General features: G+C 43.9%; 1 protein-coding gene, 2 long non-coding RNA genes and 1 pseudogene across 4 annotated transcripts; 1 reads left to right on the forward strand and 3 right to left on the reverse strand.

The window, feature by feature from the left end:
• Positions 1 to 28,965: 28,965 nt before the first annotated feature.
• On the reverse strand, positions 28,966 to 31,444 carry LOC142493147 (uncharacterized). Its single transcript, XM_075596704.1, has 2 exons — positions 29,296 to 31,444; positions 28,966 to 29,194 (listed from the first exon to the last, which is right to left on the reverse strand). Exon 1 carries the CDS (start codon positions 31,408 to 31,410, stop codon positions 30,067 to 30,069), a length of 1,344 nt encoding a protein of 447 aa, XP_075452819.1. The 5' UTR covers positions 31,411 to 31,444; the 3' UTR covers positions 28,966 to 29,194; positions 29,296 to 30,066.
• A 4,640-nt stretch (positions 31,445 to 36,084) lies between these two features.
• On the reverse strand, positions 36,085 to 78,299 carry LOC142492340 (HEAT repeat-containing protein 5B-like; annotated as a pseudogene).
• Positions 73,742 to 77,239, reverse strand: LOC142493149 (uncharacterized). Its single transcript, XR_012801024.1, has 2 exons — positions 77,188 to 77,239; positions 73,742 to 76,049 (listed from the first exon to the last, which is right to left on the reverse strand). It is a non-coding gene; the product is annotated as an uncharacterized LOC142493149 (long non-coding RNA).
• A 301-nt stretch (positions 78,300 to 78,600) lies between the features above and the next one.
• LOC142493148 (uncharacterized) lies at positions 78,601 to 93,608 on the forward strand. Of its 2 annotated transcripts, XR_012801022.1 has the most exons (5): positions 78,601 to 78,752; positions 82,724 to 82,846; positions 90,082 to 90,126; positions 93,273 to 93,354; positions 93,434 to 93,608. It is a non-coding gene; the product is annotated as an uncharacterized LOC142493148 (long non-coding RNA). The 2 variants fall into 2 exon arrangements; XR_012801023.1 differs by lacking the exon at positions 90,082 to 90,126.
• Positions 93,609 to 144,179: the final 50,571 nt, after the last annotated feature.

Below are 144,179 nucleotides of genomic sequence, written 5' to 3' on the forward strand. Positions count from 1 at the left end.
TGGGCGGGATTGGGCGAGGGAGGGAGAGTTGGATAGGGGTGTGGAGGGTTGGGGGGTGATAGTAGCAGCTGTGGTGGTGGTCGCCCAGGGGGACGGAGGGGGAGGGGGGCAAGGAGGGGGGGGAGGTAGAGAGGGGAGTGCATGGAGGGGAGAGGGAGGTAGGGAGGGGAGGGAAGGGTAGAAAAGGGGGGGGCAGGGAGGGGTGGTAGGGAGAGGGAGGAGGATAGAGAGGGGGGGAGGGCAGAGGGGGAGGGCGGAAAGGGGAAGGCTGAGAGGGGAGGATAGAAAGGGGATGGTGGGGAGGGGGGGGTGGAAAGGGGAGGGTGTAGGGAGGGGGGTGGGGCGGGGTAGGTGGAGGGGGGGTGGTTGAGAGGGGAGGGAGGCCAGGGGGGGAGAGGAGGGAAGGGAGGGGTCGTCGCTGTGGGCTCCCAGTTGGTGTACATATTGTGTGGCAATGTTTTCTGTATAATGTGTTTAGAAGCAAGAGTGGAGGGGGGGGGGGGGAGTATACGAGAAGGATTTCTGCTCGATTGGTGCGGGGGAGGGGGGGGTAAGGGTGGAGATAGGGGCGGGTAGGGAGTGGGTCGTGGAGCGGGAAAGGGTGGGGGGGAGGAGGGGGAAGGTGGGAGAGGGGGGCTTGAGGCTTAGATGGATCATCAGAAATCTTATCCGCAATCTACATAGGTTACATTCAACATCATATATGTTCACGCTCAGGGGAGCCGGGGTGGGGGTGGGTGGAGGGGAAGGGGGGGTGGTGGGGGGTAATTGGGGGGGGGAGGGATAGGGGGTGGGGGGGTGCAGGCTTATACATTAAACCTTAAACATTGTACATAATTTACATTTAGCAGTTTAGACAACAAACATTTGCCGCAGCACAGGTGTTGTGCAACCTCTTGTGGAAAACCTGGGTAAAGCGCCTGTCAGGCTAATATTCGTGAGCGTATTTGGCCGAACTGACGCGGGGGTAAGTGGTCCAGCCCGGAGGGGACGAGGGAGGTATGGGGGGGGGGCAGGGATAGGGAGGGGGGGGGGCGGGAGTAGGGGGGGGGGCACTAGGAGTGAACCGCTTGATTTTTAGTGGATGTTTTGTTACGCTTAATGGCTGAGTCGTGAGGCTTGCCCTTTCGTAGTTGGCTGGGCCCCTCTGTTGGTGTAGCATATAGGCAGTCGGCCCCGATCACGGAGGCTCGATTTTGAGCGTCAACCTCTTAGGTTATAACGCTTTGACCTGTGGGGAACCTTTTACCATCGGTGGCATGGATGTTCATGGTTAGGGGGGCGGGGCGGGGGGAGGGGTGGGAGAGGAAGGGGGTGGAGGGGGGGCCTGGGGTAATGGGGGAGGGGAGGAGAGGGGGGGGGCGGGAGTAGGGGGGAGGGCACTAGGAGTGAACCGCTTGATTTTTAGAGGATGTTTTGTTACCCTTAATGGCTGAGTCGTGAGGCTTGCCCTTTCGTAGTTGGCTGGGCCCCTCTGTTGGTGTAGCATATAGGCAGTCGGCCCCGATCACGGAGGCTCGATTTTGAGCGTCAACCTCTTAGGTTATAACGCTTTGACCTGTGGGGAACCTTTTACCATCGGTGGCATGGATGTTCATGGTTAGGGGGGCGGGGCGGGGGGAAGGATGGGAGAGGAAGGGGGTGGAGGGGGGGCCTGGGGTAATGGGGGAGGGGAGGAGAGGGGGAGGGGAGGAGAGGGGGGGGAGAGGGGGAGGGGGGGGGAGAGGGTAACATTGGACATTGAGCCATAAACAGTGTACTGTATACATTTTCCATACAGTTAGGTAGGAGACCACTATTTGCAGTAATATAGGAACAGTACAGCCTCCTGTGGCTAGGTTGAGAGATGCAGCAGTCATAACCTATATTCGTGCAGAGATATAGCAGAGCTAAAGCAGAAGCGAACGGACCAGCTGGAGGGGGACGAAGGGGGGAGGGCAGGGGGGGGAGTGGGGCAGATGTGGAGGAGGAGAGGATGTTGGAGGGAGGGGGTGGGGGGTGGGGGGAGGGGAATGGGAAGGAGGGGGGGGGGTATTAGGATGAGGACGAGGGGGGGGCGGCAGGGAGGGAAGTGGGGGGAGGATGGGCGTAGATATTCCTGGGTAGGGAAGCAGGGAGGCAGGAGGGGGTGTTAGGGGGGTTGGGGGTGGAAGGGAGGGGGGGGGTTGGGGGTAGAAGGGAAGGGGGGTAGGGGTACGGAGGTGGGGATAGGGAGAGGAGGTGGGGGGGAGGGGGGAAACCAACTTGACCGTTGAACCCAAAGCATTGTGCAAATGGAACATTCAGTGTTGTAAACGCCAGGTAGTTACGGTAATACAAAGTTCGTGCAGTCTTTTGTGTCATATCAGGAAAATGTTATTTTCATGTCATTATTCCCCTGCAAATGTAGCAGGGCAGCAGCTGGGGTACGTGAACCATCTCTTGGGGGGCGGGTGGGATGGGGGGGTTGAGAAGAAGGCAAAGGGGGGGGAAAGGTGGGATAAGTGTAGGGAGGGGGGGGGATGGGAGAGAGGGGGGGGAGGAGTAGGGAAGGGGGGCAGGGTGTTAGGGGGGAGAGAGGAAGAGGGGGGGGAGAGAGGAAGAGGGGGGGAGGAAGGTATTGGGCAAGAGGGAAGGGATGGGGGTATTGGTAGTAGGGGAGGGGGGTGGGTGGGGGTCAGGAAAAAAAAAGGGGGGGTGGGTCTGGGGGGGGGGGGGGAAGTAGTGAGGGGGGGAATGGGGGGATGCCCTTTAAGCTCTGTGTGGGACCTTCTGGCTCGGGGGACATGAACGTAGGGACAGTGGAGGTGTACTGCCAAACTTGGGGCACTGGGGAATAGGTCAACTGGGAAGTATATGGGGGGAACAGTGCTACAGACCCTCTCCACTGGAAGCGACCGGGATATCCTGTGCCATCAGCTCCTCCGTAGAGGGGGGAGGGCGAACGATCCTGCGGGACCATTGGGGGGTGGAGCGTTAGCGAGACCTCGCAGGGCCCCCTCGGCCGAGGGGGGGTACCAGCACACCACACGGGGGTCGGGCTGTTGCGGGGACTCATCTGGCGCTGTGCGCTCGGCGCCTCTGGTCGGGATCCATTAGCCAGAGCCACGTGATGCGGGGAGTGGTATCCGATGGCCGGAGACCGCGCGCGGTGATGACGTCTGCTTCATCTCGATCTCGATCAGGATACCTCGTGGTGCTCCGCAGCTGAATGAAGACTCCTCGGGCGCCATCTCGAAGAAATCCGGTGCGCACGAGGCGGGCTCACCCCTCCGATCTCCTGCGATGCAGCGGGTGGATCCTGCGAAGTGCCAGCAGGGATGGAGCCGGTCGCTTCCCTGGATGCTGATGGGAGTCACAGTTGTAAGGTCAGTGGTCTAGCCACGTATGGCGCTTCTTTTGCAGAGGCACGCGGTAGGGTCCCTCCAGGCGCCATTTTGAGTGGTGTTAGGGAAGAAGATGGAGTTCTCCCGGGAGGGCATCCCTCTGTGCAGGGAGCACCCTTCATCTGTCCCTGGACTGCCTCTGCTCCGCGATTCTTTTGGATGCTCTGACCGGGTGATCCTCTCGTTCCCGGGGTCTGTTGCCAGACTGATGAGCATGTTGGAAGGGTTCCGCGGGGAGGCCCAGGGTCTTAGCCAGTGGCTCCATTTCCTCGGGCTGTCGGATGGCAAGGAATTTTCCCTTGTGGGAGATGATCAGTTTAAAAGGGAAGCCCCATTTGTATTTAATTCCCTTTTCCCGAAGGAGTAGTGTTAGGGGACGCATCGCCTTCCGTCGGTCCATGGTGAGCTTAGAAAGGACAAGACCTGTAGGGGCTCATTTTGGAACGTTATCGTGTCCTTTTCCCTGCAGGCTCCAATCAGTTTATCCTTAATGGAGTAGCTGTGGAGGCGCACGATCACGTCCCGCCTGCGGTTTGGGTCATCGGACCGCGGGCCCAACGCCCTGTGTGCCCTGTCTATTTCGAGGTCCCGGGGGTCGAGGTCAGGGGAGATAGCGAGGAAGAAATCCACAAGATAAGCCCTGAGCTGGGAGGGCAGTGTCGCCTCAGGGATACCACAGATCCGCAGGTTCTGCCTGCGGTCCCGGTTCTCCTGGTCTTCAAGACCGTCACGGAGGGAGTGGATCTCCTGGCCCAGGCGAATTATCTCGTCGTCGGCCTCAGATTGGTGATGAAGGGCCTCGTCCAGCCTGGCTTCCAGGGTTGTGGTGCGCTCCTGTAGGCCGTGGATATCATGTTTTATTTCGGCCACCGCTTCTTTGATATTTGTCTCCAGTGATCTTTGGAGCTTAGCGTGGAGCTCCTCGCGGAACTCCTTCGTTATCCTCCCGTCTGGCGAGGGGGGAGTCTCAGCGGGGCTTGCCGGGCTAATGAGGCCTTGTGTGCCTCGTGCACCTGATGACTGGGCGCCATCTTGCCGCCTGCCTCCCGCCTCATCGGATTGTTTAGCGGGGGTGAAGTACTTGCCAACCCCTTGGGACTGGTGACTTTTCCCCCTGTTCGACATCCCTGTGGTTTTAGGGAGTGATTGTATGCTTTTTGGGGGTTTTTCCGTCGGGTGAAATGGCTTAAATTCACTGATTATACAGAGGGGTCTCCAGGAGCTCTCCCTCTACCCGTCTGCCCTGGATGACGTCATCGGCACGCCGAGAACGTTCATTTTTACTGCCGTCATTCTCCCAAACCATGAGATTTGGTGTTTTTTCCAGATTTCTAGGTCTTTTTTAATCTGGTTAAATAGGGGGGGTAGTTGTATTGCTATAGAGTATTATAGGAATTAGAGATTTTGACACCTAGGTATTTAATATAGGAGGAACTCCACTGGTATTTATAGTTGGCTTGAATGAGTTTCCAGTCCTGGGGGGGGGAGAGATAAATTTAGGGCCTCAGATTTGTCCATATTTACTTTGTAGTCAGATATTTGGCCGAATTGTGTCAGGTGCCGTTGGAGGTTGGGAAGGGACGTGTGGGGGGCAGCGAGAGTCAAAATTACATCATCTGCAAACAGTGAAATTTTGTGTTCTCTGTCTCCAATTTGAATACCTTTTATATTGGGTTCTTCTCTGATTGTAGCTGCTAGGGGCTCTATAGTTAGGGCAAATAGTAGGGGAGAGAGTGGGCAGCCTTGTCTGGTCCCGTTTCTAATCTTTATTGGGTCTGAGAAACCACCTGCCAGTTTGACATATGCTGTTGGGTTGTGATAAAGGGCTCTCACCCCTTCTAGGAAAGGGCCAGAGAATCCAAACCTCAGCATGGTCTGGTCTAGGAAGGACCACTTGATCCTGTCAAACGCCTTTTCAGCGTCGAGGCTCAGAATCATTGCCCTGGTCCCAGAGAGATGCACATGGTCGATTATATCCACTATTTTGCGGGTGTTGTCGGAGGCCTGTCTTCCGGACACAAATCCTACTTGATCTACATGTATCAGTCTAGGGAGAATTGTATTTAGCCTGTTTGCCAGGATCTTGCTGTAGATTTTGAGATCGGTATTTAGCAGGGAGATAGGCCTATAATTTCCACAAAGGAGTGGATCTCTGCCCTCTTTGTGAATGATCGCTAAGTTTGCTGCTGTAATGGAAGAGGGTATCGGCTCTCCTTGTAGGAAAGAGTTATACATTTCGAGAAGGTAGGGGGATAGGATTGGTATAAACATCTTATAATAAATATTAGAGAAGCCGTCTGGGCCCGGTGTTTTTGCTGTCTTAAGGGATTTTATAGCTTGGGAAAGTTCCTCTTGGGTTATAGGTTTATTCAAGCTCTCTATTTCTTCGGAGGTAAGGGTGGGGAGGCTGCAGTGCTCTAGGTATTGGGTTATTTTATTAATATTAACTGGGTCCTGGTCTGGGGGGTGAAGATTATACAGGTCTGAGTAAAATTTCGCGAACTCCTGTGTTATCTCCTTCTCTAGATATGTGACCTGTCCTTTGTCTGTCTGAATTTTAGCTATCTGGGCTTTTGCTCTGGTGCCTCGTAGCTTCGAGGCCAGGAGCTTGTCGGCTTTGTTGCCCTTGTCAAAGTATTTTTGTTTTGACCATCGAAGGGCTTTTTCGACTTCCTCCAGCTGTGTGTGTTTAAGGGCAGTTCTGGCTAGGGTTAGTTGCTTTAGCGTCTTTTTAGACGCCAAGCTTTTATGTTAGGATTCTAGCTGGGAGATCTTTTCTGTGAGCTCTTTTTGGAGTTTGAGTTTTTGCTTTTTTTTGTATGAGGCCATGGAGATTAAGTCTCCTCTGATTGTGGCTTTATGAGCCTCCCAGAGCATGGCTGGGGTTGAGGCGGAGCCTCTATTAAACTTAAAGAATGCTATCAGTTTTTGGCGTATTGATGTCTCAGTGTCGGGGCAGTTAAGCAAGGAGTCATTTAGCTTCCATTTATATTGGTAGTTTTTGACAAAGGGTAGGGTTAAGAAGAGGTCAATCGGTGCATGATCGGACCAGGTGATTGGTCCGATGTTGGACTGGGAGGAAGCCTGGAAGATGTTACTGGTGCCAAGAAAATAATCGATCCTCGAATAGGACTGATGAGGGGTGGAGAAGAAAGTATAGTCCCTCTGGCCCTGGTGCTGAGCTCTCCATATATCGGTCAGTGAATAGTTCTCCATGATATCGCGGAATTTCTTAGCTTTTTTGGGGGCCTGGGCGCTGCTCGGGGAGGGAGTGTGGTCTGGGCTTATTTGGCCGGGGCCGGATTTATCTTTTATATATGAGGCTACCATATTAAAATATCCCCCAATGATCAGAGAGGATAGGGATTGTTGGTCTAGGAATTCTAGTAGATTGGTTAGAAAAAGAATTTGATTATCGTTGGGGGCATACACATTAACAATTGTGATCGGGGATCCTGCTAAGGTACCCTGGAGTGTCAGCGAGCGCCCTTCGGGGTCCGGGTGTGATTTTGTCAGAACAAATGGGACTCCAGTCCTGATGAGGATAGCTACTCCTCTTTTTTTGCTAGGGGAGGAGGCGTAGTATGCCTGGGGGAATACACTTTTAAATGTGTTAGGGGGCGTCTGAGTGTTAAAGTGGGTTTCTTGCATTAGGACTATATCGCCTTTAGATCTTTTAAGATCTGTAAGGACTAGTTTCCTCTTTTTTGCTGAGTTGAGGCCTTTAACGTTAATTGAAATTAGTTTGATGGAGGCCATTATTTTTCTTATGGTGTTTTCAGGGCACTAGGCCCTGTGGCTCCTATTCTTCCCATGTCAGGAGCTCGGAACCGGGGGGCGGCGCTCAGGCCTGGGCCCTCGGTAGAGGGGGTCGTGGAGGGGGGGCCTGCGCTGTGAACAGGAATAGGAGGGGAGGGGAACACACAGACCGGATTTTGAATGGAAAGCTTGGGAAACATATTTTTACAGTTTTGCCCATCTCTTGCCATCACCAGTTTCAACCATCACCAGTGCCAACAATGTACGCAGCACTTTATAAAATAAACAAAAGGAGACTGTAATTGTAATAAAATAACTACAACAAAAATGAAAATAACGAATAGTTAAGGGAATACCTGTCTCAAGAGCTGACAATCTATATGGTACTTTGGAAGCTTACAGAGGCAGCAGGGTAAGGTGAAAGCACAACTGATTTGAGTGCTTGAACCCAATGGTTGGTTAGTAGTGCCCCTGCGGGTGTACAGAGAAGTGGTCATGGATAGAGGCTATTAAATGCTTAGAACAAAAGCTGTGTTTTCAGATTTGATTTGAAGGTGGAGAATGAAGTTGCCTAGCATATACTGAGTGACTGTTCTTGGCCAACATTGTACAGTTAGTGTCCAATTATTTCCGAATCTGACACAATTTTCATCATTTTGGCTCTGTACGCCACCACAATGGATTTGAAATGAAACAACTGAGATGCAATAGAAGTGCAGACTTTCAGCTTTAATTTAAGGGGTTGAACAAAAATATCGTATGAAACGTTTAGGAATTGCAACCATTTTCATACACAGTCCCCTTATTTCAGGGGCTCAAGTGTAATTGGACAAATTAACACAATCATAAATAAAATGTTCATTTTTAATACTTTGTCGAGAATCCTTTGCAGGCAATGACTGTTTGAAGTCTGGAATGCATGGACATCAGCAAACGCTGGGTTTCCTCCTTTCTGATGCTTTGCCAGGCCTTAATTGCAGGTGTCTTCAATTGTTGTTTGTTCATGGGTCTTTCTGCCTTAAGTTTTGTCTTCAGCAAGTGAAATGCATGCTCGATCGGGTTGAGATCAGGTGATTGACTCGGCCATTGCAGAATATTCCACTTCTTTGCCTTAAAAAACTCCTGGGTTGCTTTCACAGTATGTTTTGGGTCATTGTCCATCTGTAAAGTGAAACGCCGTCCAATCAACTTCGCTGAATTTGGCTGAATCAGAGCAAACAATATATCCTTATACACTTCAGAATTCATCCGGCTGCTTCTGTCTTCTGTCACATCATCAATAAACACTAGTGACCCAGTGCCATTGGAAGCCATGCATGCCCATGCCATCACACTGCCTCCACCATGTTTTACAGATGATGTGGTATGCTTCGGATCATGAGCCGTTCCAAGCCTTCTCCATACTTTTTTCTTCCCATCATTCTGGTACAGGTTGATCTTAGTTTCATCTGTCCAAAGAATGCTGTTCCACAACTGGGCTGGCTTTTTTAGACATTGTGTGGCAAAGTCTAATCTGGCCTTTCTATTCTTGAGGCTTATGAATGGTTTGCATCTTGTGGTGAACCCTCTGTATTTGCTCTCGTGAAGTCTCCTCTTTATGGTAGACTTGGATAATGATAGGCTTACCTCCTGGAGAGTGTTCTTCACTTGGCTGGATGTTGTGAAGGGGTTTTTCTTTACCATGGAAAGGATCCTATGATCATCCACCACTGTTGTCTTCCGTGGACGTCCAGGCCTTTTTGTGTTGCAGAGCTCACCAGTGCGTTCTTTTTATCTCAGAATGTACCAAACTGTTGATTTGGACACTCCTAATGTTCCTGCTATCTCTCTGATGGATTTTCTTTTTTTTTGCAGCCTAAGGGTGCCCTGTTTCACTTGCATAGAGAGCTCCTTTGACCGCATGTTGTGGGTTCACAACAACAGCTTCCAAATGTGAATTCCACACCTGGAATCAACTCCAGACCGTTTACCTGCTTAATTGATGATGAAATAACGAAGGAATAGCCCACACCTGTCCATGAAACAGCTTTTGAGTCAATTGTCCAATTACATTTGGTCCCTTGAAAAAGAGGGTGCTACATATTAAAGAGATGTAATTCCTAAACTCATCCTCCAATTTGGATGTGAATGCCCTCAAATTAAAGCTGATAGACTGCACTTTAAGCCCATATTCACTATTTAACTGTAACTTGAATTTATTTTGGTACACAGCCGAAATAACAAAACTTGTATCAGTGTCCAATTATTTCCGGACCTAACTGTATGTAATCAACTTATCCCTTATTATTTTTTAATTGGTTTAAGTTACTGTATGTTGGCAGAATGAAGACATAGTTAAACTGCCCGGAAATGACACATTATTTGACTCAATGCGAAACTACTTTTTCATTAAGAATTATCTACAGTATGCATAAAAATCCTATGGTTATACATCTCGTTTTCACCCGATTCACTGCAATACCATCTGGAAAGTCCGAACCAGAAATATCTTCTTCCTCAGGGAGAGAAAGAGGGAGGGAAAGTGAGAGATACCGACATGTTTGAGGCTCATTTGCATACAACCTGCATACATTATTTGTTTGTATAGTTATGCCTTTAATGTGACATAAACATATGTTAACGCTATGTTACATTTTTTAGTGAGTACATCTTTATCATTACCATCAAGTTAACATAGCGTTAAATGGATGGAGTTTAGTGAATGTGAGATAAAGAGAGAGGCTCATATAGTATAGGGCGCATATACCTCCCAGGACATTACTCACTACTCCACATGGGGAGATTAACAATACCTAGACACATGCGAGACACCTGGGAAATATGAAAACTAAAAATAAGGCTAATAAAAAATGTCAAAGAAAATTTTCAAATCCCTTCTTTGCATATTTCCCAGGTACCTATCTCTCTGACAATAAACAAACAAACAGGGAAGCGCTATATGAGTTAGGATCAGGCCCAGCAGCCACTTTATGTTGAAAACCACAAGTGAAATGAGCATAAAATTGCATGAATAAATACACAAAAATATATATAAAATAAAATAGCACAAGTCTCTGCCAGAGAGAAATTGTCCAGGTGGTGTGGATACAAGTTAATGCCCCTGTCTGATAGGACAGACTCAGGCAAGAGTGGCCTTTGAGAGGTGAAAATCCAGAATGGTAGCTAGGATGGAAAGCGCTACCAACTGTGCAGGTATTGATTTATCACTCTCAATCCAATCTGTAGATCCCGCAATGAGTTGGAGGAGTTTAAGAATCCAATCCGTGGATTGCGCAAATCCGCCGATTGGATTCTTAAAATCCTCCAATTTATTGCGGGATCCACAGATTGGATTTACAGTGATGAAAAAAAGTCTGGAAAGAAAAGACTAATTACCCTTTTTGAGACTGATTCGTGGAAATCCACCAACCAAAGGAAATAGCCAATGGAGGTGGATCCAAATTCTCACCAAAAAAATCTCCCAATTCTCTAATGATGACCTCATCAAGTGCATAGTTACAAAATGGTGTTTAGTGAAGAAGATAAGCACGTTATAAAGTGCTTAAGACAAATCAAGAATTACGTCCCAAAACGCTTACATTAAATGTTTCCTGATAAAGGATGGTCACTAGAAGGACTGAAAAAAACAATTTGTATCATTCAGAAAGGGGAACTGGATCAACGGGTTGTCGATTATGCAATCAGACAGTGGCGTTTCCGCTTTTGGGTGTGCATTTCAGCAGGAGGAGGACATTTTGAACACATACTTTGAACTCAAACGTTATAGTAATCTTAGTTTTTCGGATTAAATTACAACAGTTGAACACATTTACAAGCTACGAAGGAAAAACTCCTATTTCTCGGTCAATGAACATGAACCCACCGCAGTGCATCTGGTACTTGTTAACTAAATTGATGTCACTGTATTGTCTACTTTGTACTTCTTTTATAGTGTTAATCTATATAACAGACCCACAATTGTGCACATTTTCATGGGGATTGAGCGAGAAATATATAGGCTATGATGAAAAATGAAAAAGTTCCCTTATTTCCTGAACACAGTGTACATACATATACAAAATGCAAAAGGTACAGTAAAAGGCAAGGCAGCATAACATTTCATCAACCCTTCCAAACAAACAATAAATCACAGTCATCTTTTACCTGGAGAATTGTCCCCATAGGAATCATGGTAAAATTAATTGTAATCCATTGCAGACCCTGAATTCAAATATCAGATTTCTGAATACATACAGTACTTACTCTGCCTAATAACAATCACTCATGTAATGCCAAGTCAGACTGGGTTTGAAATACTGAAAAATGTTTATGGACGTTTTAATACAGTATAAAAATGGTTCCAGTTTTGCTCTGATGTTTTGGACATTTCACGGATAGTTATTTAAAATATCTGATGGTCTTTGTATTCCAATACAAGTAAAAACCTTGCTCGTTGTTTTTCTAATGTCACTCATCCCCACAAGATAAAAATGTTAAGTGGCACCTTATCACTCATCCAGAATTGATTTCAAAGCTTTTATGCATTTTTTTTATACAGGGTGTCTGAAAGCTACTAAATATTAGCCCTGATACTCATCAGGCATAGATCATTACATTTCTGGTAAAATTCTGACAAATGAACTACATTCTGAAAGCTTTCTGGGTATATTCATAACAAAGTTGAATATGCATTAAGCTTTTAGTAGATTGTTTCCAGGCATGCACTTACTGTAGTTTATCGAAGGATCAAAGGCAGACATAGACAGGTTGACACTTATCTCTGTGTCATTCCTAATGTAGAACGAAAGGTTAATTATATTGCAATCATTTATCTAACGTAGTCCGGTTGCAAATATGATCTATAGTCCTTTCAAGAAAAAATAAATTGGAATATTTAAGAGTGATAGCACCTACCCTCTTAAGTTGTATTCTGTTGCTTTCAGGTATCAACAAATTGATTAAGGGCAGTGATTTATTGGGTCTGTGAATAAGAGTAGAGTTGCAGCACCCGTTATTGCACTCGTTAATGCAATGCGAGGCTTTAATGCTACCACATTATTTATCACAATAAATACCACAGCTCCATTGAAAACAATGCAGAAAATATCTACCATTTCCATTGAAATGATACCTACTCTACCTGTATGTATAGTATTACATACTGTACATAATGTATTTATTTTTAAATATTTTGAATAGGAACATTACATTATGCATCGTGTTTGCATGTTGGTATACGGAACCATAAGATAGAGAGGATACTGTGCAGATTTGTGTTACATTTTATATTAATTAAAGCAGCAATACTACATTCTCCCTTTTCCCCCGTGTCTTATTTGAATATGTAAAGCATCCGACAATGTACAATTCTACATTCTTACCTAAGCTGGTAATCGTTTGGTGCTCCTGTTATATAAATCTCTAAAAATCCTGATTGTGTGACTAACATAATGGCCACCTTTCAGTTTCAATTAATCCTTCAGTCAGTGTAACTCAGCAGCTACAGTATTTACAGTTTGCAGTTCAAACTGCTGGGAACATTGTCAACAAATTATCACAAATAGGAAAGTTCTATGAAGATGTTGTACTGAAGGGGAGGTGGACTAAAACCTGCTATAGAAATCAAAGAATGCTCAATATATTAAAACTAATGAAAAATGGCATTAAGAATCGAATTAAAAAAAAACAGTCACTATTGTCTAATATGACGTAACTGATTTATTTAAAAAAAAAAAAAAACCCATAAGATATCACATGTTTTTCTGCTTTAAGCACATGATTATAGAAGTGAATGTACATTTAAAAAATAGATTTACTCTGAAACCAACTGGATTTACACAGGGAAAGTGATATTGACTATTTAACTTGTGGGATGATTTCAACTTTGGCCTACGACTGAAATACCTCATTATGTAATAATAACTGTTGAGTGCTAAGATTACTTGTGTGCTTCTCAACATGCCCTGAAGAAACTTGCCCACTGACAAAAGAAAGCGCATTAAGTGGTAAAAATAGCTATTGAGTTAAAAAGCCATTGGTGATGCCTATTATGTGAAATTGGCATCTGCGGAATAACCCAACGAAAATACCTTTGTATATTTGCTGCAATTCCCCTTTAAAATTGTAGACCTAATTTATTAGCAATGCCTTTGTCAGCTACAGTAAAGAATCAAGTGTCTTTTATGTGGTCATAATAGTAGTAGTGGGAATAAATTTTTTTCACATCTCTACTTTTGAAGCCCAATTTATTAATCTCTCCCTTTTCTAAGTTACATCCATCCTAATACTAATAACTGTGTACCTGAATTGTTAAGTGACAGCACAGATCTCATCAGTTTAATTACTGCCACTCAACATCCACATAGTGGGCTTTTATTTTATGTTGCAATATACATACTAGAGTCAAACTGTATCAAACATGTTTGTGATAGACACAAGGGAACCCTATAAGGGTATATCTTGTACAATCTATCATTTTATTTTATATACCACATCTGGTGAGCCAAATGACCCGTATCTGTTGTTAATATTTCTATGATGTGCAGGACTTTGAAAATACACCTTTGAGGTTTTTAATGTGTACCACAATAGTCAAATAGACCAGTGAGATTTTGAAAGGTCTGCGCTAAATTTTCTTTATGTATTAAATCTCTACAATAAATGTTCTTAATTTTGTACAGGCATACCCCGGTTTAAGGACACTCACTTTAAGTACACTCGCGAGTAAGTACATCTCGTTTAATAGGCAAACAGCAGCTCACGCATGCGCCTGTCAGCACGTCCTGAACAGCAATACCGGCTCCCTACCTGTACCGAAGCTGTGCGCAAGCGGGGAAACTATAGAGCCTGTTACACATGTGTTATTTACATCAGTTATGCACGTATATGACGATTGCAGTACAGTACATGCATCGATAAGTGGGGAAAAGGTAGTGCTTCACTTTAAGTACATTTTCACTTTACATACATGCTCCGGTCCCATTGCGTACGTTAATGCGCGGTATGCCTGTATTACTAATTACCAGAACCTAAAACAAATATACACTTCTTCAGTGCAAATATCGCTAACAGAACTTTGCACTCTAAGTATTTGGTACTGTACACCCAAAGATAATGCTTTAGTTTATGTAACTTCTTTATAAAAGAAGGATATGTGGTATCTTACAAGTGGAAGAAGAGTGATGGCAATAGGTAGAAGGAATTTAATTGCAATTGGAGGCTGAAGGTGAAGAAAAAAAAGAAGTTAACTGAAAGAGCACTATGAACAATTTTTTTTTAAATATTATGTTTGGTAGGATTGCAACTTAAATTTTATTTTTATTTTTTATTAACTCATTAACCTTTCAAGTATATGTGAAACTTTTCCACCTTAGTTGTAGCAGATGTCATCACAATTTATCTTAATGGCAAATGGCAGAGGTCCTTTTTACGTATTATGTATCTGTGTATGCATGTCCGAATGTGTATATATCACTGATCATCTTCACTTTACAGACGTAATTCAGGAATATAGAACCCAAATAGTGAAACTGCATTTAAAAAAATAAATAATGAATAACGATGTAAGGAACAGAGATGAGGAAAAGAAGAGAAAATGGAGTCGAATAAACATACTGCAAGGGGTGAACGCAGAGCTGATAGAGCAGGCTTTATCAGAAGTTGAAAAATATATATAATAAATAAATAAAAACTAGAAAAAAGAGACAAAGACGTACATTCAAGTGACAGGCCTATGGGATGATATGAATATAAAAAGGGGGGATGGGGGAGCACAATAGTTGGAAACAGGCAACGGTATGGATCTAATAAATGCTATTTAAGGTGAAGCAGTAGTTACCATGAGCAAATTAGGTAGCTCAGGTGGCTAATGTCTAATTGGAAGGGAAAACACACATAGGTTTGTATGTATTAATGAGTTGGTGAGATAAAAGTATATATAACTTACACGGCCTTGTGTAAGCTCAGTCACATCAAGGTTTCTTTGGGAATCCCGTGTTCTGCCGTTGATGCTTTTCTCCTTGCGGTGTAGGTACTTCTTCTTGTTGTCTATGTCGCTATCTTCATTAGTTCAGGGTGCCGCTCCAGGGGGATTTCCTCTCGTGTAAATAGAGAAGGGGGATAGGATTAAAACATATGCATATATACGTCAATGGGGGGGAAGGGTAACGTGGCTATAAACCACTGGACAATGTGATAATCTAGCACTCACACGGGCTAATGTGAGTTTGTTCTTATCTTGGTATCTTGCTCATGTAGGGGTATTACCCGATCAGAGGCAAGTGATGAAAGGATGGGGTACAAGGGTATAAATAGTGAAAATATAACTCAATACTCACACGGGCCAGTGTGAGTACACACTCCTAGCGGTATCTTTCTTCTTCTGTTCCTGATACAGCTAGTAGTGAAGATGGAATTAACATACAAAGGACACTAGGGTCTTCAGGGTAAAACTAATTTTAATGAAAATAAAACAACACAGAAAGATAAAAAACAGAAACCAAGCGTTTCTGTGGGACAATAAAAGCAAGGGGGGGGGGGGAGGGACGATGATATATTACTAAATAACGAGCACCAAACCAAGAGAATATAACAGAAAAAGTTGTGATCGTTCCCCCTACCCTTTCACGCACATGTATGTTGATGAACGGAAACTGTAAACTTAAATATAATTTGTATAACCAAATATGTATTATTATTTTTTAAACACCAAGGCAAATGTATACAAGATGCATGTGACTCAAATAAAAGTATTTGTGGAAAAAAAACAAAAAACACTGGGAGAATGGAGCCCTACTTCAATTTTTTTTGAAGTGGTATGTAAATAGACTTAAAGTGACTGTGGAAGTAGGAGTAAATTAATGAATTCATAGAGCACATCATAGATGGAAGACAAAATATCTGGTATGTGTATCTCATAAAAATTCTTAATTCTCCCCTTAATTGTTTTCAAATCTTAAGGATTGAGGAGCTTAACAAGCAGTGTGTGACAGAGCTTAGAACCAAGTGAAATATGCCAATGCATGTGTGTCAGGAACGCCATGCCTGTGTGCACGTGTCTGTGTATATCAAAGAGGTTAAAACAACCAGCAATCCAACAGACTCACTCACCTCCTGAGGGTTATCTCCCCAAAATCCGTCACACTACACCTCAATATGCTACCACCATGGATAATTTACCATCCTCAGGAGTTCTTGGTCCCCTGTTTACTGGAAAAATATGTAATTAACACAAAAACCCAATTTAGTTAAATGTGTTAAAAAATGCAGTTAATCTCTTCAAAAAGTTATTAGGTTCTATTAGAGCACAAAGACGTCCTTATCCAATTTTAGAGTTAATATACGAAAACTGAACAGTGCTTGTTTACTGAGGAACAGGTAAATAAACATCACAAGGAGGTGACACCGGGAATTGAACTAGGTTTCCCTGATTCAAAGTCAGTGTTATTGTTTACAGTCAGTGTCTTCACTTGCTAAACAGCTCCTTCAGACACCATGACCAGGAGACAGAGAATAATTTTTATTAAAATGAAAGTTAACCCCTTGGTTGCTGTATTTGTTGACATACCTTAACATATTTGTCAATAGGGTGACAATACAGTATGCCTGTTCCAATTTTGTTGAAATGGTGGGTTTTTATAACTAAATCTATGTGGGCTATAGTATTGGACAGCTTTCACTGTTATGTTGATCTTTATGAATTTCTATATTCTGATACATTCTACTGTACCTGATTAATACTTAAGCTGACTCCAATTTAGACAAGCCAGGATATGTAGATACTATTCTCGTAGCTGATAGGTCACCATTTATAGTTAATTTATATTTAGTATAAGGAGTGGTTCAGTGAGTAAAGACACTGAGTTTGCAGCTGGGGAACATGGTTCTTGTGACCTTGGGCAAGTCACTTTATCACCCTGTGCCTCAGGCACCAAAAATAGATTGTAAGCTCCATGGGGCAGGGACTTGTGCCTGTAAAATGTCTCTGTAAAGTGCTACGTAAAACTAGCAGCACTATACAAGAACATATTATTATTATTAGTATCAATAATTGCCACAGCCATTTCTCTCCCAGTATCCTAATTCCTAAGTTTATTGCCTCTCCTTTCCAAGTGAGGACAGTGTCATCATCAGACTAGAATTTCAGTTTATTTCATTCTATTCTGCTACGTTCCACTATCCTATTTCCTCTTCCTGAAGGTGAAAAAAGCAATAATTATTATGCAGTTGTTTCTTAAAGGGGATAGCACCTTTATGGTTATCCTTTCCAATGTGTCATAGCAAAAATTCCAAAGCTGTGACATTGTGTAGCAATACATGTTCATTGTGTAAATGTAATATTCATTGATTTATTGATGTTTAGAAAATGTAAAAAAATTATGCTAAATGGCCAAATACTAAAAAGTATACTTCAATACAGTTGCAGGAAAAAACATATAGGCCAGGATTCACCAGCATTAACGGTCATTGAAGTCAATGGCAGTTAATGCCAGAGTGGTGTGCAGTTTCCAACATTGGAGCTTGAAGAATCGGCCCCATAGTTCAATAATTCTACTTACAGTAATACTAGAATTATGTGATCAATCTACGAATAACTAAATCAAAGTTGCAAAATATCTCTTAAAAAAAGAGGGAAATTCCAAAAATGGCTATTACGGTATGCATTTAGGTAATGGCTAAAATATATGTTTTTTGTAATAATAGGAATTGATGCACCGGTGCTAAAAACTGTAACCATCGGAGGGAAGGGGGTGGGGGGAAGGGTACGAGTCAGTCAGTTGCTGCAGAGGGTACATCACTTCATAGAGTCCTGTCATCAATTTAGGGAATAGTTTACGAAGAGAAGTTCAGCATGCAAGCAGTGTCTGATCTAATTAAGTATTGTGCTAAGTTGGAAGACAAGATTGGATTTCCCAGCCTTGCAATGGACTTTACCAGTATACTGTTTCCATGATGCACTGGGGTTCTGAATAAAGTGATTTGCCTGTGGTATTGGGTTAAGCTGGTGAAGCAGTTCTGCAAGCTGTTTAGAAATAAAAGTGGCTATTGTTTTTATAATGCAGTCCTTGTAGGAAGCAGTGTGTGTGGAGGAGGGGATTGGCAGCATTGAAATCCATGGTGCCTTGCTCAGCTTGCTGTGTATTACTACTACTTGAGGTGCAGCAAAATCAATCTAAAATCTTCCCTAGAGTATTTATTCTAAGTGCCAATGTCTGGTATCATATTCTGATCCGATCTTAACTGCTATGGAAGTCAATGGCAGTTAATGTGGAATCGAGGTGTGTTACTGACATTTAAAACTTATATAGTGTATTGCTGCTATTTTATCTAATGAGTAATTTCTATCATTCCATTAGGGAACCATCTGAATAGTGAATAACAAAAAAGCACATTTATTAAATAAAAAACCTATAATAGGCAATGTATGTGTACATAGATTTTTTAAGGCATTTTAAACCGTTTTGGTTTCCATAAGTATCTGGTACTTTTCTACAGTAGATCCCTATTCAAGAGGCATTTTCCATGCTAGAGATAATTTGCTAAATTCCTCTAGCACAGAAAAATACAGATCTTTCTGTGATGTCTATTAAAATAACGTCAAATCATCTTCATAATGTAATTTTCCAGAACCACGTGAGCACAATTGTGGAAAGTTATTTGTTTAAAGCACTTTTGCATTAACCAAAGAAACATATTGTACTTAGATTGCCAAGTATACTCTTCAAATGTAACTCATTCTAATCAACTTTTTCTGTTGTCCAATGAGGAAAATGCTTCTAGGATTATGTTATGTTTAACCCTTTATTAAGCATATATTTATTATGTTTAACATTATTCAACTCTACGTAACCCTACCGTTCCCTTTGTAATATACATATGTTGTGATTATAATAATAGCTAGAAATATTCTAACACTGGAAACTAAAAACGTTCTCTGTATTAATACTGAAACAGGCTATATATAGCACGGTGTATACTATAAGCACTAAATAAAAAGTAATATCACTATTATTTTCAAGCCAATTTGCCTATAATTTCTGTAATTTTATGTTATAAAGATAAGCTGGCTACCTTCGCTGCTTTTATTTATCATAAACTCCTATAACTCTTTAAAACATATTTGCTTAGGATTCAGGAACTCGTGCAAAAGCACTACACACAAAAATGTTTTATATATATATATATATATATATATATATATATATATATATATATATATATATAGCAAATGGAAATATTACTGTATGCTCATTTGCATGTCTTAGACAGGTCTGCAACCCTGCCTTTCACCATTATCACCATTATCACCATTATCACCCTGCACACAGCACTTCCACTGCAGCAAGAGATTCTGGGAAATGACACGCAAATGAGCACACAGTGCCACCTTTTGCTTCAAAACCATTAACATGGTTCCCTATAGGCTTAAGCTTGCAGCATGGTTATGTTAAGGACCCTTTACCCTTCAAGTGAAGAAACTCCTGTGAATGTGTCTCTGACTAGGGAGTGACTATCATTGTTCATTTAACTGTGTGTACCATTCCAATTGTTGCTGGACTTACATGCTGGACTCATATGTTGTACTCAAGTGGTAATCTCTATGCGTTTGAATACATATATGATCAGATGACCGCAGTTCAATGCTAAATCCTCCATACAGTAATTTTAAACTCACATGGTCAAGGCTTGCATAAGGGTTCCTTTCTGCTTCTTGTTCACTTTACTTTACTGGATTAAAGAAAGTATTCCGGATTTATATCAGTGGATTTCTTTCTCTATAGTGATTCTCATATATTTGAGCCCCAGTTGTTTCCCCTACCTAGGGTAATCTAATGCTTAAAACATAGCGTAGACTCCCTTCACGTGTCCGCAAGAGACTTCAAAGATGCACAAGCCAACAACAAAGGCATATAAATACTCAGTATGTAAATGCATGTAATAGGTAGATAAGAGTAATAATACTCAATAGTAAGTTTACACATGAAAGAATGGCAAGAGCAAGCGCCAGAGTGGGTGATGTGAACGAGCTCAGAGGGAAACCCGGGCTTCTTTGGTTGTCATGGGATGCGTCACCACGTTGGTAACTCCTTTAGCGGACGACGTCACTCACGATTTGAGATGGAAGGTGAAGGAGATCGGAGCAACATCTGATGCATATTAAACTAGCTGATTGTTCCTGTTTTGGCGCGAAGCTTTTCTTTTAAAAATTGCATGTCGCTCTAGCTGCCTTACCACTCCAAGTTTAAGACAAGGGTCGAAACATGTAGAAGTGTCAGCGCCTGGTGGGACCCCCTGTTTCTCTCTTCTTTGAGAGCACGTAGCTATACCCCATGTGACTTTGATGCTATGCACCCTCAAGATTGAGATGGTTATAATTGCAAGACTGTTATTTTGCCTGAATACTCTTACTGTGTTTATTTGACATCTTTTGACTGTGACTTTTTCCATTTATGGCCAGTCATTACTTACATTGTCAGCGTGACCTTAATTATTTCATTATGGCACATATATGCTAGCTTTAGTATGAAGAGCAGTGTATTTCACCACAGTGTGGATAAGACATAATACACTTCATAATGTTCATTTTCTTACATCCATTTGTCTCTGTTACGTGTCACTATACACCACAATAGTGTCAGGTTAGGATCGCTCCTTTATTTACTACCTATTTGCAGCAAATAGTTGGCTATCAGCCTTGCCATTCTTTCATATGTAAACTTGCTATTGAGTATCATTACTCTTATCTACCTATTACATGCGTTTACATATTGAGTATTTATATGCCTTTGTTGTTGGCTTGTGCATCTTTGAAGTCTCTTGCGGACACGTGAAGCAATTTTTCCGTATTGTGTTCTTATGTCATATGTGATACTTAATACATTTTGGTTACTTTGGTAAACCTGAGTGCTTCTTTAGGGACTCTTTCTCTGTTGCCACACATATATCAATATATATATATATATATATATATATATAAATATATATGAACAAAAAAACAAACAAAAGCGCAAGCTCCATAGCACGTAACTGAGTAAAAAATAAGGTACATTTATTTAAAAAATCAGCAACCCATAAGAATGTGCACTTACAGGATTTCAAACAGAACCATTCGTGGGAGAGAAATCTCTATTGTGGTCATCTGCGGTGGTATGGTGAGTCCCAGGTTTAAAGAGTGGATGTAAACAGCCCAGGTTCACCATGAATTGGCAGCAAGATATAAAGGCATCCAATGCCTGCACGTCCTTTGCTCCCTCATACAATGATTGCTAACACTTGAAATTACCGCCAGCCGGAGCGCAGGGAAGCCAGGGACTCCAAATACACCAATACAATCGCAATGACGTCACAGCTCTACGCGTTTCGTCACACTGCAGACATGCATGCATGGAACTATTGCAACTAGTTTGGACTGACTCTTTAGCTTTATCCGATATATTTAGTATCTGATTGTGCGCCTGATTGCCAAGGTGCAATTAACTACATTATCTGCCAATTAAGTCTTATACAGTGACCAATCTACTATGTGTGCCATTTCTGTTATGCATGGTCTGGCTCTTACCTAATGAAGCCACACCAGTCAGGTCATTAGTTTGTATGATGATTTATTTATGAATATTTTTTAATTAAGCCAGAGCATCTCAGTATATATATGTTCACATTTATGGGTATCACTGTACTGCATTTTATTATGGGTGTTGTTGTTTGTGCCACATTTTTCATGCTTGTTTTATTGTAATGACCAGCCTATGATGCCATTGGCCAATGTTGCTAGCATTGACACTGTATTTTACCCTTATACAGCATTAGGCATTTACACATGCCTTTATTCAGCCTGTTTAGGCTTATTCCCCCTCTTCCTTGATTAAAGCTAGTTGCTACACACAGTTTAACAACTGTTTATGAGTTATCACATTAGTTAGCAAGCAACATGATCACCATTCATGCCCTGAGACGCTCAGATCGCGAAGGACCACTTCGCCTGCAGTTGCGCTTATTATTTATTTAATTCCCGCGGTTCGCGCATGCGCAATGGTTATCCTGTCAGCTCCACACGCATTACACTCTCCCTTCACCAGCTCGCGGCTCGCGCATGTGCAGACATGCGTTTCATTGGTTACATGCGCCCCCTCTGGCTCTGAGACACGCGACGGAGATGATTTGACTTATAGCCTATAACCCTTGACCCCTGCATGCGCTGTGAGTGCGTTTCACGGGACGGGTGCATCATTGCGTTTCAGTTAACGCCTGATGGTTTGGTTGCAATGGGAGGGGCCTGCATTTAGCATGTAAGTTATTGTTTGAATTAAATTATGTGTTGCACCTGTTTGTCATGGTTTGGTAGGGTATTTATATGTGTTCTATTGCACTCTGTATGTACATCACCTTCAGAAAGGTCCCGTGTGTAGGACCAAAATGTTGGATATGATGTCTCACTAAATACAAATCTTTTTTGACTACCTCGTGGAGTGCTGCCTCTGATATTCGCTCATACGGTATCGTATTGCCTATATATATATATATATATATATATATATATATATATATTATAAAAGAATACAGTGCTTTAGATTACAGAAAAAGATCATTACAAGAACATACAATTACAGTAAATGCAGTACAGTTTCTTAAAATAACAGGATAAAACATAAAACAGAAATCCCAATACATTACGTTACCATATGTCAGGGTTTTCTCCAGAGAGGTCACTGGTGTAGAAAAATGGAAATCCAAGTGTTTCATCCCAAAACATCCATCATACCTCTGTTGAATTCTGATTTTCATAATACTCTGCTAAGACTTATGTACTATGTTTTTCCCCATTGAAACCACATAAACCCACCCCTGTCATAAATCAGCTGCTAAATTGATGGTTTTACGATAGAGAAAAAAAACCTGCTCTAAAGCGGCATTTAGAATCTTGCCTCAAGATTTAAATGCTCATAGCTTAATTTCCCCCAATACTTAGACAGACGTGAGCCATATCAATAGATTCAGGCGATTATGATGGCTGTAACAAGCTTAATTTTGAATGACAAATGGATGTCTGTCTTTGGCACCTCTTTCTCATGTCATATGTGGTCTCATTGCATGCGTCTCTTTATAATATTCAGATATCTGTAATCGTTGCACTGTAGCGTAGAGGTTATCACCGAATATCCTAATTTCCAATAAAGTCCTCCAACTAAGGCGTGACCTGTGGGTCACCTCTCTCTGGGATTCACCAGTAATCATTCAAGAACGTTTATTTTTCTTTAATGCTGAGAGCATAGTATCTGGCTATCATGTATTGCCTTCTAAATGACACGTGTCACTTTTAGTGATGGCCCCCCCAAATTAAGTCCTGTTGACCTGCCATGACCCCAATATATTGTATTTTTAAAACTGTACAGATGCAGTCACCAGTATCTGACCACTTGCCTTGGAAAATCTGGGGCAATCTCCCAGAAAACTGCAACATTTCGGTGAGATTTCTGCAGCCAGATGAATGGCCCATTGAATTAACATCGTGGGGGTCCCTGAAGGTCCCATTCAAACTGAGACCCCCGCTGTGTTAATCCGATGGGCCATTAGTCTGGCTGCAGAATCTCACAGAAATGTTGCAGCATTTACTGTGAGATTGCCACAGTATTTTCCCAGACAAATAGTCAAATACTGGTGGCTGCATCTGTAGCTACATTAAACCCTGAAGCACAAGATTGACTAAAAGACTTAATATAAAATACTGTAAGCTGCAGAAATTTAGACGTGCATAGACATTCTCATCATCATTTTAAAATATGTAATATTCATGGGATAATAAATATCTAATCCCCTGAATGTACAGAGACGTTGAAGTGTATACCATATCATCCTCTTCACCCCTAGTCGATCCACTGCTGGATGAAGGCCTCCCCAATGATCTTCCAGGTAATGTGGTTGCAAGACACTCTTCTCCAAGTTGCTCCAACAAATATATACTGTTAATTTTCCCATCTCACTTTTGGTCATCGTCTTAGTCTTTTACTTTAACTTGGAATCCAGGTGAGTAATATTATTGTCCATCAATGGTAATTTGTTCTTGAAATATGTCCTGCCACTGCCATTACAAAACGTTTACCCTTGTAATAGTGTCACAGACTTTTGTTTGGTTTTGAACCCATTCTATCATTCTCATGTCTCTTCAGGTAATACCCAGAATACATCACTCCATACATCTTTGAGTTGTATGAAACTTCTGAATGATCTTTGCATTTAGGGTCCAAGTTTCACGTATGTACGTGAGAACATGCAGAACACATTGGTCAAAACTTTTCTCTGCAGGCACATAGGAAAATCTTTCAAGGGAACTTTCCAGTTTGTTCCAAATTCATTTAATCCCATCTTCATTCTCATGTTGAGTTCATTCAAAAAGTTCCCATTCATTGTTACTTGCCAGTCATGTAGACATAGGCCCTTATTCTGTAAAATGTGATAGTGCTGATGAAAAGCCCCATTAAAGTCAATGGGACTTTTCATGTGATAGCACGTTATCTGCGCTTATCACACCTTCCAACGTCTTCTACTTCTATTCCATTTATTTTGCTTTTTTCAGATTTTACACATTTGTTGCATATCCCTTGGTCTTGTTGAGATTCATGTGGAGTCCCACTTTCTTACTTGCTTCGGTAAGTTCTCTGATTTATTGCTTGAGGTCTTCGGAGCTTTTGGCAAAAATAAAAATCTCATTTGCAAATCATAGGTGGCATGAGAATTAACCGTTGATTGTGAATACTTTTTCTTCCAAATCCAATCTCCTGTCTTGAATAATTTTTCAAGTGTTGCTGTAAAAGGCGTTGGTGACAGTGGGGCCGATTCACTAAGCTACGTTAATTAGCACTGAAATGGGTTACATCACTCGGGCGAAAAAGGGTGAAGCCATAAGCGCTATTCACTAAGGCTGTTTGGCGCGTTTTTGGCCTGCCTTGCCCAAAAGGGCCATATCACGCGATAACCTTCTTCCCCCCCTGATATCGTGCTTAAAGTTAGATAGCATGATAACTATTATAAACAAAGCAGCCTGTAAGAACTATATGGAGACGCTGCGTCTCAATGCACGGCTCTTACAGGCGATCGTGCTGTACAAATATGATTTTTAATACTAGTGTACATGAGCAGGGGGTCTCCTGAGCTGAACCGCATTGGTTTCAGGTTTGGGGACCCCCTACTTCAGGAGATATAGGCCCCGTTATGGGGTGCCGGTATCCCCTGCAGAATGTAAATGTCGCGTGACGCGGGAGCTTTACAAGTGCAGGGGATACCGGCACCCCATAACGGGGCCTGTATCTCCTGAAGTAGGGGGTCCCCGAGGCTGAAGTCAACCTGCTTCAGTTTAGGAGAGGCCCTGCTCCCGTGCAGTGTGATTACAATCCATATATTATTATTGCTAATATAAGTGAACTGAATTAAGTTCTTACAATTGTGTCCCGTAAAGTTCGTGTATGTTCATTTTTTTCAACGGTGTGTGACAGTCTATGGAAGGACTCAACCACTTCACTATAATTGTGTTTTTACTTCTTTTAGATATGTTTTAGTTCAGCATAGCTATGGTACTGTAGGGGTTAAGTGCTGAACTGTTGATCTGGTGAAATGATGAACTGATTAAATGAGGGAAGCACACGTGAGAATTTATAATTACACTTTGGCGGGAACATTTCTAATACACCCTATAAAAGCCGCCCGACAACATGTGGTCTGCAGCCCCTGAGGCTGCTGGGACTTGCAGTTCCCAGCGGATCTATGGTTGTAATGGTCGCCGCTGGCATTATACTGCGCATGCACCTGGTGTACAAAGATGGCTGCCGTAACTCTAGATACTATCTGCGCATGCGCGAGACTTCTCTGCACATGCACGCGCACACACAAAATGGCGGCGCCCTCTGCGGAGCACCGGCGACCCGCTCGCCAGTTCACAATCTCCCTGCAGCAACCACACAACCATCCCCCTCATGCAGCCTGGAGGTAACAGGGGGACCTGGCAACATACTATATGTATCAGGATAACTATAACATTGCTCAATTGCTCTGGAATATTCCTGTTCTTCCACCAGCATCTAAAGAGTTTATGCAAGGATTTTCTCTTCTTCTTTCCTAGACTCTTTCAATATTTCAGTAATTCCATTTCCCCCTTGATCCTTCCCATTCTTCATGGTTTTTATTGCTTTTGTATTGTATTGTATGTCTTTATTTATATAGCGCCATTAATGTACATAGCGCTTCACAGTTGTAATACATGTGGTAATCAAATAATTAACAGAAAATATAAATAACAGGTCATGGGAATAAGTGCTTCAGACATAAAAGTAACATTAAGGAAAAGGAGTCCCTGCCCCGAGGAGCTTACAGTCTAATTGTTAGGTAGGGAGAACATACAGAGACAGTAGGAGGGAGTTCTGGTAAGTGCGTCTGCAGGGGGCCAAGCTTTATGTATCGTGTTCAGAATATCCACAGTGCTATTCATATGCTTCTTTAAGCAAGTGTGTCTTAAGGTGGGTCTTAAAGGTGGATAGAGAGGGTGCTCGTCAGGTACTGAGGGGAAGGGCATTCCAGAGGTTTGGGGCAGTCAGTGAAAAAGGTTTAAGGCGGGAGAGGGCTTTAGATACAAAGGGGGTAGAAAGAAGACTTCCTTGAGAAGAACGCAAGAGTCTGGATGGTGCATAACGAGAAATTAGGGCTGAGATGTAAGGAGGGGCAGAAGAGTGTAAAGCTTTAAAAGTGAGAAGAATGGAGTGTGGGATGCGGGATTTGATCAGAAGCCAGGAGAGGAATTTCATGAGGGGAGATGCTGAGACAGATCTAGGAAAGAGTAGAGTGATTCTGGCAGTAGTGTTTAGGATAGATTGTAGGGGAGACAGGTGAGAGGCAGGAAGGCCGGACAGCAGGAAGTTACAGTAATCAAGACGGGAGAGAATGAGGGCCTGAGTCAGAGTTTTAGCAGTCGAGCAACAGAGGAAAGGGCGTATCTTTGTGATATTGCGGAGGAAAAAGCGACAGGTTTTAGAAATGTTTTGAATGTGAGGGGCGAATGTGAGGAGGAGTCGAGTGTGACCCCTAGGCAGCGTGCTTCGGCTACTGGGTGAATGATCGTAGTTCCAACAGTAATGTGGAAGGAGGTAGTAGGGCCAGGTTTGGGAGGAAGTATGAGGAGCTCTGTTTTAGCCATGTTGAGTTTAAGGCGACGGAGGGCCATCCAGGATGATATAGCAGAGAGTTTTGCAACTTCTTCTGGAAGTATGCATGGTACATCATTCATGGTTTATTTTCACACATTGTCTGTTAGTTAAAACAGGGTATAATCTGTGTTCTCATACAATTTCATGTTCTGTGTTCTCGTACAATTTCATGTCCTCAACGCATTTATGATAAGCACACTGTCTTTTATTGTTAATCCATCATCTTGTTTGAATGCAGTGATATGATTGGGAAGAAGCAAAAGTCGCTGCTTTGTCTTATTTAAGCTTTTATTATCTTCGATAATCTTCTTCACTGTATCGCAGTAAAATTTTGTTACATCTTCCATTATATTTTTGCGGATTATCTTACACAAATATGCATATTCAATACTTGTTCTTGCATGTTGGAATTGTTTTATTTCATGTTGTCTCCTCTGTAGTTGAATGTGCAGAAAGCAATTACTATCTTCATAAATTCGTCATAATTGTTTGTTAAAGCGTCCCCATATATTTTGTGTAAAATTAAATCATTTTTCAATTCTAGATTAAATTCTCTGCTATTGTTCATGAGGTTATTGATGTTGATTGGTTTTGTCTTCTTTTTAAACAGTTTTCGTCTTTCCTTCTTCGGATTCAGATGTAATTTGCAGCTAACCAATCTGTGATCACTCCTTCTGTCAAAACTATTAAGCATTTTGCAGTCTTTAATCACGTGTTTCTTGTCAGCTAGGAAATAAGCAATTTCATTCTTGATCCCATTGGGTCGATTCCATGTCCATTTTCTATTTGGATTCTTCTTGAACTATGAATTCATGATGTAAAAGTTTTCACATTGTGCAAATTCTACCAATCTGTCTCCACGTTCATTCCTTTTACTTTATACTTACCAACTGATGCTTAATCTTTCTGCTGGGCACCCACCCATCTTTGCATTGAAATCTCCCATAAATAACTTGAGGTGATACTTTCCTTTGTTGCTAAAGTGGTTGATTTCTTAGTAAAAAGATTCCCCTTCATAGCCTGTGTGACGTGATGCTGGGGCATACGCTTGGAAACCTGTATGTCTTTGCCAACTGAATGAGGATTGTGGCTTCTCTTTCTCATTAGCTTTCATACTCCACAGTTGTTCTCGTGTTAATGATGAAGCTTACTACACAAATTCCTCCATTTTTTTACTTCTGTAATAGAATAGGTGACTGCATTTGAGCTGAATGCAGCCTTCATCTTTTATTCGTACTTTAGTAAAGCCAGGAATATCCCATTTCATCTTTTCAACTTTGTCTTCCAGTTCATGCAGCACTGCTTCACTGGAGAGATTCCGGCAGTTGCCGGTTGTCAGATTTAAGTTTGAATGACAGCTTTTGTTTAACTTCTGGGGATTCTTAGCACTTTTTGCCTTCATGCCTTGTTCCTTAATGCTGTCAGGCCCAGGGACAATCCAGCCTCTGGAAAATGAGGGCCATTGATTTTCAGTAACTTCCATATTTGGTGGTTGTGGCCTTACCGTTCTTGGCAGCCATCCTTATTTGAATGTATATAAATACCTTTCCAACTTTATGCCAAGTATATTTTTCAAGTTTTCATAGTATGGTTAAACCTACCTACACAAGTGCCACTATACTTCTTCTTGAACACCTATTGCCAACTTCCCATCACATAGAGATGTTAGATAAGCATTTGAGAGAAGAACACCATTTATATACAGTATGTTACAAGATATATAAATACAAAAATAGACATAAACCTGGCGCATGTGTAAATACAGTGAAATGATGTGAAATGATATTAAAGTCCAAATATACAGACTATTGTTCCCAATCTTGAGTGGTCATCTGGTGATATATGGTATCAAAATCACAGTTCACAGAGCAAAGAGTGAACAGTCCTCCTCACGATATATTCAACCTGCAGATGTATGACATAGAGCAGAGAAACAGGACATTGCGCAGTATATCTAGTTGCCAAATGTGCCCTTATGATCAAAGCTCAATGAAATGCCTACTTACTAGAAGTAGATAGGATGCATGCAGGGGAGAGAATCTGTACTTGGAGCCTTCTGAGTCCTGGTCGCCTCTGGTGTAACACGAACCCCTCGTGGTATCCTCTGCTTCCGTGGACGTCAGGCAGGTCTCCCTTTCAGGAACGTAGTTTCCTGGATCTGCTTCAGGGTTCCTTCAGCCTCTTATTTCCTCCAGTGGGGACAAAAGAGGGAAAGGATTGCGCAATAATAAAAAACTTTAATGACGCCTACCTCTAACAAATAAAATACTCACAAAAGACGGTGAGTGTAAAAACAAAGAAGTGCCCGACCCAGCACAACCCAAACGCCGCACTCAGTCTTTGAATGTCCTCCTCGGTGCCGCGTGTACCTCGCGGGATTCCGGCGCGGTTTGGATGACGTCACCGTCTCCTCTTCAATGACTAGCAGCTTGAGTGTGTCGGGCAGTACCTCTTAGGCTCCTCACTACGCGTTTCGTGACGGGGAACGTCACTTCGTCAGGGGATTGTGGAGCCTCATCAATCCCGTGTGCAATATATAGCCCCAGTTTAACCCCTCGTATACAGGAGCCACTTTGGGCCAAAAAGTAACAGGGTGATTCCACTTGCTGATAATTACCATCAGATGGGTATGAGCTTAATCACCTCTGAAGCGACTCCCTGACTCAATTAGGATTCATGGGATCACTTGATGCAAATACAGTAAAAATGTATAAAACCATGTATAAAAACATATGAAATTACATTGGATGAGAAAATAAATGATTGGTTCCAGTGCATCAAAGGAATGATGCTAAATCAAAATCGATGTTTAACCCTTTCGGGGAGAGGGTCTTGAGAGTATAGATCCAGAAGGTTTCTTGCTGTGAAACCCTCTGTAGTCTATCACCCCCTCTGATACCCACCTTGGGGCAATCTATGCCGATACATGTGAGCCCCTCTGGTGATTGATTATGGTGCAATTTAAAATGGTTGGAAACACTGTGTGTTTCCAAACCATTTTTAATATTGTACACATGTTCGACAAATCTTCGTTTCAGTGGTCTCCCCGTCCTGCCCACATATTGTAATTTACAGGGACATTCTAAAAGGTAAATACAGAAATTAGATTTGCAATTAATAAATGAACGGATTTCAAAACTTTTACCGGTTACATTGGATTTGAATTCTTTACATTTTGATCCATAACTACAACCAATGCACTTCTTACAGGGAAAATAACCTTTAAGTTCTTTTAAACACATTGTTTGTCCCAATCCTTGATGTTTCTTAGGGCAACTAGGGGCCAGCTGGGATTTTAAGTTTTGAGCTTTTTTATACACAATTTGCGGTTTGTCAGGTAATATGGATTGTAGAATAGGATCTCTTTGTAGGATCCCCCAGTGTTTATTAAACACTTTGGATATCTCCCTAGACATACCGTTAAATTGTGTGATGAAAGGGAGAAATACTTTATTTGCATTAGCAGCTACTTTTTTAACCGGATGGATCAAGGAAGCCCTTTCTGTGTTGTTAGCTTGCTCAATAGCATTTTTAACAACTTTCCCATTGTATTTCCTATCTTTAAACTTATTACCCACGTCCTCAATTTGTTCCTTATACACTTCCAATTGTGAACAGTTTCTTTTTACCCTAAGCGCTTGTAATTTTGGGATATTTTTTAACCAATGGGGATGGTGGTGGCTGGATGCCAAGACATAGGAGTTGGCATTCACCTCTTTGTAATAAGTTTTTGTGTGTATCTCATTATTAACAGTGTAGAGGGTTAGATCCAGGAAGTTTATAGACTGTGGACTAGTACTAAACGTGAATTGTATATTATAGTCGTTTGTATTAAGATGTTCTTTGAAGGCCTCTAAATCTTCTTTAGTGCCCTTCCAGACGCATAGCACATCATCGATGTAGCGTTTCCAGAGTACCAGGTTTGCACCATATGGGTTGTGGTTAAGGATGTAATTTTCTTCCCACATGCCCATAAAAATGTTAGCATAACTTGGTGCAAACCTGGTACCCATCGCGGTGCCACACGTCTGGAGGTAATAGCAGCCATCATGAGAGAAATAATTGTGGGTGAGTATATACCTGATGGCTTCTATAATGAATATTTTAACTGAAGATTCCATGTTGGTATCTTTATTCAAAACCCACTCTATGGCCTTCAGACCCTTTTCATGGTCTATAATAGTGTAAAGGGAAACCACGTCGCATGTGACCCAAATCAGATCTTCTTCCCATGTTAGATCTTCAATGGTTCGTAACACATGCGACGTGTCCTTGAGATGTGATGGTATTTCTACCACATACTTCTGTAATAGATGATCCACAAATTGAGATAGGTTGGATGTTAGGGACCCTACCCCTGAGATGATAGGTCTACCTGGGGGTTTCAAGGGATTTTTGTGGATCTTCGGGATAAAATAGAAGAGTGGTGTTTTAGGTTGTTCTATCAATAAGGACTCCAACTCTTTTTTACTGATAATACCCGTATCATACCCTTTTGCCAGCCATTCAGATAACTGAATACCATATTCCTTTGTGGGGTTATTTTTAAGTGTTTGATAGGTTTCCCCATCACTTAATATTCGTTGGGATTCTTCCTGATAGTAGTCCCTGTTCATGACTACTATCCCACCACCTTTATCAGCTGGCTTGATCACTATCTGATGATTATTTGATAATGATTTTACTGCTTCCTTCTCATTTGTGGTCATATTTTGTTTTTTACATTTGAAGTCTTGGCTCAAGTTTTCTAAGTCTCCTATGACCATGTCCGCAAAGGTGTCTATAAACTTCCCTTTACACATCTTAGGGTAAAATGTTGAACTTTTCTTAAATGCAGTCAATGGGGACTTCACTGCGTTTGTACTTGCTGTGTCCATGTTAACAGCTCTAGTGACTGCATCTTTGATAAAATACTTCTTTAGTGTTAACTTCCTAACATATTTATGTACATCAATAAATGTTTTAAACATGTTAGGTCCCTGGACTTGAGCAAAAGTGAGTCCCTTTTCTAATACTTTTGTCTCAACATCTGAAAGTTTGTGATCACTAAGATTAAAGATATTCTGTTTTTTTACCAATCTCTGCCTGCATTTGTTCTTTTTCTGTTTTCTTGTTCCTCCTCTCTTTCCTCTGAGACGTCTGCTCGTGATCTTTTTCTTTCTAACTCCCTGGGTCCTTGCCACTCTCTCCTGCTCTCTCTCCTGGCTTCGTAAAAGGGCTTGTGACCTCTGCGTTGCTCTAAAAAAAGGAGGAACAAATCTTTTATTACTTTCTCCATCTCTATCTTCTCTTTCATTTGATCTCCATAGTGGTGATCTCTCCCTATATTTTCTACAAGTTTGATCTCTCTCAGATGTCTGTGATCTAAATGATTCATATCTTGTATGACTGTTTTCTGGGTTCTTCAGATCTTTTGTATCTTTTTTATCTGTCTTTGTCTCATTCTTCTTACTTTGAGCATGTTTAGAATTGGAGTTTTTATGAGACACTTTACTTGTTTTAATTACCGGTGGTGCTGTATTAATTACTCCTTCTACATTATCTGTTGGGACTGTCACCTGTTCTCTTTTCCAGTTACGTTGTTTATTTTCGTGATAATCTTTTTTGTCTCTTGCAAATTTAATTTGCTTATTCAATTTGGTTTCTCTATCCAATTTTTCTATTCTTAAAATCACTTTGTCCTCTAGTTCCTTATATTCCTTTAGTTCCATAAAGGGTTCCAGATTCTCCTTAATCTGATTAATCTCACTGTCAATGATCTCCAAAGTAGAGGCTCTTTGTTTGATCACTACAGTAACTGTATGAGATTAACCGAACATTGGTCCAGATAGAAATTCCACTCCTCCATGAAACTTTCTTTATCTTTATCTAACGTGGGGACTTTTAAAACTCTTAAGCCCCTTGGGATTCTCTTGCACTCCAGATATTTTTTAAGAGCGTAAGAGTCCCAAGTTTGCTTAACTTCCTGATGTAATAGTTTCTCTAATTTTGAGAACTGCGTTTCTAGATTTTCTATTTCCAGATCCATACAGTCTGGATTTTCATCAAAGACCCCATCAAAATTGCCACCTCTAAGTGCTCTATTAGTGAAAAGAGCCATACTAATGACAAAGGTGAAAAGGGTATTATGTGAGGTGAGCAGCTGTACAGTGGGAGATAACAACAATAAAAATACAAAATATACTGTGACAAGCGCTATACCTAAATTAAAACTATGCAGTGCATATGTGAATTAATAAGTGCAGTGCACAACTAAAGCAGCCTGGTAATCTACTGAGGAATATCCCAAAATAAACCTCAAAACAAGAATATAAATACAAAAATAGACATAAACCTGGCGCATGTGTAAATACAGTGAAATGATGTGAAATGATATTAAAGTCCAAATATACAGACTATTGTTCCCAATCTTGAGTGGTCATCTGGTGATATATGGTATCAAAATCACAGTTCACAGAGCAAAGAGTGAACAGTCCTCCTCACGATATATTCAACCTGCAGATGTATGACATAGAGCAGAGAAACAGGACATTGCGCAGTAAATCTAGTTGCCAAATGTGCCCTTATGATCAAAGCTCAATGAAATGCCTACTTACTAGAAGTAGATAGGATGCATGCAGGGGAGAGAATTTGTACTTGGAGCCTTCTGAGTCCTGGTCGCCTCCGGTGTAACACGAAACCCTCGTGGTATCCTCTGCTTCCGTGGACGTCAGGCAGGTCTCCCTTTCAGGAACGTAGTTTCCTGGATCTGCTTCAGGGTTCCTTCAGCCTCTTATTTCCTCCAGTGGGGACACTGAAGCAGATCCAGGAAACTACGTTCCTGAAAGGGAGATATGAGAGGAAATCCGGTCTGTGCACGAGTTCCGGAAGACCCCCCTGCTGTTAACTGCATCCTCGCATTACCATCTTACCAGCTGGAACAGAATCCACAAGAGACAACCAAATATTCTGGAGGACGATCTGTGGAGTCTGGAGACACCTCCTCTCTATGCCATTATTTATTGGCCGCTTGTTAGATTTCAATCTCTTTTTAATTTGTTGTTAATAAACAGTGTTATACTATGTTTCCCTTCTCTTCCCTATTTTGAGGTATCATAAAGAGGTCCCCCCATCCCCATTTGAAGATTTGTTGTTCAAATGTAAGTGTGTTCCCTATAGAACTTCATACGTTTATTATTGTCTCTTAACCACATAAGGATTGTGAAGAACTGCTCACCTATTATACCGTAGGTACATAAAACGTTAGGTGCAAAGAGGTATGAGGTCAATATTAGAAAGAGTGAACAAAGAAGTTCAAATGGTACCCCTATAACTGCACTCTAAACCAATGGTGTATGTTTCTAGGGCTATAAGGTTAAGAATCCCCTATACCTGAAACTAAAATCGAAAACGGCGCAAAAAACAAAAAAGTTTTAATACATCTTTAAATTTAATAATTACACTCAAATGGATAAAATATGGGTATGAACTGACCCCTCGGAGGAGCGAAGGGAGTCAAAGATAGGGATAATAGTAAAGCTAGTAATCTCCTATGGAACATATAAGGGAGGTTAACCCCATAGACTCCTGCGTGTTATTTAGGACATATGATGCTCATGAACTAAACACATAGTATCAAATGCATACTGCGTAGGCAAAAATAAGGTAGCTGTATCAGACTTAGTAGTACACAATGTTGACAGCACTACACAGATAAATATAAGTATCGCACTGTATATAGTAACGTGGTGTTAAATGGTCTATGCTCATAACCAAATAGCAACTCCTGGGACTGTGTCACTTTCAAAGGTGTTATCCCTTCCCTCAGACTCGTATAGATACAAGTGTTGCAATCAGTGTAACAAGCCTGTAACAGAAAAGCGTTGTATATTATTATTATTACTATTATTACTATGTATGCTCACTTGTATAGATACAAGTGTTGCAATCAGTGTAACAAGCCTGTAACAGAAAAGCGTTGTATATTATTATTATTACTATTATTACTATGTATGCTCACTGTGGAGCTTAATAAAGTTTTTTGAATTTTCCAAGCGTTGGTTGTGTGGAGTGCTGTGACCACGGTTACCAAATCCTCCCTTTTACACGTCATTTCCGGATAGGAGCACGCCGACACCACGAGGAGCAGAGATGGCCACCGGAGCGTTCTTGTAGCTACAGTGCAGAACGGGTGTCGTGAGTACACAATAATACATGCAGTTATGTTTTAGGCAGTTGTGAGGCTACTTGGCACCGCACTGTGATTTACTTTGGGGTCTTTTCTTTGAAGAGGCTCCGCTGTATCTCTATGGATTGACCAGCCCACTGCCTGCATTATCACTGCTTTCCTCACTAATGACTGTATGGCTTATATATCAGTGGTGTCAGCTCCAAGCTTTATGGGACACATGCAGATTCAATAGTGCTGCGGTTCAGGAGACTCGGTACTCAACGGGTTAATACCCAAGTGTTGTTTTTTTTTTTTTTTTTTTTTTTTAATAATTATTTGAGTTTGTTATATGTAAATTTGGAATGTATACTGTTATCAAGTATTAGTCAGAAATTTTTTTCTTGCGTAAAGTTCCTAAATATAGTCAGTATAATAATTCAGTATATCTGAGCAGGGAGTTTAAACTATGGGGATCTGCAAATCATTTACTAATGAATCAGACAGATTGTGTAATTTCTCCATTGTCAAAAATCAACTAAAAAAAATGCCCATATTAAAGACCATCATTTTTTACATCTCGACATAACCCAAGCTTTAACATAACAATGTAAAAAAAACAAAAAATCATAAGGTCAAAACCCACTGATTTAATTTACAATTTTATTTCACATTGTGTATGTTTTATGTATTTAATTTGAGTAAACTTGAATGCAGATTGCTGGGAAACATCAATAAAGTATATTTATGCCAGGGTGCCAAAGGTAGAACACAATGATCATAAAACGATTCATTAGATTGGTGGGGAAAAACATAGTACCCTTTCCCATAAATAAATAAATAAATGTATGTACAGTATTTGAAGCACATGGAAATACATGGAGGAGCAGTATAGGAAGCACATGGAGGTACAGTATATGACGCACATGGGAGGTGCTGTAAGGAATCACATGGAGTTACAGTATAGGAACCACATGGAGGTACAGCATATAAAGAATATGGATGTACTGCACTGTATTATTTTATTTATTTATTTATAAAATGTTTTACCAGGAAGTAATACATTGAGAGTTACCTCTCGTTTTCAAGTATGTCCTGGACATAGTTAATATGACAAATAATACATGGTTACAAATACAGTTACATAAATGAACAGGGTATACATTATATACTGTACAATAGATTGCATGCACAGTTAGAGAAGATGTATATTATAAGCTTATGTAACAGTTACAGACCAGATTAAAATGTGAGACAGCCTTAGTTTTGAAAGAACTTAGACTGGCGAATGTGAGAGTCTCCAGTATGTTTTTCCAGTTTTGGGGTGCACGGTAAGAGAAGGAGGTGCGGCCGGATACTTTGTTGAGCCTTGGGACCATGAACAGTCTTTTGGAGTCTGATCTCAGATGATAAGTGCTGCATGTGGTAGGGGTGAGGAGCTTGTTCACATAGATAGCTTGACCAGAAAGTATTTGAAGGCAAGACAGAAAAGGTGAACTTTGCGCCTAAACTCGAGTGATGACCAATCTAGTTCTTTGAGCATTTCGCAGTGATGTGTGTTGTAGTTGCATTGGAGAACGAAATGACAAATTGAATTGTAGAGGGTGTCAAGTTTGCTAAGGTGGGTTTGGGGCATATAAAGCACATGGAAATACAGTATAGGAAGTACATGCAGGAGCGGTACAGGAAGCACATGGAGGTACAGTATATGAAGAACATGGAGGTACAGTATAGGAAGTACATGTTGGTACAGTATACTAAGCACATGGAGGTACAGTATAGGAAGCATATGGAGGTACACTATAGGAAGAACATAATGTACAATATTGGAAGCACTTGAAGGTACCGTATGGGAAGCACAATGAGATACTGTATAGAATCAGAAGCCCATGGAGGTATAATTATTAAGTACATGGAGATACAGTATATGAAGCATATGGAGATACAGTATATGAAGATCATGAAGGCACAGTATATGAAACACATTGAGGTACAGTATAGGAAGCATATGGAGATACAGTATATCAAGCAAATGGAGATACATTATATGCCACCACAGAACTGGCAGAAAAACTTTCTTGTGAAAGTTGGTGTCAAGATGCTTTCTAAGTAAGATATTCATAATTGATGCTTTTGATGAATTTCAAAAATCCTCCAACTTTCACATATTTCTACTTCTTATCTCCTCTCAATCACATACGCTGATAAAGGTAAAGCAAAATAAGTTCACAATAACGAGATACTAATATAGTTCCCAGGCATAATGAATTCCAGACTCAAACACCTCATATGATGCATGTCTATGCCGTCTAGAGAACATAAACAATAACATATATTTAAAAAGTTGACAAAAAACAGAATAACTATTTGAATTACTCTTCACTTTGCTGGAGATTGATACAGCTCACCAGATACTTGATATCACATGTGCTGAAAGGATCATTTGAATTCTTTATGGTATCACAGGTCTAATTTGAGTTAATTTAGGCTGTAGTTGAAAACAAAAGTACATACTAATGTATCTTTCAGGTAGCGCACATATAGTAAAAGTAAGCTATTCAAAATTAAATTACCATGCAAACCGCAACTTGCCTCTTGCAATGTTACATATATTTCCATAAACTCTTCTTGATACCGTAACCGGTTGAGATAACTTTTTTAATAGAGCAGGCTTTATTATTTAAGTTACAATTCCCATTTCCCAAGGCCTTAGTGTATCTTCAAACTGCAATATTGTTGCTTTCATTTTTATCTAGAATATGGGCAAACTACTAATGTACCATATGCAAACCAGCCAAAAAATATTAATGATCTCTATGCTGAAAATTGTGCTTTAACAGTTCAGGCAAGGAGCAGTGCAGATTCATAGTAGTATAATGCTCATGGTCATACCAAACTAACCTTACCCACTTGCAGTGCAAATATGACGATGTTACTCTGTATTTCTCAGATGGGAAATAAACCTTACAAACCGATCTCCCGTATACAGTATATTTTCTCAATTGGATGGACCAAAAGCAGGGAGCCCTGACAAAGTATCATCTCATAATTCAATACATTTGAACTTTATTACTACATTTTTTGTTGCTTCCGCTAAAATTTCTAACGTCATCTGTAAAAATGTGTGCGTTGTTCATCTAGGATCTTGTCATCCTGTTAAAAAATCCACCCAGGTTAGAACAGATGTAGAAGATTTAATTGCTCCTGCTGATACCATATCACACTATAACGCAGAATATCCCACTTTAATGCAATAAACTTTACTACATCTGTATATACTAAGGATGGACACGGTCCAAATGGAATTTTTGTCAAACCAAAACACGAAAATATTTTACAACCAAAACAAAAATCAAAACATAATTTTTTTTTAGCTCTTGACATTTTGACAATAAATATCATGTGATATTTGTAGCAACCGGACATCCACTGACAATGCGCATTGAAACCTGTTGAGAAGTTTCTTGATCGATTTTAAGGATGCATGAATACATTTCTCTTTTATGCTATTCAGCACAGTTGTCACAGCCTAGTGGAAAAATTCTGAAATCCTTTGTGATGTACTCATGAGGAAACAATTTTTTTACTGTCTGAGAAATACAGAGTGCCGCCCTATCTTTGTCCTACATGTGGGTAAGGTATGTTTCAATATAATCAATAACAATTAAACTGGTATCATGTTAGTAAAAATAGTAATTTTAAATTAGCCAATTTTACTGCATGTAATGTTACAATATAATCATTGTGTCAGTACGAGTTTAAATTATTGTGATAACGAAATATCTATCCATTTGTTCATCTGTTGTACAGATGTAGCCAGACTGTCGCCAGAGCCGGACGAAGAAAAGCAAAATGCTGTTGCTCCATAAAAGCAATGGCTCTCTGTGTGTGGGGGGAGGGTGGTGGTAACTTTTTTGTTTTTGATGGATCCCCCATGGAGAGATTTCCTGCTGCCGGGTGATGTTACACTGGCTACTTCTGTAGGCCTGTAAAAAAGATTGAAAATAATTTGGAACTTAAAAAAATACACTGCTCCCTCATTATTCCTGTGGATTGTGCAGAGGAGTTTTCCATTTACGTTCAAGACCCTTCCTGTTTGTATGTTGATCTAGAATGGGAGCTTAACCTAGGGGTATCACTGATTGCCACTAAAAGTGAAATAAAATGTATAGATTGAAAGTATGTAGACGATACACAGGTTATGAGCTGTAAGCCTCAAAGAAAACCTTACATTCTTGAAATATCCTCTGTGCATCACAGAGAGAGGTGATAAACATATGTACATTTTACATGTTATTTATCAGTATGGTATTGTCCCTACCTTTAGTGCACTAAGCACAGCTGTGAAAATATTCAGCTGCACAGCCTGCTGGCGAACTCCTTTAGCTTGCTTGACACATTCAGCAAAATGATCCAACATTTGCAGCCTGTAATAAACACAAAAACCCAACAGCAACTTGTTGCAATGGGTCTTACACAGCAAAATTCGACACTAAACAGACCATTCTTTTCATATCCATCATTTATTATTACTACCCGTAGGCACAATGAGAAAGCAGGAATTGCAGCAGCAGCTGAACAAAATGGCCAAGTAATGAAAAAGGAGACCACATTATACAGATGTAGCAAGAGTAATTGTTTCCCGGCACCGGGGCAAGCTGAAGTTGTGCGTACCACCTCGTCACCAGTCGATTACATCAGGGGGAGTGACGGCGCCTGTGCATTGGAGTGGAAACCTCACAGCTGTGTCTGTAGTTGCATCAACTCCAATGCACAGGCCCCGTCACGCCCCCTAACTTAATCGACTGGTGACTAGGTGGTCTGAATCGACAGAGCGTGCTGTGTGACCAGAGACTACTTACCATCCGAACAAGCGGCGTTAGCCGACATGGAGCAGATTGCTGTATTGGGATGTTGCTCACAGTGCGATTTTACTCTGCCAGATTGTAAGTGGCATTTTATTTTTGGGTAGTAAACCTTTTTTTTACAGTACTTCACCATATTGTGCTATTATTAATTTTCAGGACCGGTTTTCTTCTCTGTTCATTGAATTGGACATTCACCTCTGATTTCGACCTAGTAGAATAGTCTTCATTTTCCCTTTTTACTATTTATTTAGTATGTATATCTTTTTCCTAGTTATTTGCGCTTCTGTCATTTCTCTTTATATTTCTCTCTTGAGGATCTTGTGGGACCTTAGATAATAAGCAGCACCTACTAGGAGCACTATTACATGTTATATTATTCTCACGTGTAATTTGGAGGTGTTACAGGTGTGCACACCAATTCTTTTGAGAAATATATATATATATTTAGTAACTGGGCTTTGTTTTATAAATGCCAATGTTAAGAGTTACATTGCTGAACGCAAAGTAGGAGCAAATTTGAACGTGTCAACATTGCAGGAAAAAAAAAACTGCAAAAGGTATTGTTTAAAAACAAAACAAAAACACAGAACATTAAAATAAAACAATATTAAAATTCAACGGCAAGAGAGATTTTTTTTTGAAATACAACAAGAAATTATGTTTTTAAATTGATGCTCTAAATGTTCTTCCAGAACGGAGAATAGGCCTGATCTCCCCCCCTGCTCGCGCCCCCCCACCCTCCTCCCACTCGGCTCCGGCATCAAATGACGAAGCAGAGTCATGTGACGTCATGTTGCCATAGCAACACAACGTCACGTGACCCCACAGCGTCATTTGACGCCGGGTTGCCATCGAGTCATATTGCTGGAAGCCAAATCAAGGTAAGGTAATTTACAGAGGCCTTGTGCGGCCCCCTAGCATTTAATTTAAATGCATTCGGGGAAGCACTGGGCCTGTGTAAACACGACGTCCCCCCTAGGGGGCGCACCCCCCAGTTTGCGCACCCCTGGTTTAGAGCTTGAACTAGCATCACATTTTGCTAGGACGTCTCCTTTGCAGAAACTCTGCCTTCAGTAACACTCACCTGAAAGTGACCCAGTTGCTTTAGCAACTGCTTCCCAATTTGATGCCGCAAATTGAAATGCCACACTGACCTGTGCTTGGATGACACGTGAGGGAACACCACCCCAAAGAGAGCCACAGAAGCATCGATCACAGACACTCCTAGCGGGAGGGGGCCAGGCCAGCTTCTCCGGCTGGGATGCGCAGATATATTGAGGAAGGGTCATGTTCTAAAGCCCCACTTCCAGATGCACTGTTGGGCTGGAGCTGCACAACATGCAAATATCAATTAATAAAAGCAGCAACAGAATAAAACATCTGTGTCACAATCCCCCATAAACCCTCTCTGCCCCCTCCCCCCCCTTGAAGGTTGCGAGTACTGTACCAACCAATGAGAAAACAATTCTCTGGTCTTAAGATGGAAGCTGTACAGCCAACTGGGAAAAATAAGACTGACCTTACAAGAAACAAGCCAAAGACAAGTCTTAGGCCTTGTCCAGGGTGGCGCTGAGCGGGCGCTCCCGCTGGCCGCGATGAAACACATTGCTGCAATGTGTGTGGCCAGCGTGAGCGAGCGTGGCGCTTACCTGCTTGGCGAGACAACCAAATTTGATATAGCTGCTCACTGATGCGTCACGTGAGCAGCTCGCCCAATGAGGGCGAAAGAATAGGAATAATTATAAAGAATTCTAAAATACGAACGCTGAAAGGGGGATGACCCAATCTGGTCTGTTCCATCACAGGGGTAAAATAACCAGAATTATACATGCCCACTGAGTCAAATGACAAACTGGGAAACTGGAAATGTAAGCAGAGATAAGGGTAGTAAACCCCATCATACACTTCCAGCGACAGTGCCTTTTCACAATAAGCTTACAAAAATAATTTAACACTCATTTCGGTACGATTGTTTTGTGAAGGCATCACCCAGCTTTAACTTGGTTCGTTCAATTTGGGACCACACTGATCATGCAACAATCAAGATCATTCGCTACCTTTTGTAGGGGGAGGGGAGGGGGGTGAGAAATATTGTTTGTCACTCCACATCAATCCCATACCTGATCTTCAATGGATTTGTGGTCAGTCTCCTGCAGCCACGAGCCAAGCAGCACACTGTCATCATAGTGACACAGAAAGCGGAGGAGGGATGTGGTGGTATTGGAAGAGTTGTCGGTTAAGGTGAACTCTGCCACTAGCTCACGAAGAAGCACGTTGAAGTTTCCTATACAAAAGAATGGATATTTAGGTATACATGAATATTTAGAAGAGATAAGAAAACTGTTAATAAATTAAAACAAAATACCATTGCAGATACAAATTAGAGGCTCATTCTATGTTCCTATCACACAGGATGTGAGAACTGGGGGGGGGGGGGGAGAGGAGAGGGGTAGGGACCTTTATTCGTGAATACCAAGGTCAAAAACAAGAAGTTGAGAATGACAATTCCAATACGAGAATCTTGTCACATTTTATTGTTTCTTCCTGAGGCTCAAAAACATTGTTGTTCCCAGTTAAGATCCTGGAGCTAGAAGTCCACCAAGTTTTCTATATCAACTTAGCCATTCTTAAAAAAAGAGAACATTAAGAGGTTATCTTTACCTTCATACGTCTTGGGGGGCAACAAAGCCAAAATGTCATACAGCCTCAGACGGACCATTGCAGCACTTGCCTTTAGATGTGTCCCATGTGCTTTAATTACAGAAAGGATGCTATAGAGTTAAATCAAGAGGGGAAATAAAAAGTTTGCATTAAACACAATAAATGATTTCAGAAGGACAGTTTATACCGAACCAGGCTCTCTTATTGCAACTACAAATAAAAAAAAATCTAAACTATCTTGAATAGTCAACAGGTTTATTAGATGTTTGAGCACAGCTTCAACAGTTTCATTCATTGGTTCGTAACTCTGTCTTCAAGGCACAGTAGCTGGACCAAGCTTCCAGTAGCATCAGATTATATTCTAATAATATTTACACCAAATTCATTCAGATGTGACTGGCACAATCGGGTTAAAAAAAAACAAAACAAAAAAAAACAGTGTACTGGTCCCTTGGAGCAGCTGTTCCAGGGACCATACAGCGGTGGCAAGTGTGAGCAGGTGGTTTCTTTGGCGTCTCAGATTGCTAATCTGAAGAGGCAATTTGCAACATTGAGGGCCATTGACAATCTTTAACAGAGTTTAGTGCTCACAAAGCAAGCCCTAGCTGGGACTAGTGTTGCAGATGGTGGAGCTGTGAGTGAGGAACAGGTAGGTAGCTGGGTAACAGAAGAAGAAGCAGGGGCAATAGGGAGAGGCAGGCCAGTTCTGAGTTGACAGATCCCAATAGATTTGCCAGATTGAGTGAAGATATTAGGTGTGTCATGGCAGGAATGGCAAGGCTGGGGAGACCGATTCCTTTAGCAGCCCGGGGAATTGTTCATCCAGCACAGAGGACAGGATACTCAGAACAAAAAAGTCTTTGGTGGTAGGTGACTCCATTATTAAGAGGGTAGGTAGAAATCTGTTGTTGTGCACACATGAACAGAACCAACTAGTCTTCCGCATGGCAGAAAACTAGTTAGTAAATATATCTGTTGTATCTGTGGTTCCTTAGGGATACAGTATGGCTGTGAACTACTGGTTTAACTTAACCCATTTTTTCCAAACGCCTAAAAACACTTTGCAGGACACACAGTACGAACAAGAATACTTTTCTCTTCTAACCAATTATATGCGGATGTGGCAAAATAATATATTCTATAAAATAATAGTGGAGCACACCTGTGTGCCTCTGGTAACACATGTGTATTGTGACCACATATCAGATGTAAACAAACATTGGTGACATCACAGTATTATCAGCCACACAGGTCATTTCAAAACTACTTTTGTCATTTAGAAAAGAATAGAAGGGGGAAAAAAAATGACACTAACTTGTGATTGGTGCCAATAATTTAATTAAAATAATCTCCTAAAAGCTTTTTTCACCCAGTTTAGTAGTGTGAATAGACCTATATTTTCCGATAGCAATGTAACTTCAGTTTCAGGGACAATATATATTTGGAATGGTCTGCAGTTCAAAAATTGCTCATTAATATATTTACTTTATAATGTTACAGGCGGTGATCAATAAAAACAGAATGGTATATTCTATATTCAAGCAGTGTGAGAGGGTAGCATTTATAATAAAATGCAATCTAGTCCAGGGGGGCGCAAACTTTTTTCCCTTGCGCCCCCGACGGCTGTCCCCTCACTCCCGCGTCCCCCCCAACCCCAACTTACCCGCGCTCCGGCGTAATGACGTCACGTTGCCATAGCAACGTGACGTCACATGACCCCGCAGCGTCATTTTGACGCCGCGTTGCCATGGCGCTGCAGGGAGGAAGCCGCCGGAGCCACGGTAAGTTAGGTTTACAGAGGCCCTGCAGCTCCCCCGGCACTTAATTTAAGTGCCTTCGGGAAGCGCGCGGGGCCTCTGTAAACCCCGCGCCCCCCGTCGGCAGTGTCGCGCCCCCCCTGGGGGTCGCGCCCCACAGTTTGCGCACCGCTGATCTAGTCAGTAGTTCTGACATCAGTGAAACACTCCACTATTTGGAAAACAGAGTTTCATTAGCTTGTTACACTGAAGTATAGATGCAGCGGCCGTTATTCGAACAAATCTCGAAATGGATTTCGAGATCTCACTGTGATCCGCACAAGTTTTGCCGGGCAGACTATAATGGCCCATCGGATTAACACAGCAGGGGTCCCTGCTGTGTGAGTCCTACCAGGGTCTGCCTTTCTGTAATAGACGCACAGTAAGAGATAGGCTGAATCAGTCACACTCACAGTGCGCGCCTCTCACAGGCGATCGCGGGGGGTTTATTTAATTTTAAACATTACAGTAATGTAGCAGGGGGTCTCTGGAGCTGAACCGCATTGATTTCAAGTCCGGGGACACCCTACTTCCCAAGATACAGGCCCCGTTATGGGGTGCCGGTATCTCTTATGCATGTAAATGTCTCGCGTCACGTGATCGGGACATTTCCATGCATAGGAGATACCGGCACCCTATAACGGGGCCTGTATCTCGGGAAGCAGGGGATCCCCGGACTTGAAACCAATGCGTTTCAGCTCCGGAGACCCCCTGCTACGATACTGTAATGTTTAAAATTAAATAAACCCCCCGTGATCGCCTATGAGAGGTGCGCAGTTAGTGACTGATTCAGCCTCTTACTGCGCGTCTATTACAGAGAGGCAGATCCCGGCAGGATTCACACAGCAGGGACCCCTGCTGTGTTTATCCGATGGGCTGTTTGCAGCGGCAAAACTTGTGAATATATCGCAGCCTACACGCGGCACAACACAAAATGTACCCAGGTAAATGTTCGGATAATGGCCGCTGCATCTGTAGTAGTTACCAACTATTTGTCTTTTCCACCAAATTTCCCTGGTTCCAATTACAAGCACGCAAAAAAATAAATACAAATTCAATGGTGCAGGTTCCTGATTTAAATGAGATTTAGATGTAAAGACTAATTAAACTGCATAACTTAAGCATTTTATGCAGCCATGCCCCAATTACTTACTGTGACATCATGGTCATGGCACATTCAATGGGTGTCATCAACTTCCTGATCACATCCTCAGTGAGCAGCTCAGGGCAGTGAGCAACAAAACTCTGCATAGCTTGAAAAAAAGTCAATGTTTCATCAAAATATATTAACATAGATGATTCATGATTTAGTCTGCTGTACAAATGGAAAACATTTAATTAATGGCATTTATAGATCCAACTGAAACATTACTGAAATTAAAAAAACGTGTGTATAATACACAAAACAATGTGTATACTATACATTTATACACACATATATACATACATATACACATATATATATATATATACACATACAGGCATACCCCGCTTTAACATACGCAATGGGACCGGAGCATGTATGTAAAGTGAAAATGTACTTAAAGTGAAGCACTATTTTTTTTCCACTTTACGATGCATGTACTGTTCTGCAGACATCATATATATGCATAACTAATGTCAATAATGCATTTGTAACCAAAATAAATACAGTAGGCTTTATAGAAAGAAAATCTTTAATGTCAGCTAATTTTTTCTTACTAGTGCCCCCACAAAATACATACCAAAAAAACCCATCCCTCTAAATACATGTAACCCCACCCCGCCAATACAGTACATATTAAAAATGCCCCCGCCAATACATATTAAAAATGCCCCCGCCAATACATTTTTAAAAGACCCACACCGCCTCAATACATTTTTAAAAGACCCCCCCCCTATAAATATTTTTAAAAAATCAGGCCGCACGGGTAAAATCATATCTCCTCCAGCACCCCTCATATCACCCTCCCCTGCATCTCCCTCATATCACCCCCCCCCCTGCATCTCCCTCATATCACCCCCCCTGCATCTCCCTCATATCACCTCCCCCTGCATCTCCCTCATATCACCTCCCCTGCATCTCCCTCATATCACCTCCCCCCTGCATCTCCCTCATATCACCTCCCCCTGCATCTCCCTCATATCACCTCCCCCTGCATCTCCCTCATATCACCTCCCCCTGCATCTCCCTCATATCACCTCCCCCTGCATCTCCCTCATATCACCTCCCCCTGCATCTCCCTCATATCACCTAACCCTGCATCTCCCTCATATCACCTCCCCCTGCATCTCCCTCATATCACCCCCCCTGCATCTCCCTCATATCAACCCCCCCCTGCATCTCCCTCATATTACCACCCTCATATCATCCCCCTGCATCTCCCTCATATCACCCCCCCTGCATCTCCCTCATATCACCCCCCCTGCATCTCCCTCATATCATCCCCCCTGCATCTCCCTCATATCACCCCCCCCTGCATCTCCCTCATATCACCCCCCCTGCATCTCCCTCATATCACTTCCCACCTGCATCTCCCTCACATCACCCCCCACCTGCATGTACCTCACATCACCCCCCACTTGCATGTCCCTCACATCACCCCCCACCTGCATGTCCCTCACACATCACCCCCCACCTGCATGTACCTCACATCACCACCCACCTGCATGTCCCTTACATCACCCCCCACCTGCATGTCCCTCACACATCACCCCCCACCTGCATGTCTCACATCCCCCCCCCACCTGCATGTACCTCACATCACCCCCCACCTGCATGTCCCTCACACATCACCCCCCACTGCATGTCTCACATCCCCCCCTCACCCACCTGCATGTACCTCACATCACCCCCCACCTGCATGTCCCTCACACATCACCCCCACCTGCATGTCTCACATCCCCCCCACCTGCATGTACCTCACATCACCCCCCACTTGCATGTCCCTCACATCACCCCCCCCCGATGTCCCTCACATCACCCCCCCCACCCCACGTCCCTCATATCACCCCCCCATGTCCCTCACATCACACCACCCCCTGCATGTCCCTCCTCCCTTTCTTTCCCTACCTCAAGCAGCGTGCAGGTTGCGGGCGGCAGAAGCATGGCAGTCAGAGGCGGCACACGCACGCTAGAGCGCGGCTCTGAGCGGGCTCGGGGGAGTGATCGGAAGAACCGAGGGGGGGGGGGAGTAATCGGAAGAACCGGGGGGGCTCGGGGGAGTGATCGGAAGAACCGAGGGGGGGGGGGGAGTAATCGGAAGAACCGGGGGGGCTCGGGGGAGTGATCGGAAGAACCGAGGGGGGGGGGGGAGTAATTGGAATAGCCAGGGAGAGGGTAAGGTGACCGGAAGAGCCAGGGAAAGAGGGAGGGGGGCGGGGGGTGATCGGAATAGCCAGGAAGAGGGGAAGGTGATTGGAAGAGCCGGGGAGAGGATGAACCGGGGAACAGAAGAGCTGGGGGAGCCGGGGAACGGAAGGGCTGGGGGAGCCAGGTGAAGGAAGAGCCGGGGAGAGGAAGAGAGGGCACACCACCACAGCACGCACACGCCGCCCCCTGGTGTCCGTACTCGCGAAGCACGCGTACGTAAACAGGGGGTAAGGTGCAATTAAAAAAAAATGTACGTACTTGCGAGTGTACGTAAAGCGAGTGTATGTAAAACGGGGTATGCCTGTATACACATACATATATACACACACACATGCATACATCTTTATAGCGCCCATCCAAGTACATAGCGCTTTGCAGTAGTAATACACCTGACATCATAATAAGATACATGATAGGAATAAAAGTAGACATTAGGAAAAGGAGTCCTTTCCCCGAACAGCTTACAATGCTTACATATTTAAATACAGGTCTATTTTTTTATTTATTTTTTATTACTCAGACTAGACCCATATTAGGCTGTGATACCTTTTAGCGGACAAAGAGTTTTTCATAGATTAAGTTAGTGTACAGAGGTTTAATTTTCATTGTACACTAGAAAAATAAACTTTTGAAGTTTCGAAAGCTCTGTACACTATAATTTCATCTATGGAGGACTCTGTTTTTCCACTAAAAAAGGTATCACAGCCTACAACACATTTACACTTCTCCAGCACCAATGCGGCTACTAAAACGTTGAACTATAGAATTACCCAATTAAACATCAATTCATTTTTATTCCTAAGTCGGACTGCACCAATAAGGAAATCGGGGGTGTACCATCCTGCTTCTTACCACAGAGAGCTCCAGCGCGACCTTCCAGAGTCACCTGCCAAGTAAAAGAGTCTCCTCTGGCTTTCTCTGCCTCCAACTCTTTTAAGGAACGAGGAAACACATTTCGCCAAAGCAGAAGCATCTTAGGGAGATGGTATCGCACAACTGAGGGGCCTGTGTAAGTTTGAGACAAGAAATTGGTGAGAAGCCATAGGGACTATAGCAATGGACTGTGAACGGAAAGGATGTGAGCAGACAAGACTTGTCTCCATGTATGTTTGGCAAGGATATGACAAGCTTTTACTACAGAGAAGAACAAAAACAAACAAGTACTCACAACACTCACATTTATTTGTAAAAATGCGGGGACTATGGGGAGCTAAATAAGAGGGAGCTTTAGACGGTATAACCAGTGCAGTACTCAGCTTACAGCAGCCCATCTATTCAGGTTCTGAGAGAGAGTGTTAGCTTGATGATAAATCCAAAGGAAGTAGGTTTATGGATCAGGCACCACATTATATTATCACTAACCCAACTACTCTGTTCCCAAAAAGCGCCTATGAGCGATGCACACTTTTCCATTATCCTTTTCTATTATTCCAAGTTACAGAAATTCAACTTTTGCCATAGAAATGAGTTACATAGCAAGACAGTGATTCATCCGGCTGTGATGCAATTACCAACGGATTGGGGTGCGATACCCCGATGAACCCCAGCCAAAGGCAGGTATTCCTTGTGCTTGGTTTCTACTTTGTGCATCTCTCAAACAGGAAGGGTACAGAGAAGATGCAGAGCAGCGTACGTACCTAATGTCATTAGAGCTCCAAGCAATAGCCATCCAGCCTGCGTGCGTTGTAACGATAGTCTGCTATTTTGTGAAGCAGTGCGTAACAAGTCTTCGGCTATGCTGACAACCATCTGCAACAACAAAATCAAAATAATGAGACGGACTTCATACAGTATACAGATTGGCAACAGTAATACTCAGGAACCAGAATAACCTTCACTAAACTGCTGCAGTGCATAATAGCATGTGTTGGATTGCTTAGCATGGGTTTAGTTGCCATGGAAGTGAAGAGACCTAGAACATGAGCACAAAGTAGATTGCATTTGAGAAATAACTTGGAAATTAGGTCAGAAAGGTGAGGAAGGGATGTAGATTGGCAATATTGCAGAAATGGAAACAAAATTTGGCGAGGTACCGATTGTGAGGGGTGAGGGAGGAGTACAAAAATGACACCCGTGCATCTAGCTTGGAGTCTACAAAGTATAGTGGAGACTTACAATTCAATTGAGAAATTAGGTACAGATGTAGGGTTAGAAGGAAGGGAACTGATAAGCTCTGTTTTTGACATGTTAGGTTAGAGATGATAATGGGACATCCACGAGCAAATAGCAGAAAAACAGTTACACACAATTGGAATGAAAGAGGAGAGGTCAGGAGATGAGAGGATTGAGAGAGAAAATTGTAGAGGGGGGGGTGAGGGGAGAAGATGGGAGACTTTCTCCTTGGTAACTGGTGTGGATGTGGCTTGACAAAGTCGTGTCGAATAGCGTTGATTTCATCTCTAAAGTGGTTAGCTAGATCTTGAGCTATAAGGCCAGAAGTGGGACCTTGGGTGGAAGGACAAAGAGAGTTGAAAGTTGAAAACAGACATTGTGAATTGGTGGATAGTAGATATGTGAGAGTAAAAGTAGTTTTGTTTAGAAAGGATTTGGGCAGAATTACAGGCAAAGAGAATTAATTTGCGGTGCATAAATCAGCTTTAGAGAGTGATTTCCTCCATTGACATTTAGTGAGGGAACAGAGACGACAGAACATAATATTAAGCAAGTAACCATCACAATGTGAAGCAGAGCTGGACAACCGCTCAGAGACCAAAGAATGAGGTCAAAGAGGAAATAAGAGGAAGCTGGAGTATTAGGGTTATCAATAGGAATATTAAAGTCTGCTAGAATGAGTGAGGAAGTCAGGAATGAGCAGGTGTGGAAGCCAGGCAACAAAATTGTCTGCAATACGGAGAGACAGGGGAGTATTTTTTTCAAATGAGGGTAACGAGAGGGAAGGACAAGGGGGTATTACTTGGAAAGTGCATCAATGAGAGAGAAGAAGGCCTCCTCCACCATGTCTGCTCCCTGGTCAGGGGTATGACTAAAGGAAAGGCCACTGTAAGACAGTGCAGCAGGTGAGATAGTAACAGGTGGCGTTAGCCTAGTTTCAGTAATGTCTATTAGGCTGAACGAGTACGGTATATACACATATAAATACAGGCATACCCCGTTTTACGTACACCCGCTTTACGTACACTCGCAAGTACGTACATTTATTTTTAGTTACACCATACCCCTTTGTACGTACGCATGCTTCGTGAGTACGGACACCAGGGGGTGGCGTGCGTGCGCACCTCTCATCAATACTGCAACCTCCTTCATTGTGGTCCCTAACTGAGTGGGAGTGCAGGTAAGGGGTAAGGGGGAACGGGGCCAGATGGCAGGGGGAACGGGGAGATCGGGCGCACCATCAATCAGCTGCTATAGCAGTGATTCCGCCCGCACTGCAGCTCCTGGCTTTTCTCCCTCCGCTCTCCTCCTCCCTTCTCCCTCCTCCCTCCTCAGAGCTCGCTCTAGCCTGCTGCTGCTGCTGTAGAATGGAACTTTGCATGTGAGTTACAGGCTACGGGGAGGAGGAGGAGGTGCTCTTCTACTGCATTCTGTGCTTGTGTGTGTGTCTGTCTGTGTGTGTGTGTGTGTTTCTGTGTCTGTGTGTGTGTGTTTCTGTGTCTGTCTGTGTGTGTTTCTGTGTCTGTCTGTGTGTGTGTGTGTGTGTCTGTGTGTGTGTGTGTGTGTCTGAGTGTGTGTGTCTGCCTGAGTGTCTGAGTGTGTCTATCTGAGTGTGTGTGTGTCTATCTGAGTGTATGTGTGTCTGAGTGTGTGTGTGTGTCTATCTGAGTGTGTGTGTGTCTATCTGAGTGTGTGTGTGTCTGTCTGAGTGTGTGTGTGTCTGTCTGAGTGTGTGTGTGTCTGTCTGAGTGTGTGTGTGTCTGTCTGAGTGTGTGTGTGTCTGTCTGAGTGTGTGTGTGTCTGTCTGAGTGTGTGTGTGTGTGTGTGTCTGAGTGTGTGTGTGTGTGTCTGAGTGTGTGTGTGTGTGTGTCTGAGTGTGTGTGTGTGTGTCTGAGTGTGTGTGTGTGTGTGTGTGTGTGTCTGTCTGCGTGTGTGTGTCTGTCTGCGTGTGTGTGTCTGTCTGCGTGTGTGTGTCTGTCTGCGTGTGTGTGTCTGTCTGCGTGTGTGTGTCTGTCTGCGTGTGTGTGCCTGTCTGTCTGCGCGTGTCTGCGCGTGTGTCTGCGCGTGTGTCTGCGCGTGTGTCTGCGCGTGTGTCTGCACGTGTGTCTGCACGTGTGTCTGCACGTGTGTCTGTGTCTGAGTGCGTGCGTGTGTCTGTGTCTGAGTGCACGTGCGTGCGTGACAGAGTGCGTGCGTGACTAAGTGCGTGTGCATGCGTGACTGAGTGAGAGTGCGTGAGAGATTGTGTGACTGAGGGAGTGCGTGAGAGATTGTGTGACTGAGGGAGTGCGTGAGAGATTGTGTGACTGAGGGAGTGCGTGAGAGATTGTGTGACTGAGGGAGTGCGTGAGAGATTGTGTGACTGAGGGAGTGCGTGAGAGATTGTGTGACTGAGGGAGTGCGTGAGAGATTGTGTGACTGAGGGAGTGCGTGAGAGATTGTGTGACTGAGGGAGTGCGTGAGAGATTGTGTGACTGAGGGAGTGCGTGAGAGATTGTGTGACTGAGGGAGTGCGTGAGAGATTGTGTGACAGAGGGAGTGTGTGCGTGACTGAGGGAGTGCGTGCAAGCCAAGCTGATCAAGGACCTGAGTAAGGCCGTGCGTATAGTGCCGGCGATGCCACCCAAAAACAAACACATTGCTGCCGCCGCCGCGTGAGCTTATAGTAAGCGCGAGAGCGGCAATGCGACGGAGCAGACTTTGGAAGCCGGGAATATTTGATTTTTAAGGGCTGTCACCTCATGTGACAGCCCCTGAACAAATCAAATGCCCGGGAGCATATAACTTTCGCTAGCTATGATGGGTGATGTCGCCGGTCGCGGGCACTATACGCACGGCCTAAGGAAGCACAGCATTGTAAAACACTGTACAGTACTGTACAGTATTGTACTGTACTGTTTTCACCAAAGTCACAAAAAATAAGTCCCAAAAATATATCAGTCAGTCAAATAAATGCACCTCACCTTCATGCCCTTTCAGTAAAAATACTGTACAGTAGAAGATATGCCCTCTCCTTCATCCTTCCTACATATTTTTAAAATAATTTTCCATTCATCCATGTTGTATCTGTCAGCACATAAGAAAAATCAGCTGACATTAAAGATTTTATTTCAATAAAGCCTACTGTATTTATTTTGGTTACAAATGCATTATTTACATCAGTTATGCACATATATGATGTTTGCAGTACAGTACATGCATTGTAAAGTGGAAAAAAGGTAGTGCTTCACTATAAGTACATTTTCACTTTACATACATGCTCCGGTCCCATTGCGTATATTAAAGCGGGGTATGCCTGTACACACATGCACAGACACACAGTTTGTGAGAGACATAAACAATGAGCAATATTTACCAAGCGGTGCTAAGCTGCAAGGCTTACAGTAACCTAGTAATTATGGCCCATTAAGTATTGAAAGACCAGATACATTTTGTTTCTTACCTTTCCTTTGGCGTGAGGAATACCCAAAGGACACTGATGTACACCGCCTAGTAGAGCAGCCATTGCAAAGCTGTAACCGCTTCAGGGGAATTCTTCAAGTTGTTTAGTCTTTCTACACACCTGTCCAGCAGCGGTGTAAGCTGAAAGGGTAGTGCCACAGCAACACAGCGCAGGCACCATGCAGCTGCGAGTCTGGCTGCCATGCTGGGGTGAAGGAGGACAGACGTCACTGTGTCCAAAAAACCTAAATACAAACGGCAAAAGGTTGAAACACTTCATAGCAGTGCAAAGGGGAAACACGAAGACAAACTGCACTCACATGGTAGTTTCAGCTTTATGTGCTAAGCAGTTTTCTTGATTTGGCTTGTTTTAAAAATAGCCTTTGGGGCAACGCAGGTGTAGGCTGAAGAGGTTCAACATAGAGGGGTGTTAGGCCAAATAACAGGTGGATTCTCATATTTCTTCATATCCTCTTAAGGACTTTAGCATGTGAGAACGTATTTAAGTTTTCTGTTTTTATCCCATTATTTTCTGAAACGGTCTTTGAAACGCTTTTTCTTTAAACAATCACTATATATATATATATATATATATATATAACAAAAGAAACAGCGCACAATCCTAGGGCATTACCAGAAAAATTGGATTTATTATAAAAAGTAGGGGGGAAGACAATGCCCACTTACAAGATGGATTAAATAGAAATCACATAAAGGTTTCTTTATAACTGTGTGGTGGTACGGCTTTAAATGCCCACCGCCAGCTGAGGGAACCACCGGATTGTAGCCCGAGACACCATCTGCCTCTCGGGCTACGACACACACACACACACACACACACGCACGAACGTGTAACCTTTCCACTCCAAAATGTTGTCCGATATGGAGAACTGGTTGAAGGGTCCCTGTGTGTACAGGTCAACGTAAGAGCAGAATGCACAATAAAAATATTCATTACTATTACTGTACTAAATTAAACTGATGCCAGGGAAACCACAATGCAGGTTTCAATCACTAAATGAATGGTAAAAGCAATTATTTGGAGATGTGGTGCAGGCTTGGGAGACGAAGCAAAACAAAAACACACACCTCAAAAATGACTAGTTTAGAAGCCTGCTTCCATTATTTAGACTTTTAAGGATATTTTAGCAAAGAATTACAATGTACGTCTTGCTTTCTAATACATCCACACTATTACTGCCCTCACTTACAGAACAGGTACCTTGAGTAAAGTTCGGTAGTAGAATTCAGAGTTGATAATGGTATTATAGAACTCCAGGGTTATCACTTTGTAGGATGTATTAACCATCTCTTAACATTTGAGAATTCATGTATGTGCAGCCATGTAAGTTTTTCATGGCAGGGACTACCCAATCACATTGTTTTCAAAATGATTTATTGTTGACACTGTTACTAGCCAAAGTTGTATTTTTCATTTCCAAAAATGCTAAAAAATAAAACTCTGCTTCATTGTTGTACAGAAGTAGAAAATAATACACACAAGATGTTAATGGCTATTTTTTACTTTCTAGGCTATGTACGGCTGCTTATAGGTTTATACATATTGCAGAACAAACCTGTGTAACGCCAACTCTCACTTCTCGACTGATTGATCCTCCGCCTTTCAACATTTCTCCTCCACTCTTAAGGAATCCGGAGCCTCCCCGCAGAAATCCTGTGGCCATAAGTTCCAACACCTCCTCTAACGTGGCCCTCTTAACATTCTGTCGCATGACTTTAGTGAATAAGATAAAAAGTAAAACAAAACAAATTAAAAAAGTTCCAACACCTCCTCTAACGTGGCCCTCTTAACATTCTGTCGCATGACTTTAGTGAATAAAATAAAAAGTAAAACAAAACAAATTAAAAAAAAAAATCTAACTTGAAATGTACAGGTCATTGACGATGGCATTAGGAATGGAGCTCTTGTAGAGAAATAGAGATGTGCAAGGACAGCTGTCTAGGGATTTACACTAATAGTGTCTTCATCCCTCATTGGACTCTGGCTTTACTGCTGGGTTTCCTAATCCAAGAAGAAGTTTGATGCTTTGTTATTAAGCCGCACATGGCAAGACTCTACAATAATGAATTTCTGAGAGATTTCTCCTTGACCACTGGAATTTTACTAGAAGTACTTTGCTGGTTACTGACTGGGGATTTTGGTTATTCCCACCCACCTTCTGTACGAGTCCTAATGAATGCAACCGAGCTGCTGTAAACCTACCTGTTGCTTGCTTTGGCATTAATGCCGTGGCCATAACCGTTCCCAAGAGTTTAGAAACTGCGACTCTCACTCCATAGTTGGAGCCTTCTAAGGCCTTAAAACAAAGTGTTGCTACGTTCTCCAGCTCGGCTGTCCACATGAAAACGGCCTCGGTCTGCAGCTCCAGCAGGCACTGCGAAAAAAAAACATTACTTAAGTAATAATCTCCGAAGAACAGGGCATTACTGGCCAATAATTCCCTGGCTGGAAGAGTTGAAGGCCCGAGGCGCAGCCAAGGGACTTTAACCCAGACAGGGCATTATTGGCCAGTAATACCATGTTCTGAGGGGATTATTACTATTATAGGCTAAATGTAGGCTAATTATGTTTTCTTTACATTTTTCATAAAAAAAGATAGGACACTTTTGTAGTCATATTGATTTTTATCAGCATGATCAGCTACATTCTTATGTTTTTACTGCAAGTTTATTAAAAGAAAATTGTACATACACACAACCACCCTTTATAAATACACACACACACACACACACACACACACAGCAGCCCCCCCTATACACACAAACACACTCTGCAACCCCCCTCTATACGGAAACACACTCTGCAGTCCCCCCTCCTGTACACCCACAAACACACACAGCAATGCCCCCTGTAAACCCACAAAACTGCAGAGACACACACACATACCAAAACACACTCAACTCGTATTAACTCAATACGGCATAAACTGCAATACTAGGCAAGCTCCACAGGCAGCGAAAGGGTTACATTTAAAATGTTGAGCATTTCTATATAGCCACTTCATAAATCTGTTCCTGATCAACCCCATCCATAGAGGAGGAGCATAAATAAGTCTCAAATACCTTTTTTGTGCTCAAATTCAGTTTTAATGATCAGTACACTTAAGCCTTAAAGAATTTTACTGAGTTTTTAATGAAAAAAAAAAAAGGCACCTTTACAACAAATGTGAAAATTGAATATTCTCTAAAAGTAAAGTAGTAGAAGACTATGAGGCTTATTTGATAAGCTCCAAAGCACACCGATGTTGAAGTCTCTGGCATATATGGTTTAGTACTAAATTAAAAAATCTAACCCACGTGAATAATTGCGATAGGTATAATATCTGACATACTGTTGAACAATTATATCCAATAGTGTCTTTAGTATGTTGGTTCTTTCTTCAGAAATTACGAAGATACCTCTCAGATCTTAAGCTTAAATGCAACAATATGCAGGTAGTCTTTGTTATCCAACGTTTCTCTTTTGCAACAAATGGAATATCCAACGCTTTACAATGCAACCCTAAGGGCCGGTTTTTTAAGCCAGAATGCGTTATCCGATGCCTGAATGCGTTATCCAACGCTCACCGCCACTGATTAACATGGGACTCACTTTACAACGGTTTTACAATCCAACGCTACTTCCAGAACGGATTCCGTTGGATAACCGAGGACTGCCTGTACATGTATAATTACTTTCGTTCTACAATTGCTATTTAAATCTGAATAAAATACTGCTTTTTCACCAGCACAAAATGGTCATTTGCTACAAATTTGAGATAAAGCTACAAGTATCATCAGAAAATCATAAAAAGATTGACTACCCATTTGGAAGTTCATTAGTTATGTTATCAAGCAAACACAATAATATCCATTTAGTATTGCTTTGCATGATTGTCTACACCAGTGATTTTCAACCAGGGTTTCGTGGAACCCCGGGGTTCGCGAGCACCCCTCAGGGGTTCCACAGCCGCCATGGGGGGGGGGGAGAGCTGGGAGAACTCTCCTATGCTGTCCCAGGGCCCCGCGGCGGAACCCCCACATAGCAAGGACCCGGCGGCTACGGAGCTCAGCAGCAGCCACACGGTCACTGCTATCCTTCCTCTCCCTGCGTCGGAAGTCGTGTCAACTTCCTGCTGACAGGGGGGAGAGGAAGGATCAGGCAAGAGCACGCAGCTCCCTCAAAGAGAGAGAGAGAGGGGTGTGTCAGTCTCTGTGTGTCAGTGTTAGAGCATGTGTCAAAGAGTGTGTGTGTGTAAGCGAGAGAGGGAGTGTGTGTGTGTATGCGAGTGGGGGAGTGTGTGTGTAAGCGAGTGGGGAATGTTAGCGAGTTGCAGAGTGTGTGTGTTTGTATAAGCAAGTGGGGGAGTGTGTGTCAGCGAGTGGGGGGAGTGTGTGTGTGTAAGCGAGTGGGGGAGTGTGTGTGTAAGCGAATGGGGGAGTGTGTGTGTAAGCGAATGGGGGAATGTGTGTGTAAGCACATGGGGGAGTGTGTGTGTGTAAGCGAGTGGGGGAGTGTGTGTGTAAGCGAGTGGGGGAGTGTGTGTGTGTGTGTGTGTAAGCGAGTGGGGGAGTGTGTGTGTGTGTGTGTGTGTGTAAGCGAGTGGGGGAGTTTGTGGGTGTATGCGAGTAGGGAAGTGTGTGTGTGTGTGTGTATGAGAGTGGGGGAGTATGTGGGTGTATGCGAGTGGGGGAGTATGTGGGTGTATGCGAGTGGGGGAGTATGTGGTTGTATAAGCGAGTGGGGGAGTGTGTGTAATGGGGGAGTGTGTGTGTAAGCGAGTTGGGGAGTGTGTGTGTGTAAGCGAGCGGGGGAGTGTGTGTGTGTAAGCGATTGGGGGAGTGTGTGTGTGTGTGTGTGTGTGTAAGCGAGTGGGGGAGTGTGTATAAGCGAAGTTGGGGAGTGTGTGTGTGTAAGCGAGTTGTGGAGTGTGTGTGTGTGTAAGAGAGTGGGGTGTGTGTGTAAGCAAGTGGGGGAATGTGTGTAAGCAAGTGGGGGAGTGTGTGTGTAAGCAAGTGGGGGAGTGTGTGTGTAAGAGTAGGGGAGTGTAGGTGTGTGTATAAGCGAGTGGGGGAGTGTGTGTATAAGAGAGAGGGTGAGTGTGTGTGTATGCAAGTGAAGGAATGTGTGTGAGCGACTGGGGGAGTGGGTGTGTGAGCAAGTGGGGGAGTGAGTGTGTGAGCAAGCGAGTGAGGAATGTTAGCGAGTTGCGGAGTGTGTGTGTTTGTGTAAGCGAGTGGGGGAGTGTGTGCCAGCGAGTGGGGGGAGTGTGTGTGTATGTGTAAGCGAGTGGGTGAGTGTGTGTGTGTAAGCGAGTGGGGGAGTGTGTGTGTGTAAGCAAATGGGGGAGTTTGTGGGTGTGTAAGCGAGTGGGGGAGTGTGTGGGTGTGTAAGCGAGTGGGGGAGTGTGTGGGTGTATAAGCGAGTGGGGGAGTATGTGGGTGTATAAGCGAGTGGGGGAGTATGTGGGTGTATAAGCGAGTGGGGGAGTATGTGGGTGTGTAAGCGAGTGGGGGAGTGTGTGGGTGTGTAAGCGAGTGGGGGAGTGTGTGGGTGTATAAGCGAGTGGGGGAGTATGTGGGTGTATAAGCGAGTGGGGGAGTATGTGAGTGTATAAGCGAGTGGGGGAGAATGTGGGTGTATAAGCGAGTGGGGGAGTATGTGGGTGTATAAGCGAGTGGGGGAGCATGTGGGTGTATAAGCGAGTGGGGGAGTATGTGGGTGTATAAGCAAGTGGGGGAGTATGTGGGTGTATAAGCGAGTGGGGGAGTGTGTGTGTGTGTGTAAGCGAGTGGAGGAGTGTGTGTAAGCGAATGGGGGAGTGTGTGTGTGTGTAAGCGAGTTGGGGAGTGTGTGTAAGCGAGTTGGGGAGTGTGTGTGTAAGCAAGTTCCACAGCCGCCATGGGGGGGGGGAGAGCTGGGAGAACTCTCCTATGCTGTCCCAGGGCCCCGCGGCAGAACCCCCACATAGCAAGGACCCGGCGGCTACGGAGCTCAGCAGCAGCCACACGGTCACTGCTATCCTTCCTCTCCCTGCGTCGGAAGTCGTGTCAACTTCCTGCTGACAGGGGGGAGAGGAAGGATCAGGCAAGAGCACGCAGCTCCCTCAAAGAGAGAGAGAGAGGGGTGTGTCAGTCTCTGTGTGTCACTGTTAGAGCATGTGTCAAAGAGTGTATGTGTGTGTGTGTGTAAGCGAGAGGGGGAGAGTGTGTGTATGCGAGTGGGGGAGTGTGTGTGAGCGAGTGGGTGTGTGTGTGTATGTGAGCAAGTGGGGGAGTGTGTGTGTGAGCGAGTGGGGGAGTGTGCGTGTGTGTGTGTAAGCAAGTGGGGGGTGTGAGTATAAGAGAGAGGGGGAGTGTGTGTGTATGCAAGTGGAGGAATGTGTGTAAGCGAGTGGGGAATGTTATCGAGCTGCGGAGTGTGTGTAAGCGAGTGGGGAATGTTAGCGAGCTGCGGAGTGTGTGTGTGTAAGCGAATGGGGGAATGTGTGTGTGTAAGCGAATGGGGGAATGTGTGTGTGTAAGCGCATGGGGCAGTGTGTGCGTAAGCGAATGGGGGAGTGTGTGTGTAAGCGAGCGGGGGAGTGTGTGGGTGTATGCGAGTGGGGGAGTGTGTGGGTGTATGCGAGCGGGGGAGTGTGTGGGTGTATGCGTGTGGGGGAGTGTGTGGGTGTATGCGAGTGGGGGAGTGTGTGGGTGTATGCGTGTGGGGGAGTGTGTGGGTGTATGCGTGTGGGGGAGTATGTGGGTGTATGCGAGTGGGGGAGTATGTGGGTGTATGCGAGTGGGGGAGTATGCGGGTGTATGCGAGTGGGGGAGTATGCGGGTGTATGCGAGTGGGGGAGTATGTGGGTGTATGCGAGTGGGGGACTGTGTGTGTATGCGAGTGGGGGAGTGTGTGGGTGTATGCGAGTGGGGGACTGTGTGTGTATGCGAGTGGGGGAGTGTGTGGGTGTATGCGAGTGGGGGAGTATGTGGGTGTATGCGAGTGGGGGAGTATGTGGGTGTATAAGCGAGTGGGGGAGTGTGTGTAAGCGAGTTGGGGAGTGTGTGTGTGTACGCGAGTGGGGGAGTGTGTGGGGGAGTGTGTATGCGAGTGGGGGAGTGTGTGTGTATGCGAGTGGGGGAGTGTGTGTGTAAGCGAGAGGGGGAGTGTGTGTGTATGCGAGTGGGGGAGTGTGTGTGTGGGAGTGTGTGTGTAAGCGAGAGGGGGAGTGTGTGTGTTTGTGTGTGTAAGAGAGTGGGGGTTTGTGTAAGCAAGTGGGGGAGTGTGTGTGTAAGCAAGTGGGGGAGTGTGTGCGTAAGCGAGTGGGGGAGTGTGTGCGTAAGCGAGTGGGGGAGTGTGTGCGTAAGCGAGTGGGGGAGTTTGTGCGTAAGCGAGTGGGGGAGTTTGTGCGTAAGCGAGTGGGGGAGTTTGTGCGTAAGCGAGTGGGGGAGTTTGTGCGTAAGCGAGTGGGGGAGTTTGTGCGTAAGCGAGTGGGGGAGTTTGTGCGTAAGCGAGTGGGGGAGTTTGTGCGTAAGCGAGTGGGGGAGTTTGTGCGTAAGCGAGTGGGGGAGTTTGTGCGTAAGCGAGTGGGGGAGTTTGTGCGTAAGCGAGTGGGGGAGTTTGTGCGTAAGCGAGAGGGGGAGTTTGTGTGTAAGCGAGAGGGGGAGTTTGTGTGTAAGCGAGAGGGGGAGTTTGTGTGTAAGCGAGAGGGGGAGTTTGTGTGTAAGCGAGAGGGGGAGTTTGTGTGTAAGCGAGAGGGGGAGTTTGTGTGTAAGCGAGTGGGGGAGTGTATGTGTAAGCGAGTGGGGGAGTGTATGTGTAAGCGAGTGGGGGAGTGTATGTGTAAGCGAGTGGGGGAGTGTATGTGTAAGCGAGTGGGGGAGTGTGTGTATGCGAGTGGGGAAGTGTGTGTGTAAGCGAGTGGGGGAGTGTGTGTGTGTGTGTATGCGAGTGGGGGAGTGTGTGGGTGTATGCGAGTGGGGGAGTGTGTGTATTGTATTGTATGTCTTTATTTATATAGCGCCATTAATGTACATAGCGCTTCACAGTAGTAATACATGTGGTAATCGAATAAATAACAGATAATATAAATAACAGATCATGGGAATAAGTGCTTTAGACAAACATAACATTAAGGAAGAGGAGTCCCTGCCCCGAGGAGCTTACAATCTAATTGGTAGGTAGGGAGAACGTACAGAGACAGTAGGAGGGAGTTCTGGTAAGTGCGTCTGCAGGGGGCCAAGCTTTATGTATCATGTGTTCAGAATGTTCACAGTGCTATTCGTATGCTTCTTTAAGCAAGTGTGTCTTAAGGTGGGTCTTAAAGGTGGATAGAGAGGGTGCTAGTCGGGTACTGAGGGGAAGGGCATTCCAGAGGTGTGGGGCAGTCAGTGAAAAATGTTTAAGGCGGGAGAGGGCTTTAGATAAAAAGGGGGTAGAAAGAAGACATCCTTGAGCAGAACGCAAGAGTCGGGGTGGTGCATAGCGAGAAATTAGGGCTGAGATGTAAGGAGGGGCAGAAGAGTGTAAAGCTTTAAACGTGAGGAGAAGAATGGAGTGTGAGATGCGGGATTTGATTGGAAGCCAGGAGAGGGATTTCAGGAGGGGAGATGCTGAGACAGATCTAGGAAAGAGTAGAGTGATTCTGGCAGCAGCGTTTAGGGTAGATTGTAGGGGAGACAGGTGAGAGGCAGGAAGGCCGGACAGCAGGAGGTTACAGTAATCAAGACGGGAGAGAATGAGGGCCTGAGTCAGAGTTTTAGCAGTCGAGCAACAGAGGACGAGAGGGGGAGTTTGTGTGTGTATGTGTGTGTAAGCGAGTGGGGGAGTGTGTGTATGCGAGTGGGGGAGTGTGTGTGTAAGCGAGTGGGGGTGTGTGTGTGTGTGTGTATATGTAAGCGAATGGGGGAGTGTGTGTATATGTAAGCGAATGGGGGAGTGTGTGTGTGTAAGCAAGTGGGGGAATGTGTGTGTGTAAGCAAGTGAGGGAATGTGTGTGTGTGTGTGTGTGTAAGCAAATGGGGGAATGTGTGTGTGTGTGTAAGCAAGTGGGGGAATGTGTGTGTGTGTAAGCAAGTGGGGGAATGTGTGTGTGTGTGTAAGCAAGTGGGGGAATGTGTGTGTGTGTGTAAGCAAGTGGGGGAATGTGTGTGTAAGCAAGTGGGGGAATGTGTGTGTAAGCAAGTGGGGGAATGTGTGTGTAAGCAAGTGGGGGAATGTGTGTGTAAGCAAGTGGGGGAATGTGTGTGTAAGCAAGTAGGGGAATGTGTGTGTAAGCGTGGGGGAGTGTGTGTAAGAGTGGGGGAGTGTGTGTGTGTAAGAGAGTGGTGGACTGAGTGTGTAAGAGTAAGAGAGTGGTGGACTGTGTGTGTAAGAGTAAGAGAGTGGGGGAGTTTGTGTGTGTGTGTAAGCGAGAGGGGGAGTTTGTGTGTGTGTGTGTAAGCGAGAGGGGGAGTTTGTGTGTGTGTAAGCGAGAGGGGGAGTTTGTGTGTGTGTAAGCGAGAGGGGGAGTTTGTGTTGTGTGTGTAAGCGAGAGGGGGAGTTTGTGTGTGTGTAAGCGAGAGGGGGAGTTTGTGTGTGTGTAAGCGAGAGGGGGAGTTTGTGTGTGTGTAAGCGCGAGGGGGAGTTTGTGTGTGTGTAAGCGAGAGGGGGAGTTTGTGTGTGTGTAAGAGAGAGGGGGAGTTGTGTGTGTGTAAGCGAGAGGAGGAGTTTGTGTGTAAGCGAGAGGGGGAGTGTATGTGTAAGCGAGTGGGGGAGTGTGTGTAAGCGAGTGGGGGAGTGTGTGTAAGCGAGTGGGGGAGTGTATGTGTGTGCAAGAGGGGTAGAGTGAGGGGGGAGGGGAGAGTGTGTGGCGGAGGAAAGAGACAGGGGTAAGGGGGTGGGGGAGAGAGACGGGAGCGACGAGAGAATGGGGGCGAGGGTTGGGGTTCTTCAGAATTTCAAAATCGAATTCTGGGGTTCCCCAACCAAAAAAAGGTTTAAAACCACTGGTCTACACAGTATATTATTTGTTTTGTAGCTTCATGCAGTTCTTATTCACATTACACAGTGGTTACTCACCTTGGCTACAGCACATCATACAGCCATGGACCTGTCAGTCAGAAGGGAACGAGCGTTCTTGTAGATGTCTCTGTGGCTGGAAGATGCAGCCCCTCCGAGACCGCCAAGGACCTTCTGCAAACTCATTAGGATTTCACTGCGACCCTGCGACTTAAACGGCACAAGAGAACAGTCACAATACCAGATAACGTAGGACAACTTAAGCTTTATACAGTTGCATTCGCCCTTCTGTCTAAAAGGAAGTAAAGATAGATAATTGCAGCGACTATAAATCATAAATAAAAAAATTAAAAAAGTTACTTAACACTAGGTTTTAAATAAAAGAAAATAGCTACTTTATACCAACCTGAATATAGCAAATTTATGTGGAACTCTATTTTGATGTTATTTTCAGTGTATGTATGTATGTATGTATGTATGTATGTATGTATGTATGTACCGTGTATGTGTTTCACTAGATGTGCTAAAACTGAGCTTTGTCTGTGTTTTATGTTCTGTCTCTGGTTTTAAATATATATTGCCATGCTCAGTAGCACTCCTCTGTGACACTCATATGCTTATATATATGGTGTGGTTATTTTGGGGGTTCAATAGGAGCTTGTTAGGTGTCCAGTATATATATATATATATATATATATATATATATATATATATATATATATATATATATATATATACACATTACAGCAAAAAGGAGACAGCACTCAGGTGAATGAAAATGAATGTATTAAATACAGCACATAACTTGGAGTATAACTTGGAGTTATGTGCTGTATTTAATACATTCATTTTTCATTCACCTGAGTGCCGTCTCCTTTTTGCTGCTATGCGGTAATGTATACTTTTATTATTTATATGGGACATGCACCTATTCATTATTGAATTTCTATTGGAGTGCCAGTGATTTTTTATCACATATACATACATACATACATACATACATACATATATATTTTACATTGAAAACCGCATGCAGTCGAGTTGATCATAGTTTAGTCGCACCATCCTGGAGACACCTTCACTAGACTGATGATTTCCAGAGGTTAGATATGTTTCAGATCACTGCTTAACCAATAACGGAGTGTGATGGCATCTTTGGAAAGATGACTATGAGCACATGACTGTTCCGCGTACTCCAGCTACATCAGAGGTACTTGTAAAAAGCCAAAAACAGCTGTTACGATATGACTGCTCTTGAGAAATGTCCTAAGGGAGGACCGAAATGTTGAAAGCTTCATAAATAAATTGTATTATTCATGCATCGAGACCCGTCACCCTGCTTATATGATTTTGTGTTCAATTTTCATTAACTTCTTCTTACCAAGGCTCTAGAGCAGGAGTGGCCAACTTCAATACTCAATGTTCACCAACAGGTCAGGTTTTCAGGCTATCCCAGCTTCATCACATCAGTGATCAATCAGTTGCTCCGTTAGAATGGCAGCCACCTGTGCTGAAGCAGGGATATCCTGAAAACCTGGCCTGTTGATGGCCATTGATGAATGGAGTTGGCCACCCGTGCTCTAGATATTCGTAGAAACTGGGATCATAAACTCGAGAAGTTTTTAGAAGGCCATCTAATTGTGCATCTTACCTCAGCACTTTTCAGTGACTTTAAGAGGTTATTCACGGTTTCAGGAAAGGAGCTTCCCAGCATCCTACCCATCTTCTCATAAAATGCTCCGACACAAGCAACAGCGGCCCTGAAAGAGGCAGAAGCTATCAGTACCCATTTCAAGTACATACATCAAAATAAGCGTTTAGAATAAGTGCTAATGTATGGTCCCGTGTGTGACCCGGATATATAGATACAGATAAAATATACACAGATGCTGGTGACCCTGATAGTACCTCAGCAGAACAGTTTTGTCTGTAATTAGCATTCAGTTATGCATTTGTTACAAATTGTTGCCAGAGAAGGACCGCGGCTGATTAAATAGTCTGCTTCAGTATGTACAAGACTATTAAAAAGAATATTAAACTAAATACCTTCCAGTCCAGTGTACCAGACTGGTTGCAATATGGATATGAGGGACCTTGTAATAACTGGCACATGCAAAGATAGATGGATAGCTTGTGCCTCAGTGTGGTATATATGTTGGAACCAGTCTCATGTCTGTCAATGATGTACCGGACAGACAGCTGTATATATAACCACAACTGATTGAATGGTTACTCTAAGAGAGTACACGGTGGAGTTAGTAGTGAGTGATCAGTGCACAGTATCTCAAACTCACATACTAAATATTTCCAGAGGTTGGTATACCTAGAAATAGTACTCAAATCTTAAGGGTAAACAAAATAAATGAAATAAAAAGGTCCTTAAAGGCGACGCAGGGTATTAAAAATGAACACTAAAGCTACTGTGTAGCTAGGGAAAAGAGGCTTCAAAGTGGGAGCCTTAGACACCCTAATGGGTTAAGTATACACAAGGTCTCCCACAAGGCGCACTAACAGTATCTAGTTAGTGCCATAGATAGCCTAAGCCTATATGGAAGCAGTGAAACAAATGTATAATACAAGCTAAACTGTAAGCTGCTTCTCAGGGTCCTCCGTGGAAACAGCACAAATAGTACAGTAGGGATAAGCAGGTATCTGGGTATATTGCTAATATGTCAGTAGGTGTTTAAAAAGATACCCGAAAACCAGTTGGTAATAGTGACCTATGTATAGGGTATGTATATATAAGTAGTGTCACCCAGGTTGCTCAGGGAAGTGGACACAGTTCAAAGGGTATCAGGCAATCAGACTTATCAGTTGACCTGAATATATACACTATTCCACATTTAATGTAATGGAGATCTATACAGGTCGCTGGGTATATACTGTGCATATGTGCAGTGTGGGTGCAGCGGATATGGTCTCCAATACACTCAAACATGTAAAAGTACCAAGATAGATAGTACCTGAGTGGATGAGACCAGAATGCGTTATGAACACTGCATCAATCGGATTATATCTACAGAGATTCCACCCGGCGTGGTGTATTCATGAACACCACAGAACGTTAGCTAGCCGGGTGGAGAGAAGTATATCTCATATAGCAGCAAGCCTAGATATAGCTCAGCCCTGTGAAGGCTGCCACGGGGCTATGCTAGACGCCACCGCACTGACACATGTGCTGACGTCACAGAGGAGTGGCCACCACCGACGGCCGTTTCGCGTCGCACTGACGCTTTCTCAAGGTGGCCCCGCCTCTATGGTAGCCGAACGTTTAAATAGGCGAGCGTAGCCTTGGCAACAGTGGCGCTAAGTTAAGTATATGTGTTAGTAATAAAACATGTGTTTGTGTTGCTATTTATTTGTGTGAAAGTTCTGGCTGGCTTCCTGATAGAACCTGAGTAAATTCAGAACAGTAAGGCAGCAAATGAAGGGTTGCCGAGACGGATAAGCGAGTGATTGTATGCAATAGACACTAAATGGTAGAATGGAGGCATATACCATCAGGGGTAAATATGTTTACAAATATATCAATAAATCTATAAACATATGCCATCCAAGAGGCTCATGGTGATACGGAACAGAGAGATAGTACCTAGCTGTAAATGTGCCAGTACATAATGCTGGGATATGGAGTGGATACAGTATAGGCTATGGTGTATAAGGGGTGTTACAGCCCAAATGCTGGAGCCAAAGTGAATATCACACTTACACCCCATGGTTATCAGATCCTGGCAGTATGAGTACATATGGTCTTATCGTGATGTCAAAAGTGGCATAAGGTATAAAAAATATTCTAACCAATAAATGCGGCAAACATAAATCCCTTATTTAAACCCTGCGGATAGAGTTCCTAGGGTATAAATCCACTTTGCCTCGTTTTTGAGGAGTTCTCTGTCCCAGTCACCCCCTTCTGATTGTTTCTGGGAGTTGGTATATGCCCTTAAAACGTAAGTTGGAAATGTCACCTCCATGTGCAGTGTTAACGTGTTTGGCAAGTGGGGTGTCAGTTTTATTGCGTATGGTCCCTATGTGTTCTAGGACCCTACGTCTCAGCTGCCGACTTGTTTTCCCCACATATTTCTTGCCGCATGTGCACACTGCTTGGTAGATCACCCCAGTAGTTCTGCAGTTCACAAAATTCCGTATTTTAAAGGTTTTACTATCATCCCAATTACCAAAGGTTTTGGTGACCTGAACGTACTGACATGCACGGCACCCCTTGCACTTATAGTTACCCGGAGATCTTTTGTCTAGCCAAGTGCCTGAAGTGATGGGTTCAAGATGGCTATGGACTAGAAGATCCCTGATGTTAGTAGATCTTCTGCTGACCATAGTTGGTCTGGGTTTCAAGACTCCCCGTAGATCCGTGTCCTCTAAGAGAACATGCCAATGTTTGTTGACAATGTTAAAGATGGTTTTCCATTGTCTATTATAAGTGCCAATGAGGCGAATTGTTTTTTGCTCACGTGGTTTGGGTTTGGGATTCAGCAGAGATGCCCGGTGTGTATGCTTGGCTCTATTATAAGCCTTCCTAACGCTGTTCTTACTATAACCTCTCGAGAGCAAGCATTGGCACATAGATTGTGCTTGTGATTCAAATTCTTCATCATTCGAGCAATTTCTCTTAACTCTCAAATATTGGCCAGTTGGAATGCCATTTATGAGATTCTGAGGGTGATGACTATCAGCGTGGAGTAAACTATTAGTTGCGGTGGTTTTACGATGAATTGTAGTCTCAATTCTACCATTGGTTGCACAAGTTATTTTAAGATCTAGGAAGACTATGCTGTCAGGCCCTATATCGTAAGTGAGTCGAAGGTTAAGGGAATTACAGTTAAGTTTGTTGATGAAGTCAACAAACAGTGTACGAGGTCCCTTCCAGAGAATAATGATATCATCAATGTATCTTGCCCATAAAATAATATGGGTAGTGTAGATATCATTTTCTTCAGAGAACACTATTTCTGCCTCCCACCACCCCAGGTACAGGTTCGCATATGAGGGGGCACAAGTCGTCCCCATTGCAGTCCCCTGTACCTGGTGGTAGAGTTTGTTGTTAAACAGAAAGTAGTTCTTCGTCAGTACAAACCAAAGCAGTTGTTCAATGAATTTGTTATGGTTATTGTACAATAGGCCCCTGGTTTTCAGAAAGTACAGTGTGGCATTTATGCCATGTTCGTGTATGATGCTCGTATATAAGGCCTCAACGTCCATGCTAATGAGTGTTTCATTATCAACCACAATATCATCAATTCGTGTGAGAATATCTGTGGTATCTCTCAAATAGGACGGAAGTGCTACCACGAACGGTCTCAGTACTTTATCCAAATAGACACTTGCCTGTTCACTCAAGTTGTTAATCCCGGAGACAATTGGTCGTCCCGGTGGTGGCCTCGTAAGCTTGTGGATTTTTGGGAGGCTATAGAATGTGGCTATTTTAGGGACCTTATTGTACATGCCATTCAATTCACGCTTGTTGATCACTTTATCTGCTAAGCCTGTATTGAGGATGGTGAGTAATTCCTGATTGTACTGAATAGTTGGGTCCTTACTCAGGACCTCGTAGCAGGTTCGGTCGGATAGGAGCCTCAGGTTTTCTTTGATACAGTATTCTCCTCTCTTCCCATAATCACAATGTTCCCCCCTTATCAGAGGATTTGATGACTATTGACGAGTTTGAACATAGATCATCCAAGGCCTTTCTTTCCTGAGCACTAAGGTTACCAGTGTTGGTAGCATATCTAATATTTTCCAAGTCGGTAACCACCAACTTGGTAAATACCTCCACATTGGGACAAATTCCTAATGGAGGAATAAACGTGGCTCTGGGTTTGAGATCTGTGAATGGCCCCTCACCAATAGGTCTATTGGACTCTTCTTCAAGTGAGGCCAGGTTGAGAAGGTTCTCACGGTCAAGTTGGTCTAAGTCAGGTAGGCTTAGGTTCTTATTAATAAAGTCCTCTCTCCGTTTAAAGAACTTATGTAACAATAAATTACGCCCAAAAAGGTTAACGTCCTTCACCCATTCAAATATGTTACGGTCGGATGAAGGGGAAAATGACAAGCCTTTTGAGAGAGCTTTCAAGTGGAATTCGTCAAGGGCTAATTGAGACAAGTTAATCACTTGACTATTCTCCTCCTGTGATGTTGTCAATACCTGCGCCTCCTTCTCGACCGCCTCCTCCCTCCTTGACCCCTGAAACCCCATTGGTCTCTGTCTTGAAGATCTACTCCTCTTACCCCTTCGTGTCTTGGATTTGGAAAAGGAATTACACTGTCTGTATCCTTGCCTAAAAAAGAGTTTTGCCCACCTTCAACTCCTGTATGTCTAAGTTCTAATTCGCCCTCATCGTTGGAAGTGTCCCAATCAGTGCTGGAATCATTGGGTGTGGGCCTGAATGTTTTTTTAGGGTTATCGTGTTTGAACACATACTCATCCACTCAGGTACTATCTATCTTGGTACTTTTACATGTTTGAGTGTATTGGAGACCATATACGCTGCACCCACAATGCACATATGCACAGTATATACCCAGCGACCTGTATAGATCTCCATTACATTAAATGTGGAATAGTGTATATATTCAGGTCAACTGATAAGTCTGATTGCCTGATACCCTTTGAACTGTGTCCACTTCCCTGAGCAACCTGGGTGACACTAATTATATATACACATACCCTATACATAGGTCACTATTACAATATACCCAGGTTACTATTAGCAATATACCCAGGTACCTGCTTATCCCTACTGTACTATTTGTGCTGTTTCCACAGAGGATCCTGAGAAGCAGCTTACAGTTTAGCTTGTATTATACATTTGTTTCACTGCTTCCACATAGGCTTAGGCTATCTATGGCACTAACTAGATACTGTTAGTGCGCCTTGTGGGAGACCTTGTGTATACTTAACCCATTAGGGTGTCTAAGGCTCCCACTTTGAAGCCTCTTTTCCCTAGCTACACAGTAGCTTTAGTGTTCATTTTTAATACCCTGCGTCGCCTTTAAGGACCTTTTTATTTCATTTATTTTGTTTACCCTTAAGATTTGAGTACTATTTCTAGGTATACCAACCTCTGGAAATATTTAGTATGTGAGTTTGAGATACTGTGCACTGATCACTCACTACTAACTCCACCGTGTACTCTCTTAGAGTAACCATTCAATCAGTTGTGGTTATATATACAGCTGTCTGTCCGGTACATCATTGACAGACATGAGACTGGTTCCAACATATATACCACACTGAGGCACAAGTGCCTCATCTATCTTTGCATGTGCCAGTTATTACAAGGTCCCTCATATCCATATTGCAACCAGTCTGGTACACTGGACTGGGAGGTATTTAGTTTAATATTCTTTTTAATAGTTTTGTGTGTCTATTCCTTCATTCATTTTACCCTTATATATTAATAAAGGTCATTTTATTCATTTAAGTTCATTACCACACGAGTGCTTGTTTAAAAGGGGTCCTTTCTTGCCTAGGCAAGCGTAGTTTTTGTTACCTGATTTCTTTACCCCTGGCACCGTCTCTTAGACAGTAGCTTGAGGTTACATCCCCTCTTCCCCCCATCCCATTTATTTTCAGTATGTACAAAACAGATGGTCACCCTACTGCAGCCTTCAAACTTACAGTTTAGTTGGTAGATAGGCAGCAGTGTCGTCTTTACTCTTGATCATTTCATTGCACTTGTCCAGGATTTGGAAGACAGTGAAAGTGTCTCCAATGCTGTAGAGTGTGGCAAGGTTCTTGGCTAATAGTTTGCGAGTGGGCGGTCCTGGGGAGCTGCTTATGAGACCGGTGACCTGTTCCACGAGCTTCTTCTGGTTGTCTTTGATGTCCGTCTGTGATAGGAATGTACTTTTATTTAGTTTACATCTCGTGTATGCAGCACAATACAAGAAGTTTGCAATCTACACATTAGTTCCTGAAACACAAAAAGGTCGAACAGCCTTGCCCACGGTCACAAGGAGCAGACCCACAGCTCACCAGTTTACTGAACAGTGCCTTAACCCTTCATTGCCAGAGAATAAGCAAAATATTGGTAAGTGAGAGATTCCATGTTCTAAATATACACATTGAATAAAGCATTGCCAAGCAATAAATCCCTTTCACTAAATTGGTATACATAAATTGAGAAACAAATGTCATGTGAAAGGCTTCGGGGACAATATTTAGCTTTGTCCATTAAGTGAAATGCAATCAATTGTGCTGCCTTGTTTGCAGTAAAAAAAAAAGCAGTTAATGTATTTGTGCTAGTCATTGTGCCATCAAGAAATAAAATATGGGTGGTATTCAGCACTCCAAGCTGGATGACATTTAAAGGGTCAAGTCCTCAGTAGGAACCAAGTGTATTGATGGCAGTGACATGGTTAAGGGGTTACATCTGGGTGATCGATTACTTGAAACCACAATCTGACATCTATAAGTATTTATAAAGACATTTTTTTTACAGTTTGTTTGGAAACATGAGCTGCGACTCAGGAGGTGTTATATTGCCTCTAGTTACTACCTTCTGTGTTTATCACTGTTTCCAACATGCATTTGTCCACACAAAACTCTCCTCTTGCCCCTCTCCTTATCTTTGTTGGCTCTCTGATAAGGACAGTGAGGGCTATGGGTAAATTAAATACTTAATTGGAAAACTCACACTCATTCAGAACGCCTTAAGACATACAATTTGTAACTAACTTCAAATGCAACAAAAGTAGCCAGATCTTAGCTTTTAGCATTGTTACATGTATTTAAGGATGCAAATTTAAAATGGTTAAAAAGTGTTTTCAAAAACGATTGTGGTTGGTTACATGGGATTTAACTGTTTCCAAAGAGATAACACACATATAATGTATTAGAATGTTAGAAACAGAAGGAAATATAGAAGATACTAGCTGATATACCCGGCGTTGCCCAGGCGTGGAAGGGCAGGGGGCATGGAGTGGAAGGGCGGGGGGGGGGGAGGGGGTGTGGAAGGGTAGGGGGGGTGAGGGGCGTGGAAGGGCGGGGGGAGGGGCGTGGAAGGGCGGGGGAGGGGCGTGGAGGGCAAAGGTCAGGGGGGCAAAGGGCAGGGAGGGGCAGGGGGGGCATCACAGCCACAGGCTGCACCCACTGACACAGGGAACTTCACAGCCACAGGCTGCACCTTGTCCCACACAGAGCTGCACCCACTACCAGGCTAAGGACAGACCCAGTCACGTCCTGTACAAAGGCCGTGGCACTTACACACCCCCTGCACACAGGCCGCGGGTGGCACTGACCTGCCGGTAGCCGCTGTCCGTGGGGTTGAAGTCGCTGCCCCTGGGCCGCAGGGAGAGCTGCAGGTGTGGGAACCCGTGCAGCCAGTACAGGAGGCGGGTCACAGTGCGGAGAGTGCGGGGAGAGGACACAGCGGCATCCCTGGGAGGAGGAGAGCGCGGGGGCGCGCAGCGCGTGCACACAATTGAAAGCCATGGGGGGTGTCCCGGGTGCTCGATCTGCTCCCCCGCTGACTGTAGCGGCCCCGGGGGGGGGGGGGGGGGGGGGTGGTGAAAGCGCGGGAAACAGGGAGACACGGGGAGAGGTGTGCGCATGGCATCCCGGGGAGGAGAGCGTGGGGCGCGCGGCGCGTGCTTGAGAGCTGTGGGGGGTGTCCCGGGAGCTCGCTCCGCTCCCCCGCTGACTGGTGGGGGGGGGGGGGGTGGGGGTAAAAGCGCGGGAAACGGGGAGACACGGGGAGAGGAGGAGGTGCGCGCAGGTCACGATGAGTTGTAGGCTGATGTTCGAGGAGGAAGAGGCGGAGCCTCCGGGACCGGCGGGTAAGAGAGCGGGAGATGTGTGTGTGTGTGTCGTCACTCTGCCTCAGGCCAATGAGAGGTGTGCGGGGGCGGGCGGCCCAAGGGACCAATGAGATTTCCCCTAGGGACACAGGAGATGCAGACAGGCATACAGTGCTTTCACAAATATATAATAAGATATGATGTGACTTCAGTCAACTAAATGCATTATTGTATAATGAGAATTAAGAATCTATGGGCAGCACTACTATGTGTCACGGGAGACCAGGTTTATTAACACCTTTTTATGACGGGATCATTGATTGAACAAAGCAAGGAGGTAAAAGAAATTGTAATTTATTTCAGGAAAAGACATACACACAATGTAACACAATTTACAACGTTAACACACTTACTGGGAACAGGGCTAACGAATACATCTATCCTAAGAATGAAATTCCCAAAAATGACCTCTGTAGGAACCCTTTTCCTTGACCGGTAGGTACTCACGAAAGTCCTGGAACTGATCTCGGCGCAATGCCAACTGCGACCGCTACGTTCTCAAAAAGCGGGACTTAGAAACTTTTCTGAGTTGAAAATCTTTAAAGCCGGCTCGAGTCTATTCAGTAGAGAGCATCTTTGAATTTGCCGCTGTTGGTTTGGCACTTGGAATCTGCGCTCCTGATTGGCTGCAAGTCCCTTTATGGGTTTCAGTGTCTCCCTCACTAACATCTGCAGCCTATCAAAGCGTGGGAATTCTCCTGCCAGCCAATCACCGATTTGCCAGTATTGTAAAGCTGGGTGGGCACCTTTCTCAGTCTGTCAAGGGGCATGCGCCAACCTGGCACCTCTGCCTTTTTGCATACTGAGCCCACCCGCTGTCCAGGCTCCACAGAGTATGGGTTCTGGCAAACGGTGGTCGGATAGCCCCGTGTTAGCCCAGGAGGCGGGTACTCAAGCAGAACTGCAGTACCCCTCCTGTTCTAACACCTTGGCATCCCTGAGACTTTCAAGTCCTGACTTCTCACAGACCCATAGGCACCAAGCGTGGTAGCCATCTGGTCTGCTCGGAAGCCATGACTTGGAAATCCCACAGTTCATTTACAGGTTACCAGTACATATACCTATTAAATATAATCCTTTAATAAAATATACTGTGTCTTATGTGTGGTAAAATATATAAGTCTCTGTTCTGGTGTCAGGGATGGAGTGAGTGTATATAGCACCTACCCTCACTAGCCTCATACTTGGCACACTTTAGAAAAATAACTTGTAAAACTTTTACACACACGAACCACTCTCAACTTTATCACTTACCTGGAGTGCCCCCTGAACCGCAATACTAGGTCCAGGGTACCTGGGCATGTATCTAGGTACCACTCTTTATACTAGGGACCCCATGGGTGACCGTAGGTATACATTAGCCCCTTCATGCCCGTTTACCTTGTCTGGAAGATGCTGCAGCAGGAATCCTGGCGGTGAGTAACAATAGCGTTTTCAGAGTCAGGGTTTGCCCGGAGCAATGTGCTTGGCTGTATCCGAGAATCTCACTCGATTCCCGGATCCAATTCCTGGGGTATCCCATAACTCTGTAACCCCGATACATAGCCACATTCTGTGAAGAATTTCTCTGACAAACCAGCTCTGAAACTTACAGCCTAGAAACCTCCCGATCCCAGCATCCCAGGAAAGGCAAAACACACATGATTCTTTATTGTCGCATAATTTGCACCCAGTCACAGTAATGCATTTAGGACATCTGGGTCCAAGAGCTGACACTCTAGGACCTCAACTCACGGATCAGGGGTAAGCAAGTGGGCTGAACCTTTATTAGTGAGCTTGGTTAACCCCTTCACCGTTACACTATGGTGCTCAAAACTTCACAGACCAGTGTTTCTGTGCAGGCAATACATATTACTTCTTTGCAACTTTTTCTGTGTACATCAGCGCCGCCCCAAAAGCGGGCGCCTGATGGGGTTCTCCCAGACCTGCTCCCATCTGCACAGAACCAGCGTGCCAAGGATTAACATTTGCTTGTACTATGTGGAACATCAACTCTACCCAATGGAATGTTAAAGAGCCAAGAGGGCAAAGGCCTTTGAATTCACAGCTGCATTCAATCTGAACCATTTCAGTGTACATCTGTGTCGCCCCAAAGGCTGACAGACTTTGGCGCAGCCGTTGGACAGTCAAAGGGTGTGAGCTGTTTGCTGATATTAAAGGTTCTTATTTCAATCTGAAACTCAACAGCCCTTTTATCCCCTCTACCCAATTTTCCAACTCGGTCCATGAAATGTATAACTTCTGTTCTTGTAATGTAACCATATATTGTAATAACTCTATGCCAAGGACAAACCTGAAAACGAGGTTCCTACCTGGTAAAACATTTTTATATAAAAAAAAAAAACTGACCTGTTGACCTAAATAATTACCGCCTCATTTTTTTAAATACTCTTACTTTTCAATTAAATATAATTTTCCAGAAGTAAATAAAACACAAGGATAGGATCATTGTTGAGCCTTGCAGCCACAAATCTACCATGTAAAAAGTGCTTACAAAAAATATTTGAGGAACACTACTTGGCTCAGGAGTTGCTAGGGCAAGTCCAAAGCTGCAGAGACCAGGGCTGAGGCATTCAAGGAGCCGTCCTACAGGGCAGCAAAAAAGTGAAACAAATTATTAATCATGATGACTCAATGAAAAACATGACTGAGGTTCCTATGAATAATGTGCATCTTTCTATTATCACCAGGTCCTACGTAATGGCTTGATACAGTGGCTCAGTGAGTAAAGACACTGACTTTGATAACGACACAGAGTTTGAAAATGGAAACTGAGCAGGGGTTCAAATCCCGGTGTCAGCTCTTCGTGACCTTGCACAAATCACTTTATCTTGCTGTGCCTCAAACTAAAAACAAATTGAAAAGCTCTTCAGGGCTATATACAATGCTGCATACTGTGCACTATACTGTAATTGTGAAGTGCTTTGTGTTTAGAAGAAAAGGGCTATATGAAATAAAGTTATTATTGTCACCCACCTTTGATACGTGAATGAGACCGCAGTCACCATTATTAATATATGCACAGGAGTGAATGACAGGTGCTACAAGGGTATTTATACAGTAGTACCAGTGTTGATCAAAAGAATGATCAGAAAGAATCCCCTTATAAATAGCACTCAATTGTCATATATATTATTTAGAGTGGACACAAATGGTCCTGCTGTAAATTACAACAAATCTATTGTTGTAATTTCCAGCAGGACCATTTGTGTCCACTCTAAATAATATATATGACAATTGAGTGCTATTTATAAGGGGATTCTTTCTGATCATTCTTTTGATCAACACTGGTGCTACTGTCACCCACCTTTATCTGTTTGGCTAATAACGATAGCATAATTAGTTCTTAAATAGAACAGCTGCGTTGCACAGCGACATATATATTCCCAATAGCGCTATGTACATTAATGGCGCTATATAAATAAAGACATACAATACAATAGTGGTGCTATTTTTCTTGCAGAACCTAATCCTCAATACAATAGCTGTAATGAAGTCACTAGGATAGCAATATAAACAAGAAAACTTCCATAACGAAAAAGTAGCCGACACTGACATTCTACCTCATGGCTTTTTGCTATAGGACTTTTCTGTAATGTGTTTCATTTGACTGTGCATATTATTTTTGGTTTCGATTATTTATATGATTTATCAAAGCGCGATACAGAGTATCACTCTCTTTCTGGCTGTAACTGCCATTCAAATGTTTTTGGAAGTTTCTTACCTTTTTTGCCTTCGTTACAGTTTACATGCAAAAAAAATAAAATAAAGAGTGGGTCAGCAATTTGCTTGTAGGTAGAGCTCACAATGGGTCTTATCCCTAAAACACACCAGAGCATTTGGTTACCATGGAAATACAGTATGTCCAGCAACAAATATACACATACTGTACTTGTGTTACATTTAACCGGTTATCTCTCTTTGTCCTTATCTAGGATTGCCCTTTAAGCACTTTTTAGATAGAATACTAGTTATGTAATTATTCAAAGGAAATACAACTGATTTCCACATAAAACATGTAATGAATGCTGAACACAGACTTCTTGGTGTATTAATTAAATGCATTGACAGAATGGGTGACAATTCATAAAATGTTAATCAAGAAACCTACCCTGTTTGCAGCGGTAAGTACTTTGTCCAGGAACCGCAACCATTCAAAGATGAAGACAGACTTCTTAGCCTCTGTGATCTGCACCAAGGCATCTTCCTTCAGCAGCAAGCTGTGAGCCAGCTCAATTCCTGCTCTGATGCTTTGTCCACCTCAGATCCCTGATGCCTGAGGAAGACAAACAAGTTAGCACCTATTTACACACAATGTCTTACTGCTCTCTCCTGGTCAGACACCCGCTAATGATTTGTAATGGATATAAGAGCCCCTGCTACCACTCCCCTGGGTATTTGCATCTCTCTAAATCCTCCCCAGATTATGCACCCTCCTTTATTACCCTTCCAGGTTACACTCTCCCCAATTATTATCCCTCCCCAGAATATACAGCCCTTATCTCCCAAACCTCAGGATATATACCCCTCTTATTTCCCCTCCCAAGGATATATGCATCCACTTTTTTTTTTATCACTCCCCAGGATATATACACACATCCCTTATTCCCCTTCCCCAGGATGGGTGGATACATCCATCTCACATTAGCCCTCTCTGGTTATACACCTGCTGTCAGATGCCTCTGCGGATTCCTCTTCCAGGAAGCTTCTTCTCTCCCTTCACCACACGTCGTGAGCGCGACAAACAAAAACGCGTCATGAGCGCGACAAGCAAAACAGGCTGCTGGTCCTCGGCCGCGCGTTGACACAATCACGTTTGCGGTAGCCATCTTGCATACGGTCAACTGTGCCCCTGACAGCCTCGCTCCCCGGCAACAAATCAATAATATAAAACCCCACACTAGATGTGACAATACAGTAGTTTGCACCACTGACACTGAGATTTTTAACACCAATAAATATGTATTTACAGTGTATCGTTTTAAACACAATCTGTACTATAGACACGAATACACGGTTATCTCAGCATATGGATCTTTCATGTCAACTCACTTCTTGAGGCGCGGCGGGCAACGTCTTATTTTGCCAGAAACAGTGATGACGGGAGAGTTGTTTTGCCAGTAACAGTGATGGCGGGAGAATTGTTTTGCCAGTAACAATGATGGCGAGAGAGTTGTTTGCCAGTAGCAGCGAGGGCACGTTCGGTGCGGTCACGCGTCAGATATCGTACGTTGCAGACGTCACCTCGCTGACATACTTGACTATAACTGCTGCCGTCGTCTCCGCGTGGTAAGAACACGGGGTCACGTGGAAGGAGGGGCGGGGTGAGGTTATATAAAGCACCGCGCAGTGTGACGCTGCTGCAGTTGTTGTGTTGGGGAGAGCAGTAGTGTGTTATACGGCACATTATAAGGACACGTGTTATCTGTAGGAGATAAGTGGAGGGGGTGACATTGACCTGATGGCAACGGGTTTGCTTTATTAAGGCAGTCCATAAAAAGCAGCCCTCCCACGAGGGAAACATAACCGCAGTGTATAGCAATCCTCGGCACGTGCGCAGCAGATACTGTGCTATCTCTAGTAACCCAGCAAGACCCATGCACCGGCTGAAAGTGTTTCTGTAACCTGCAGCATGGTGGCATTCTGTATTTTAAGTTGACCTTGATAACAGGGCTGGGTTTTCAAGGGAAGTGAGCGCCATCGCCTTATGTAAGCAGCTAACCAGAAACTACAGTGATTTGTACAATTATTTGGAAGGGGGATGAAAGAAATACAAATGAGCCTCTCAGATATTTCTATATTAAAGCTAATTTAGTTACTGTAGGCTTAGATCTGTTCATCCCCCCCCCCCCCCTCAGGTTTCTGGCAACTTATTTCCCTACAAAAATTCCACTGACGACAGAAATAGAGAGGCTTTTCTTAAGAGAAGGATCAACCCATGCTTTGAATTAAGGGATATTTTTAACAGATGGCAGAGGTATATGGAGTATAAACAGTACTGGTGGATTATGTACATGACTATCATCAAACTAAGTAGTTGTCTAGGAGCTCTTCATTAGGCTACCACATAGAGACAAGTCTAAGGGAGGCATTTCTGTATTAAAGATTCTCCCAGACAAAATATAAGTACCATGCCATAACTACCTTTTATGATGTTTTATTATCTAAAATAAATAAGGCACATCCAGTGACCTAGGGTTTGGAAATATAAAAAACTACAATAATTAGTATAAAACAAATGTGATCCATATATGTACAATAGAAAAATATATCAACTCTTAATTATTGGGGGGGGGGGATCTATAATGTATAAAAGGGGAAATGTAGAAGGCATTGGCTCTTAACATTTATTACAGATTAAATGTTTTTTTTTTTTTTATCAATTTCATTTTAAAATAAGTCACACTTCCCCCTGTCCTTGAACATTAGAGATGGGTGGGGAAGTGAGTAAGAGGCAGAGCGCAAACACTGGGCAAAGCGATCCTCCAGGGGTGTATCACTGCATTTGAGGGTTGGGTGAAATATAGGGGTCCAAAGATCCTGGTTTACTTGGCGGCTCTGCCTTCTTTGAAGATGCCTCGTCGTCTGAAACTGCATATTACTAGCTTACCTTAAAATGTCAACAATTACTATGGCTGACTGATACAGCAGTAATAAAAAATGTACATATCGACATCGTCATTTTTTTTATTATTGCAATATTACTATCATATCAGTATAACGCCCAACTCTACAGTGACGGTTGAGGGATTAAGTACTTGGCCTAATATGGTATGCCAATAATGAACTGATCAGTGACAATCAGTTTTATGAGCACAGAGTGGGGAAATCGTTACTACTATAAAGGGTTTTTTTTTCTGTTCAAAGCAAATTTGTTGTTGACTGGGCCTTAGTATTAAGAAATAACTTTTTAAGTGCAGTTTGGGAATAAGTCCAATTAATAATATGTTCTTGTATAGCGCTGCTAGTTTTACGTAGCGCTTTACAGAGACATTTTGCAGGCACAGGTCCCTGTCCCATGGAGTTTACTATCTTATGTTTTTGGTGCTTGAGGCACAGGGGAGATAAGGTGACTTGCCCAAGGTCACAGGGAGCCGACACGAGTAAAGAGTTTTAGTGCGCGCTGGCTGTCAAATGTCTCCCTGGAGATCCCTCTTTAATGCTGCTCCCCGTCTCCCGTGATCAGCGAGGCTTGAGAGGACTCACACACATATAACAAAAAGAATGGGGGCGCAGAGAAGAAGGAAAAGAATAACTGAAAGTGCATAAGTACATTTATAAATTCATATTAAAATAACAAGTACACAACTTACGATAAAAGTGGAATCATATGGATCCAAGTACACAGAATGGGTATATCACTCAAATGGAAGGTCCGTAGTCCAGGCAATATCCCCCTCTGGATCGCAGTTGGCGTGTGCTTAGGGGAAGTTCTAAACTGGCGTCCACGTGTAGTGATCCCTGCACTCATGTAGGCAGTGCTAGGCGTATAGCGTTGTCACGTAATTACCCAGCATGCAATGGCTATCCTATGCGTTTCGTGTCACACTTCAGGGGCACAGGGAACAGGTTCCCCTGCTTCAAACTCCGTGCCAGTCAGTGTCTTTACTCACTTAGCCGCTCCTCCAATTGACAATAGTTTAAAAATAATGTTGCTCTCTTTCTCCCTCCTTTTATCTATTTTTGATTTAAAAAAAATTATTTGGGATTTCTTTCTTTTAGACACCAAACATTCACAAAATATGAATGTAATTGAGATTTTTGTTGCATGAAGTGATTGGTTTATATACACATCCTCACAAATTTTCAATGTGTGAGTTATCTGAGTGACCCTTACATCTTACTTTTTGTTTTGGGTAATTCCAGTGTGTTACCTCCATATGTATAGACTTGGGTACGGTACCTCGCATCAGCGGCTAGAGAAATATTCCTCAGGCTGAGGTCTCCCCTCCCCCACCCCCCCTTTGCTTCAAGGAATCAAAATTAGATTGTGAAGTCTGCAGAGATTTAAAGTGTCTACTGTATTTTGACTTTTACAGAATATTGCATAGTTTGTGTTATAAATCTACATATATCAGTTATAATACATTTTGCACCATACGAGGCTTGGCCAAGTTTACATAAAAGGGTTGAATGTCTTTCTACTTTAAAAAAGGGCTTTTTACCAAAAATATCCAGGTATACGACTACATTGAGAGCAAAGATTTAATCTAGCCCATTGGTCTGCAATTGGGATTTGTGAACAGCCAATTCATGTACACAACATCAAAATAGTGCTGTGCTATTAAATGTAGTTTTCCAAATTCCTTATTTTATTCATTTTAGTAATGGGTACTAGAACACAATGGGTGATGCAGTATGTATGAAGACTTGCAAAATGAAGCATGACTCAAATTAAGTCCTGCAAAAATGTCTATCATTTTTACTCTGTTTTCACTTTGCTGGCACCTTTAGTGAGTGGTTTGGGGAGTTGTAATGGCTGAAGAAAATGGATTAATCTTGATAAACATTCCCATGATCAGATGATAGCATGACAACAATCTACTGTACAACAAACTTGGAAACGGGAAAAAAAACTAGAATGCATTTGCTATATAAGGAATTAGGGTGTTATCCGGTTCTAAGGAAAGTTCAAAGTTTCAGCACTTATTCTAATTATATTGTGTCCATCTTCTGCTGTTGTACAGTATTACATAACTGCAGAATAATTAGTGTGCATATTAATCATTTACTCACATGGTGCAAATGCAGCACAGGAGTATATAAGAAGCAAATCAGTGATGTCAAGATAACTTCTTAGAAAGCAATATATGATGGTAGAATATACTAATATAACATATTAAGTCCCTGTTTTTAGGGTATTACAATGTAGATTAGTGGTTAGAAACCTACATGTCAAGATAAATCAACCTGTGCCCCTTCCCGTCTGTCCAGTTTTTATTTCTATTTAGTATAAACGTACAGGGGGTTATTAGACTGCAGCAGATGTAAGTTATTTGAATAATGATGAGTGGTGTCGTGAAAATGTAGATGGACTACCGCTTTAAAATAAACCTTAAGACCACTATTAAGTTACGTTTTAAAATCGCTTACACAGAATGTGCCAAAGGTGTATCGTAATTGTATTTTATGCATACATCGATAATTTAGTGTACAGTATGTTTTTTCTTAAAAGGTTGTACTTTATTCATAATATACATTTTTAAGTAAATCAAACTACAGTTTAAGCACAACACCCCCCCACCCCCCCCTGTTATCAGATTCCAGGTTGGTCGTCAGCATGGAACCCGTCGCCAAGAAGATCTTGAAAGGCATTATATTGCTGGAAGTGGCCGGTGTGGTTGGGGCATACGCTCTGTTTCATAAATTGAACGTGAGCCAAGGTAGTACTGAGGTGCACTCAAAGTTACACAACACAAAGTACCTGCAAGTAAAGACAACTGTATGCAGTCTCGTACACAGAATAGCACCTGCAACATATCTATTTTTTTTTTTTAATGCGAAATAATATCAAAATGTGAATTTTCATCTTTGGGTATTTATCTTGATTTAAAGGGGCAGTCCCACGTGGCAGGTAAAAAAACATGAGTATATTCCACTAACTTAGAAAAATTAAACTAATCTTAAAGTAAGTATCCTGTTAAAAAAAAGCACGTTTTACTTTTCTCCAGGCCCATTGAATTCATGCATACAGGTAGCTACTTATCTGTTTAATCAATGATGGTTTTGTAGCCCTTTTTCTGACGCCTTCCTAAGGGACTACTGGTACTGTACACAACCTGCGGCTCCAGGAGATCTGAGCCTCCGCTAGCTGGGAGCCTGGGGTAACGGTTCTAGCGCAGCGCCTCCACTTGCCCAGGATCCCCGTTATGTAAGATTGCCCTGGGCAAGAAACATACCATACAGTGCGTGCAACCAAGTTTTACTATGCATAGGCAGTCTTATCTTATTCTCTATATAACACTGGCGACACACTTTATTGAAGCTCGGCTAGTCCCACGAATTCGGGTATACCCGGGTGTATTGAGGTTTGTGACTGTTTTCTGCCCGAGTGCATTGGGTTATTTTCCAGCCAGGGATTGAAGCATTTTATTCCCGCTGGCTGCAATACTGCACAGTATATATATATATATATATATATATATATATATATATATATATATATATATATATACATATACACACTGCATTACAATTCATGAATTTATGCCATCTGGTAGACACGCGAAGCATTGCAGCCTATTAAATCCTAATCATTATCATTTAACAGATCAGCCGCCCGTCAGCCAGGCATGAACCCAGGCTGGGAAGGCAAACACAACGGGGCTTGTCAGAGGTGAGGAGCGGCGCATTCCAGGTATCTGCCAGGTACATACTGGGTATTTGCTCGAATAAAGTGTGTCGGTGCAGTAACATCACACATAACTTGCATATATATTATAACGTTAGAGTCCTTATACTATAGTGGCTCAGCCACACCTCTAGTGAATTTGTCCGGTATAACAGTGGCTCCGCCACGCTCTTATAGAGGTTGTCCTTGTAAAGTATTGGGTAGTATGCTCAGTCCGCTAGCCACTTGCTAGTGTCACTACAGAGGTATTCCTAAGGCGGGATCAGCGCCTGATGAGCGGTGTTGGTGCACTTTCCATTACAATGTACCTTCCGGTCACGGCGGTGACCGTTCCTTCTTCACAAAGGATCCGTGCCTCCGCTCCTTGTCCTCCCGATGTCGCGGTGTCCCGCCGTCTGATCCCAGATGACGGCGACCGGCCACAACTCGGTGCGTTGTCCCTAACTAAAGTGACAATTCCTTCCGCTATCGATCGTCCCTGCAGTTCCGCAGCCTACGGTGACTCAGGGAATTCTCCTATGGGCCTGAGGGGAATAGCTGACCTATGCAGGCGGGTCACTGACCCCCTGCACTCACACTACCTCCTCCGGCTCTGTCCTCCTCTCCTCCCTAGCGTGGTCTCCCTCTCCACTTCCTCTTCCTTCTAATCCCAGCTTTCTCATTGGCTCCTAGCGTCAGGTGACTGATCCAGAGCTCCTGGAAGTTGTAGTCCATTAATAGAGCCTTTCCCTTATTGGCCTGGCGTTCGCGCGCTCCATCGCGCATGCGCGACCTCCACTTTGTTAGTGCCCTCTGCAACATTGCGCAATAACATGGCGGCACCCTGTACTATCGTGCCGTCGCGGAACCTGACGCACTCCCTCCGCGCGCGCACACAAAGTACCTAACACACCCTTACAGTTTTATACCTATTCTTATACCCAAAAGGTCGAAATAGATGTTGCCTGTGAGTAGGTTTACTGGCTATGCACTTCTTTGCCCAGGCTGTGCTGGAAAGCTGTGTAATACAGCAGGCATAAGCTTTTAGGTCCATGTTATAATGGATAAGAAGTAAAGAAGGACACTGCTCATTTGCATGTCATTACCCAGAGTACCTGGCTACAGTGGAAGCACTGTTAAGCGATAATGGTGAAAGACAGGGTTGCAGACCTCTCTGAGCTATGCAATTTCACCACATAGCATTTTTATTTACTGTACGTACGGTGGAGGGTTTTTGTCAATTTTGTTTACCCACCATAACTATTTTTTGTCTGGTTATACCTATTTCACAAACAATGGACAAAACAAATACACAAATTTACCTCTAATTTTGAGAAGAATAAGATAAACAATGTAAAGACCAACAGATTTGGTTAAGGCCTACCATGGAAAATACGGTTAAAAAAAGATTTGTGAAATATTTTTTTTTAGATTGTTCATCTCCATTTAACCTACTAACATGCCACTGTCCTTCGTTCTTTTTTTGACTCTGCAGGGACTGTTCCTTTAAACTCTGTACGTTGAAGTGACATGGTGTTAGTTAGTTTTGTTTAGACAGCTTGTACAATTATCTTAAAAAAATATTGTTTTACTCTGGTTTCCACATGGTTTGATAGATCCAAAACAAGGGATGATTCACTCAATATGTAATAAGGTGAGAGATAAAGAGGATGAGCCCCAGCTCAGCTAATACAGTGTTAATATGTTCTAGAGGGGTACTGTCAGGGAATAAAGATGAGGCATATACAAGGAAAGAAGAATCCATAAATGACTCACCCAACCTCTTCCAGATTAAATAATATATTAATGTTAATAATACTTTATTAATGGTTAAAACCTACTAGGTCCTTCAAAACCAAGTGATAACCCCTGTTAGGGTTTATGGTGTAGAAGTGTCCTTACATTTAAAACCTCAATAGCGCTGGCATGTGGCATAAAGCCATGTATGAGACAGTTGGTATGACATTAGCCCACCCATGAAGAAGTTCCTCCCGGAACGAAAAGCGCGTCGGGTGATGTGCTGCTTTTCACGTCACTAAGTGTGACTGAGACGCAGGTCTCAGTCAAGGCATTAGACAGGCAGTGTGTTCTATTACGCTAAGCTCTGGCTAACAATCTATAGCTAGATAAAAAGATGTGGACCCACAAGGTAAACACTAGCAGTCAGTATATTAAACCAATACTGTCTATGGAGCACTAACTCGATTTCAGTATACCATTACTGAAGCCGATACACAAAATATAATCTGTCCGGTAAATAGAGGCAGGCATGTGAGACACAGTACGCTACAGCGTCTCAATAGTAACAGCCTACCCATATCTTTACTATTTGGATAAGCATTCAATTAGAATGATAAATATTTGATGGTTGTGACAATTATCCACACACCTATTTTATCTGTATATACATTGAACACGATCACTCTTCTGGAACCAGGATCACATGTACAGTAGGATGTGAATGACTCCAGTGATTTAACGCAACCCCTTTTGAAAGCACACAAAGTCCTTCTATATTCTTTAACTTTATTGGGGGAGTCAACAGAAATATAAAAGGTACTTGAAGATGGTGTAATGTAGTGCGTGTGCTTCAATAGCTGATGGTGCCTTGGTATAAAGGGGGGCGGGTAAAAAAGGATGGCCTTTGCAGGGGTGTAATGGAGGAAGAATGTACTCACTAAGCCAGCTTGTTAGATCTAAAGCACATGTTCCTGTGACAAGCAGGAAGAGTCAAAGGACCATTCCATAAACAGAAATGGGTAGGGGAACAACAAGGCTAAACCAAACGCATGGTAATGAGAATGGGAGGTTGCCAGGGCAACCAACTGGTGGCAGTGTAAAGATAGAAAGTGTCAATAATGTATCTTTACACATGCAGCTAGCTGCTGGAACAGGGGAACTAACAAGCAGCTGAATTAAGGAGACAGAAATCTGTGAGCTGCAAAGAGACACAGAAAATGTGTAATCCTGTTCCAGGACAATCACAGATAAAGTTACTTCCTGACACAATCCATGAGACAGTTTTTTTTCACGGTTTTTTTTTTTTTTCATTTCTGGGCTCTAAAACGGCCCATGACTTATTTTGTATATATACCGTTCACATAATTATCACTAACAGTATCACAAAATTGGCTATTACCAGTCTCGCCATATATCAACTTTAGAATATCAATATATTATACAGTGGCTCTCTTGGGATCAAATATTATTACTAGGAATGCTTTAACATCCTATTACAGCTCTTACTGATCATACAGACAGTAACATTCATTTCTAACTGACCCTACCAATAGAGACACCAATATATAGGATTCAGGATACTGACTCTTCAAAGGTCACACAAACTGTGTGACAACCATACATGGCTTTATGCCACATGCCAGCGCTATTGAGGTTTTAAATTTAAGGACACTTCTACACCATAAACTCTTACAGGGGTTATCACTTGGTTTTGAAGGACCTAGTAGATTTTAACCATTAATAGTAGTTCTCAGTAATAAAGTATTTACATTAATATATTTATTTAATATAGTAGTTTCATAAAAGTTATTGTAATTTGTTTTAAGAACTTTGTAAATCAGCAAAATGTTTGAGGGAAACTTGTTGATTTGCACTCAACACTTCTCAATTTTTGTATAAAAATATTGGAAAAGTTGACAAATTCGATTATTTTCAGGAACATTTCTAACAAGTGGCTTTCTACGTAAGATATTTGCTTTTGAGGATTTTTTAGTGAAGTTTGATAACTTTAATAACTTTTTTGGAAGCTGCAAATGGCCAACATTTGCTAAGCTTCACCAATCTGTAGAACAGGTGTGCAAACGGGGGGGGGGACACAAAATGTTGAAAGGGGGGGCGCTGCGCTTGCAAAGGCCCCGTGCTCTTTTCCACAACATTTAAATTGATTGCCTGGGGAAGAGCGCCGGACCTCTAAATTGCTTCTTCCGTTCTCTCCAGCTTCTCTTGACACTCGTCGCTATGACAATGCAACAAAATGCCAACGCATCACATGACAACGCAACATCGCAATGCCATGACGATAACGTCTCAACGTCACAGAGAGAGATGCCAAAGAGGGGGGGGGGGGGTGTGGAAGTTAAGAGCAGGCAGAGGATGCTACTTAAAAATTTTGCACACCCCCTGCTCTAGAAAATATTTTCCTTTCGATCTCTGGACTCTCTCCGTTTCTATTTTTCTACTTCTGTCTAAGTACTGTAACGGATTTTCTGACCTGGCCTGACCCACCCAATCCCATATTGGCCCCTGTGGTCTAACCAGTCCCCATTACAGTGTGATGTCCGGTGGTGCACCTGTTGGCAACAGGACTCCTGAGTCTCCCGCATGATGTTGTGTGGGGATTGCCAACCCAGACAGGCAGCTGAGGTAGTGTGCTTGAGTCCTACCTAGATCCAGTGCAGCGCCTCCACCTCATCAGGATCCCAGCGTGAGCTTGTGGATGGTCCTGGTGAGGAACTCCTCTGTGGTGCTCCTCTCTGTGCAATGATTCCACACTTACACACGAGAGTGTCTTTAATCAGGAGCATCTTTATTGAATACGGTGGGCCAGCTGCCCTCCACAATGGGTGTATTTAGCCCTCCATTGTTCACCGTACTTCCCTTTGAAAGGTATAGTCCTCCTAATGTAGGGATTCCCTATCCCCGCAGGGATATCTACCCTGTGCCAGGTCCCTGGTCACAGTCTCATAAGCAGCAGCTTAGAACAGAATCACTCTTAACTCCTTCCAGAACTGGGAAGAACTATTACCTAATCCTTCAACAGCTTAGCAACTACTTCTGAACGCCTAACTTTTGATCAGTGCTGTGCCTTATGTATCCTCAGGGGGCTGACACAACTCTGACATCACTAATTATGGATTCAGAGCATGTGACCACTCCCATCCATACATAGGGCACCTCACCAGGGTGTGAGGGCAAACCTCCATAATTACTGCTGGCATGCCCATAATTTACGAGGCCTTATTGTCAGCAGGAGAGATGACTGCAGCCATTTTACAGCATGGTTACAGTACTCTCTGGGACTGATTGTAAAAACTCCAAGGCCAGTCGCACTTTGGGTGAAAACTCCAATTGACTTGAATCAGCGTTTCTGCCATCAGCTGATCCGGAGTTTAAGGAATCAGACCCTTTATGCTCAGTTTGTTTTCTTATTTGTGACTCAATGGGATTAACTTTGCTCCTAATCTGTTTTTCAAGTCTAGGTTGTACCCTGGCTAAACAGTAAATGTATTTAAATTTCACCCAGCATCCATCTGTCTAAGTCTTCTGGTGCATGTGGGAGACAGACCGGGAGTCATAAAAATGCAATGACGAATGTCACTCTCAGTCTGACAGTATCTCCCGATAAAGTAATTTGCTCGATACCCTGCATCATCGTGTTTGACTATCCCGCATCGTGCTTTGATGACTCCGGCCTTAACTTCTAACAACAAAGCTCTGTAACACCATATGTCATAGGTGGCAAATAAGTGAAAGACTGTAGAGTACCATCAACTCTAAAAATAGGTCAAACATTATACAATAGCTGTTGTCCTATCATCTTCTTGTATTTGTTTGTCCATTTTTGGTACCGTTTTAGCCCCAGTTGTTTAGATCTTGTACCATTTAGACTATTGAGGCATTATGTGGACCTAAAGTAAGGGGTGGTTACATTTAGATTAGAAATTTGTGTTAAAATACTCACCTTTTATACAAGTATTCTATATTGTGTGATTGTTACAATAAATATAATATGAATATACACTGGCGACACACTTTATTCGAGCTCGGCTAGTCCCACGAATTCGGGTATACCCGGGTGTATTGAGGTTTGTGACTGTTTTCTGCCCGAGTGCATTGAGGTATTTTCCAAGCAGGGATTGAAGCATTTTATTCCCGCTGGCTGCAATACTGCACAGTATATATATATATATATATATATATATATATATATATATATATATATATATATATATATATATATATATATATATACTGCATTACAATTCATGAATTTATGCCATCTGGTAGACACGCGAAGCATTGCAGCCTATTAAATCCTAATCATTATCATTTAACAGATCAGCCGCCCGTCAGCCAGGCATGAACCCAGGCTGGGAAGGCAAACACAACGGGGCTTGTCAGAGGTGAGGAGCGGCGCATTCCAGGTATCTGCCAGGTACATACTGGGTATTTGCTCGAATAAAGTGTGTCGGTGCAGTAGGTGGGTTTTGTACATTTGATTGTAATGTGTTCCACTGATACATCGCTAATCTTTCTGCCTTTCACTAGATTTCAGGTATACAATGAACAGAAGATTTTCCTCTGTTTTAGAAGGTACATTTTTTTACTTCTGCTTTTATATAGTTCACGGTGGCACTGCCTTGCAGTCTGTGCTGTTATAATTGGTAGGTTTGTGAGTTAAGTCTCAAATTCTGTAACGATTCGAAATTCACTTCTTCCTAAAAGTCAGATAAAATGTAGGCAATAGAAAAGCAGAAGAGTGGTAAGGGGAGTCCCTGAAATGAACTGTGGAAAATATAAGGCCAATCACTTGTAGGTCAACATTGAAATAAACAGAACTTTTTTTTTTTTTTTTTATAACTTTCTTTTATTGGTTTTTACAATGGTAGTACTGTCCACAATCACATTGGTATCATTTAGTCAGCTTTATGACATACAACATCGAGACAAACATGGTAGGGGGAAGACGTGAGAGGGGATGGGGAGGGGGGGAGGGGGGGCAGGTATCGGCTAGAGGGAGAGTGTAAATTCCTCCGGGTTTTCCATTGCCGATGACTCTTTCCGCGTGTTTAGAACTGACTCATTAGTCATCCCGCCAAGCCCAAAGACCAGGGGCAGTCGGAGGTCTCCTGCCTTTGTCCTATATGTCGAGCTATGTGTCAACCCTCTCGTGTGTCTTTTCCGCCACCGAAGGAGAGCCCATCTGCTACTATCAAAGCCAGACGCTGGCATTGCTCATCCCTGGGATATCGGTCTGTGCCAACCACAATGACCAGACTTTTTGAAAATTTGAACCAGTGTCGTTGACTAGACTTGTCAACTTTTCCATCTGGCAAGCGAACCAAATTCTATTCCGAATTTTGTCTATCGATGGAATTGCATTCTGATTCCATAACGCTGCGGTCTCGCACCTCATCGCCGTAGCAAAGTGTGCTATGAGTTTGTTTCCTGATCTAGATACCTCGTCAGTGGGCTTACCTAATAAGAAAATCCACGGATCTAGTTGAATTTTGAGGCCCAAGAAGACCCTTTGAAGCCAATCTCTAATTTGTGTCCAGACGGGTATGATTCGTGAACAAGACCACAGCATATGTACCAGATCTCCCTGTTCCCCACACTGTCTAGGGCAGAGAGGGGAAGCTCCCGCGACAAATTTTGCCAATCTAACTGGGGTGAGGTACCACCTCAACAATACTTTATATGAGTTCTCCTTCAGTGTCGTACAAATCGAGCTGCTGGCCGCAGCGTTGAAGATCGCCGTCCACTCTTCGTCTGCTAACGGTCCAGTCAAGTCTGTTTCCCATTGAGTCATGAAACTGGGTCTATGTGAGTCATCAATGTCCGCCCTGGCCACCTCCCTGTAAAGGGCAGATACGAGTCCCCGTGTATCGGTTCCCCGATCACAGAGCTTTTCAAAATTAGTTAGCGGTGGTCTGTTTGGGTGTTTGGTATAAAATGCCCGAACCTGGAGGTATCTAATAAAATCTGTGTTGGGTAAGCCCGTTTCTGACTGTAAAATCTCAAATGTTTTGATTGTGTCTCGGCCCTCCAGGTCCTTAAGCCTTCTTAAGCCCCCTTGTTGCCAGTGTGTGAAGTTCCTGCCGATTAGCCCTGGAGCAAAGTCCGGATTGCCATACAAAGGGGCCATTAATGAATCTTTAGAGGTCAATGAGTGCCTATCTTTGGTCGATTCCCAGACCGAGAGAGAGTTCAACACAGAGGGTAGCGGATTCTTTAGCTCTTTCAGCCTAACCTTGGGATACCAGATAATATCCTTGAGCTCTAGCGGGGCACATACCTCCCTCTCCAAAGCTACCCAGCGCCTCAGCTCCGGATCACCATGCCACTGCGTTATTTGGCACAGTTGGGCCGCTTTATAGTAAGCCATCAAGGTCGGCACTGCCAGACCTCCAGTTTCCTTAGGCCTTTGCATGATTGACATTTTTATCCGTGGTTTTTTATTTTTCCAAATGAATTTCGTAACTGCTTTCTGCAGTGCTATAATGTCTGATCTTACCACGGGTATCGGAAGAGTTTGGAACAGGTATAGTATCCTGGGGAGAAGGTTCATTTTCACACAGAAGATCCTACCAATCCAGGATATCCCATAAGCAGACCACTCTTTGAGTTCCTTTGTAAGGGCTCTTAGGAGTCTCGGGTAGTTCTCTTGGTAGAGATTGCGGTTATGTTTAGTGAGAAATATTCCTAAATATTTTATAGCTCTGGTCTGCCATTTAAATTGAAAGTTAAGCTCAATTAGCTTCTCTGTCTCTTTTGGAATATTTAGGTTCAGCGCCTCCGATTTCGATTGGTTAATCTTAAAACCGGAGATTCTGCTGAATTTATCCAGTAGCCCGAAGAACTTTTTTTTTAACACAACTTGTCACTGTAGAATCACTTGAGTTATTATTTAAAAAATAAGTTTTCTGTTTTAAAATGATGGCTTCACCATAATAAGTTGATTGTATTGAAGTACCACATTTTCTGTTTGCATTGAAGGTTTTTGAATGCACTACGATAGCACTACTGAATGTGGAGTTACTGGACAGAAAAAGGGGAGGGTGGCTGATTTTCTAAGCATGGCCTACAGGCATTGTCTTAATTTTTAACCTTTTAGAGTGACATTTATGAAGGTCCCTGAAAGCCACAAGGGCCGGCACTCCAGGGACCCTGAATGTCATACCTTTTTTTGCTCGTTCTCGAATGGGAGATTGCATTCATGATTGGAAAGGAAAAACACTCCTATTTCAGTCATCGGAATGCTGGTTGTAACTGATTGCTATTGAAGTGATCACGTGGTTGCGATCCCTGTATCATATAAGTTAAATTAAAGCAGCAATACGGGTTTTACTTTATTTTTTTATTACAGGATTGAAGCAGGGGTTTTCGGAGCTGCACTGTATTCATTTCAGCTCATTGGACCCCCTGCTTCTAGAGATAACGTCATCCAGTGCGGCATTCTATTGGCCCGCGTGACTGGGATGTTTAAACTGAAAAGAGATAACCGTCACACCCTACAAAGTTAATTCTGGAAGTAAGGTGTCCCCAGAGCTGAAATTAACACAGTTCAGCTCTTCGCCTATAATAAATTTAAACAATGATACCTGTATTGCTGCATTAACATATTAGTAATGTGTTTAAATATTCATATATAAATCACACTAGAAAAGTTGTTTTTCACCCGAAGTAAAGAGTGGCATGAAACACCTAATCTAAAAAAACCTTTTGTTCATATATAGTGTACTATAAATCCAATGAATGGTCTGGAATATATGGCACACGGGAACTTGATGCAGAAACGTGGTCTACAATAAAAAAATAGTGAGTTTTGTTGGTCATAGATTTTATGTTAAACAAGTATTTTAGAAAGTTTGTAACAGTAATGTGTCTTTTTTTGCAGGTTTTTTGTGATGGTTATTACACAAACTTCTGCTGCATCTACAAAATCAAGCAATGTAGGATTATTCAAAATAGTCAAGTGAAATCCATCTTCATCCACATGAACAGTGTGACAAACATGTGGCTAGTATTTAGCCTTTGTGTTGATACGTAGCCGAATAAACTCGAGTTGTCCACTTCTGTCATTTATTTGCGAAAGAGAAGGGTTTGCCTTTTAAACAGTGCTAATTTTATTTAGTACCATTTCAAAGGCACTTAACAATTAAAGATGGAGAGATGTAGCCACGTTGGCTATAGTTTTGTTCTGCCTGTTGCATATACTCGCTCCACAAGGCTTTCTGAAGAGTTCCTCAATAGTGCTGTTCAGCTTACAGTTTTGTAATTTCTTTTTTTGTGGCTTAGACCCCTTTTATATGTAGAAGTAATATTGCTATTGAGAGCAAGAAATTACAGTTTGGTATATATCCCGTTTAGTAGATCAGTCGATTAAAACCATAATGCTCATCATTGCATTCGATCCGCGACTCGCATAAGCTACTTTCATTTGCGCGGCCCCATATTTCTTGCGTAAGGATCACTACAAAACTCCTATAGAAAAAAGGTCCAACGCTCAAATGGATATACATAAAACATATACAATAAATACCCTATACATTCAGGTATATGTGCTTACACTTTCAACCTATGACCCACCTGTCACTCTATCCCTAGACACAGGAATAAGGTTTAATTGTGCTAAAAGATACCGTAGCCGGTACGAACACTTGCAAAGTGCCTATTTCCACACCGGCTCACATTTGGGATTTTCTAGGAATGCACCGATCAAAAGCATATCTCTTTCTCCCCTCTTGTTTATACATAAAACATACATTTGCAAAAACAAACAAACAATTTATTAAACAAAAAACACTAAAATAAGAATCTCACAAGGGTGGTGTATGGGGAAGAGAAAACAAATATCCGCAGAAATGCACTTCCCCCCTCCCCATAGAACAGAATAGGAGAAAAGCAGGAAGCAGCCTAGAAGACCCAAATCCAAATGAGGACTGGCACCATGTGTCACTATCGACCCTTCACTTGGCCCTTTGTAAAATAAGCCATCGACTCGCTATATGTACACCTACAGTGCGTGACGTCACCGCGTCAATTGTGTGACCATGAAGATCAGTTAAGTGCTCCCTCTGTGCAACAAAGACATGAGGAAGAGACTGATCAGGGGCGCCCCCCAACGCCAGCAGGCCAGTACCACCCTGCACAACAGGCGTCTATGGGAGCATCCCATCACCCAGCAATGGAGCAAGCCACTCAGGTTAAAGCCCAGAGTCGAGCTGTGGGAGAAAACCACGGATCTCCATACGCATACTCCGCAGCCCTTTTTCCCTCTAGCATGAAGGGACTACTGGTGCTGGCGTTACCTGTGGGCTCACAGAGAGCTGAGCCTTTGCCACTAGGAGCCTGGGTTAACAAATATATAAAGTGGCAGCGCCTTCACCTGTACAGGAACCCAATTATATGAGATAACCCCGAAGAGGAACCAATAATAACAGCTCACAGATTATGCAATAACCTTTTACTGTCATATAAACTAATCAACACAGAGGATATAATTACTACTGGTTACAGTTATCACTAGCCACGCAGGGCTTTGTCCCACCACAGTATACCCCACACAGTGTCCACAATACCAGGAGAGTCCCGGGGTCGCCTCACCCTCTGAGTGTCCCCCAAAAGATACCCTCCCTTCTAGGTGTGATCAGCGCCTTACTGTACAGTAGTGTTGGTGCACGTTTGGTGAACAGGTACCTGCCGGTTGTATCCGCACCCTGGTGCACTGACAAGAAGAGGTAAAGGGATCCGCCGATCCTGCGATATCCTCCGCTGGCTGAACACCTCCCACTGAAGTGACACTTGCGGTGATAGTAGCTCCAAAAGCAGCTGTGGCCCTAATCTGGCTAACCAGTAAAGGCAGGGTCCCTAACTAATGGGGCCTTCCCTAGAGCAGCCACAATCTAGGGTGAGTTGGGCATAGCTGGGGCCTAAGGGGTGTCTCTGGTCTAGTGCAGAGGGTCACAGACCCCTGCACCTACACACCTTCCCCTCTCTGAGTCCCGGCTCCAACTGCCTTCCTTGATTAAATGCGCATAATGTAACTGCCTCTGCAGAAGATCGTTGCCGCGTGATTGGCTCCCTGATGTCACATGCCCCTATGCCTGCTGGGGGCTATAGACCCTTACAGAGCATTCTAACATTGGAGGTAAGGGGAAACACCAGAACCCCCAACGTCCCCGCTTGGGAACAGCGCACATAATATGACCATACACATTTTACACAATAAAAATGCAGATCATATATACATCTTATCATATACATCAGCTCTACATAAGATTATACATTTTGCTGAACATCACTATGACAGATCTCACTTTACTGTGAGCCCACTGCTGAGCCTCATAATGGGGTGCCCCAAATTGATCATAGGTCATACTCATTGGAGGTTAACCAACTCGTTGGCTCCTGCGGAGCTGCTCTGCGGTCACTCCCTCTGGAGAGTGACTAGCATAGTCCTGAGGCTCAGCCTCTTCTCTTGAGGGGATCAATATCTGCACAGTCTGTCTGATGTACAAAGCACGGGTTCTGTGGATCCAGAGGCTGACTCACTGGAGCCACCCTATTTGGCATTTGTCTATAGGGCCCCTTACCCGGAGCTCCTACTGGAGATGCCCCGGTGGTCTGGGGGCCCCTTTGAGATGTTCCCTCCATAGGATCCTCAGAGTTGGTGTTATCTACAGTCTCTTGACCAACCTCCGTTGAGTTCGGCTCATCATCCAGTGGAGTAGCTAGTATTTCAGTTCATCCTCTCCTATTTGTGGAATGGGGAGCAGATGATTTCTGTGCCACACCTTTACCCGGCCTTCCGAATCTTGAATACGATAAACTGGGAGGCCAGGCATCGGTGACTAAACTTCGTATACTCATCTCTCCAACGAACAGCAAGTTTGTGCTTCCCAGGAATCCCTAGATTATGAAGAACTGCGTCTCCAGGACGAATTTCCTGATGGCAAACCTTATGGTCGTAGCGCTGTTTGTTACTGGAATTCAATTGAGCTGCAGCTCGTTCTGCTAATTGGTAGGCTTGTTGTAAACTGTTATGCAACCTTGTACGTACACAAATTCCTTCCTGTTGGATACCCCATCGGTAGATATCCTCAGACATATCCACCGGTAGCCGAGCTTCTCGTCCGAACATCAGAAAATAGGGAGTGTACCCTGTGGATTCATGTTGAGTGCAGTTGTAGGCATGCACCAAGGATTCCACATGTTTACTCCACTTGTGCTCGTTTGAGAGCCTGTCAGAGTGCCGACCATATGGAGGAGAGTTCAGTTAATCTTTCCGGCAGAGCATCTCCCTCCGGATGATAGGGAGTCGTTCGGGACTTAGTAATATTTAGCAATTTAAGCAATTCCTGTATAAGCTTGCTTTCAAATTCCCGACCTTGGTCGGAGTGCAACCGATTGTGTAGTCCATAATGAACAAAGTACATTTCCAATAATACTTTGGCTACGGTATCAGCCTTCTGATCTTTGGTTGGGAAAGCCTGTGCGTACCGAGTATAGTGATCTGTAATCATGTACATTATTGATGCCTCTGGTGTCAGGCTCAATACAGAGAAAGTCCATGTATACGAGATCCATGGGCCCGGAGCTTTTCAGAAGCGCCATTGGAGATGCTGGTGGGTAGGGTCTTCCTTTGGACGCACCGGGAGCATCGCCGGCAGGGCTGTTCTACTGCCTCGTGTGTGGCCAGAAGAACCGAGATCGTAGTAGCCCAAAAGTTTTGTCCACTCCCAGATGACCATGATCATCATGCAATGCTCGAAGAACCATAGGTTGTAGGTTCCGGGGTAGAACCAGCTGTCTTCTATCGGGGTGATTGTGTTACTGCACCCCCCTGTAAAGCAGACAATTGTCTAGCTCAAATTTGTCCACTTCTCTCATTAGAATAGCCACTGTGTCCTTGGGAGCACGTTTTAGTAAGGCAGGATTATGCTGCTGAACGGCTTGACGGACGATACCCGCCACTGTGTCCCGGATTTGGTATTGCACCAGATCCTTCCACGCGATAACTTTGTCGGGCTTGATGTTCATTCCCTCAGGATGGCAATATGCAGTCGGAATAGCCTTGGACAGGCATCCCAAGGAGTCCGCCACCCTCAGCTCCGAGAAAGCCACTCTATCTTCCATGATAGCCGCTGTGAAGCACATAGCGTGTATTCCTGGTCCAGGGATCTCTTCCCAGATGCTATCGTCGTCGACGGTATTCAGCCCCGGGCGTCGGGACAGTATCGGCTCCAATGTTCAGAGGCCCTGGTTTGTATTTCAGTGTAAACTGGTAATTTGAGAGTGCCGCCAGCCATCGGTGGCCAGTGGCGTCCAATTTGGCGGACATCATTATATTGGTTAATGGGTTATTATCCGTCCGTACTTCGAAAATCACGCCATACAGATAATCATGGAGCTTGTCCACTACAGCCCACTTAAAATCTAGAAATTCCAATTTGTGTACTGGATAATTCTGTTAACTAGGGGTCAAACTGAGGCTGACGTAGGCCACTGGTTGGATGCCAGCCGGATACTTCTGATGCAAGACGGCCCCCAGTCTGTTGAAACTTGCGTCGACATGCAGAATGTAAGGCCTCTCAGGGTCAGCATACGGCAGGACAGGTGCTGTGGGCAGGTTCTGTTTCAATCCTATAAATAGACACATAAATCCAAGGGGCAAGAAACCCTGGGCTGCACTCACGAGAAAAAGTGGGAGGGACCAATAAGTCCCGGGCCAATAGCCCTGTATTACGCAATGCAAAACAAAAAAGGTTTATTTAAATATATATATACAAGGAAAGGTACATCAGGGGGTGTGGGGTAAACGGGGAAAGAGAAGTGTGTTAAAATAAGAGGAGGATAGGTGACCAGGGAAAAGTAAGCTCCCAATATCAGGTATGCTAAAGGTATATATGGGTACCCAGTATATATGATACTCAGGGTATTAGCTGACTTGAGATTTATATGGCCAAGACGGACAGAGTGTATATATTTATAGCAGTTTAGCATTCAGCTGAGGTACATATATGCAGAGCTAACACCAAAGGTGTATATCTTAGCTGTTAATGTCCTAAACTGACATGAGATAGGGACATCTAGTAGACGCCCATACATCTGCGCTGAAGCGGGTGCATATAAATGTACAGATAATCCCCCACAGTGGGGCACCGCAGACATAAACACCCTCCTGCAAGAATGCCAGCTGTTCCGGTCTAATACACTTTTGTATAACGTGCATATACAAGCACACAATCCCCACTGGTGGGAAGCCCTGGATATAAATAGCCTCCCACAAAGGTGTCATACAGTGCTGCAACACCACACACAAAGTTGTATAGCCGGCATGAAAAGTGTATGGCTCGTAAGGTAAAGACTCATACAACCCGTTCCGCCGTGTGTCTGCTGCTAGACCCGGTACACAAAATATCCTGGTCGCCTCCACCTACGTCAAAGGGATGACGTCATCTAAAACCGACGGACCGTTTCGCATAGGAACCTATGCTTCGTCAGGGATTAAAGTGGTAAGTGAGACTCACTTCACTAATCCCTTAAATACCTGTTTTAGTAACAGGAAATGGGTGGTCCCCTGATAGTTAACTCCTTGTTGATATCTTAATGTGGATGTTTGGTGGCATATTCCTCACAAAAAGATTTGTAAACCAACTACAATGTAATGCTGCGCTAGAAGTGTCCTGCAGGTTCCTGCAAGAGTAATTAGTAGAGAATGTATGGAGGATTTCTATTTTCCTCAGACCTCCTGTTAATTTACTTAGTTGCATACACAGAATATTGAGAAAATAATCCAGCTGATGGTTACTGTATCAATGTTGGTATGTGCCCAGTCCTGATAAGTAGCACTTACCCCCAAAAAATCATGAACATGGTGATATGCATTAAACACTAAAAACCATGGCTGTTGTTATTGTGTCAGAATTAAACTCAAAGGGTATGTTGCATGATGGGATGCGTGTGAATGGGGTGTAGGAGTGTACGCCCTTATATGGAACCACCTCTAAAGTCAATATGGTTCCGAAGGAGTATATGACACATACATATACAAGATGTACACAGTAACATGTATTCCCGTATAACAACTAGTGTGTTGAAACCTCGTAGGAGGTAAGCGCCCCATCCTGATAATAGCATATATCCCCAAATAGCCATAAAACATGGTGATAGGCATTAAAACAAACTGAAAACCATGGCTGTTGTTGTTGTGTCAGAATTGAACTCAAAAAAGAGGGGATGCTTGTTAGTGTGGTGTAGGAGTGTTAGCTCCTATATTGAACCACCTCTAAAGTCAATATGGTTCTGACAGAGTATGTAACTCATACAAATACAGGATGTAAACAGTATCATGTATTCCCACATAACAGCTTGTGTGTTGTAACCTCATTAAAGGTAGGTGAAAAAGGGGTGACATGTAAGGTTAATCTAATAGGTCTCATATACATGTAGGGTGTAGGAGTGTAAACCCTTGCTTGGAGCCACCTCTAAGAGTCAATGTGGTTCCATAGAGTGTATGACTCAGTTAACAAAATAGATCACCGGATCCCATAACATGTTAATATACTGTAGGGGTTCATAAGAATGGAGTGTAAATGAAACCCTCATTGAGACCATCTGGGTACAGTGTTTTAAGTGTGTAGATCCACTTGCACTCAGTTTGCATTAGACGGCGATCCCAGTCACCTTTCCTTGGTCCCCAGCTTACATCTTCAATACCACAAAAGGTTAGAGGATTCAAGTCACCATCGTGGGCCACGTTGACATGTTTAGCCACAGGCAGGTCTTTGCTGTTTCTAATGGACCCTATGTGTTCAAGGATCCGAGTTTTCAGGTGTCTGTGGGTTTTCCCCACATATCTCTTTCCACATTTGCATGAGATCAAATAGATCACCCCCGTGGTGAGGCAATTAATGTATTCCCTAATGAAGTAGATTTTAGATTTAGGGCCCAAAAAGTTCTTGGTCCTGGGCATATAAGTACACGCTTTGCATCTACCACACGGGAAGGAGCCAGTAGGCTTTGTATCCCCTAACCAAGTTCTAGGTTGGTCCCCACGATAGTGGCTATGTACTAACGTGTCCTGAAGGTTACGGGCTCTTCTACAGGTCATTGTGGGATTTTCTTTAAGTACCTGTCTAAGGTCACTGTCCTCCATTAGGACATGCCAATGTTTGGAAAAGATTCTCCTGATATTCTTCCATTGGTTGTTGTAAGTCCCAATATACCTGATGACATGTTTGTCAATGTCTTGATTCGTTCTCTGACCCGTCACTAGAAGTTGCTCTCTTGGTGTTTTTCTAGCCCTTCTATAAGCTTTTTTGACAATCCCTTTGCTGTATCCCCTTTGCAGAAATCGTGTGGTCATATCTGCAGCCTGATGGTCAAACTCCTCTGTGTTAGAACAATTCCGCCGTAATCTTTGGAATTGTCCTATGGGGATGCTGTTTATCATATATCTGGGGTGGTGGCTATCAGCTACCAAGAGGCTATTTGTGGAGGTCGCCTTCCTAAAGATAGTTGTTTTCAGGGTCCCATCCTGATTCTTACTTATGGTTAAGTCTAGAAAGTTGATTTTGTGACTGTCTACTTCATAAGTGAGTTTCAAGTTGTGGTTATTAGTATTGAGGACCTTTATGAATTCCCAAGAAGTTCTTCTGTGCCACTCCACAACAGTATGACGTTGTCTATATAGCGGGCCCACAGAACTATGTGACCCGTATATGTATCCAGGGCCTCGCTGAAGACCACAGTTTCCTCCCACCAGCCTAGATATAGATTGGCATAGGTGGGGGCACATGTGGTCCCCATTGCGGTGCCCTGGATCTGGTGGTATAGTTTGTGGTCAAACAAGAAGAAGTTCTTAGTAAGTACAAATTGCAGTAGCTTCAGGGTGAATTCATTGTGTAGGGCAAAATTCCTGCCTCGGGATCGCAGGAAATGTGAGACTGACTGTATACCACATTGATGTGCAATACTGGTATACAGTCCCTCCACATCAAGTCCCACCAGTAGAGTGTCTGGTTCTACTGTGATTCCCTCCAATCTCAGTAACACATCCTTAGTGTCCTTAAGAAAGGAGGGAAGCGAATGGACGAACGGACGTAAAACCATATCCAGGTATTGGCTGGCGTGTGATGTTAGATTACCAATTCCCGAGACAATGGGTCTTCCCGGAGGGGGGGATCTACCTTTGTGTAGCTTGGGTAAATGGTAGAATGTCGCTAGTAGAGGATTGGCAATAATTATAAAGTCATGTTCCTGTTTAGAGATAACGTCATTGACTAGTCCTTCTGATAAGATTTTTTTGAGCTCTGTTGAGAAGGTAAGTGTTGGGTCATGAGGTAAGATAGTGTAGCATTTTACATCACTTAAGAGGCGGATGCATTCAAGTTGGTATGCCCCTTTATCAAGGAGTACGATGTTACCCCCTTTATCTGAGGGCTTGATAACAATGGATGTATCACTCTAAATCCTTAAGGGCTGTACGTTCTGGGTTTGTCAAGTTACTAGGGCCAGTGTATTTGGACAGTTTCTCGATGTCGGCTGTAACCAATTTTGAGAATACGTCCACATTAGTACTTGTCTCAAGTGGAGTGAATTTGGACTGATTTCTCAGATCAGAGAATGGTCCCTTGCCAGGTTCCCTATCACTTTCTTCCAAGATACTGTTCATGGCCCTCAGACAGGAGAAGTCTGCTACATCAAAATTCTCTAGTGGTGTGTTACGATACTGATGTCTATTCCGTCGTGAAAAGAATTTATGTAGTAATAGCTTACGAGTAAATAGATGTATATCTTTTATACATCCAAAGATGTCTAGGTGGTTAGTGGGTGAAAAGGATAAGCCTTTTGCCAAAATACTCATGTGCGCAGGACTGAGGGTTTTACTGGAGAGGTTGCTCTACTGGGGGCTTAAAAACCCCCCCTTTGGATTTATGTGTCTATATCATTTTTTTACCCTATGCACCATGAATGAAAATAGACTTTATATTGAATAGTTGGAGAGCGATAAGCATTTGTGTGGTTTTTTTCAATCCTATAAATGCCGTTTCACAGGCGGTTGTCCACTTGTCGCCAAAGGGTGCTTGAGCGGAGTCTGCTTTCCGGCCGGTGTCTTCTGGATATATCTTAAGACAAAGAAAACAGTGAATAATATTAAATAACACCTGTTCAACATCCCAGTTTCATTTGCAACACTACAACAGGTGTAATGATTTCCATCCAGATGGTAGCAAAAACCATCCATTATTATCCAATAAGTGTCCTTAAAGAGGACAGAAAGAGCAAGAGAGATAGAGGGGGGGTGGGGGGGCAGTGAGAGAGTGGTAGGGGAAGGATACTGGATCCCGCTTGGTCGCCCAGAATTATCACAGATAATTTTGTTTTTAGATCAACTCCGATCACCGACTCAGCCATGGGTCCCATGTTTTATAGAATTCATCGGTTGACTGCTTCAAAAAGGGGGTCAGTTTCTTCATCAGCATCACCTCATTTATCTTTCTCTCAACAGTTTGTCTAGAGGGGGGAGATATCTTCTTCTAGGAGGCCGCCACAGCGCATCTAGCTGTTGTCAGAATAAGTTATATCAGCCTTCTTATTGGGCAGCCAATATCTTCAACTGGTTTAGCCAAAAAAATAGTCAGTGGGTCCATAGAAATGGACACATCCGTTCTTTCTTTTTTTAATAGATTGGATAACGATCCAATATTTCTATTGCCGGACACGTCCACCAAATGTGGACCATATAGCTTCTCTGCCCACAACCCCTCCAGCACAGATCAGACACCACAGGGTAGATTTGCTTCAGCCGCCAAGGCGTGAGGTTACCAATGAATAAAATTTTATATATATTTTCTTTAGTTGCTGTGCATATGGAAGTTTTTGCAGCAAACTCCCATACAGTATATCCTCCCAATCATCCCTTTCAATTTCTATTTTCAAATCCGCTGCCCATTTGAGCATGCAGTCATGATCATGTGAATTGACCAAGGCCTCCAAACTGGCTTATATTCTAGTTATCAAACCTTTTTGGTACTACCTCTCCTACATAGTGCTTCAAAACTTGTGAAGGGAGTGAATTCTAATTTTGGGGACATTTTTGGAAAAAAATTCTGATCTGTAGATATTTAAACATACTAAGGTCTGGTGCCTCATACCTAGTTAGGAACTCTTGGAAACTAGAAAGTTTTCCTTTATGCACTAGGTCGGCAACTACTCTAATATGTTTAGCTTTAATTTGGTCGAATTGTTTATAATCACAGCCTGGGGGGTAATTGGGATTATTAAAAAGCGGAGTGAGTTGCGAAACGGGAGACACAAGATTAAATTTGCCCTTAGACGGAGACCCCGCCCCCAGAGTGAGACGGATGGCAGCTTAAGCCTTGAGCTCCATCCCTCATCCCCGACAATACACTCATAAAGCAAGCAAAATGAACCTTTATCACCCCTATCTACTTTCACAATACCATTAAAACATTAGAGATGGCACCGATGCAGGCAAAAAAGAAGGAGACCTCCGCAAATATCTGGGCCGATCGAGCTCACGGAGCGTGGCAGCAACAATGGCGCCGGATTCAAATGCAGGATCAGAGTCAGAACGCGATGAAGACACAGCGGAGGGACCGGAGCAATTACCTGTCCGCCACTGTGATTTTGAGAGGTTGTATAGAGACATGAAAGCCCTTATACACCTGGAAATGCAGGACTTAAAAAAGGAGGTGCAGGGGCTCGGTGAGCTCACCGGATCCCTGGAAGAGAAAGTCAGCACCAATACAAAACTGATTAAAAAAGCTGACAAACGATCCACATACTTACAAGCACAACTTTCGGAATTGGCTGACAGACAGGAAGATGCGGAGAACAGGGACCGCAGGAATAACATTAGGGTACGCGGGATCCCTGAAACCGTCACCGATGTGGAGGATTTCATCTCAAGATGTATGGCGGAGTTACTCCCTGACTACCCACCCAATGAAAGAATAATAGATCGCTGCCATCTTGCCCAAAGAAGCAAACCAGCAGCAACAGAGCAGCCGAGATATGTAATAGCCCGGCTGCACCATTATCGCACCAGAGATGCTATCCTACAGAAGGCCAGAGTGGCAGAAGCCTGCAGATTCGAGGAGATCACAATGCAACTCTTCCAAGATCTCTCACCGCTTACCCTGGCCAGGAGAAAGAAACTCCAGCCCATCACCCGCACACTGAGGGACAGAGCCATCAGATATAGGTGGACCTTTCCGTTTGGCCTGCTGGTCATCCGCAACGGAAGGGCCATCTCCATGAAGGAGATAGAAGAGGGAGCTGAGTTCCTACAAAAACTAGGGATCAAGGAGAACTCACCCACGAGCCCTAGAGGAGAAAAGCCCAAAGAAACGGATTGGCAAGTGGTGGGGGCTGTGGGCGAAAACCGGGAAGCTCTCACATGAGCTCGCTTAAAGTCTCGTATCTTGAAGTTACCTCATGGTTAGAGGCTAGTTAATAAAGTTATATGTTGCTCCTGAACTGTCTCCCCCCTTGATTAACCCCGAGTGTGACGAACAAGGAGCTGGCTGCTTACGTGGCTATAGCCGGACTCAACACTACATGTTATGGGACCCTGCAACCCTCCAAGGCATTCCTGCAAGAAACACCAACTAAAAAGTGGAAAATCGTACCTGCATACATCATGGCGGCGGGCGGTGGAACACAAGCTGCCCATCATGGCGGAAGAGCTCGATGGAGTCCACGAGGCGGCTTTACGGAAGTGCTGCAAGTTTCGGCGGGAGAGCTAGGGGAGTGGCGACCTTCCTCGCGGGCTTCAGGTGAGAAAATGGCGTTCCCCGGAACAGCGTCACCGGAAGTGTGCTGGGCGCCATCTTGTAGGAGGCTAAAGAGAGATTACCGCTGACGTCATCTCGGAGCGCCGAACACCATCTAGTCTCGCGAGAAGAGACTCTGACTCATAAACCGGGTAAGGAAGAGGATAAAGTACCAGGAATGCAGCAGAGGGACAACTCTCTACCTGATGGCTGAGGAAGAAGAGAAGGCGTGGACAACATCCTACAGCGATCCGGAAGGAGGGCCCACGAACCACCACACCACCACGTTGCAAGCAAGCAAGGCCCATCATGCAAGCAGCGGAGTAGCGGAGATAATAAACACTGTCCCCAGGCAAATGTAGCTGTGTGCCCATTCATTCCCCTAGGGCCCCCCACCCAAAGACACGATACCAAATTGTGGGTGTTGGGAGGGTCATAAAGCCACACTAGCTTATTAAAGTGGCAGTCCCCCTTGAAAAAAAAAAAGGGGGGGGGGGAATAAAAACAAATATATTAAAAAAAGACTCGGGACCGAGAGGGGTGGGGGGGGAAGTTGCAGTATCTCAGTTAAACTGCCAAAAGAAGGGTTCTGTTTTTCCGTTTCTTCATTTATCTATATTATCTATAATGAAGATGAATCACCTAATGTTGTCGGGGGGAGGGTGGAGTGCCCTCCAGTCTCAACGAGGGTATGAGCCTCCACATGGGCGCGGGGGGTAACTCCGTCCGGCGGCCCATGAAAGTCCTCACTGAACCAGCAACGAGGAGCAGTAGAGGGGGATGGAGGTCCATCCCGGACTACGCTCGTGCTGTACATTTAGGAGAGGCAGAGAAGGCACTTGGGGAGGACTGGTCTCGCCCTATTGCCGGATGTGCTAATTGTGTGTTTTTATGTTTCGTTACATGTGTTTATCTGTTCCCCCAGTGTACTTTCCCTTGTTCTTCCCGGCTGCAGTCCGAATCCTCGGAAAGAAATAGAAGATTCTCGACGCTGACACCATGGGCTTGGACGGTTGATTACAAACGAGTAAAGGTTTGGAAATACACTCATGAGTAAAGAGATCACTATTATTTCACACAATGTGAAAGGCTTTAACAGTCCAGGGAAGCGCAGTCTAGCTATGGCGGACTATAAGAAAACAGACCCTGACGTAATTCTATTACAAGAAACACACTTTTCGAAATCCAGTTCCCCGAAATATATTGACTATAGGTTTAGGAATTGGTTCTCAGCTTCATCCAAAAAAAAAAAAAAGAGGAGTAGCCATTCTACTACATAACCGTTTGCCCTTTGCGATTAAGACCATTAAGAAAGACAACAACGGCCGATTTCTGATTATAAGCGGCGAAATAAGAGGTCAGCCGATCACATTGGCAAACGTTTATGCTCCAAGTGAAGGCACAGGCTTTCCTGGAAAGGTTCTTCTCCATCCTCCAGAGGATGGCACAGGGATGCGTAATACTAGGGGGCGACTTTAATCAGACACTAGATCCAGTAATGGATAGATGCACCCCGAGCGGTAACGCTAACTCAAAGATTAGACAAACCTGGAATAGAGGGCTGAGAACTAATAATCTTTTAGATATATGGCGGGAACAGCACCGCCAGGACAAAGGATTTACATTTTACTCCCACCCGCATGACAGATATAGTAGGATAGACTACCTCTTTGTATCCAGTAGAATGGTTTCACAGATCTCCCACTTGGGCATCCACGATATTTCGTGGTCAGATCATGCGCCGATAGAGCTGCGGTGCTCCGATTTTATTCTGGACAGACCAGGAGCGAACTGGAAACTTAACGAAGTTTTACTAAAAATCCCCGAAATTGCACAAAATGTGGGGGATAGAAGCAGGGAATATTTCCAGGAGAATATGGGAAGTGTAACTTCGCAGGCTACGCTATGGGAAGCCCATAAGGCGACTCTGAGAGGAGAGCTCATAAGGATTGCAAGCAGGCGAAAGAGGGAGAAGGACAAAAAAATCAATCTAATTACAGAAGGAATTGGCAGTCCTCTCAGCTCGACATAAAAATAACAAAGATGCAATGACCCTTAAGGAGTTGCTAGACACCAAAACCAAACTTAATATCTTGCTGACCTCCCGTGCTGAAAAGGAGCTGACATGGTCTAAGCGGAAATTTTTTGACAAAGCAAACAGGCCAGATACCCTACTTGCCAACAAATTACGAGACAAAAACCACGTCTCCCAAATTCAGATAATTCGAACAGAACAGGGGGATCTGACCTCTGACCCCAAAAAAATAGTTTATGAATTTAAAACATTATGAAACCCTATATGATGGGGCAAAGGTGGCACACACGCCAACCACAAAAGCACGACTAAAGACGTTCTTAACAGAGGCTCAATTGCCTAAAGTGACCAGAGAGGAGAGGGACGCACTACAGGCAGACTTTACTATCGAGGAACTCCTAGAGGTAATGAAGTCATTAAAAGCAGCCAAGGCCCCAGGCCCAGATGGCTTTTCCAATCTCTATTATAAGAAATTTCGCAAAATATTAGCTCCTCATCTACTAAAACTGTGTAATTCTTTCCTGGATGGTGCCCCCATCCCGAGCTCGATGCTCCAGGCGTCTATCTCAGTAATCCACAAACAAGGAAAAGACCCAGCGGACTGTAAAAGCTATAGGCCCATCTCTTTAATAAACTCTGATACAAAAATCTTTTCCAAACTTTTAGCTAACCGCCTTAACCAGGTGTTGTCCAAGTTGGTCCATCCTGATCAAGTGGGGTTCATATGTGGTCGACAAGCAGCTGATAACACCAGACGGATTATAGATTTGATTGATCTGGCGCAAAAAAAAACATATCCCGTCTATGGTGCTTAGTTTAGATGCAGAAAAAGCATTCGACAGAATTGATTGGCCCTACTTGAGGGAGACGCTGGGAGCGTTCGGCTTGGGTGGGAGAATGATAGAGGCAATTCTCACTCTGTATCGGGGACCGACGGCGAAGGTCAGGCACCAGAGCTTCCCCTCGGATGAATTCCTGATTAAGAGCGGCACCAGGCAAGGCTGTCCTCTGTCACCCCTTCTCTGCGCTATGCATCGAACCCCTAGCGGCGCACATCCGCCTCAGCCCGAATATAGCAGGAATCCAAATTAGTGACCAGCCACATAAGGTGGCCCTATACGCTGATGACGTGATACTCACGTTATCACAGCCCCTCACCTCTCTGCCGAACGTCTTTCAATTGCTAGGGGAATTTAATGCGATATCTGGGTTCAAAATTAACCAGGCAAAATCAGAAGCCCTAAATATCAACTTACCTAAGGCCACCGAGAAACTGATCACGGTGAACTTTGAATTCAAATGGCAAACCTCCTCCATAAAATAATTAGGGATAAATATCACGAAGCAATCAGGCACCCTTTATAAGGCGAATTACCCCAGACTAATACGGACACTGAAGAAAGATCTACGGAAATGGGCAGGGTACAACATATCCTGGATTGGCAGGATTCAGTCTCTAAAAATGAATCTCCTTCCCAGAATTCTGTACCTATTTCAGACTCTTCCGGTCCCTATAATCAGGGAAGAGATCCTTCGGTTACAGTCCGCAATAGTGAAGTTTGTCTGGGGTAATAAAACCCCCCGCATCAAAACTAGCACACTATTTCGGCCCACAACAAGAGGAGGATTAGCGGTACCTTGTCTGTTATCATACTTCAGAGCGGCCCAATTGACCCAAATTATCCAGTGGCACACCCACCCTAGTCGGAGGCGATGGGTGGAACTGGAGGCGGCCTGCTGTGCCCCGGTGGCATTGCAGGACCTGATCTGGCTCCCAAATAAGGTTCGCAAGGACTTCAAACACCCGCTCCCCGCGATTGCCAGCTCTTTGGCAGTATGGGACAAAAGCAAATATAAGCACGTATTAATGAGACAACACTCCTTGATGACCCCAATTTTGGGAAACCCTGATTTCGCTCCGGGCCTGCAGAAGAAAGATTTCACTATATGGACACAGAAGGGCTACACTCGCCTTTTACACCTGGAGGGTAGAATATCTATCAAACCGTTTGAGCAAATTAAGTCTGAAAAATCAGTTCCAAATTCAGAATTTTTTAGATACCTCCAGCTAAGAGCTTTCTATGATAAATTTCCCATTCGAGCTCAACGCACTAATTTTGAACAGCTCTATTCTACTGGAACAGGAACCAAGGGACTTATCTCTACGATGTACAAAGCGGTAGTCTGTCCGACTCCTGACGCCGACGTGACACTAAAATATAAGAATAGATGGGAAAGAGATCTGGGGGACACACTAGAGGACGAGGACTGGGACTATATTGTCTTGGCGGCAGCTAAGAGCTCAATCTGCACGACATTGAAGGAGAATGCGTATAAGGTCCTGATGAGGTGGTATTTGACCCCATTACGATTATCAAAGTTTGTCAGGGGCTACCCTCCATTGTGCCCTAAACAATGTGGGGAGCAGGCAGACTTGCTGCACATGCTGTGGGGTTGCACCAAGATACTCCCAATCTGGGAAGATATCAGAAATTGGCTCCAGAGAATTCTCAATTGTGCGATCCCTTTGGACCCCTGGTTGTTTCTGCTGGCCAGACGCACCCCGGGGTTAAACAGGTCGGAGCACAAATTAATTGCACATTTTGCAACTGCCCTGAGGTGCGAAATCGCAGCATTGTGGAAGCAGCCAGAATTACCAAATATCCCAAAAATCAGAAATAGAATTTGGCATGTTTGCTGGATGGAACAGTTAACGAGTCTGGTTAACGACACCGGCACAAACTTTCTAAAAGTCTGGGCTCCATGGTTAGCCCTGAACGATATCCCAGGGGTCAATGCCTTCAATATACTGCTTTAATATATCTAGACGCGTTCTCCTTGGATGAGTGTGGCTGACGGGGAGACAGAATACAGATAGCAGAGAGGGACAACTAAATTCGGTAGTAGAGTGAGTGAGCAGGGTTAAGTGTACACGTCCGCGGACGTACGCAAACATTAAGATAGCAGCTAGCCCGAGATCTGACGGACCTGAAGTCTCCAAAAAGAGCCCAGATGATTCAGAGCCTTTCTGTGGCAGCAATCTCCAAAACGAGCCTAGATGATTCGGAGCCTTTCTGTGGCAGCCTCACCCCTCCCCCCCCCACTCCCCCCTCCCTACTTCTTCCCTGGTGTATTCTGGTTGTAAGTGTGGTCGGTCTGTGCGTATCCCCCGTATGTCTTTTGTGAGTCCAAATACAAAATGAGTTGACATGTGTACTGTTATATATGACAATGGGTTGGTAGATTATGTGATGATTGTACCATAAACTCAATAAAAACTTTTTTGGTTGAAAAAAAAAATTTGCCCTTAGACTTGCTCCAAATCTCCCAGGTAAATCTCGTCGGATCTAGCTCAAACATTTTGGCGTACACCTCCTTATCCAGTGCCCATAGGGACACTGGCAGAGAAGACGTTCTAGCATATTGGGATTCTATGGCTAACCAACAATATTGTGTTGGATCAGCGTGCCACATCACCACCTGCCTTAGTTGGGCAGCTTGGTAGTATTTCGAGATATCTGGGACACCCAAACCTCCTCTTGTCTTTAAAGCCATCATCACAGATCTAGCTGTTCTAGGCCTTTTACCTTGCCAAATAAAATTAAATATTCTATTTGGGAAATTTTTCAGTTCGGATCCCGGTATCCAGACTGGGAGAGTCTGGAAGTGATATAATAACCTAGCGAGTATATTCATCTTGACTGATACTATTCTCCCAATCCATGACACCTGATATCCTTCCCACTTTGCCAGATCCCTTTTAATCTTACCAAACAATGGTGGATAGTTGCCTTGATATAGGGAGTGGTAGTTCCTAGACACATTTACTCCCAGATATTTAATATGTGAGGATCTGAAAGATTCAGATTAAAAGACTGTGACTTGTCGCTGTTCATTTTATATCCAGAGATTTTTCCAAAGTCTGATAGCGCCTTTTGGAGGTTGGGTAAAGAAGTCTGAGGGCTTGCTAAAGTCAGAATAATATCGTCTGCGAATAATGAGATTTTATCATTTGTTTTCCCAATCACTATATACCATGTACATTACTATTTGCTCTTATTTTAGCAGCCAATAGCTCAATCGTTAGAGCGAAGAGAGGAGGAGATAATGGGTACCCTTATCTTGTACCATTTAAAAAAAATAAAATTTCCCCCAAGCATTTTTATTAGGCATAATCATCTTTACAGACATTGGTTTTACATTATCAGTGTTGGCCTAATACAGTTGTATTTTCCTTGTTCATGTGGTTTAACATTATCAGTGTTGGCCTAATACAGTTGTATTTTCCTTGTTCATGTGGGGGGAGAGAGAAAGAAAGGAAAGATCCCCTAAGGCCACGTCATGGTCTCTGGGGTGTGGAAAAAGAAAGAGAGGAGGGGGCGGGGGGGAGAGAGGGAGTCATTCCACCCTCGTCCGGCCGGGTCCCAGCATCCATCCTTCACGGCTCTACTGTGGTTCAGATCCGTCTGGGGTTGTATCCTGATTTGGTTCGGATTAATGGGTTAACCAGGGTTCCCAGATTTTATAGAAACCTTCAGTTGAGCAGTTCAAGAAGGCCGTGAGTTTTTCCAAACTCATAACATCGTTAACTCTTTTTTTCACTAGCTGTTTGGTGGGGGGCGCTATCTTCTTCCAAGAGTATGCGACTGAACACCTTGCTGCTGTTAGAATAAAGGAGATTAATTTCCATACTGGGCGATCGATGTCCTCTATCGGCCTGCCCAGTAGGAAGGTCAGTGGATCTATAGGAATTGTGAGGCCTGTGACCTCTTTTATCAAATCTTGTACCGTAAGCCAGTATTTCTGAATTTCTGGACATGACCACCAGATATGGGCCATGTCCCCTCTATGTCCACAGCCTCTCCAGCATAGATCTGAGGCCAGAGGCTAGATTTGTTTTAACCTCACTGGGGTAAGATACCAATGATACATTATTTTATAGATGTTTTCCTTCACCGTGGTACAGATGGAAGTTCCTGAGGCCGCGTCTCATATTTCCTCCCAGTCCTCTCTGTCAATAACTATGTCCAATTCCGCTTCCCATTTAAGCATATAGTCGTGAGCGGTAGAGTTATCCGGATTCTCCATGCCGGCATATATTTGTGTTATTAGACCTTTTTGATGTACTCCTTCGCGACAGAGTTTCTCAAATTTTGTGAGAGGGGGGAATTTCAATGATGGGGACATTTTTTGTAGAAAGTGTCGAATTTGGAGAAACTTAAATGTATCCAGGTGGGGTAATTTTAATTTGGTTCGCAATTCTTGGAGGCTCAGGAACTGTCCATCGCTCAGCAGGTCCGCGATCGCTCTGATCCCCATTGTTTTAAATAGGTCGAATTGTCGGGTTTCACACCCTGGTGGGAATTTAGGGTTGTCAAATATTGGAATGAGCTGAGAGCAAGGGGACGAGAGTAAGAATTTAGTTTTAGTTTTTGCCCATATGTCCCAAGTATGTTTCATTGCCCCCAGCCCGAATTTGGGCGCCATGTCATTTCCCCTGTCACCGCTCCAGAGAAAAGCTGGTAGAGAAGGCGTTCTGGAGTAATGAGATTCAATTGCTAGCCAACATAGCTTGTCTGGGTCCGAGTTCCACATTACCGCCTGTTTTAATTGGGCTGCTTGGTAATATCTATTAATGTCTGGGACCCCCAGTCCTCCTTTTGTCCTAGACGCCATAAGAACCGACCTAGCTACCCGGGGTCTCCTTCCGTTCCAAATAAATTGGAGGATTTTATTTTGGATAGTTTTTAATTCAGAACCAGGGACATGGATCGGGAGCGTCTGGAAATAATATAATAATCGGGGGAGTATATTCATTTTAACTGAGATCATTCTCCCGATCCATGAGATCTGGTATTTTTCCCATTTATCCAGATCTTTTTTAATTTTCCTAAATAGGTTGGGATAATTATTTTGGTATAGGGAGCAATAGTGCCTCGATACATGTACTCCCAGGTATTTGATGTATATAGGGCTCCACTTATAATTAAAGTTTGATTTCAATGTCCGCATCTCTGGTTCTGATACAGTAGATTTAAGTTGAGGGCTTCTGACTTATCACTGTTACTTTTGTATCCTGATATTTTGCCAAATTCCTTTAATTCTTTGTGTAAGTTGGGAAGGGAGATCTGGGTCTGCGTTAATGTTAATATGATATCGTCTGCGAGCAATGAGACTTTATAGTTTATTCCGCCAATTGGTACCCCCTGTATATTTATATTGTCTCGTATTTTAGACGCTAGTGGTTCGATTGTTAGGGCGAAGAGGAGGGGGGACAAAGGGCATCCCTGTCTCGTTCCATTTTTCATTTCAAATTTTTTTGCTGTACCCCCTGGGAGTTTCACCACTGCAGACGGGCAGCAGTACAGCGCTCGGACTCCCGCTAGATACGCATCTTTTAAGCCGAATTTCTGCATTGTTTTGTCAAGAAATAGCCAATTAATTCTATCGAACGTCCTCTCTGCGTCCAGGCTTAACAGAACCGCTTTGGTAGCTGTGAGGTGGGCATGATCAACTATATTTATAATTTTGCGGGTGTTGTCTGAGGCTTGTCTGCCAGATACAAACCCCACCTGGTCGTTGTGAATTAATCTCGGTAGGATGGGATTCAGTCTATTTGCCAGGATTTTGCTGTATAGCTTAAGATCGTTATTTAGTAGGTAGATTAGTCGGTTGCTCCCACATAGCAGTGGGTCCCTACCCTCTTTGTGGATGATGGCGAGATTGGCCTGGGTCATTGATGGGAGGATTGGGCTGCCCTCCATGAATGAATTGAATAAGCTGAGTAGGTGTTTAGTTAGGATCGGGGAGAATCTTTTGTAATAAACATTGGAGAAGCCGTCGGGGCCAGGGGCTTTTGAGAGATTTTTTTTTGTTTCAATTTTTTTTATTGTTTTATCAGGGTACACAACAGATAATAAACTTTGTTGTACATAGATTGGATAAACATTGATATTTGCATATATTAATAAAAACATCCGTATTCCGTTTTCTTTATTCAGATAGGTGTTTATCTAAATGTTTGTATGTCTGAATGCTCGTACGTTTCTGCTGTTATGGTTCTAACTAGGAAGCTGCCGCTTCCGTGTGTCCTGTTTTTAGTAGTATAGTAGAGAAAAGAAAAGGTGGAGAGCAGAGAAAGAGAGAGGAGAGAAAAAAGAAGGGAGATAAGGGGGGGGGGGGGGGGAGAGGTGCTGCGGGATGGCGTCCAGTTTTGTATATATCCTGCCTTTTCCTTTAGGAATTTATTATGTACCTGACCAAATTTCCCATGTCTTATGGAACTTATCCATCTTTTGGGTCAGTTTTGCCATAAGAAGTTCCATTGTCTTTATTTCTCGCATTCTGCGGAGTACGGTCTGTTTTGCAGGGGCATTCACCTTCTTCCACGCTGCAGCAACGGAACATCGTGCCGCCGTGAGCACATGGCTCACCATCTTACTCTCTGCTGTGTCTAATTCGTCAATTGGCTTGGCCAGCACCATGGTCAGCGGGTCCACCTCAATCTCTACCCCCAGGTACTCTCGGATTAGTGTTTGAATCATGACCCAGAACACCTGAGTCTTGGGGCAGTTCCACCAGATATGAGCCATGTCTCCTCTTTGCCCGCAACCCCTCCAACACAAATCTGGGGTCCCGGGGAAGATCTGGCTCAACCTATTCGGGGTTAGGTACCAGTAAAATATAATTTTATAGATGTTCTCTTTAATGGTAGTACAAATCGATGTTTTGGATGCTGCCTCCCAGATATCCTCCCAGTCTTCTCTATCAATCTCTATATTTAAATCCTCCGCCCATTTGGACATATACCTGTGTTGGGAACAGCCTGTTGATCGCGCCAGGCCCAGATATATTTCCGAGTTCAATCCTTTAGCATAGTACCCTTTACTGCACAGTCGTTCAAAATTTGTTAGCTGCTGGAAAGCCTTATCTTTGGATACTGTTTGCAGGTAGTGCCTGATTTGTAAAAAGCCAAATATTGGGAGGTTTGTCGTTTGATATTTTTTTTCCAGTTCTTGGGTCAGCAAGAGCCTACCTTGCCCAGAGAAATCCTCTGCTATCATCATCTTCAGCTGTTTAAATTTACTTAGTCTCTGTGGGAACCCACCGGGGGAAATTCTGGGTTATCGAATATGGGTGTTAATAGGGAATGGGTGAGCCGTCAAGCCATATTTGTCTTTATTTTTGGTCCATACTCTCCATGTACATTTCATTGCTCCCAGTTTTAATGTTTCCGAGAGGATCTCTCTACCCTGCACAGTCCACAGGGTGGCCGGGAGTGAGAGGGGTCTCGCGTAGGAAAACTCTATCCCTGTCCAACAGCTTGTAGTTGGGTCATTGTTCCACATTATCACTTGTTTCAGTTGGGCCGCCAAATAATATTTAATGATATCTGGGACTGCCAAGCCTCCACATTCTTTTGGTGCTAACATTACGGTTCTAGCTACTCTTGGTCTTTTGTTTTGCCAAATGAATTGAAAAATTCTGTTTTGTATATTCTTTAATTCCGACATTGGGATATCAATTGGGAGAGTCTGGAAGTAATACAGAAGTCTTGGCAGGATATTCATTTTGACCGTAGCTATTCTGCCTAACCAAGATATCTGGTATTCATTCCAGCTCTGTAAGTCTTTTTTTAGCCTCTCAAATAGGGGCGGATAGTTATATTGATATGGTGATTTGTACTCCCGTGTTATTTGGATTCCCAAGTATTTGATTTTCGTGGAACTCCACTTATAATTAAAATTTAATTGTAGCAGTTTGGCCTCGGGATTAGGTAGAGATACATTTAATGCTTCCGACTTATCCATATTGATTTTATACCCCGAGATTTTGCTAAATGTATCTAATTGTGAATGTAAATTCGGGAGTGAAGTCAAGGGGTTGGCTAGAGTTAAAATAATGTCGTCAGCAAAAAGGGATATCTTGTAATCCGTATCTCCAATTGTAATGCCACTTATATTGTTGTCCTCTCTGATTGTTGTTGCCAAGGGTTCTATAGAGAGGGCAAACAGAAGTGGAGACAAGGGACATCCCTGTCTAGTACCATTCCTAATGTTTATAGGGTTCGAGTTTCCTCCTGGGAGTTTCACTACAGCCGTGGGAGTTTTATAGAGGGCTCTAACCCCCTCAAGATATGGGCCCTTAAATCCAAATTTAATTAATGTTTGGTCTAAAAATTCCCATCTGATCCTGTCAAACGCCTTTTCCGCGTCTAAACGTAACAGGATGGCTTTCGTGGATGAGAGATGTACATGGTCGATTATGTTTATAATTTTTCTCGTAGTATCTGAGGCTTGTCTGCCTGAAATAAATACGACTTGGTCCTTGTGGATCAGGCCTGGGAGAATGGGAGTTAGTCTGTTAGCTAGGATTTTGCTATAAAGTTTTAGGTCCGAATTAAGGAGGGCTATGGGGCGATAATTACCACACTGTAGTGGGTCTCTCCCTTCCTTTGGTATGAGTGCCAAATTCGCTCTAGACATAGAAGCGGGGATAGCCGTTCCCTCCAGAAACTCATTAAACATATCCAGGAGATGTGGTGCCAAGATCAATTTAAATTTTTTATAGTATTGATTGGAAAACCCATCCGGGCCTGGGGTTTTACTAGGTTTTAGTTGTGAGATGGCTTCTAGTAAATCATCCTGCGCGATTTCTTTATTTAGCTCTAGTAATTCAGCTTCTGAAAGGCTTGGAAGGTTACATGACGCTAGGTACTTAGTAATAGCTTCTGCATTTGAGGAGCTGTTTTGGGGGAAGTTCAAATTATATAGTTTGGAGTAGAAGTCTGAGAATGTGGCCGCTATCTGTTTTTCGCAATATGTTTTGATGCCCGTCTTTGTTTGTATGACGGATATTTGGGATTTGGTTCTCAGACCTCTTAATTTAGATGCTAATAACCGGTCGGCCTTATTTCCTTTGTCATAATATTTCTGCTTCGTCCACCTCAGCGCCCGCTCCACTTCATCTATTTGTATCTGCCTGAAATCAGATCTAGCCTTGTCCAGTACTTTGCGTAGTTGTTTTGAGGGATTAGCTTTATGTTTATGTTCTAGGAGTTTAACTTTCTCCGCTAATTCGTCGTACAATTTCTGTTTTTGCTTTTTCTTATATGATGCTATGGAAATTATATTCCCTCGAATCGTGGCCGTATGGGCCTCCCATAGCATCACTGATGACTTTACAGAGCCCTTGTTCAGCGCAAAATATTCTCTGAGCTTTTGCTTAATCTCTATCTCTACATCTATTTGGTTTAACAGAGAATCGTTTAGTTTCCAATTATATTGATTATATTTATAGAAGGGGAGGGAGAGCGTCAGCGAGACCGGAGCGTGGTCCGACCATGTTATAGAACCTATGTCCGACTGGGAGGTTGCCTGAAAGATATCTTTAGTACCCAGAAAATAATCAATCCTTGAATAGGTCTGGTGCGGGGGAGAAAAATACGAATAGTCCCTCTGGCCCTGATGCTGCGCCCGCCAAATATCTATCAGCGAAAACTCTTTCAGTATGTTCTGAAACCTTTTGGCATTTTTGGTCGTAATGCGTGGGTGGGGAGTACCCAATGGGCTTGTCCTATCTTGATCAGGTGCTACAAGCATATTAAAATCTCCTGCTATCAATAGCGTAGTTCTAGTTTGGGGGGCTAGCTTGTCACATAGATCTCTCAAAAAGTCAGCTTGACCCTCATTTGGGGCGTATATATTAACAAGGGTAATCTCCACATCTGATAGTGTGCCTTGCAGAATGAGGAATCTACCTTCTGGGTCTAAGGTCTGTTTTTGAAGTGTGAATTTGACATTTTGTCTAAATAAGATGGCTACCCCTTTTTTTTTAGCAGGATGCATAATATGCCTGGGGGTAGTATCTCTGAAAGGTGTTAGGGGGCGATATCGTATTAAAGTGCGTTTCTTGTAAGAATAGCACGTCTCCTTTTGTTTTTTTTAATTCTTGTAAGGCGAGCTTTCTTTTGATTGCTGAGTTAAGTCCCCTAACATTTAGGGACACTAGTTTAAGTGTTGTATTTGGAGCCATTTTCGGAGCCATCCAGCAAGCAGCTCCAGGGCTTTCCGGATACAGTCGGGTCCCCTCTTTCCCATAAGCTTTAGGTTCTGCGTTCAAATCCTTTCACCGGGTCAAAGGGGTCTCCACTTCTTTGCTGCGCTGGGATGTGTAGATCCTTGTAGCTCCAGGGGCATGCGCCCTCTTTGTGGACAGGTAGGTATGTGTTCCCCGCAGGGGGCAGACCAGCGTTCCTCATCTCGTATGTGTCTCAGAAGCTCGTACGGGGGGGGGCAATAGGTCGTCCAAACATATAAATTTTGCCGGGAGTAGTCTTTTCCTCTCCAGGTGACATTTCTCAGTCCTCACCTGCCTGGTTACGTTGGGTGGCTATTCTCTGAGAGGAGCGTGGTCCCCTCTCTGTTGGCCTGTGATCTGGGTCTCCGTCCGTATCTTCAGGGGCAGTTCCACCTCCATTCTTGTGGGGGACACCGAGCCCCTTTAGGAATCTTGGTATCTCTTCCGGGTAGCAAAGGGTGTGGAATTTGCCTCCAGCCTGGGCCACAATTTTAAAAGGGAATCCCCAGCGATATTTAATCTTGTTGTCCCTTAATTTTAGTGTGAGGGGTCTGTGCTCTCTCCTGCGGTCTACTGTACGTTTTGAGAGATCACTGTATATCTCAATATGTACATTCCGGAACTGGATGTGTCCTTTCTCCCTGCTCGCCGTCAGTATTTTCTCCTTTGTGGAGTAATAATGGAACCTGACCAGTATATCTCTGGTCCTCTTGGGGTCCGTGGACCTAGGTCCGAGGGCCCTATGGGCTCTGTCCATCTCTAGCTTTTAAGGAGTTAGGTCAGGTACCAGATGAATAAAGAGGTCTGATAGGTATGTGTGCAGCTGTTCAGTCTCCACTGTTTCTGGGACATACCTCAGTCTCAAGTTCTGCCGCCGATCGCGGTTTTCCTGGTCCTCGGCACTTTCCTTGAGCCCTCTGATCTCCCAGTGCAGGCGGTTGATCTCGTCCTCCGCGGAGGACTGAGCCTGCTCCAGTGTTTCCACTGTGTTTGCCAGCCCATCTGTTTTGGCCGTTAGGAGATTCAAGTCCGCCCTTAGGGTGTTAATGGCTTTACCCAAATCATCCCGAAACTCCTTCCTCATTCTGGTGAAGAGGTTTTCTAAATATGTTTTGTTCACATCTATGTTTTCAATTTCCAGCTCGTGCGCCCCGCTCGGGCCCTCCCGCGTGTCGGCTGAGCCGCCATCTTGGGAGGTCTCGCAACTCCCCGCGGTCCGCTGGCTTTGTGGGAAGTAGCTCGTCACTGACTGCTGAGCTGCCTTCTTATTTTTGCCGCTCATGCTGGCTACCTTCCCCTCCGCTTGTATGTATTTATTGGGGGGGTTTAGATGTAGAGATGCCGCAGGAACTGTGGGGTCTTTTTAGTGCAGTAGGATAGGATTGTTTGTTTAGTCTAGTACAGCTTGTCTGGGTAGATATGGGGTTATTGGACCCAGGGGTTCTGGCCTTAGGGCTGTGTTTCTGACCTGCAGGTCGTTCTCTCTGAGGCACCTTTGTGTGGTGGTGGTGCTTCCACGTGGTGGTGCTCCCCCAAGATGGCCGCCTCCTCCCTCACCACGCTACTGAGGCCTATGGCTCCCTTCACTAGTGGGTCCCCTCCCGGTGTTCTTAACTCCCAGTAGGGCCCTAGGTCAGGTTTGTACCTTTTATTTACGTGTGCCATTCTGGGGGGGGGGAGCTGGACCCGTAACGGGGGGTCTCCGCTCGCGCCTTTCCTCACGGCCTCAGGCGGCCACAGCGGGCGCTTCTCTTACCCCACAGGGGGTCGGGGGTTCCTTCCCCGATCACCGCTGATTCCCCTCTATTCTTGGCTCCTCGGGGCGTGCGGACTCCCGTCGCCTCTCGTCTCCGCAGTCTCTCCGTCAGATTTGAATTTTGCGGGCTGCAGAGGGGAAAGTCCCGCACCGGGGGCAGGAGGTCTCCGATACAGCTCTCCGGGACGCCGGAGCCAGCCACTTCGGAGCCCAGCTAGTCACCGGAGCTAAGTCTTTGGGGGTACACTTAGGGATTCCTCGCTTCTCCTGATTATTTTATTATTTAATATGCTTCGTTCGTGCTATTCATTCAGAGGGGGTCGGGAGCGTCTCTTTCAAGCTGCCATTCCCCTTGACGTCACCGGAAGTCTCCGGCTTTTGAGATTTTTAATGTTTTTATTGCGTCCGCCAGCTCTTTTTGGGTAATTTTTGCGTTAAGCATTTGATTCTCCTCCTCTGTCAGTGTTGGTAGGAGGCAATCGGACAGGTAATTACTAATAGGTTCAGTGGCTGGTGTCCCCGTGTTCCCACCCTGAGCCTTGAGGTTATAAAGTTTAATATAAAATGCGGTAAATTCCTCCGCTATTTTCTGTTCGTTATAGATTATTTCTCACGATTAATTTTTTATCGCTGTGATCTGGGAACGCTTCTGTATACCTCTTAGTTTGCTCGCCAAAAGTCTGTCAGCCTTATTGCCCTTGTCATTGTATTTCTGACTAGTCCATGTAAGAGCTTTTTCTACTTCTTCAATTTGGGCTTGTTTTAGCTCATTCCTGGATGCGGTCAAGGTTTTATAAATCTTTTTCAATGGGTTGGGTTTGTGCTGTTGTTCCAGCTTAATTATTTTAGTTGTAACAACTAGTGACATACCGCTCACCTCAATATTGAATACCAACTCTATGATAGGGATGACAGACATACATATATAAGGAGACAAAGGATGCTCCTAAAAAGATCCCACTTTAATGCACAGCAAAGCCGAAAATAGTCCACAGGTATAGTAACCCACTAGAGTAATGGTAAGGCTATATGGGTACAATTAAGTAACCGCTCCCAACACTGTGGGAGGACAATTACCACTAAAATGCCCTAGGGCAAAAATAATAAATGATTTATTGATATTCAGAAGTCGACGCAGTAACACACACTCAAAATAACCATAAAAACAATTAAAACATAAATCACGGGTGAGGCAGGGTAAGGGGATATTATTATAAGATGAATTCCCAAATATTAGTGTATGTCCCCTTACCAGTACCAGGTGGTAGTGTGAGACACAATGGTAAATACAAATGATAGGCAATAGAGAATGCTAGAGCCTCTGGTCTCAGGGTATGGTGGAGGTTGCACTAATCATTGCATGCTGTGATTGATCTGCTCGGTATCAATAGTTGGATATCACACTGACAGTAGGTAGTGATGCATGCAGAGTAGTGAATGCAAATAAATGTGCCACTGTCATATATCACAAAACCTATATAGGTACAAGGTCACATGATCAATGATTCAGTAAATCATTAGTGCACATTATACCACATTATATAAATGAACCGCGGCATGTGCATCAAAAACCGGACCTGATATATGCATAAACTACCTCTGCTAGGCAGTTAACAACTCGAACAACCCCACACAAACTACCAGGAACAGTCTCACCCGTAACTCCTCCTACACGACGTCAACGTGGTGACGTCATGCCGACGATCGTTTCGCGCATAAGGGGCTGGCGCTTTCTCAAGGTTCAGCCTCACCCGTGATTTATGTTTTAATTGTTTTTATGGTTATTTTGAGTGTGTGTTACTGCGTCGACTTCTGAATATCAATAAATCATTTATTATTTTTGCCCTAGGGCATTTTAGTGGTAATTGTCCTCCCACAGTGTTGGGAGCGGTTACTTAATTGTACCCTTATAGCCTTACCATTACTCTAGTGGGTTACTATACCTGTGGACTATTTTCGGCTTTGCTGTGCATTAAAGTGGGATCTTTTTAGGAGCATCCTTTGTCTCCTTATATATGTATAATTATTTTAGTTGTCAGATCTGTTATTAATTTCACCTTGGCCTTTCTGTGGGATGCAATTGAAATAAAAGTTCCCGTAATTGCTGCCCTATGGGCTTCCCACAGAACCGCCGGAGAGTCTACTATGCCCCAGTTGAGAGAGAAGTACTCCCTAAGAGCCTTTTTAATTTCTTTTTCTACCTCCGGGTGGTTCAGTAGGGAGTCGTTCAGCTTCCAAGTGTAGGCGGTTAATTTTTGAAATGGCGTGGATAGGGTTAATGTGATGGGGGCGTGATCTGACCATGTAATGGGGCCTAAGTCCGAATTTGTGCAGGCTTCCAGGATATATTTGGTAGCAAAAAAATAGTCTATACGAGAGTATGACTGGTGGGGTGCGGAATAGAATGTGTAATCTTTTTGGCCCTGGTGTTGGATTCTCCAGATGTCCATTAAGGAATATTCCTTGGTGAATGTTTTAAATTGTTTCTCCATCCTCTGAGGTGGAGCTCTGTGTTGGCCTTGTTGGCCTGAGGTTCTGTCCTCCGCAGAGTTTATGGCCATATTAAAGTCTCCGCCCACAATCAACGAAGATACTGTAGGTAGGTAGGGTCAACCTTTTCTAACACTGCTTTCAGGAATTCCGTTTGATTATCATTTGGCGCGTAGATGTTGATCAGAGCGACCGGCGAGCCAGCCAGTGAGCCATATACCATTAGAAATCTACCCTCTGGGTCTGAAGTGGTTTTGGTGATATTGAATGGGGTTCCTTGTCGGAGCAGGATCGCTACTCCCCGCTTTTTACTGTTAAATGACGAGAAGAAACCCATAGGGAATACATTGCTAATCAATTTGGGAAGCTCTTGGGATGTAAAGTGCGTCTCTTGGAGGAAGATGAATTCTCCCTTGGACTTTTTCAGCTCTTGGAGCGCCAGTCGTCTTTTTCTATTATTATTCAGGCCCTTTACGTTTAGTGATACAAGTTTAATTGCGCACTGACTAGCCATTTGGGCGAGAGAGTTTAGTGTCCATCGGGGTCTCGCCCTTCCCACCGGGGAGATCCTGGTTCGTTGGTTCAGAGAACCTTTTTAACGCTTCTTGATGGTGCTGTTTGAGTATGGGTGTCAGGCCCGCCCGACGAGGGGTTGGGTGGGAGGAGGGCAGGGAAGGTCGAGAGGGGGGGGGGGAATAGGCTGCTGGGACAGGGTCAGCAGCAAGAGGCAAAGTGGGATGAGGTCAGCTAAGGACCTCCAATAAGTACGGCCGGGATTGGCTACCGGCATTTGGGCTTAAGGCCCAATGGGGGGGGGAATCCGATGGTTCAGGCATGGGCGTGCAGGGAAGGTGCGGACCCTTGTACTTGCTTAGTGTAAGCTCTACCTTAGTTTAAGAGGGGGGGGAGGGGGGGAAATTGGAGGGGGGGAAAGGGGTCAAAGGGACGCAGGTCCCGAAACGCGTCAGAGTTACTATGTACTCCTTTTGACCACTTAATAAACCTTTTTATATCCGATACTGGTTTGCAGCCCCCATTGTTTGCACGGTTGTTCTCCGCCACTGTACCCTATGGGACTACTCTCTGCAATTACGTCTGGCGTGACGCACCCACTAATCAAGGACTGAGCTGTGCTTCAAGGGAGTTCCTCACATTGATCGTTTGATTGGTATGTACTTTTGTTTTGCTGGGGGTCTATACAGGACCTTTATGGTATATATAGAGATCTGTGTTAGCCGTCCAGCGTAACTAGTACACTCCTATGTTTATATCATCCTAATGAGTCTCCTTAGCTCTTATACATGCTCTAATGCCTTGGTTACATATTTTAGTACTCTGAATATGCATGTATGTTCCTAGGACAGCAGAGCCCTGAATATTGGGATAATATCCCTCACCCACTACGGTCAAGCTTATAGGTTTTGGACATGGGGAAGGCGTGGGGAGGGGAGGGAAAACTCCTAGCATAGCCATAACATGGAGATCTTTCTGACAATCCTTAAAACCAGTGTAATAAACGTGAGAACAACTCTTAACAAGCTCAGTACATGAAAAGCATTATAACCTCTCTTTTTGTCAGACGGTCAAGCTTATAGGTTTTGGACCTGGGAAAAGGGGGGGAGATGGGAGGGTGGGGAGATAGGGGGGAGGGGGAGACCTGGGTTGACAGGTAACACAACAGCACATTGCATTAATGTTTTTAGGTATCATGCTGAACATAAACGGAATACTTCCTACGCTTGCTGGTCGGGGAAGAGGGGGGGAGGGATGGGGCTCTTACATTTAGTGAAGTTAATATCCGAGGATCCTTATGACATTTCTATTTGATCTATGTGGCCCGCCGTTTGCCTTCCTCAGAGGGTTTGACAACGTATTTTATTACTGCAGGCAGCATCATTAGTATGGGGCCATGCGGCCATATCTTCTGCGGCGGAAGGGCAGGCTTATGGGATTTGGAGCGTGAGGGGGTGGAGGGGAAAGGGGGGGGAGAGAAAAGGGAGTACATAATATTATAACACATACAACTTTTCTCAACTTCAACATTCATCAACTGAGGAACAGGTTTTTTTTTTTACATAACTCAACTGTGGCATAGGGACGGCTTAGCACTAGATCCATGTGGCCAGCTAATCTAGACTGCCAGTTACTGTAATAGTGTCACTGCCGCTGCTTCCATTATCGAAGTCATTTGGGCTTCCTGTCTTGTGCAGGGCTCATTAGGCAGCTTCCCAGTTAACTAGTAATTCCTAGTCCGGGGGGGTGGGGAGGGTAGCAACAGTCGTGCGAACCGAGCCTGGGGTCCATAGTCCTGTACCCGGGCCTTAGACAGATTAAATTTTGCTACTTACAGTTAGTAGATCGCAGTGCTGTTGTCGGAGCATCGCGCTCCCCTCCTATCCCACCCACAAATCCCCCCGCCAACCCCTAAAGCCCAGCCGGACCTCAGCACTCTTCAACTGCCATCCGGTCAGCGGAAAAAGTTATAGTACACTGGCGACACACTTTATTCGAGCTCGGCTAGTCCCACGAATTCGGGTATACCCGGGTGTATTGAGGTTTGTGACTGTTTTCTGCCCGAGTGCATTGAGTTATTTTCCAGGCAGGGATTGAAGCATTTTATTCCCGCTGGCTGCAATACTGCACAGTATATATATATATATATATATATATATATATATATATATATATATATATATATATATATATATACTGCATTACAATTCATGAATTTATGCCATCTGGTAGACACGCGAAGCATTGCAGCCTATTAAATCCTAATCATTATCATTTAACAGATCAGCCGCCCGTCAGCCAGGCATGAACCCAGGCTGGGAAGGCAAACGCAACGGGGCTTGTCAGAGGTGAGGAGCGGCACATTCCAGGTATCTGCCAGGTACATACTGGGTATTTGCTCGAATAAAGTGTGTCGCAGCAGTAGCTTCAGCTGGGGGCTGCCTCCGATCGTCAGGGGTCGGATTCTGAAGCTATGCGTCTGGCTGGGTCTGGTGTGGTTCTTGAGCCGTCATGTGCTCCCGTCTTCGCTGTGGACTACGGTGCTTCTCATCTGTTCTTAGACTGCCTTGGCGCCGCCGTTCTCCTCGCGGGACGGGTGCTGCGTGGTTCCGCGTCCTCCCGGTGCGGTGGGTCTTGTAGTTGCTCCGTTGTCCAGGAAAGCGGCGGGGGCAGACCCAGGGCTTTAACGAATGGGGCCATGTCCTCAGGGCGGCGGATGGTTAGGAATTTGCCGTCATAGCTTACCGTAAGCTTGAAGGGAAAGCCCCAGCGGTACTTCACCTCCTTCTCCCGGAGGAATGAGGTCAAGGGCTTCATTTCTCTCCTTCGGTCGACTGTTATCCGTGACAGGTCTTTGAAAATTTGGAGAGTTTCATTTTGGAAAGGTAGTGACTCTTTCCCTCTGCAGGCGGTGATGATCTTCTCCTTTACTGTATAGCTGTGTAATCTTATGATTACATCGCGTCGCGGTTGGGATCTTCTGATCTGGGAGCTACCCCCGGTGGGCCCTATCCATTTCTAGGTCCATGTCCTCTAGTGGGCCGCAGAGCGATGTGAACAGTTCCGCAAGATAGGGACGAAGCTGGCCAGGTAAGACCGTCTCTGGTACATTTCTTATGCGCAGATTCTGGCGCCTGTCCCTATTTTCTTGGTCTTCCTGCCCGTCTTTGAGACGGGAGATCTCCTCTCCTAGCCGGATGATTTCTTCCTCGGCTGCTGTTTGTCTTGCCAGGGACTCCTCCAGTCCACCTTCCAGAGTCGTTGTCCTCTCTGTTAGGCCAGACATCTCCTGTTTAATCTCCGCTACTACTGCTTTGATTTCTGCCTGCAGGGATGTTTGGAGCTTGACATGCATGGTGGAGAATAGGCTCTCCAGGTAGGATCGGGTGATCGGTTCCTCTATCTCCATTTCAAGAGTTGCATGGGCTTTCGTACCCATATTTAGAGCTGCTTGCGGCTCTTGTGAGCCTCGTGGTCCGCCATCCTCTTGGTTTGCTGGAATCTTCTGTGTCGGGGAGAAGAACCGTGCCACCGCCGGTGCTGCGGGCTTCTTTGTGTGTTTGGACATGCTCCGATCTCTCCAAGTAATGGGGGTATGTTTTTGAGCCGTGAATTTCTGGTTTGGGAGCGTTATTTATTAAGTTTTAGCCGGTGGGTCCGCGGAGCTTCCCTCCTACACCCCCACTCCTGATGACATCATCGGAAACCCATCCCTTTAGCACATTTTTAATGGATCATCAATATTCAGTATTGTCATAGACAACTTAGGATCTGGCTGTGGTTTTTTTTTTTAGGGAAGATGTGTCTTTAACTGAAACGGGAGGCGGCCATCTTGGATCCAGATGGAACGCAGGCTGAAACACATGACATGAAGATAGCTCCTACTCAGAAAGCTCTTATTCAGACCACAGCTCTGATCAGACCCTCTCTTCACAGTGGGGGCGCAGGCAGGCTCAGGAGGGATCAGGTAGGGCGCAAGAAGGCGGGCAGCCAATATCTTCAACTGGTTTAGCCAACAAAATAGTCAGTGTGTCCATAGAAATGGACACATCCGTTATTTCTTTTTTTAATAGATTGGATAACGATCCAATATTTCTATTGCCGGACACGTCCACCAAATGTGGACCATATCGCTTCTCTGCCCACAACCCCTCCAGCACAGATCAGACACCACAGGGTAGATTTGCTTCAGCCGCCATGGCGTGAGGTACCAATGAATACAATTTTATATATATTTTCTTTAGTTGCTCTGCATATGTAAGTTTTTGCAGCAAACTCCCATATATCCTCCCAATCATCCCTGTCAATTTCTATTTTCAAATCCGCTGCCCATTTGAGCATGCAGTCATGATCATGTGAATTGACCAAGGCCTCCAAACTGGCTTTTATTCTAGTTATCAAACCTTTTTGATAACTACCTCTCCTACATAGTGCTTCAAAACTTGTGAAGGGAGTAAATTCTAATTTTGGGGACATTTTTGGAAAAAAATTCTGATCTGTAGATATTTAAACATACTAAGGTCTGGTGCCTCATACCTAGTTAGGAACTCTTGGAAACTAGAAAGTTTTCCTTTATGCACTAGGTCGGCAACTACTCTAATATGTTTAGCTTTAATTTGGTCGAATTGTTTATAATCACAGCCTGGGGGGAAATTGGGATTATTAAAAAGCGGAGTGAGTTGCGAAACGGGAGACACAAGATTAAATTTGCCCTTAGACGGAGACCCCGCCCCCAGAGTGAGACGGATGGCAGCTTAAGCCTTGAGCTCCATCCCTCATCCCCGACAATACACTCATAAAGCAAGCAAAACGAACCTTTATCACCCCTAACTACTTTCACAATACCATTAAAACATTAGAGATGGCACCGATGCAGGCAAAAAAGAAGGAGACCTCCGTAAATATCTGGGCCGATCGAGCTCACGGAGCGTGGCAGCAACAATGGCGCCGGATTCAAATGCAGGATCAGAGTCAGAACGCGATGAAGACACAGCGGAGGGACCGGAGCAATTACCTGTCCGCCGCTGTGATTTTGAGAGGTTGTATAGAGACATGAAAGCCCTTATACACCTGGAAATGCAGGACTTAAAAAAGGAGGTGCAGGGGCTCGTGAGTGCACCGGAGCCCTGGAAGAGAAAGTCAGCACCAATACAAAACTGATTAAAAAAGCTGACAAACGATCCACATACTTACAAGTACAACCTTCGGAATTGGCTGACAGACAGGAAGATGCGGAGAACAGGGACCGCAGGAATAACATTAGGGTACGGGGGATCCCTGAAACTGTCACCAATGTGGAGGATTTCATCTCAAGATGGATGGCGGAGTTACTCCCTGACTGCCCACCCAATGAAAGAATAATGGATCGCTGCCATCGTGCCCTAAGAAGCAAACCAACAGCAACAGAGCAGCCGAGAGATGTAATAGCCCGGCTGCACCATTATCGCACCAGAGATGCTATCCTACAGAAGGCCAGAGTGGCAGAAGCCTGCAGATTCGAGGAGATCACAATGCAACTCTTCCAAAATCTCTCAACGCTTACCCTGGCCAGGAGAAAGAAACTCCAGCCCATCACCCGCACACTGAGGGACAGAGCCATCAGATATAGGTGGACCTTTCCGTTTGGCCTGCTGGTCATCCGCAACGGAAGGGCCATCTCCATGAAGGAGATAGAAGAGGGAGCTGAGTTCCTACAAAAACTAGGGATCAAGGAGAACTCACCCACGAGCCCTAGAGGAGAAAAGCCCAAAGAAACGGATTGGCAAGTGGTGGGGGCTGTGGGCGAAAGCCGGGAAGCTCTCACATGAGCTCGCTTAAAGTCTCGTATCTTGAAGTTACCTCATGGTTAGAGGCTAGTTAGTAAAGTTATATGTTGCTCCTGAACTGTCTCCCCCCTTGATTAACCCCGAGTGTGACGAACAAGGATCTGGCTGCTTACGTGGCTATAGCCGGACTCAACACTGCACGTTATTGGACCCTGCAACCCTCCAAGGCATTCCTGCAAGAAACACCAACTAAAAAGTGGAAAATCGTACCTGCATACATCATGGCGGCGGGCGGTGGAACACAAGCTGCCCATCATGGCGGAAGAGCTCGATGGAGTCCACGAGGCGGCTTTACGGAAGTGCTGCAAGTATCGGCGGGAGAGCTAGGGGAGTGGCGACCTTCCTCGCGGGCTTCAGGTGAGAAAATGGCGTTCCCCGGAACAGCGTCACCGGAAGTGTGCTGGGCGCCATCTTGTAGGAGGCTAAAGAGAGATTACCGCTGACGTCATCTCGGAGCGCCGAACACCATCTAGTCTCGCGAGAAGAGACTCTGACTCATAAACCGGGTAAGGAAGAGGATAAAGTACCAGGAATGCAGCAGAGGGACAACTCTCTACCTGATGGCAGAGGAAGAAGAGAAGGCGTGGACAACATCCTACAGCGATCCGGAAGGAGGGCCCACGAACCACCACACCACCACGTTGCAAGCAAGCAAGGCCCATCATGCAAGCAGCGGAGTAGCGGAGATAATAAACACTGTCCCCAGGCAAATGTAGCTGTGTGCCCATTCATTCCCCTAGGGCTAATCCCCCCACCCAAAGACACGATACCAAATTGGGGGTGTTGGGAGGGTCATAAAGCCACACTAGCTTATTAAAGTGGCAGTCCCCCTTGAAAAAAAAAGGGGGGGAGAAAAAAAAAAAAAAAAAAGGGAATAAAAACAAATATATAAAGAAAAGACTCGGGACCGAGAAGGGGGGGGGGGGGGGAGGGGGAGAAAAAGTTGCAGTATCTCAGTTAAACTGCCAAAAGAAGGGTTCTGTTTTTCTGTTTGTTCATTTATCTATATTATCTATAATGAAGATGAATCACCTAATGTTGTCGGGGGGAGGGTGGAGTGCCCTCCAGTCTCAACGAGGGCATGAGCCTCCACATGGGCGCGGGGGGTAACTCCGTCCGGCGGCCCATGAAAGTCCTCACTGAACCAGCAACGAGGAGTGGTAGAGGGGGATGGAGGTCCATCCCGGACTACGCTCGTGCTGTACGTTTAGGAGAGGCAGAGAAGGCACTTGGGGAGGACTGGTCTCGCCCTATTGCCGGATGTGCTAATTTTGTGTTTTTATGTTTCGTTACATGTGTTTCTCTGTTCCCCCAGTGTACTTTCCCTTGTTCTTCCTGGCTGCAGTCCGAATCCTCGGAAAGAAATAGAAGATTCTCGACGCTGACACCATGGGCTCGGACGGTTGATTACAAACGAGTAAAGGTTTGGAAATACACTCATGAGTAAAGAGATCACTATTATTTCACACAATGTGAAAGGCTTTAACAGTCCAGGGAAGCGCAGGCTAGCTATGGCGGACTATAAGAAAACAGACCCTGACATAATTCTATTACAAGAAACACACTTTTCGAAATCCAGTTCCCCGAAATATATTGACTATAGGTTTAGGAATTGGTTCTCAGCTTCATCCAACATAAAAAAAAGAGGAGTAGCCATTCTACTACATAACCGTTTGCCCTTTGCGATTAAGACCATTAAAAAAGACAACAACGGCCGATTTCTGATTATAAGCGGCGAAATAAGAGGTCAGCCGATCACATTGGCAAACGTTTATGCTCCAAGTGAAGGCACAGAGGCTTTCCTGGAAAGGTTCTTCTCCATCCGCCAGAGGATGGCACAGGGATGCGTAATACTAGGGGGCGACTTTAATCAGACACTAGATCCAGTAATGAATAGATGCACACCGAGCGGTAAAGCTAACTCAAAGGTTAGACAAACCTGGAATAGAGGGCTGAGAACTAATAATCTTTTAGATATATGGCGGGAACAGCACCGCCAGGACAAAGGATTTACATTTTACTCCCACCCGCATGACAGATATAGTAGGATAGACTACCTCTTTGTATCCAGTAGAATGGTTTCACAGATCTCCCACTCGGGCATCCACGATATTTCGTGGTCAGATCATGCGCCGATAGAGCTGCGGTGCTCCGATTTTATTCTGGACAGACCAGGAGCGAACTGGAAACTTAACGAAGTTTTACTAAAAATCCCCGAAATTGCACAAAATGTGGGGGATAGAATCAGGGAATATTTTCAGGAGAATATGGGAAGTGTGACTTCGCAGGCTACCCTATGGGAAGCCCATAAGGCGACTCTGAGAGGAGAGCTCATAAGGATTGCAAGCAGGCGAAAGAGGGAGAAGGACAAAAAAATCAATTAGTTACAGAAGGAATTGGCAGTCCTCTCAGCTCGACATAAAAATAACAAAGATGGAATGACCCTTAAGGAGTTGCTAGACACCAAAACCAAACTTAATATCTTGCTGACCTCCCATGCTGAAAAGGAGCTGACATGGTCTATACTGTAGTTTATGACATACGAGAAAGAAACCACAGACGGGTTCATAACCCTGATGACTCATTATGGGAAGTATTTTTGTACTATGAATTATTTATTCCAGGAGAGGTTTATACAACAAATTGGGAACTGCTTAATTTTGGACACTTAACACACACAGGTTCTTATTTCGCAAGGGTACAGGTTGCTCAACCATTTCAGTACATGTCTGTGAAATGTGATCGTGAATTTTTCATCAGCACTAGAAGATGTGTTGATAGAGGTTATTTAATTTGTGATGACATTATACAGCACATGCCTTGCAATGATCAAATGCAAGGTAGCAACTGCCCGATAACTGCAACACCCATTCAAACTCCTTTTACATTAATTCACAGCTTAGATAATGGGAGTTACATAGTATTATCTACAGAAGAGGATTGCGATATTCCTCCTTTTCAGGCATCACTTGTCACGGTTAATGGGAGTATACAGTGTTATGGTACTACACTTATTCCACCTCTGTTACATCAGACACTCACATCTGGAGTACATTTCCAGGTACCAGCTATCACACTGATCCTTCCTCACATGACAGCCTATTTGGCACATTTAAAGAAAATGAAGGTTACTATAGGGTTCACACATGATATAGTACATACCCTTTGACAGAGAGTTCACAGTGAATTACTACGTGTTGATTTACACCCGGGTGATTTTCCCCAGTGGTTGACTACACTAGGTGAATCATTGAAAACTTTTTGGCCAATGACAGGTAATTTTTTGACAAAAATAGGCACTAGCCTACAAACTACTGGTAAAAGTATTTTTAGTGGACTAGGAAATGCGTTTGGAATCCTAGGTTATTTGAAACCACTATTGTTTTTTATTTTAGGGATAATAATCCTTGTTATTTTGCTTCGTATTTTCTCTTTTCTTCCGAAGATGAAGAGGCGTTCAGCTTAATCACATTTTGCTTTCTAGCATATATTCTTATATTTTTACCTAGATACTAATATACTGTTTTAAGCACACAGGTCAAATCTAACCTGCTGCAGTATGCTTTGTTGCAAGGACACAGACGAAAAGAAAGATACTTCACAAATCTTGCGTCTACCACGGTCCTATCAAACTTCCATGAGGATGTACTTACTGTAGATGAACTGGTTTTACCACATCGGAAACCACGCAAAGTGCATGCAGTTCACAACACGATGAGAGACTTTATGTATCAGAACTCTCTTGCTTCCTCAGGACAGTTTTCAGTTTTAACACCTAATGGGACATTGCTACCACGTAGCTTGCTAATGTTATGTAATTTTTGGCAAGTGAAATCTTTGCTATCTCTTGGTGATCAACCCAACTTCAAGTGTAGAGACATTCACCGTCAAATATTTCAAATGTCTTTTTATACAATTGAAGAAGGTCATATCAGCATTGTTAGCCACGGGTCATATAATTGTACCACTTTGTTTGCATGTTCAGGTAATAAACATCAACATTGTTTTGGGGCCCGTTGGGATACTACGCTTTTAAGTATGTATGAACGTCAACATCAACCCGCTTTACAATTGGGTGATTTTTACAAATTGATACCTTCCCATCGTGGAATAACTTGTGCACATATGCGCAGTTGTGGGTGTTTTGGCGATCAATCACATACTCCTGTGAGTTCAAGCTCATCAACATCAGAGAGCGGTGACACTGTCTTCCAAAAGTACACATAATGAATATTTTCTGCTTTGATAGTTTTTCTGCATTTGCAAACATATGATAATTATGTGTAGGAGAGGGTGTTATGGATTACAGGTATTTTCTGGCATATAACGCATAATGAATACAGGTCACAGGTACATATATACATAGTATCATTATAAGGCCTAGTATAGCTTAGAGTATACTGTTAAAATCCTGGTTTTTCTTGTCTTAGAAATAATTACTTGTTTTGCTCAGAAGTGGCAGGATATTGGGACAGGTTACATAGACATAAAAGGGGAACTAACACCGGTAAACAGGCCGTGGTTTAAAGGTAACTTACGACATATATCATACGTCACTAACTGTAAATTCTGATGGTAAACATCATACGTCACAAACCACAAAGCATGGACACATGACACGTGTCACACGTACGCAGCAAACAATGAACACTATAATAGGTTTGCACGACTCCATGTTAAACCAGAACCGAACTTAGGTGTGAAGTCACACAGATGAGACTTGAGCTGGGACTGGCTGACCTATCGTAATATATTTTGGTTTGTGAGTATTGAAAATGCATATACTGTATAGTTATAATCTCTGCATAGTTAGGAATGGATTGGTAACATACTGTAACTGCTAGCCATCAGCTTATAAGAAGCTTGTTGTGATATTTCTAATATTTCTGAATATTGTTGTGATACAATAAATGATAAACCTTATCTTATACAAACTCTAAGTGACCTTTCTTTATAATAATCTCACAATACTCTCCATAATATTATTAATATGTGAGAGTGTGGCCGAGACTTTGCAAGTACGACATTGTGGTCGGTGCTCTCTGCTTAGTGCAGGACATAACTCACCATAAGGCGATACTTGAAAAAGGAAGGCAGGCTGAGCCCAGATTAACTTCCCGTGCTGAAAAGGAGCTGACATGGTCTAAGCGGAAATTTTTGGAGAAAGCAAACAGGCCAGATACCCTATTTGCCAACAAATTACGAGACAAAAACCACGTCTCCCAAATTCAGATAATTCGAACAGAACAGGGGGATCTGACCTCTGACCCCAAAAAAATAGTTTATGAATTTAAAACATTATGAAACCCTATATGATGGGGCGAAGGTGGCACACACTCCAACCACAAAAGCACGACTAAAGACGTTCTTAACAGAGGCTCAATTGCCTAAAGTGACCAGAGAGGAGAGGGACGCACTACAGGCAGACTTTACTATCGAGGAACACCTCTAGAGGTAATGAAGTCATTAAAAGCAGCCAAGGCCCCAGGCCCAGATGGCTTTTCCAATCTCTATTATAAGAAATTTCGCAAAATATTAGCTCCTCATCTACTAAAACTGTGTAATTCTTTCCTGGATGGTGCCCCCATCCCGAGCTCGATGCTCCAGGCGTCTATCTCAGTAATCCACAAACAAGGAAAAGACCCAGCGGACTGTAAAAGCTATAGGCCCATCTCTTTAATAAACTCTGATACAAAAATCTTTTCCAAACTTTTAGCTAACCGCCTTAACCAGGTGTTGTCCAAGTTGGTCCATCCTGATCAAGTGGGGTTCATATGTGGTTGACAAGCAGCTGATAACACCAGACGGATTATAGATTTGATTGATCTGGCGCAAAAAAAACATATCCCGTCTATGGTGCTTAGTTTAGATGCAGAAAAAGCGTTCGACAGAATTGATTGGCCCTACTTGAGGGAGACGCTATGAGCGTTCGGCTTGGGTGGGAGAATGATAGAGGCAATTCTCGCTCTGTATCGGGGACCGACGGCGAAGGTCAGGCACCAGGGCTTCCCCTCGGATGAATTCCTGATTAAGAGCGGCACCAGACAAGGCTGTCCTCTGTCACCCCTTCTCTTTGCGCTATGCATCGAACCCCTAGCGGCGCACATCCGCCTCAGCCCGAATATAGCAGGAATCCAAATTAGTGACCAGCCACATAAGGTGGCCCTGTACGCTGATGACGTGATACTCACGTTATCACAGCCCCTCACCTCTCTGCCGAACGTCTTTCAATTGCTAGGGGAATTTAATGCGATATCTGGGTTCAAAATTAACCAGGCAAAATCAGAAGCCCTAAATATCAACTTACCTAAGGCCACCGAGAAACTGATCACGGTGAACTTTGAATTCAAATGGCAAACCTCCTCCATAAAATATTTAGGGATAAATATCACGAAGCAATCAGGCACCCTTTATAAGGCGAATTACCCCAGACTAATACGGACACTGAAGGAAGATCTACGGAAATGGGCAGGGTACAACATATCCTGGATTGGCAGGATTCAGTCTCTAAAAATGAATCTCCTTCCCAGAATTCTGTACCTATTTCAGACTCTTCCGGTCCCTATAATCAGGGAAGAGATCCTTCGGTTACAGTCCCCAATGGTGAAGTTTGTCTGGGGTAATAAAACCCCCCGCATCAAAACTAGCACACTAATTCAGCCCACAACAAGAGGAGGATTAGCGGTACCTTACCTGTTATCATACTTCAGAGCGGCCCAATTGACCCAAATTATCCAGTGGCACACCCACCCTAGTCGGAGGCGATGGGTGGAACTGGAGGCGGCCTGCTGTGCCCCGGTGGCATTGCAGGACCTGATCTGGCTCCCAAATAAGGTTCGCAAGGACTTCAAACACCCGCTCCCCGCGATTGCCAGCTCTTTGGCAGTATGGGACAAAAGCAAATATAAGCACGTATTAATGAGACAACACTCCTTGATGACCCCAATTTTGGGAAACCCTGATTTCGCTCCGGGCCTGCAGAAGAAAGATTTAACTATATAGACACAGAAGGGCTACACTCGCCTTTTACACCTGGAGGGTAGAATATCTATCAAACCGTTTGAGCAAATTAAGTCTGAAAAATCAGTTCCAAATTCAGAATTTTTTAGATACCTCCAGCTAAGAGCTTTCTATGATAAATTTCCCATTCGAGCTCAACGCACTAATTTTGAACAGCTCTGTTCTACTGGAACAGGAACCAAGGGACTTATCTCTACGATGTACAAAGCGGTAGTCTGTCCGACTCCTGACGCCGACGTGACACTAAAATATAAGAATAGATGGGAAAGAGATCTGGGGGACACACTAGAGGATGAGGACTGGGACTATATTGTCTTGGCGGCAGCTAAGAGCTCAATCTGCACGACATTGAAGGAGAACGCGTATAAGGTCCTGATGAGGTGGTATTTGACCCCATTACGATTATCAAAGTTTGTCTGGGGCTACCCTCCATTGTGCCCTATACAATGTGGGGAGCAGGCAGACTTGCTGCACATGCTGTGGGGTTGCACCAAGATACTCCCAATCTGGGAAGATATCAGAAATTGGCTCCAGAGAATTCTCGATTGCGCGATCCCTTTGGACCGACCCCTGGTTGTTTCTGCTGGCCAGACGCACCCCGGGGTTAAACAGGTCGGAGCACAAATTAATTTGAAAATAGAAATTGACAGGGATGATTGGGAGGATATATGGGAGTTTGCTGCAAAAACTTCCATATGCAGAGCAACTAAAGAAAATATATATAAATATTTATAACCCTCACTATCGTCACAGTTACATATTTTATTACTCTGAATATGCATGTATGTTCCTAGGACAGCAGAGCCCTGAATATTGGGATAATATCCCTCACCCACTACGGTCAAGCTTATAGGTTTTGGATATGGGGAAGGCGTGGGGAGGGGAGGGAAACTCCTAGCATAGCCATAACATGGAGATCTATCTGACAATCCTTAAAACCAGCGTAATAAACGTGAGAACAACTCTTAACAAGCTCAGTACATGAAAAGCATTATAACCTCTCTTTTTGTCAGTCGGTCAAGCTTATAGGTTTTGGACCTGGGAAAAGGGGCTGGAGATGAGGGGGGGGGGGGGTGGGGAGATAGGGGGGAGGGGGAGACCTGGGTTGACAGGTAACACAACAGCACATTGCATTAATGTTTTTAGGTATCATGCTGAACATAAATGGAATACTTCCTACGCTTGCTGGTCCGGGAAGAGGGGGGGGGAGGGATGGGGCTCTTAGCATAGGAACCTTCCTGACTAACCTCACAACCATAGCATAAAACATGGGGGTAACATTTAGTGAAGTTAATATCCGAGGATCCTTATGACATTTCTATTTGATCTATGTGGCCCGCCGTGTGCCTTCCTCAGAGGATTTGACAACGTTCATCAACTGAGGAACATGTTTTTTTTTTTACATAACTCAACTGTGGCATAGGGACGGCTTAGCACTAGATCCATGTGGCCAGCTAATCTAGACTGCCAGTTACTGTAATAGTGTCACTGCCGCCGCTTCCATTATCGAAGTCATTTGGGCTTCCTGCCTTGTGCAGGGCTCATTAGGCAGCTTCCCAGTTAACTAGTATTTCCTAGTCCGGGGGGGTGGGGAGGGTAGCAACAGTCGTGCGAACCGAGCCTGGGGTCCATAGTCCTGTACCCGTGCCTTAGACAGATTAAATTTTGCTACTTACAGTTAGTAGATCGCAGTGCTGTTGTCGGAGCATCGCGCTCCCCTCCTATCCCACCCACAAATCCCCCTGCCAACCCCCAAAGCCCAGCCAGACCTCAGCACTCTTCAACTGCCATCCGGTCAGCGGCAAAAGTTATAGTAGCTTCAGCTGGGGGCTGCCTCCGATCGTCAGGGGTCGGATTCTGAAGCTATGCGTCTGGCTGGGTCTGGTGTGGTTCTTGAGCCGTCATGTGCTCCCGTCTTCGCTGTGGACTACGGTGCTTCTCATCTGTTCTTAGACTGCCTTGGCGCCGCCGTTCTCCTCGTGGGACGGGTGCTGCGTGGTTCCGCGTCCTCCCGGTGCGGTGGGTCTTGTAGTTGCTCCGTTGTCCAGGAAAGCGGCGGGGGCAGACCCAGGGCTTTCACGAATGGGACCATGTCCTCAGGGCGGCGGATGGTTAGGAATTTGCCGTCATAGCTTACCGTAAGCTTGAACGGAAAGCCCCAGCGGTACTTCACCTCCTTCTCCCGGAGGAATGAGGTCAAGGGCTTCATTTCTCTCCTTCGGTCGACTGTTATCCGTGACAGGTCGTTGAAAATTTGGAGAGTTTCATTTTGGAAAGGTAGTGACTCTTTCCCTCTGCAGGCGGTGATGATCTTCTCCTTTACTGTATAGCTGTGTAATCTTATGATTACATCGCGTCGCCGGTTGGGATCTTCTGATCTGGGAGCTACCCCCGGTGGGCCCTATCCATGTCTAGGTCCATGTCCTCTAGCGGGCCGCAGAGCGATGTGAACAGTTCCGCAAGATAGGGACGAAGCTGGCCAGGTAAGACCGTCTCCGGTACATTTCTTATGCGCAGATTCTGGCGCCTGTCCCTATTTTCTTGGTCTTCCTGCCCGTCTTTGAGACGGGAGATCTCCTCTCCTAGCCGGATGATTTCTTCCTCGGCTGCTGTTTGTCTTGCCAGGGACTCCTCCAGTCCACCTTCCAGAGTCGTTGTCCTCTCTGTTAGGCCAGACATCTCCTGTTTAATCTCCGCTACTGCTGCTTTGATTTCTGCCTGCAGGGATGTTTGGAGCTTGACATGCATGGTGGAGAATTGGCTCTCCAGGTAGGATCGGGTGATCGGTTCCTCTATCTCCATTTCAAGAGTTGCATGGGCTTTCGTACCCATATTTAGAGCTGCTTGCGGCTCTTGTGAGCCTCGTGGTCCGCCACCCTCTTGGTTTGCTGGACTCTTCTGTGTCGGAGAGAAGAACCGTGACACCGCCGGTGCTGCGGGCTTCTTTGTGTGTTTGGACATGCTCCGATCTCTCCAAGTAATGGGGGTATGTTTTTGAGCCTTGAATTTCTGGTTTGGGAGCGTTATTTATTAAGTTTTAGCCGGTGGGTCCACGGAGCTCCCCTCCTACACCCCCACTCCTGATGACATCATCGGAAACCCATCCCTTTAGCACATTTTTAATGGATCATCAACATTCAGTATTGTCATAGACAACTTAGGATCTGGCTGTGGTTTTTTTTTTTAGGGAAGCTGTGTCTTTAACTGAAACGGGAGGCGGCCATCTTGGATCCAGATGGAACGCAGGCTGAAACACATGACATGAAGATAGCTCCTACTCAGAAAGCTCTTATTCAGACCACAGTTCTGATCAGACCCTCTCTTCACAGTGGGGGCGCAGGCAGGCTCAGGAGGGATCAGGTAGGGCGCAAGAAGGCGGGCAGCCAATATCTTCAACTGGTTTAGCCAACACAATAGTCAGTGGGTCCATAGAAATGGACACATCCGTTATTTCTTTTTTTAATAGATTGGATAACGATCCAATATTTCTATTGCCGGACACGTCCACCAAATGTGGACCATATCGCTTCTCTGCCCACAACCCCTCCAGCACAGATCAGACACCACAGGGTAGATTTGCTTCAGCCGCCATGGCGTGAGGTACCAATGAATACAATTTTATATATATTTTCTTTAGTTGCTCTGCATATGGAAGTTTTTGCAGCAAACTCCCATATATCCTCCCAATCATCCCTGTCAATTTCTATTTTCAAATCCGCTGCCCATTTGAGCATGCAGTCATGATCATGTGAATTGACCAAGGCCTCCAAACTGGCTTTTATTCTAGTTATCAAACCTTTTTGATAACTACCTCTCCTACATAGTGCTTCAAAACTTGTGAAGGGAGTCAATTCTAATTTTGGGGACATTTTTGGAAAAAAATTCTGATCTGTAGATATTTAAACATACTAAGGTCTGGTGCCTCATACCTAGTTAGGAACTCTTGGAAACTAGAAAGTTTTCCTTTATGCACTAGGTCGGCAACTACTCTAATATGTTTAGCTTTAATTTGGTCAAATTGTTTATAATCACAGTTTGGGGGGAAATTGGGATTATTAAAAAGCAGAGTGAGTTGCGAAACGGGAGACACAAGATTAAATTTGCCCTTAGACTTGCTCCAAATCTCCCAGGTAAATCTCGTCGGATCTAGCTCAAACATTTTGGCGTACACCTCCTTATCCAGTGCCCATAGGGACACTGGCAGAGAAGACGTTCTAGCATATTGGGATTCTATGGCTAACCAACAATTGTGTTGGACCAGCGTTCCACATCACCACCTGCCTTAGTTGGGCAGCTTGGTAGTATTTCGAGATATCTGGGACACCCAAACCTCCTCTTGTCTTTAAAGCCATCATCACCGATCTAGCTGTTCTAGGCCTTTTACCTTGCCAAATAAAATTAAATATTCTATTTGGGAAATTTTTCAGTTCGGATCCCGGTATCCGGACTGGGAGAGTCTGGAAATGATATAAAAACCTAGGGAGTATTCATCTTGACTGATACTATTCTCCCAATCCATGACACCTGATATCCTTCCCACTTTGAGTGCACACTAGGCCAGGGATAGTATATACGGTATCAATTCCTATCTACAATGATGGTTCAGTCAACCTTTACAGGGAAGCAATTGCTCACTGCATTGAGTGAGGACAATTGCCACTAAAATGCCATAGCCAAAATAACAAAATTTTATTAAATATCAGCAAAACTCACAACATAAACGGCGCATGCTCTAAACTAACTAAAACCAATTAAAATCTGGATCCGGGAAACAGTCTCAATTGTAGCGTTCGGAATAATTCACCATCTATTTACCATATTGGTATATATAAATTGCCACCATTCATTGGCTATAATTGGAACGAATAGCTATGCAACCATATTGTGTAGGTGTGCATAGGATAAATGCACAACGTGGCAGCACAGGTAGAAAACAATACTTAAACGCCACCGTGGCTTAGTATCTCCAATAGTACTCGCAGCTGTTATGACACAATTATGGATTGTACATAGACTGACCGCTTAGGCAGACTTAAAAGAGAGAAAACAAAGGAAATACCTACGCGACAAAGTAGATTTTGAGGAAAACAGAATCTTTAAATATAAAATCTTCAAACAAAATAGAAATACACGTCGCCCTACACCGCTCAATTCGTCAACTGAGTGGGAAGGATCTGCAAGTGACCTAGAACAAGAAAAAAGTAAAGACCCTAAACAAACCACCACTACATCCTTAGTCGCCAACAGTACAGGGTTTTTTTTAGATTTGGAGGGGCCTTCATACCTAAGCGACACACTAGGAGGAAAACCAGAAGGGGATCAGGACGATTATCTGAGAGACAGAAAAGTATGGGGGTACAAAGGTCCCGGCCACCAGAGAGGCAGCAGGAACAAAAAGAAAAAGCAACCAAATTACAGGTCATAAACCTATCCTCTAAGATTCTTAATACCCATCACTTGCAGGTTCTAGCAAAAGGCCTATCATTTTGCCCAACAAGTAAAATGAATCTGTTCGAAATTGTTAAAGATCTGAACCTCTTCTCCAGGAAGTTACTTCTTCAGAAATTTTTCATTAAACAAAAGAAAAGGAGCTTAGTTAACAACCCTGATTTGGAGAATCTAAATACTAATGATCTGGACAATTTGGCCACTCTTGAGGAACTTGTAATAGACAGTGACAGACCTATAGGGGAAGGTCCGTTTACACAGTTTAGGGCAAAATCTACCTTTACACCACCACAGGAGATTAGTGCACAAATCAAAGTGTTCACTGAACTAGTCACACATGACCTTGAAAAACTAAACAACAGGACAAGCAAGTACAACTTGACTAGAGATGAACACAATGCATTGAAAGAACTGAGCCAAGATGATGACTTGATAATCAAGCCATCAGATAAAGGTGGGAATGTGGTGGTGTTAGATAAGGTAGCCTATCAACGTGAATGCCTTAGACTACTGTCTGATAAATCCTGTTACCATATACTCGACTATGACCCCACATCTAATTTCCAAAAAGAACTATTCAATATACTAGAGACAGGTAAAACTAATAAGATCATTACGAATAAAGAGTTTGAGTTTCTTTATATTAAGAACCCGAAGGTGGCGACATTTTATCACCTTCCAAAGCTACATAAGGACAAGATACCGCCCCCAGGGAGACCCATAGTTTCTGGCATTGGGAATTTGACGTCCAATGCCAGTATCTATGTGGACAAATTATTGAGACCATTTGTCAGTTCTCTCCCGTCATATCTGCGCGATACTAAGGATATACTGCTTAAACTGGAGGGCATCACTACAGGCCCTAACACACTCCTAGTTAGCCTGGATGTTGAGGGACTTTATACCAGCATCCCACACATGGTTGGTATGAAAGCCGTTGCCCATTTTTTACGATCAAGAGGACAAGATCTAGTAGGTCACAATGATTTTATCCTACAACTTCTGAACCTTACCCTTACAAAGAACTATTTTGTATTCAACAATAGGTATTATCATCAAATCCAGGGTACCGCCATGGGGACCACCTGTGCCCCCACTTATGCGAATTTATATCTTGGCTGGTGGGAGGAAACGGTGGTCTTTGGCGAGGACCTGGAGGCCTATACCATCTTCATTGACCTATGGGTAAGGTTCATTGATGATATCTTCCTCCTTTGGACAGGTCCGGCGGATCTTCTAACCGAATTTGTGAATAAGCTAAATATTAACGAAAATAACCTTAAACTCACCACTGTCTCAAGTCTTTCAAAAATAGACTTTCTGGACATCACCATCCTAAAAGATGCAATAGGTAAAATAGAGACTACTATCTTTAGGAAAAGCACGGCAACAAATAGCCTGCTCAGAGCAGAGAGCCAACACCCACGACATGTCATAAATGCGATTCCTATAGGGCAATATCTAAGGGTCCGGCGTAACTGCTCGACGCTTGCAGAATACAAGGAACAGGCCAATTCACTTACAAATAGATTCCTGGAGAGGGGACACTCGAAAGGCAGTTTAGTAAAAGCTTATAATCGGGCCATACATACACCACGGACACAACTTTTAGCAACTACTAACCAGAGGAATGGAGGAGATGGATTTAAACCCATACGATTTGTTGGAACTTTTAGTGACCAATGGGGCTCAATCTACCGCATTCTTAATAAACATTGGCATATCCTTCTAGATGACGATGACATAAAGGAGGTGTTGCCAACACACCCCAAACTCACTAGTAGGAGGAGTCGGAACCTAAAAGACATCCTAGTGAGAAGCCACTTTAAGTCTAAACAAAAGGGTACCTGGTTAGATCCAAAACCAGTAGGATCATATGCCTGCGGAAGGTGTAAAGCCTGCAAATATGTGCCAAAGACCATTGAATTTTCAGATTCAAGTAAAACAAGAACATTCAAAATCAAACAGTACATTAACTGTACTACTGAGGGGGTTATTTACCTGATCATCTGCTCCTGCGGGAAATTGTATGTAGGGAAAACATTCAGACACTTCAAAACCAGAATACGTGAACATCTGGGATCAATACGAAATGTGAAAGATACTCCACTGGCACGGCATGTATTGACTGAACACAATGGAAATAGTGATAAACTAGTATTCATTGATATTCAGCATATCCCATGGGGCCAACGCAAGGGCGACTGGAATAGGATCCTTCTGCAAACAGAATGCAGATGGATATATACATTAAAAACACTCAGCCCTGTAGGTCTGAATGAGGGCTACATATACACCTCCTTCATATAAAATACATACACAACACACAGTATGCTGCGATAAGATGTAAGCTATGGATATATAATCGGATCGGGAATTATCCCCATATCTGTCCGTATTGACCCTTTGGCGGACATTAGTAATACTAGTAACACTCCTACACAATTACTACCACACTTATGGAATGTTGAGTGGCTTACACGAGTTTATGTCAAATATCTAGTGGGAGGGCTTTAGTGGGATACAGCTTAAAATTTAGAAGTTCGTTTTGACCCTCGGGGCGGACAACTTAGGTTAGAACACTCCTACATAGCAATTACATTAGACTGCACTACTGGATTATTCCCTCACGATTTCTTAAGACCATTTTGCTAATCACAGTATCATATGAA

This window comes from Ascaphus truei, chromosome 4, assembly GCF_040206685.1.
Source record: "Ascaphus truei isolate aAscTru1 chromosome 4, aAscTru1.hap1, whole genome shotgun sequence".
Classification (NCBI taxonomy): domain Eukaryota; kingdom Metazoa; phylum Chordata; class Amphibia; order Anura; family Ascaphidae; genus Ascaphus; species Ascaphus truei.

Excerpts from the sequence above, each read along its gene's own strand:
- LOC142493147 (XM_075596704.1), bottom strand. The coding sequence starts at position 31,410 with ATGGAATCTTCAGTTAAAATATTCATTATAGAAGCCATCAGGTATATA.